Source organism: Blennius ocellaris, assembly GCF_963422515.1.
Source record: "Blennius ocellaris genome assembly, chromosome: 20".
In the NCBI taxonomy this organism is placed as follows: domain Eukaryota; kingdom Metazoa; phylum Chordata; class Actinopteri; order Blenniiformes; family Blenniidae; genus Blennius; species Blennius ocellaris.
The window spans coordinates 21623231-21767409 of record NC_137669.1 but is presented as its reverse complement, the minus strand read 5'-3'; the positions used below and the strand labels follow the sequence as shown (position 1 = coordinate 21767409).

General features: G+C 43.3%; 6 protein-coding genes across 6 annotated transcripts; all 6 read left to right on the top strand.

Annotated features, from left to right (window-relative positions):
- The first annotated feature begins 29562 nt into the window (after positions 1 to 29562).
- Positions 29563 to 91180, top strand: angpt1 (angiopoietin 1). Its single transcript, XM_080515524.1, has 9 exons — positions 29563 to 30129; positions 55620 to 55775; positions 56351 to 56472; positions 57788 to 58020; positions 65589 to 65716; positions 67519 to 67620; positions 71535 to 71701; positions 83145 to 83275; positions 88903 to 91180. Exons 1-9 carry the CDS (start codon positions 29704 to 29706, stop codon positions 89064 to 89066), a joined length of 1629 nt encoding a protein of 542 aa, XP_080371650.1. The 5' UTR covers positions 29563 to 29703; the 3' UTR covers positions 89067 to 91180.
- A 15667-nt stretch (positions 91181 to 106847) lies between these two features.
- Positions 106848 to 109647, top strand: abrab (actin binding Rho activating protein b). The gene is made up of 2 exons (XM_080515608.1): positions 106848 to 107579; positions 108052 to 109647. Exons 1-2 carry the CDS (start codon positions 106921 to 106923, stop codon positions 108533 to 108535), a joined length of 1143 nt encoding a protein of 380 aa, XP_080371734.1. The 5' UTR covers positions 106848 to 106920; the 3' UTR covers positions 108536 to 109647.
- Positions 109648 to 110754: 1107 nt separating this feature from the next.
- LOC308144696 (zymogen granule membrane protein 16-like) lies at positions 110755 to 112268 on the top strand (the record flags this gene model as incomplete). The annotated part of the gene is made up of 4 exons (XM_080515876.1): positions 110755 to 110759; positions 110984 to 111039; positions 111128 to 111257; positions 111935 to 112268. The coding sequence occupies 4 exons, from the start codon at positions 110755 to 110757 to the stop codon at positions 112266 to 112268; spliced, it is 525 nt and encodes a 174-aa protein (XP_080372002.1).
- Positions 112269 to 113581: 1313 nt separating this feature from the next.
- On the top strand, positions 113582 to 118345 carry LOC308144695 (zymogen granule membrane protein 16-like; the record flags this gene model as incomplete). The annotated part of the gene is made up of 4 exons (XM_080515875.1): positions 113582 to 113607; positions 115554 to 115615; positions 115711 to 115840; positions 118012 to 118345. 4 exons carry the CDS (start codon positions 113582 to 113584, stop codon positions 118343 to 118345), a joined length of 552 nt encoding a protein of 183 aa, XP_080372001.1.
- Positions 118346 to 121640: 3295 nt separating this feature from the next.
- Positions 121641 to 124524, top strand: LOC308144694 (zymogen granule membrane protein 16-like; the record flags this gene model as incomplete). The annotated part of the gene is made up of 3 exons (XM_080515874.1): positions 121641 to 121701; positions 121797 to 121926; positions 124101 to 124524. The coding sequence occupies 3 exons, from the start codon at positions 121641 to 121643 to the stop codon at positions 124432 to 124434; spliced, it is 525 nt and encodes a 174-aa protein (XP_080372000.1). The 3' UTR covers positions 124435 to 124524.
- A 3646-nt stretch (positions 124525 to 128170) lies between these two features.
- Positions 128171 to 130375, top strand: LOC308144693 (zymogen granule membrane protein 16-like; the record flags this gene model as incomplete). The annotated part of the gene is made up of 3 exons (XM_080515873.1): positions 128171 to 128222; positions 128329 to 128458; positions 129980 to 130375. 3 exons carry the CDS (start codon positions 128171 to 128173, stop codon positions 130290 to 130292), a joined length of 495 nt encoding a protein of 164 aa, XP_080371999.1. The 3' UTR covers positions 130293 to 130375.
- Positions 130376 to 144179: the final 13804 nt, after the last annotated feature.

The window sequence follows — 144179 nt, the reverse complement described above, 5'->3', positions numbered from 1 at the left end:
ACTATCTGGACAATTAAGGCCCAATAAATACTTTCCGAAGCCGTCTCTCTTGTCCCGCCGTCCCGCCTGGCGGCTATCTGAGGCCCTCACGACCCATCAGCCCCCGGGGGTCCGTCAGACCGCTGGGCTCTTTGATGTCTGCCACTCAGACGCCGCTAACTTCAGATTAGATTCCACCATTTGCATAATGCCTCCTTTAGAAGAGGCCGTGACTCGAGGGGAGAGTCGGAATCGGCCCGATCGGAGACTGCGCCGTCTCCTGAAAAGCTCATTCAGGCGACCGCAGCCCAAAATGGCCGGCGGCTTGTTCGTATTTTTTAAATACTTGTAACTTTGAGTGACGCTCATTTCCCTCCCTAGAGACCTTCAGTGCAACAAACAGGCCTAAAGGGAGGCAACATGAAATTTGCTCGACAGATCAGATTGACTCAGTCGGTTCAGAGCTTCATAATCTGCCTTCGTGGATTTTCACAGCAGTTTTCCACATCGTGAGACACGTTTACATGCTTTCTTTACAGATCTCTGGCTCGAGCGTATCAGCTGCCGTGTTACAGCTCGGCGTGGCCGGGATTAACAAAACAAACCGGGGAGAAAGAAGAATAATAGAACCTCAGATTGTCGGGAACAGGACCGACTTCGGATTTCTCCATTTATGTTCAGCTTCGTGAGCAGATTGTGGAAACGCGACGTGCTTCGAGTTGTAAATCTGAATTTTTCTTTCTTTCTGTGACAATAGTTCACAATTCTGTCTGCGGATTAGCACAGTTGTATTTTTTTTTATTACACGTTTTTCGTGGTCACATATACATACAAAAAACACAACAAAGGACAATAGAGTTGTTGGTATTTTCTATCATTGAACAAGTCAATCGTCCTGATGTTGCTCGTCCCCCCCCCCCCCGAGAATGTTAAATAAAATATTATTGTATTTTTCCATCAGTTCTAACTTGAAGTTTTTGTCTTTTGCAGACATTTAGCCAGTCTTCCTCAGAGATGGTGGTTTTAGCTTCTTTCTCGCATTTAGATTTTTATGTAAAGTGTTGAGATGTTAGACGATTGTAAGCTTGAGGAGATTCTGACAATTTTCTGTTTAGACTGGATATATGTCATAATATTCCTTATATTGTATGTTTTTGTTGAGGTATCTAAAGAAGTCTTGTCTTTTCTAAATAATTTCCGATAAAATCACACTGGATTTGTTCGAAATATATTAAAGACGGATATTGGACAATACGTTATGCCTTTAAAAGAGCCAATGTTTATGGCTTCCTCAGAAATTAAAGTGACAGTGACACAATTCTGACAATTTGTTTAATGTTGAACTCCCATCCAGCCTCTGTGGTGCAGCTTTCCAAGACCCCAATGCTCAAAAATCACGTCTCTGCCGAACTTGGCGGATTTCTTTTCTCCTGAAATATGATCCGCTTGCTTCAGTCCAGGTTGGCGTGGACACGATTGTCTTACATAAGTGAGATTTAAAGAAGCGTCTGTTCCTCTGGTTCCTTAACCGTCACATCTGACGCTCAACGACACTTCTGGGACTCTTGTATCGCGTTTCCTTACAGGACGACCGTTCACAGCCAAGTTCCTAACCTCGACTTTAACCTGATCGTAAAAAACTCAACCCGAAACTCAAAATTATGTAAAGTTATGCATGTTGCTGGGCCCAAAAATGATGGTTCCCACAAGGTAGGTCAGGTGGGTCAGGTCTTGGGTTTTATGCCTTCCAGGGACTTTGCACTGATATGTGACTGCATCCGGCAGCTCCTTGGCTGACCTCCACCTCCACCTCCACCTCCACCCCGACCCGGACCTCAGGTTCACCATAAAACATGTATGCACAGTCAGACGTGGCGGGAATTCCACATCGAAACATAAAACACATACAATGATCATGTAGGAGCGACCCGTTAAAATAATAAAAGAAAACAGAAATACACAAAAATCAATTTAAAATCTTCCACACGAGGCAAATTGCTGGGAGGAGTTTAGGCTAATGGAAGTTTTAAACGTGAGGATCCACACCTCGCTCCTGCTCCCTCACTGACGCTCCTGCAGGTAATTTACTAATTGATTGCTCCACCTCTTAAGCCCTGCAGTGAGGCGGATCTGGTGCCAGAAGACTGTGCCTCTGTTCCGAGTCACCTGCTTTCCTAAATGCTCTCCACGACTCCCTGCCTCGAGCGTCTTCGGCCAACCTCCTCTCTTCTGCTCTCCACGCAGTGCTCTCCCCTGCTGCAGGACTTCACGGCTCCTCACTGCACCTCCTCCCGGTGCAGCGCTCCTCTCACCTGTGCACTCTGCCCCCCGGAGCCTCCATTCCTCTTCTCCCAGGCCTTGCAAATATCAATAAACCATTGCTAATTGCACCTGCTCTGCTTCGGGGTTTCAGAACTCCACAACATCAAACTTATTACATGAAGTGGTGGACTTGCACTCAAGGAAACCCAGACTTATGATGTATATATAGAGAGAGAGACTGTAATATAACTAATTTAACCGTAATATAGGTCAGTGTTTTTCAACCTTTTTGAGTCAAGACACACTTTTTTCTTTGGAAAAATCTGGAGTCACACCACCACCCGAAAATGTTAAAATGTTAAACTCTGTAGCCTCTATTAACAATATTAAGTCATTCTCATCAAAGTTTTATCAACAGGAATCAAATAAATCCAGAAACCAAGTCCTTTTTTTAATAGTGACTCCGTCAGTGTGAAACCTGGACCTGATGGATGAAGAGCTGAGATCCTGGTTCACATTCTTCCTTTTCAAAAACTTCTCCCTCACTGTCACTGACACAGTACTTTGATACAAGATGGCAGCAGGAGGTGGAGATGAACCACACTGACGTCTGCCACTTTACATTTCACCGGCAAAGTTCTGTGCTGCCCTCTAGTGGTGAAGAGTATTTATACATGATTACTCTCAAACACACTGCTCTCACAGCTGACAGCGGCTGTGAGAGCAAATGATTTTTAGAAAAAAATGTGAAATTGGACAATTTCCCACGGCACACCTGACTAGATCTCGCGGAAACACCAGTGTGCCGTGGCACCGTGGTTGAAAAACACTGAAATAGGGGATTGTAGGTCCACAGTAGGCTGATGATGGTGAACGAAGTACGGAAGCTTCAAAATAGAGTAATAACAAAAACAGAAATACACACAAATGACAATAAAAGGCTGTTAGTCTGTGTACGAACACGACACTCGGTTGTGACGTTTGGATCGGAGCAACTGAAGAAGGTGTGACGGTAAAACCGTCTCATTTACTGAAGTGGGTCATCTTCCAATTAGAAGGGTGGCGATACGATCCCCCATCTTGCGCCGTCCATATATCAAAGTGACCTTGGATAAGATACCGAACACCCAATGTATGTTGGTGTGCGAGAGTCCAGCCACCAGCCTGAACCGCTCTGGGAGCCCCGATGAGGTGGAAATGTGTGTTGACAAGTCAAGTTAATTCACCGTTTACTCGCTAAAACGGATCGAATTTACATTTTGTCTCAGGAAAACGGGTGTGAAAGCACTTAGCCGGACACCACAGCTATTTTGGAAGCGCTTCCCGGGGCTTGAATTCAATCCTTGGTCAGCGCTAGCGGCCCAGAGTTGTTGTAACCTCTACTGGGAAGCCTCGAGTGAAGACGGATGGACCGTCTTCCAAAGTACACACCAGCCGCTCGCTAATCCACCGGACTTCTGAGAGCACGGAGACTTACGGTCATACTCGCAAAGAGTAACGCATCTGGTCTCATGGAAAAGCCATCAGCGGAGCGGTGAAAGAAGAAGCACACCTCGATATTACTCCTAATCAACATGTTGACTTAAATCGTCTTTCCCCCCCCCATCGGACACATCCAGGCGGTTTGGAAACGCTGACTTCCTGTTTGGAGGTGATGCAGTGTTATATTTAGTACACGGGGAAGTGAGGGAATCGGTTAGCGTAAAAGCAGCTTTCACCCCTTGAGAAGACTAAAAATGTGGGTTTTCCATTCCCGCGTAATGGATTTATCAGCTCTGCAGATCTAACGTGAACACGAGATCTCCAGAGTTGGGGGTCGGAGGGGTTCGGCGGGGTTTTATAGCCGCTGCGTTTCCATCAGCGATGACAGATATGGAGTCGGTGATTGAATGAGCATGAAGTCCCGTGGCTCGCCTCGCTCCATCCCGAACACACACACACACAACTGAATCGTCGATGCTTATTTGAGGCGAGCGTTAAAAACGTGCGGCGTGCCAGTGTTTGTTAGTTCCACACTCCGCAGAGTTGATTTTAATGAGGCTGCTCGATTTTGAAAAGCCGACTCGAGCCCGTCGGCGGCTTTTTCCAGCGCGCAAACACTTGAAATAAGCGTCATTGGGGGAGAAAAAAACCCCAAAATCGGCACTTTGTTATCGCAGTGAGACTCGTGAACACAAGCCAACAGACTCACACGTACTCAGACTGCACATCGCAAATCATCACCGGCTCGTTACCGGACCTACTTCCAATATTCTCCATTATTTTTGTGCCCCCCCATGGTGCCTCTGGTTAACCCTTCATGGTGCAATCGACTGTAGTTTAGAATTGCTTTGTATGCGCTGAGATACTGATGAGAATATCCACTGAAACTCCAACTAATGCTTTCAAGTTAAAATGCAAAATTACATTTTGAGGTTTCGTTTAGACAACTACCGTACTCTTAGTCAATGTAGTATTTAATAATAATAATAATGCATTGGTTTTATATAGTGCTTTTCTAGGCACTCAAAGATGCTTTACATTGAATTGCATTATTCATTGAATTAGTCGTACACAATACATTAATTCTAATGTATTGAACCCGCTACTGAAATAAATCCGACATAAATATATGTATAAACACTGGATTGTTTATATGTATTTTAACTCTGAGGACAGTTACAGCAATGACAATATATATGATGTCTGCAGTACTTTTTTGAGAGCATTGAGAAAAAAATGGAATCAAAACTCCAATTTATTTATTTTTTAAATCATAGATTTAAAAAATGTTAAGGCCAAATCGCCCAGCTCTACCTGTACATGTCTACACAGGTGTAAAGTTCCTAAGTGTTTCTCAGTGGAGACAAATTCAAAATACCCGGAGGTGCACGCACAAGGAGAACATGGAGCTCCTGAATCGCACCAGATACTTTTTTTTTTGTTCGCGACGGGATCAGAAAGAGGTGAAATCTGTCGTTTCAACTCCGCTGCCAGAAAGTGGGATTATACGTTTAGACTCTTGAGTGCAGCAGGCGTGTAAAAAGTAAAAATAGGAAAAGTGAGGTATAGGGTTTACTCCGGAGGCCCTCGGTATGACCTCCACCGACAGAAAGCATTAACCACGACCTGCGCTGGCGGACTCTCGCCCGGCTGATAACGTACCTTAAAAAGCGACGAGTGTGAGTCACGGTGACAATATTTTTCAAACAGCCTTACAAAGTGGATGACAAATCACCTCGGAGATCTGAGATAGCACATTTTTTTTCCCCCCCTTCGTCTCCGTTTGAAGCGTCCGCCGCAGGTCTGGAACTCGTTTCTGTCCCGATAAGGACGGGGGGGGGGTCACGGTATTCCTCGCCGCGCACAATGGAGCCCATTGAGGCGGCGCGGCGCGAGCGACCTTTCAGCGCAGAGGCCGTCGCCTCGGACACCGACCAGAGCGTGGAAACTCAGGTAACGCGTGGTCGACGAGCCGAGGGAATAAAAAATCAACATCGAGACCGAAAACCAAGCAGGTCTGTGGCCCTAAAACCGCTAAACTGAGATCAGATTTATTAAAGGGGGGGGGGGGAGGGGGGACGCTCGGGGGGAGCGTGTCGGTTTTGCGGATTAATCACATTTGCTCACGGTTACATGCGCAGACACACACGCAGTTAAAGGGAGGGGCGTCCGGCAATCAGAGCGAAAAAGTGCCGCTGACCCTCTGTCCGTGGGCCGGGCGGACGGCGGAGTCGTGTCACATTAGGGACGTCAAGCAGACAGCTGCGCGCATCCCCATGCCAAATCAAATATATGGTGGCGGAGGCGGAGCGGCGGCGGCGGCGGCACGAGGCGGCGCGCCGCTATCGGGGCGCGTCGCGGCAAATTGAGCATAATGCCAAGCAGCTGTGAAAGTGATGGTATAATTACGTCCAAACAGAGACGACTCACATTTCGGGGGGATCTCCCCGCCGAGCGGCCGGCGACCACGACGTGACTTTCCTCCGCCAATTAGGGCGAGTTGTCCTCCGAAGTGTCTCATTAGCTCAGGAATAAAAGCCAAGCCTTTCTAATGAAACATGACGGCTGGCAGTTTGTCTTCTATTTACTTTTATTGTAAGTAATGACCCTGTGGTGCGATTCAAACTGATGACGACGGGAAGTATCTGCATATTTTTATAATTGGGCTTTAGGAATTTTTTTTTTTTTTTACTTTTTAAGGTTTCCTCCCTCTATATAAAAACAAATCTATATATTGTTTTTGCGCGTTTATTTTGGAAAATAAAGTCGTTTTTCCATGTTGGGCCACTGGTGGGTGCTGTTGGTTGTTTATGCATTGAAACTGCACACACACAACAGGAGAACGGAGACATTCTGTTGGACAGACGACCAAGTTGGATTGTTAGTCCATTGATTGTCAACTATAAAACTATCAAGTCAATAACAAGAGTTTTTTTATGGCCCCAAAGCAGAAATCAGAGTTGTCCTGCTGGAAGGACTGTGGAACGGCTCCTGTGGACTAGTTTCATGTATTTTGGTTGCATGATGTATAATGTTCAGAAAAAACAAAACAAAAATAAAAACCTACCAAGTCTGTGCTCTGCTGTGCTGAATCTCGATTTGCAGCTGATTTTATTCTGCACTGTTTACTTTAGTTCAGGTTTTTGCACGCTTTCCATTTTGTTTACATTTCCTGCACTTTGTTTACTTCCAGATCTCGGCTTCTTTACCTTGTGTTTATATGTTGACACTGTTTACTTCTTTTTTTACACCGTTAATCTAACGTTTACTTTCTGTTTATGTTTTTGAAATTGTTTTACTTGGCACACTCTTTACTTTTCATGTCTGAGCACACTGTTTACGTTTTGTTTACCGTTAAAAAAAATTGCATTACTTTTTTCTTCAGGTTTTAGTTGTAGCATCAGAGGCCTCGTTGAATTACATTCTTGAGTGCAAGCGCCAACGTACAAATATTCAGATTATTGTAATAAGTTCAAACTTTTAGGTTTAGTTTTTTTTGTCTTACTTAAGAAACTTGTATATTTGTATTTCAACTTCGCTCCCTTTGAAATCAAGACTCACCAATGAATATCTACGTTTGTGGTAGGCATATTTCTACTATTGTGTTGTTATGCTGTGTTGCTATAGCAAATTACTATAGCATGTTGCTATAGCAAATTACTATAGCATGTTGCTATGGTGTGTTATATCATCCACCCATGGTAGGTTGCTATGGCATGTTGCTATGATGTGTTGTTTTCTCATGTTATGGTGTGTTGCTATGTCATGTTGCTGTGACATGTTGACATGATGTGTTGCTATGTCATGTTGCTATATGTTTCTATGATGTGTTGCTATGGTGTGTTGTTATGGTGTGTTGCTATGGTGTGTTGCTATGGTGTGTTGCTATGGCGTGTTTCTATGATGTGTTGCTATGGTGTGTTGTTATGGTGTGTTGCTATGGTGTGTAGTTATATGTTGCTATGATTTGTTGCTATGGTGTGTTGCTATGATGTGTTGTTATCTCATGTTATGGTGTGTTGCTATGTCATGTTGCTGTGACATGTTGACATGATGTGTTGCTATGGCGTGTTGCTATTATGTGTTGCTATGTCATGTTGCTATATGTTTCTATGATGTGTTGTTATGGTGTGTTGCTATGGTGTGTTGCTATGGTGTGTTGCTATGGTGTGTTGCTATGGCGTGTTTCTATGATGTGTTGCTATGGTGTGTTGTTATGGTGTGTTGCTATGGTGTGTAGTTATATGTTGCTATGATTTGTTGCTATGGTGTGTTGCTATGATGTGTTGTTATCTCATGTTATGGTGTGTTGCTATGTCATGTTGCTGTGACATGTTGACATGATGTGTTGCTATGGCGTGTTGCTATTATGTGTTGCTATGTCATGTTGCTATATGTTTCTATGATGTGTTGTTATGGTGTGTTGCTATGGTGTGTTGCTATGGCGTGTTGCTATGATGTGTTGCTATGGCGTGTTGCTATGATGTGTTGCTATGGTGTGTTGCTATGGTGTGTAGCTATGACATGTTGCTATGATTTGTTGCTATGGTGTGTTGTTATGGTGTGTTGCTATGGTGTGTAGTTATATGTTGCTATGATGTGTTGCTATGGTGTGTTGCTATGATGTGTTATGTTCCTCAGTCATTTTCCCGTGATGAAGAGAGGTAGTCTTGATGTTTGGTGACAAAACAACAGTAGAGACTTTTAATGTTATTTTCTACAGGAAAATGAATTTAGCCTGCATTTAAAAATAAATTAAATCTGAACTGAGCAACATTTAGTAGCTGGTATTCTCAGTCGATTTCATCGGTAACACTGAGAAGCCATCACACAATATGTTTTTTTTCCAAAATAAAACTGTCTCTCTGGACATGCGGTATTAGAAATGACAGAAAATGAGAAATCCAGCATAAATGTTCCTTATCTGAGTGCTTTATTATTCTTTGGAGTTACAGCGCGTTCCTGTTCTAATCACAGTTTGCTGTCGGTGTCGCCGCGGCTGCTCAGGATCACGGCGGCGCAGAGCAAACAGGAGGCCGGGCCAGATCTGGATCGCAGCTCAAAGCTTTCCAGGCAGAAGCTGGACGGCGTCGGGTTATTTGTCCAGCTCCGAGGTGACGGAGAGGCTGCTGCCATATCACAAGAGGGTGCTAGTCACCACACGCCAAATTAGGGCAACGCGTCTTGGTGTTCCAAGAAATAAACCAAAAAAAAAAAAAAATGACTGTAATTTGAACTTTTGGAATTTAACTCAATCTTCTCCTTGTTTTGTTTTTGATTTTGCTGGACTCCTTCAGGCCTTCACGAACAATAAAATGCTGGCAAAGCCAGAATACATTAGAATAGATGGTCGTGACCTGCGAGTGAATGAAAGGTAAACCTTGATTACAGTTACTAGTTGAATCATAGTGGACTTTATTATGAAACATATTGTTTGGGGTGGGGGGGGGGGGGGGTTTACTGGTCGGGGTCTGGGAGGCTCTGGTCTTGGGTCAAGTGGTGTTCACGATAACACCAGTGGTGTTAGTTGATGGTTTCATCACAGCAAACTGGTCCCAACCATAGATATAAACACAATAGATGCCGACGTGCCTACAGCGCCACCATCTTGGGGAGGTCACCCGCTCGTGGAAGACTTTCCCCCCCCCTCCCAATAATTTTTCCATGAGATAGATTTTTTCCTCAGCTTTAAAATGAGGTATTTTTTGTGTCGCTACGCGGACTAGCAAGCGAGCTACGAATGTTTTTGTGGATTTTCTAGCCTGGGGTCTAAATGTTTAGCACAAGCAGGTGACCTGCCCAAGATGGCGGCGCTGTAGGCACATCACAGGCAGCAACATGAGGCATCTAGTGATATATATCTATGGTCCCAACAATAAAATTAGCATTTAGCTTCATGGCTTTACTTCCTGTTTTCACTGTCAAGTTTCTACATCTAATATTTTCTGCCGGTTTCAACGATTTCTTGGATATATAATAGGATTTGTGTAACGCTGGCGACCAGATATACTATTGCACATGCTGGAGCCTATTTATTGATTTTAACATTTTGACTGTGAACAGAACTGTATTCCGCCATTCGGCGTTGACCTGGAGTCAAACTGCGCGGCACATGATGAATTACTCTACTGTTGCTTTTAATAATCGCTGCTTCTTTGAATTATTTTTCCGATGAAACCCGAGCCATTCAGTGAGATAAAAAATCATGCGCGGCCCGTGATAAAAATCTGCTGCTGCTTTATAATGAGCCTACATTAGCTGACATTAGTCTTTGAACCTTTGCAGGAAACGTGCCAGCTGAACATCTGGAAGCAGCTCCGTGCCAGCTTCTTCTGAATTCACTTGTTTTTTTTCCTACCTGAGTTCGTCTTTTATATGTATGGTTTAGATTTGAATAATCATACGTGGCCATTATCTCATGGACGGCTCAGCCACTGTGACTATCGTCTGTAAATCTTTGTTTTTCGCGGCGCTCCGCAGAGCCGCTCACCTCCTCGTAATCATGGAGGTTGCAGAGAACCGAGAGTTGGTGGAAAGCCTGTGTTTGCGTGGGCGACTGTAAGTGGAAGTGAGTCCTTACGAGTGCCTTTTGTTTGCTTTTTCAGGCTGAGGCTTGCCAGCCGTGGTGGTTTGTGGGGTTGTTGGGAGTCATTAGGAGGTGGACTTCAGGCGACCCTCGTCAGAGACGACAAAACACGCTGAGGTAATGTGGGACGGCGGCGTCGCTTCAGCCGAGGGGCGGACGCTTGTTTACTGTTAACAGGCCTCAGATATACTTTCGAAAATAATACCTTTTATAGTCACAGATTCTTTCCACACACTGTAAGACAATTGCAGGTTGTCCACATATCAACATGTTTAATTCAGAAAAACAAGCCATATTATACCTTTTTATTCATTTTTTACTATTATTTGGTATTAAGTTTCAGACATGTCAAATAATATATAAAAAGAACACTTTTTTCCTTGTTTTATGTAACATCATTATATATTTTTTCTTGTTTTCCTCAATAAAAGTTTTTTTTATTGTTCCAAGTAATAAATTTGATCTGTGTTCATAATATTGAGACAAATAAAACAATATGCGTACCCCTACGTATTAATTTAATATCTTTTATTATGTCTTTTTTTTATGATTGTCATGGTGCATGTTCTGTTTCTTGTGTTACTTTTCGATCCTGACTCTGGTTTCAGGCTCCTTGACTTCCCCTGATGTGTTTCACCTGCTCCTGACGGTGTGATTGTCTGCACCTGGTGGCGGCGGTGTGCGATTGGGCGTCTTGTGTGTTTTCTGGTTGATTAGAAACACACTGATTTCAGCTGAGATAACAGCTTCCCCACATGGCAAATCTTTTCCCTGTCCACACGTCTATTTCAATTACACTTCCATAGTAACAAAAGTACACAACAAAACCGCGGGGCGAGTTGTGGCATGGAGGGATGGATTGCAAAACATTTTTTACAGCACTGCTATATTTGCAGGGGCACCCGTTAGGTCCTCGTGTACATTTTGTCTCCAGTCGTGGAAAACCTTTTTAAAAACTGAAGTCATTTTCTATCGTAATGAGTCGAATTGTGTTAGAAACCCAACACGGAACACAGAAATATGATTTACTGTCTAACACATGACATCATTCAACCAGCGTAAAGCATGTCAGTGTGATCAAACAGGGTTGGCAAACCGAGACGTCATAGGAAAAGGTGGGCATCCGTTGTCGGTTGTGGTTACGATCGCAAAATATAACAACCTCGGCATGAATCGTTAAAAAAAAATCAAAATAAATAGTGTCTACGCAGACTTTCCATGGCACACGCTGGATCACGGTTTTTACACAATGTCCTCAGCGCTTCACCTCGTCCTGCGAAGCTGAATGTTTAGTCTTTAGTAATCGTAGATGTTTCTGCAGCTTGCACAATACCGAGCAACGCCAGCCAATTTCCCACAAATTGACTTAGATTTTTTTGACTGAAAAGCTGCATTCTGAGCTCGATGGAAGCCAAAACGGAGAGAGAGAGCGAAGGATTTGTCGGCGTTCGTCCTCTCGGCTTCCCGCTAGTTTAGGGTTTTGCGCTTGTTAAATCGCAGCGATGACCGCATAATTCTTCGAAGGTCGGCGGCTCTCGTCTTTTTCTCTCCGGACTGTTTGAGTGGAAAGTCGAATCACTCAATCAATATTGGAAACTGTTGATAGATCCCTTTGGAGTTGAGTTCACGTTTGTTCCACCTTAAGATTTATTCCGCATTTCAAAGATCAAAAGTATTGATTCATGAGTGTTTCCTACGCCAAACCGCCGGGACGCCGTCGTCTCACGCAGGTCAGTCTTTCTGAAGGACTTGTGGAAAGCTGCCGCCGTCACTCCGGGTCAAAGAAACACGCCGATCCTCAGACACGAGCGTTTATATTGAACCTGAGGAGTGACGCTGACGGCTGAAAGTCCGGGCCGATCCGACACTCAGACCACGGGAATTTCAGAATCTGGCTTCATTAAGACGACGTATGACTGATGTTGTACGGTCAAATAATGTCATCAAGCATTGGTGCGGAAACGTGAAACAGGTGCATTGATATGAGGTTTGAACAGAACTCAAGGTTTTTTTTGGCCGAGGTCAGTCCAGCTCACACAGACACAGCAGATTCGGAATGTAGCTCCTGGGATCGAAGATTGAAACGGAGGGAAAATCGAGGAGGAGCTGGAAACCTTGAAAACAAGGTTCCTGAACCAACGAGACCACGTGAAGTCTTGAAAAGCTGAATAATACGACCGGTTTAAGTTAAAGTTACCGTCCCTGATAAGACTAGTTTAAGATACGCAGCAACTTTTCAAGTGAAAACGAGTCGTTTTCCTGTATTTATTTCAGAAAAGCTTCACGTTTCTGATCTCCAATAACACCAAAATGACAGAAATACTGAAAATGATGTCGTATGCATGCCAGGCCAGGAGTTGGCCCTTGTTGTTTGTTTTGTAGTGATGATTTACATAATTTATCCCAATAAACGTTTGGAATTCCTAAACATTGAATCAGCTAACGTGTCACTGAAATGCAAAAAGACGCGGGGTGTCTCTCCGAGAGTTTGGCTCATTAGTTATTGCTGCACCCAGTAAGACGACACCACTTCTTTAGCAAGACGTACTTCTGACTGTAATCGGTGGCTCATTTTCATTCAGTTGCACAACAATGGTGGTTTGAGGAGGATTTCCCTGTGGAGCGGCAAACTCCAGCCGCAGATTCATCACCAAGTTACAAAAACTTTAGAAGTGATTTTTTTTTTCCCCCCACTGGATCCCGGCGGTTTGGGGTCTGTCAGCTGACTTTACAGCTTGCCTTTTTGGACGTCGTTGGACATCGTGGGCACGGCGTCGGATCGCAGATGTGAAAAGTGGGGAAACGCCGTTTCGCCGCCAACCCCCTCCTCCCCCCCCCCGCCGCCCACTTCTGTCATCTGTGGAAACACTAGGAGCAACAAACAGACCGGCGACTTGGTCAAACCCGGTGTCACGGGGGGTCAGGCACCATGTGGCGGTGCTTTCCCTCCCCACTCGCCAAATTAGTCTCCATTTATTTGCACTGGGTAATAGTGGCTTTAGTGCATGACAAGTTCATAGACAAATACTCAAATAAGCCCTAAGTACCCCCGGTGGTGTGTCCTGGAGGGGGGGGGGGGGCAGACATTGATTGTGTTTAGTGTTGGCCCTGTGACCCGTACAACAACGTGACGTGATGTAAACCATGGCCGCGCTCCCGGCTTTATCTGATGTGACAGATTAACGGTAAACACACCTCTCTCTCTGCTTCGCCCGATTTTTTATTTAAATTTTTTGTTTTTTACCACCACTTCTTCTCCGTCTCCCGGCCGGGACCTCGACACCAAATTATCGCCTGCACGCATCAAAAAACAAAATCACTTTGCTTCAAGGAGAAAACTCTTAAAGGGGAATCAATCCATCAACCCCGACAGCTTAATGAGACGTTTGTTTCTGATCAGCGGCCGAGGAATTCGCCGCCGAGAAGCATCAGGCGAGCGTCTGGTTTGTAGCACGGCCGGCGCCCCTGACAGATTGGGGTGAAACACGCCCGCCCGCATCACCAGGTGAACGACTGTCCGTCCGCCGCAAGACGTGTCCGACACGCTCTTTCTGCAGTTTTCAGCATTAATGCGGCGGCTGCCTGGGAGGTATTCCAGGTCTGCGTTAACGGTGTCACTCCCTCCCCCCGACCTCACCGAGGGAAAGCTTCGCCAGAATCCTACGCATTATTGCTGCACAGGCTGTGGGGAGGTAGAGATTCTCCGTTTACTCATTTGGCCCACACATACATGAGCCATTACATTAGGACCACCTGATAGACGTCTAACGTGCTCTTGTCTAAAGACTATTTCATACAGTCTCCGACATCAATATCAGAAAAGTACTACTAATTGTCAAAGTTAAGTCAAAGTCAAAGTCGGCTTTATTGTCAAGTGTGCTAATATGCATGACACACAGCACAGATGGAATTTCAGTCGTCTCGGACCCACAGTGCAAAAAGGCATGGAACAATAATATTAAAAATGACCATTTAAAAATATATACAACATATAATCATATGGACAGCAAAGTGACAAAGTATGGGTATAAAATACAAGAAGAAGAAGAATGAACTTTATTTATATAGCACCTTTCACAGATAAAATCATAAGGTGCTTCACAGAGGCATAAAAATAATAAAATAGTACGGACGGAATAAAGATAAAACCAATCACAGCCATGTCAACTAAAAGCTTGTCTGAACAGCTGTGTTTTCAGCTGCTTCTTAAAAGAATCCACAGATTCGGCGACACGCGGCAACAAAGGAAGGTCGTTCCACAATCTAGGAGCAGCAGCTTCAAAGGACAAGTCTCCTCTGGCTTTGAAGTGGGTCCGTGGAACAGTGAAATAGAATAAATAGACAGCAACAGTGAATGGTTGAATTGTAATGTCCATTTGGTGAGTGAGGTAGAGTGAGGTAGAGTGAGGCAGAGTGAGGTAGAGCGGTAATGTTCATTTTAAGGCGAGGTAGTTAACGAAACACTTGAAAGTAAAGTTACATTTTGGCCCATTTTATTAACGTCTGAACCAAGCAAACGTTCAGTAAACATTCAGTAAACTACGTGCAACGCGGCTCTTGTCCTTTCAGCGCTCAGGTCGAACTCATCTGGTTTGTGTCTGAGCGTCGTTTACCCGTGAACCTGGTGTCCTTCACCAACGTGTGGATATGTGTCGTAAGGAAGTCGTGCAAAGCGGGGAGAGCAACGTCGGGCGACTCGGGAAGCTGTGGCGGAGTTAAATGAGCACCGTCAACTATAAAACATCCACTTTCTGCGATGAGACGAGTGACTTTAAGGACTCTTAAGCGTCTACTTTCATACTTTGCATTGCTTTTCTTTAGACAGTTTCTTTTGTTTCTTTCTATGACTTGACCCAAAACAACTACTTTACAATTACCGCGGTTTTTCGACTAAACCAGACACTAATGTGAGAACTGACATTTCCTTTAAATGGTTGAAATAGACATGGAAAAACTCAATCGAAAATGTGAGTGACAGTGTTTTTAAATATGAAAGAAAAGCGTGATTACTCCGTAAAGAGAGCGCAGACCGGGCACATCTGGTGTGAATCACCAGTAAATACGTCCTCCCCCGCTAACAGGCCCCCGCGATAAAGAGATAATCAGCGTTGTTCACCTCACCGGCCGGTGGTCATAATGTAATGGCTGACGGGCCGTGTGACCCGAATCACCGGGTTCGACAAACGCCTCCTTAAAATCGGCGGGTCACGTCAGGCGAAGCGGCGGCGCTGTCGACGGCGATGATGATGATGTTGTTCCTCCCCTCCTGCCATCACGACTCCATCCCACGTTGTTTGAAAACACGGAGAAGAAGCGCGTCGAGGACTTAATGGCTCGCCTCGCCTTGCGAGTGCACGCGGGGATGCGGTCATGTCTTTCGGGCTGCTGCTTTCCCATATGGTTGTCATAAAAAAAAAATGTGATGTTATGAGGTTAAAAATGCATCCTCTCGGAGTGTTATAAATCAAATCTTGGCACAGTAGCAGGCTTGGCGGCGACCAGCAGGGAAATCACCGCCGCGTTATCGCGGCTCCGATGTGTGGTCATCCAGCGATATCCAGACAACGGGAAGACAGCCGCCTCCCCGACGAGGGGAAAGCAATATCTCGGGCTTCGTGTTTTGAAGAGCGAGTAAATGTGCTTTTTAATCAGTTTGGGGAGATCTCCATGTGGTCTCCGCTTCTCAAACTGCAGTGGCTTTGACACCAGACACAATAACAATGGGAGTTTTAGAATATAATGACGACCCAGGTTGAGATACGACGTGCCAGAAGTTGTGAATCATTTTTTTTTTTTTGTGCTCAGATATGTGTTGTCATTGTCACAGTACTTCGTCTTGTTGAGGGGTAATCCATGTGATGAAAAGCAATAAAAGAAACACAAGATAATTCCTTTAATTCCAGCAGGAGTCTGTGGCTCGATGTGAAAATGAGGAAAAAGGTCAGAACAGCTTGATTTTTCAACCCGGTTCAATTTGTCTTTCCTTAACGGTGGTGACACATGTTCATTACGTGAACCAACACAAACGCAGAAACATGGAAAAATATTTTCGTAAAGCGTCGCATTCGTCAAACGCACGGAAACCCGAGACGCAATATTGAACATTGAGACGGTGACAGCACAGTCTGCAGCGCTCACCTGGTCGAGCGAGTGATGATTTTCCCGAAAATTCATATTCAAGCTATATTTCATTGGGAGTTGGTTTTATTTATGCAAAGTGATTTATGAAACAAGGTGGTCGTTTGAAACCCAAAGAAATACAAAGGAAAACCTGGGTGTGGGTGGCAGTGGAATGAATAAACTTTGAGCAGTGAGAATACAGGAAACAAGAGGTTTTTATACAAATTCATGTTTGGAGAGAAAGAAAACATGGAAAATTGTTATGGCGGAAAAAAAAGCAATGGCGGACCGTGCATTTCCAACCCTCAATAACTTTTCATGGCTCCAAAAACCATGTTACTGTACAGAAATTAGTTTATACAACTAAAAACGCTGAAATTTATAGACTTAGTGGAGTATAACCTTCTAAAAACCATGTTTAAAGCTCATCGGGAAATGTTACCGAACAAATTGCAAAACAGATTGGCCAAGAGAGAAAAAGTAGATATGAACTGAAAGGAACTGAGGTTTTTTACAAAACCCAGGTTTCAATCGGCCGTAAAGGAAAAATGCATCTTAATGGAAGGAGTCGGTCTTGATTGTATAATTAAAACTTCTAAATCCATTGATGTGTTTAAGAAACTTGTTAAATGATCAATGTTACAGAAATACGACACTGCGGAGGAGCAGATCAACCTTATTGATGTATTTTGTGTTTGATGTTTTGGAAAAAGATGCTGCATGTGACACTCAAATGAACTGAACTGGAACTGTAAATGATTTAGTGTTGATAAGAGGCAGAACATTCTAAGTTTTACTCCTTTCTGTTCCTTTTCATTCATATGAAATGCTGCTGTTGCATCGTTTTAAATGAATGAAATAAATAATCAAATGAAAAATGAAAAAATGAAATGAGAAATGGCCTATAAAATGTCTTTGCATCACAGATAGATTCTCGTGTAGCCAGAATAAATACCTTTACAAATGAAAACAACCCAAGTTCTCGTCTCTTCCCCTCCTGCGTAATGAACTTCTGGAGATCTGCGAATTTCTCTTGGAGATCATTAAAGTATTTATCTATCTATCTATCTATCTAGATCGTTGAGGGAGACAAACGTCAGCTTTTCATGGTATTTCAAATAATATAACGACAAATAATAGAATCCTGAATCCTGCCATGGAGGATCCATGAATCCCGCCACATTTATTATAGCTACCTACAAATGTATTTTGTAATTTTAAAGATATATATATATAAATTTGATCCTACAGTCTGTAAGAAAACGTTCCAAAAAATCAAATGTGCCCGAAAGGAGTCAGCATTAATAAACGCAAAGCTTCACATTTGTTGGACGCGCCGGCCACGTTGCCTCTGAGGGTCGATGATTTTTGGGGAAACGTAATTGATTAATCAGACGGCGAACTAGACGGGGAACCGAACACCGGGCGGTATCGTTACACACGCCGTCAACAAGTGACAGGCGGTAAGCGTCTGATTAACGTCAACGCTTGCGGAGACGGAAACCACGACGACCGCAACGCCGTTGTCATCAGGTGATTCAAACGTACCGGTTATAATCAAACACAGAACATTTTCTGGGCGTCTGGTGGGATTTTTTTTTTTTGTTGTTGTTTTCTTTTGAAGCCACCGAGGAGCTACTGACTGAGTCCGACACAAACAAGCCCTTATTTTTGTCCATCTTTCAAAACCGCCATTAAAAAGTGCTTCGGATAAAAAAGAAAATCTGAGAAAAGTCATCAAACGGACGGAGAAATGTATAACCGTTGACTTCCAGCACTGTTTGACAATGTCCAGGGATTCAGCTTTTGCCTCCTCTAATCTTATTTCCCTGCTTTTACTGCCAGTTGTCCGTCAGAGAACAATAAGTTTCGGTTTACGTGTTTGGAAAAAAATGCAGTTTTTGTACTCGGGCTACATGAGAACAAATTGATGTGCGTTCAGGAGCCGGCGGGGAAACAACCCAGGGTGCAGACAAGCGTTCAAAAACCTTTAACGAAGTTCCAAACAAACAAAAAAAATCATATTCCAGGACACTTGATTGAGAAAAGGGAAAAGTTGCAGAAACGAATTGGGAAGCAGATCAAAAAACTAAGTATAATAAATAGACAAACTGACGAGGACACACATGCAGAAAGAGGAAAAATGATAATGGTATAAACTTAAAAAATAAAAACATACTTGCACATAGTATTAAAGACAATCTTTCTCTTAACTTATAGCAGCTTACCTCGAAAATGGTCCTGCTGCTTTTGATAAACTTCTTTACAGACGACATTTCACTCACGTCTTTAAAATACAAAATATAGAATACGTACAAAACCTAAAATGTTTAATAACTTCATGTATTTTCTGTAGGTTGAATATCATGAAGCATTTCTCCTGCTGATTTGGATTTATTTAGATCCATCCTGAAATGAGTGGAGCAACAAGTTTCAGACTACGTATAAAGACCCACCAGGTTTTGCAGGAGGCGATATGTTATATGTTGTAATGTGGAAAAACTTCACGGAACTTGGTGTTCGACCATAAATCACCTGCTGTTGTGAGAGGTGGGCTTTAGGGGCTTTTCCTCCCGCACTTTAAGTATCCTCCATTAAACAAATCTGACTTTCACTCAGTAAATTCAATTAAATTCAATAAATCACATTAAGTTAGTTTTTTTTTCATCACTTCATCTTTTGCAGATAACTTGTTTTTTAAACTTTTTCTGCTTCACGAGCAGATCAATCTTCTCTGAAGAGTTGAAACTTCACGCAAGCTCTCGTCTGACCTCCGGTCCATTAAAAGATTACGGCTGTGACGGGACGGACAAAAACCTGCAGCCGTCATGGCAGGACGGTCGTAAGCGATGATGCTAACACAGAGAGCGGCGAGTGTGCGGAGGTGTGGCGAAACAGACAAATCATCCCTCGTCCTCCAGTCTCGTTATCGGATTCCTCCGCCGTCATCCGTCATGCAAAAAGTGTTTGGGTTCAGCTCAGGCAGTGTTTCCAACGCTTTCCTCCCCCCGTGATTACCCCAGTTCACCCCGAAAATGTTTTTAAAAAATTAAAAAGAAAAACGAATAAGGATATAAAACGCAACTCTTGACACTGTTTTGCTGTGTGAGAGGCAACATACAAGTGAATAGACCAAAGGAGTAGATTAAGATTGATGTATTTATTGCTCTCACATGTATGACCTCATACAACACACACACACACACACACACACACACACACACACACACACACACACACACACACACACACCTACACGCTGATTCAATATGTGTTGTTGATTCCACCGGCAGGTTAAGTCAAGAAAATAGCCGTGCGCTGAGGTCATGCTTTCTTCTTCTCATGTCAGGAGGACCGACTGGCCCCATTACCGCCCGGGAAAAAATACCACAAGACAAATGGCAGCAAACTTGGCCGCGCATTACGACGGCGAGATTGACTAGCGCCGGCCTGCCTGCCAGCGGGGGAAATTAGCGAAAGGCAAGTAAGAAGATACACGTGTTACTTACCGTGTTGTCTCGTCTGATGTACGACGCTGGACGACGCGACCCGATTCCCCCGTCGGCGTCGCGCTAGCGGTGGTCCGAGTCGCCAATTTGGATTAGTTATTTGGCTAATTAAATCAGCGTTTCCGCCTCAGGGTCGGATTATTTGAGCGCCGACAAACACCGAAAGTCGCTTCGGTCGGTTTCGGTTTTGCTGCGTTCGACCGACGGGGGGGAGGCATGTTTTTTATTTACGGTTGCGCAATCCTACACATGCTGATATCGGTAGTCATCGGCTTGTATCGGGTGTCCTCCGCGCTTAATTCTTCTTTATCTGATGTGGCAGAAGAGGATGGGAAACGTACGTTAAAGAATATTAGCTAAAGGCTGAGGAATGCGAAAGGATCGGGCGTCCAAGAGTTATACCGAATTCATCTGGGAGCGCTTTTTTTTTTTTTTTAAACATGAACTTTGAAAGAAAGTCGCGCAACAGGGATGGATTTTTAACACTTTGATCAAAAGTTTCTGTCAGGGGGGGGGGGTTCAGCTATGGAATGTTCTGGATGAAGCTTTAAAATGTTCCAGTTCTATTCACACATTTGAAAAATCCTTTAAAACAAATGTCCTAGAAAAATATATTGCTCTAGAATGAACATAAGGAGTTTTAATAATATGACCAATTATAGTAATAATTACAAAAACTAAATAATAATAGTAGTATATAAATACTATTGGGATATAAGTGTAATTGTTGGTGCTTCATAAACTGTATATATACTGGTACAGCTGTAATATAAGATGTGTATTTATAATATATTGTGTATACTTGTATAAATGAAATTTAATATTTATGAAGCTGAGTTCAGAGTCTGATGTCTTGTTCATCTTTGAAAGAAAATTTGATTGTGCTTATTTTATTTTGTTGAACATTGACCAAAGGGGGAAAAAAACAACAACAGCTGAGCAAATAAAGAGCATTTTTGCTGCAGGAGACAAGAATTCTTCATCTGTTCTCCGAATATTATCAGAATTCTAACTGAACTGGCAACCCTTTCCAAGAAAATTGAAAAGAAAAAAATGTGAATATTGATGCCTCAGCATCAGCACCGGGGTTGCCAGATCTGATTTCCTGTTTCCAGCCCAAACAATGTAAAATCTCTCATATTAAAACCATGAAATGATTTAACATCTAATGAGGAACATCAACACACAACTGAACTAAATGATAATTAAAAAGGTTCCCACCCAATCTGGCAACACTGGTCAGCGTCAGTCGATCCATGTTGGAGCCAACGCAATAATTTATTCATATTTGCGGCTGGATTGTTCCGACTGAGGTAAAAACTTCAGATAAATACCTGAATTCATATTACTTATGATGGAGGCCTGGGTTTGGTGTGTAAAAAATAAAAAAATATGGGTCAGCGTGAGCAGAAAATCAGAATGGGGCCACTTTGGCCTGCAGTGTGAACGAACCCGGTGGTTTTCTATGGTGAACTGCATGATGGGACTTGTGTGTCTCTGACAGATTAGAGAGGCTCTGATTGCAGAGTCAGGTTGTATGAAGCACCACCTTCCCGCTGCTTATATGTTTAACAGACCTGCTCCAGCGTTGCTCGGTTCTCCACGGTCGCACAGCAGACCCTCGCCAAGAAACCCCCCCCCCCCCCCCCCCTTTCCACCCCCCCGAAACCTGCACTGCAAGAAATGTCATATTTCGTACGCGCGGTTGTTTTCACGTGGGATTGCTCGACCTTGTGATTGCGAATCCAAACGCGCGGTGACATCATGTTCGCCTGATTGGGACAAATTCGATCTTGGTGATTTGTAGACAATTGTATCATACACAACGGAGACACACTGAAGTAAAACATGTAATTAAGCGTGTGGGACAGGGATGAGGGTGGTGGTGGTGGGGGGGGGTCGGGGTTCGGGACAGGACGTCACAAGAGACCCCCGGTGCAATAAGACGCAAAAACATTTTGAGCAACGTACACATAGCGGCTTGAATTTCGCCTCGGTTTGGACGGCGGGCCGATGAAGCACAGAGGCAAAACAAAGGCAAAACCACAAAGGTTTCGCAAAACGTCTCAAAGCACCGATCAATCTGACTCATTCATGTCTTTTTTTGTGCATTTTTCCATTGTCCGCTGATGTATAGATATTTGTTTTATAGCGCTGCTGCGCGGCCGCCTTGAATTCTACCGTTAGCTTCAGTTTCTGCCGAAAAGGCCCAGATGGGTTTGAAGGGAAAAAAAGCAACTTTCCTCCAGGAATTGAAACAGAAGATTTAACGTCGTACTGACAGACAAGAACCTTCTAGCTTTTCCTCTCACCGCGGCCTGAACCCCCCCCCCCCCCCCGCGCCGGGGACGGGGGACGGGGAGGGCTTGACGTGGGATTGGGCATGGCTGCTCTGACAGGCAGACGGAGGCCATGCTCGCGGCGAGCGCCGACGCCGGGGCCCGCCGGTGGGGGGGGGGGGGGCGGCCGAGTGACAGCCACCTTGTGCTAATGGCCCCGCCGTGTCACCCCGATGACATCACCGGCCCGATGTCAAAACTGGCCGCGTGGACGATCCATCAAATCGGATTTTCGTGACCGCGGACGGATGTCGTACTGGAAGTTCAAAATGTCAAAAAGTACAGGCCCAAGTAAATATATAGATAAACACTGACCTTTAATATGCATCTTTATTGTTTGGTGTAATGTCGCTCGTGGGTCTTTTAGCCGTGATTAATGCCGGAAAATCAGTTTTTCTTTCCACAGTGGTAAATAAACCTGCTGCTCAATGTGGATCCGTTGGGTTTTTCTCGTTTCTCTGTTAAAAGCACCTGGAGATGACTGTGTTGTATTTGCTGCTCTATAAATAAAGTTGAATTGAATTGAATTGCATAGAGCAAATGACACAGCTGCTCCTCAACGTGGGAAAAACTCAAATCAAACTTCCTGTTGTCGGATTAATCTGTAAGGAAACAAGAAACTACACTTTATTTCTATTCTCCAGAGGGAATCTGCAGATATAGATGAGGTTTTTTTTTTTTTTTTAGTTAATCCTGTTTTCTGGGCAGAGAAAAACCGTTGGAGTTTAAGTTTCAGTGTTATTTTCCCAGGGGATTTCTGCACTCTGGAGCGTATTACCCTGTAGGCTTACTTGCAGAGTGGCTGAAGTGGCTTCGGAGAGTAAAGTCATCAGAGTAGCTCTCAGCTCCCGACACGCTCACTTCAGCCCTCCCATTCAGACCACGAGCCCCCCCCCCCCCCCCCCCCCCCCCGCCCCCTCGCACAAAGTCCCGATTCTTTAACTCTCACCTCTCAAACCGCGAGCGTTGAAAAGTGAAGTCATCGCTCGGCGAATTGCTAACGAGGCTATTGTGCGTGGGATTAGCCGAGATGTGGATCTCTCAGAATACGACACGTCCGGCCGGAGCTCAAAACAGGAGGACAATGTCGCACAATGACCCGCATTAGCACTCGCAAATAGGGGTTGTTTTTTTTTTCTCTCTCTCTCTCCCCCTTCTGATGAGTCAATAAGTGCGTCTGCTGGCGGCCGCTCGGCATCGCCATGACGTCGTGTTTGAGCGCCTGAACCCCGGCGACCGTCGCCATGACAAACGCCGGCGTCGGTGCCAATCCATCACACGGGCCCCGAGGGGAGGGACGGCAAACAGCGGGCGAGCCCGAAGCCATTCAGGCGCGTCTGAATGAGTTGCTGAGGTTTGTTCGCCGGAGTCGAGCGGAACGCTCCTCGCCGTTTACCTTCCGACTCCCGTCCGTCATTTCTGCTCTCCGATAAAGGATCAAACGGCCGAATGGCTTCATCGTCAACACGGATTCAAACATGTTAGGTTTTGGGGGGGTCCCCCCCCCCCCCCCCTGGCGTTTTCCAGGACTTTTGATTTCCTGGCAAAAACCGATAATGTGATTGAGAATTTTCGCCAAGCGATTTCTATCCCCGGAGCCCAAGGCTGCTCCGTTTGGCCCGGCGGACCCGCAGCTGTTCCCGACTTGGGAGTTTGGGTTCATCTTACTGGAAAAACAACATCCAATCGCACTTTTCCAACACATTAGATAATATATAACTTTATTATGGGCCACATGGCGTTGCACTGGTTAACGCTCTTGCCTCACAGTTAGATTTCTCACTGATCGGGTCAACCAGACATGCTTTTATCGCCCAAGTCCAGTTTACGTCATTTAATTTGACTTTGGGGAGCCCCGTAGCTGGAGAAAATATAATTATGCAAATTTATGTGCAGAATTTGCATGTTCTCCCTGTGTGTCCATGGGTTTCATCCAAAGTCCCAAAACGCCAGATTCTGCATGGATCTGCTGAGAATAAAATCTGGAAACTGTTCAGCCTGCAAAGATTGATTTCTGCTTGTCCTCCATAAAGAAGTGATCAATTCAAGCAAATAAATGGCGCTTTTATTTTGAATGCATATGTGAGGAATGACACCATGAGTGTTATAATGTAATTAAAGGCCTTGCATGCTTCAGAACCTGTTCACATGATAAGGGTCTGCTGGAACCGGTTTCACATCAGTGTTTATTGGAGATTGAATGTTGACTTGTTATTATTGAGGGAAAAATGTTTACATTCATTAAAGCTATTAGCTACAGCTCCGTTTTATAACAGATAAATCAGAATTTAGCAAAAAACATTTAAGAAATTCAGTTATACTTTCTTTCAAAATCTAATTTTTATATACTATATACTATATATTTTTAAATCAAAACTGAAAACTCACTTTTTTAAGTTGGCTTTTAACTCTGTCTAGGGCAGTGTATTTTATTCTGCATGCTCTGGTTTTATGAATTTCTGGATGGCTTCACCAACCTGCAGCACCGCCGCACCTCCACCAGTCAGCACCTGTGTTTTATTTTTTTTTGGTTTTTATGTATTTATTCTCGTATTTATTTCTTAATGTATTGTTTTAGCTTTGTTGTGAAGCACGTTGGATGTCACCGGGTGATTGCAAAGGGCTATAGAAATAAAGTTTAAATTGAATTGAATTTCAAAATCAAATATCAACACATTGTGTTGTTTTAAAGCTCATTGTCGGAAACGCAAAGCGTCTCACGCCGTCGCATTAGCTGAGAGCTTCCGTCTGAGCAGTGAACAGATCAAAGCGACGAGCTTTGATCGGGTCACGAGGAGAGAGAGAACCCAAAGCTCTGAGAAAGCGTCTGATCTCACGTTCCCTCCTCATATATTCACTTCTACATCGGTTTGCGGAAGGCGGTGTCACTCAGATTGATGTCCGCTTATACAAAACGTCCTCCCGAACCTTCCGCGAGCGAAACTCAGGCCAGATTCCCATGAGCCACTCTGCTCCTGACTGTCACCCGCCCATTATTGCATTTTGCTATAAGCAGCTGTGCGTTGCAGAGACTGCGTGGGGACACGCAGGGCCTCGGGTGGGTGGGTGGGTTGGGGGGGGCCGGGGTCGGGATGAGGGGGGGGGATTTTTTGTTGTTGCAAGCAAAAATCCGGTTTGTTTTCTCGACGAGTTTACATTCCAGTCAGAATTCTGATCTGCGATTACAACACTCGGTCACAAACTCATGAATATAAACAGCTTTTTTTTTTTTTTTGCGGCTCACCGAGTTCAAGAGGAGCCGGTGTGGACGAAGTGCAGGAGAGACGCCGGCGGGGGGGATGATGCTACAGATTTTTAAACGTTGCCTCTCCGGGTGGTACGGTGTGTCAGTGGTTAGCACTGTCGCCTCACGGAGGAGGTTGATTCCGGGCCAGGACTTTGTAAAGTTCTTTATCTCTCAGATTTCGCACATAATCCTAAAAGAAATACTTATATTTTTTATGAATGTGGGTCTATTTCTAAACAGCTGGAATAGGATCCAGATCAGGCATGTCAAGCACAAAATACATAATGAAAGTTTTAGAGCAAAAACAGTCTGAATCCACCATAGAAATGATAATATTTCTTCAAAACCCGTTGTGAACAACCTAAACGTGCAATCGCTCATCTCTTTCACTATATTCTTGCCGTTTTTTGGCAGCGCAATGATTTGTTGACGTCACGACATGGATCATGAAGCCAGAAAGTCAACAGAGTGACTGGATCGTACTTTTATCACCCTAACTTCGAATAACAACAGAAATCTCTCAAGTTAGCAATAATAAAATACTACAAATATGCAACGTTACATGTTTTGGGGTTTTTTTTTAGCGGGCAGTTGCGTCACGTCTGGAGGACAAGAAGAGAAAACTTTTCCGAAATGAAACGCACAATCGTTTTGTTGCCTAAACGGGGATAATTACGAGTAGATTTCGAGAAATGGAGGACATTGGAAGCTTTTTAACCAAAGTGTACTTTAGAGCTGGAAAAGCAAAGCAGAGTTTACGATTTCATTCACACCCTCAACATCAAATATTCTGTGTATCGAACAATTTCATTTGTTGATTAACTTAAATCTTGACGGCTAAAGAACGCTGCCAAACACATATATTAGAAGCAAAATCTCATGCGTCATGATTTCATATAGGAATTTTGAACACGAGGAACAGCACTCTAACAGCGTAGCTCTATGTTCCTAGTTTTTAAAATCTGTTTTGATTTTCTTCTACCCAATACAGGCTATTTAAAAAATGCCTTCATATTCAACGCTAGATGCCAACCGTGTCTTGTTATGGGCACTCTGGTCTTTTCGTGTGTGTGGATGTGGGGTTTTTGTTGTTGTTGTTTCTTTTCATGCTAGAAATGATGTGTAGTTTAATTTTGCACGCTCAAGGTTGCCCAGTATTGGTCGATTATCTCCCACTTAGTTTCCCTTGGACACGGCAACCGGCGCCTCACTTTTAGGACACCGGCAGCAAAGTACGTCAGCCCAAGACAAGCATTCCAAGAGCAAACATGCTTTGTGTCTTGGCCAGTCTGGGTTATTCAGAGGGTTTGTTATCTCGGGTCTCCTTCGTACATTCGCTCACACCGCCTCTCGGCTCCCACACCCGGGGGTCCTACTTTTTGTAGCCCCCCCCCCCCATATCACTGGATACACACTGGACAGGCCCGAAACGATTAAAGCGCACATCTATAACGTGCACCGTGAGTAGAAACTCTGAAAGTTTGTTGATTTGCAGCCAGTAACCAGACAAACAATTGAGAGGATTTAACAGACCGGCCACAACAAGGACCTGACCTCTGACCCCGGGCCTTTCAGCGCTGCGTTTCCTCACGCTGCTCCATCTTTCTGGCAACACGATAAAGAGACATTCCTTCTTCGCCGGCTCACTCTTGGAGTTCATTCTTGTTTTCTTGAAAACATGCGAGCGGAGGGTCATGCGTTTTGACGGACTGTACGTTAAATGCGATCGGAAAGGGGAACGCTGAGTAATGGACGTGCAGCGTATGGATTAAAGATGGAAAATCTCACACTTAAATCAAAATGTGTCTATTTCTGGTCCACGCGGATGGAAAATTGTTTTTGATGACACTCAGTTAAAACTGTGGCGTTCAGGCTTCCCTTTTCTCTCAAGTCTTTGGCATCCATGAGTCATGGGATGTTGGTTGTACTTCATGGGATCACTTGTTGACAAGAAGAGTGGCCTTTAAAAAAAAAAAATGCCCTGACTCAGTCATCTAATTGAATCTCTCTTCTTTTCTCCAATAAATGTATCTTTAAAACCAACGAGAAGCCATTTACAAAATGGCAGTACAGCAAATTAAATCACAGAATGGTGATTTTCTTGAGACAATTGTCCATTGAAAAGGTCTTCAACAAGAGAAGACTGGACTGTATCTGCAATCTCCATCGACCTTCATACCAATACGTCTTTTTTTCTGTGAATCCTTCGACACCAATGACTTCATTTCTGGTTTCCTTCAATTACTCCCTGATTGCACCGGTGGCGTTTAAAGATGACGTAGAGAATGACGTTGTTTAGCGTTGTAGTACCTCAGAGCACTCTGTCGCAAGAACACATTTTAAAGGTGTCGTTGTGATTTGGGTTCTCAGTGCGTGTTTACATCACTTTGAAATGTTTAGGCCTCTCTTCAGTTGCAAACGATCTTTCTATAGCGGGCGGGGTGAGAGGATGTGGCGTAGTGTGCTATGCATTCTGGGCCGCAAAGGAACAGCGCTAAATGCGCGAATCAGACGCAGAAAAAAAAAGCTGGAAAATATCTGGCGGGCAGACGGGGAGTAGAGAGGAAGAAGAAGTAGGGGGGGGGGGGGGGAAACCCTCATTGATATCTGGTCTGAAGACGATATATTGCGGTTTCTACCCATTAGCCACGAGACAACTAGCCTAGCCACCACGGGCTAAAGCGGCGGGACCTCCGGACCAATAAGCTGTGTTTCTTCTGTACATCCTCTCTGGTCAGCCCCCAAACAGTTTTCCAGACGGTTTGGTCTGGACCAAACCCCCCCCCCCCCCCCCCCCCCCCCCCGAGTCCTGGACTATCCAAATGTGAAAGGCCCCTTTGATGTTCTGGTCTTTGTGTTGAAGCCAAGACGACGGAACTCAAGACCAAATCAAGACCAACCTTATATACTTGAAGTCCAACAGTCAAACCAAAGTTCATGAAATCTGCACCGTCACACAGTCTGTTGCAACTTTCTGTCGGTTCATGTCAATGCAGTTTCCCCACCTTCGAACAAATCAACTTTAAACGCTGGCAAACACACCCCACCTGCTGCCAGACGACATTGTAACGAGACAATCAGTGGTGTTCGCTTCACCCTTCAGCTCACGCCAGGGCTGGTCGGTGCAGCAGGACACATCTCAGGCATGCAGGATTTTAAAAGCTCCACTTGATACGGGGGGGGGGGGGGGGGGGGGGGGGGCTTGGGACGAGTCGGCCCCTGTTGTCAGGAGAGAGAGAGTGAAGCAGGTGACGGGTGGACGACAGGAACACTTTGAACTGCGCCGGGCCTCCCTGTAACGTAGCACCTGCTGCCGCGCGGCGCGCTCCGGAGGAGGGGAAGCGCTTCAGGAGCGCATCAATTAAACGCACGTCGTTCGAACGAGTGTTTTTTTTTGCGTCGGCGGGCGGGCGGGCGAGACGGCGGGTCAGCCGCATGAGCCTGTAAACCGATCCTCGTAGTGCAGGCACATCGTCTGTGCAGCGCTCTCCCTCTGCCAGGATCACACACACACACACACACACACACACACACACACACACACACACACACACACACACACACACATTCACGCACACACACGTCCATGCACACAGTCACATTCCTCTGCAGGCTCTGCAAGGGGCCGGCGCAGAGTGTGCGCTGGAAGCTTGGAGCTGCTCTTCAGAGTGAGCGCCTCTCTCACTCCGGCCGGTCGCTAAGTGAGAGAACAAGAGGAGGACGGGGAGGCAGAGAGAGAGAGAGAGAGAGAGACCAGGGGAGGTCTGACGACACCCGCCACCCACTTCAAATGCACGGGCTGATAAATGCAGGCACGGAGCTCGCGCCTGGCTTTTGATTTACCGGAGGAGCGCCGGCGACCTATTAACCGAAAGCTGTCACTCCTGCTCTCGTTAACTTTTCTCCTGCCGGGACGGCAGAAGTTGAAGCGAGGGAAGGGGTGGGGGGGGTGGGGGTGGGTGGGTGGGGGGGGGATGGGAGACGTTGTCCATGGCAAGAGCGTGCAGCAGCTTCCAGTGCTGGAGGTCCAACTGAAGGATGGACGACACGTGTCTCAGACTGACTGCGCTCGCCGCCCGGTGCTGATCCAGCTGCAGAGGGGAGCGTCCAGTCGAACTTAAACACACAGCTAAAGATAGAAGACCCGAGTTCACCTGCAGCCCGCTTCCCCCGGCTAATATGATGCTGTGGTTCCACATTGGTCGTCAACTGCTCTCGCTGGCGGCACTTTTGGCGATCGTGAGCTGTGGAGGAGGGGAGCAGTGGAGAGGGACGGAAGGCAGCAGCAGCGCAGGTGGCAGCAGCAGCAGCAGCAGCAGCAGCGGAGGAAGCAGTAGCAGCAGCAGCAGCAGTAGTAGTAGTAGTAGTAGTAATTACAGCAACAGGCGCTTTCATAAAGTGCAGCATGGCCAGTGCACCTACACGTTCATCCTGCCGGAGGGAGACGGCGCCGGCGGCTCCTGCAAGGACTCGAAGGCCAGTAGCTCGCAGTACAACGCCAACTCGCTCCAGAGGGACGCGCCTCCACCTGAGCCGGAGTTTCCCAGCCAGAAGATCCAGCAGCTCGAGCACATTATGGAGAATTACACCCAGTGGCTGCAGAAGGTAAAAAGCGGGTCATGTGGCGGGACTCTTATCAGAATCATCCAAAAATGTTCTCCGCCGCCGATGTTTGTCCCCCCCCGTAACGAAGTGGAATTTTTTCCCCCTTTGTATAATTGGACCCACGTTTTGAGGGCTTTCTGAGACGGAGATGGTCCGTTTGAAGTGGTCACGCTCCACGTATGTATTTGTTGAGATGTTTGTGTTTCCGCGGGTGTGTGTGGTCTCCGCAGAGCGTCTGTTTGTGGCTTCACTGGATAACTTGTTTGGCTTTCCGGACGAGTCTCTCAGGCCGGCAAAGCCGGGGGACTGTTCACATTCTTGACACGCTGTTTGTCAAAGTGTTTGTCAGTAGGACGGTTTGTATGTTTGTTGTTGTTTTGGGTTTTTTTTTTTTTTTTTTCAGTGTGTGGCCCATTTTGTGGATAAACCATCGGCTCTGGCGCAGAAACACGCCGGCTTGAAGATTTCCGCCTTTGATGTTCCAAGCGCGACTTGTATCACTTGGTTCCCGATACGAACGGAGGGTTTGGAGAAACATTGAATAAAACCTCGACGGAACATGAAAGTTAGATCTGTCATTATGTAACCGCGTTCTTTTGAGCTGAACTTTTTGTTCTGGATGTCGCACAGCTGCTTGATTCTCCGCTGACATGCTGCACTGCTTCGCCTCTCACCCACCAGGCTTATCTCTCCCTCTCTCTCTCTCTCCCTCTCTCTCTCTCTCTCTCTCTGTCTTACTTTTTTCGACATGTTTATTTTTCCCAGACAAAACTACAAAAAATTCCACACATGTCCAGTTGAGTTGCACACGTCGTCGGTCACAGAGCAGAGGTAGTTACATGTCAGTCACCCCCCTGTTCTCCGGCGGGGCCTGTCTCTTTAATGGCAGGAAGTCAGAGAGAGTCCCGGGAGACCGAAAGGAAAAGACAGAGGAGGAGAGGAGAGAGGGGCTTCTCTTATTTATTTAACTGGAAGACGTGTGAGTTTCACTCGAGAAGCACGGAAAATAACAGGAGCAGAGAAGCATTCTGCTTTTCTCGGCGAGGATTTTCTCGAACGGTGTTTTGAGAAGATGCTGATCGCAAACAGTATTTTATTTAATAATTCATAGATTGATTAGATTTTGAAAAAAAAAAAAAAACCTGGAACGTGACGTGACCAGTAAAGGGTTAACGCGTCTGCTTGGTTTAAATATGAATTTCCGCCCACTCATCCATAAGTCAATGACATTTCTTTAGTGGGAAACAACAGTAAGTCACGACCGAGTGAATTCCCTTTGTGCCTTTTATCTGATTTCCCTTTCGTTTGCTATCTCCTCCCCATCACCTCCACTTCTTTCATCACGCTGGCGGTGGAGTCGCACCGTGAGGCTGCAGCCGATGCGCCTTGGCAGCCGCTCTGCTGTTTCAGGCTTTGAGACTTTGTGTCTCGAAAGAAAGCGAGACTATCTCTGTGAAATGAAATCAAGCAAACAAAATGCTTGAAAATTGGCCCTCCCCCCCCCCCCCCCCCCCCTGCTCCTCCACAATATTGTCCTTCTCAAACAAGATCAGCAGCTCCGGTCCTGTGATTAACTGGGAAAAGCTCCCGGTTTATTTTCGTCTGCAAAACATCCAAGCGTGACGCACAAATAACAACTAATAGATTTGATGGATTGCAGTGACAGATGGGAACTAATGAAGCCGAACTTCATCAATACCCTGAAGTCTATTTATTAGCACCCCCCCCCAAAAAAAAAATCATCTGAGCAACACTGCAGCGTGTCTGCTTTTCATTTTGCTCTCAGAAAGTAAACTTTTCACTCCTCGCATCGGAGGAAAAAGTCATTTTTCATCAATTAGGCCGCACGGCGTTGTGGCGAGATGTTGATTGAGTTTGCAATTAGAGGGGGGGCGGCGTGGGAGTCGACTCCGCCCTCCAGCAAGTCTCAGAACGCCTCGGCGGAACCTGCAGGGCTCGCCGGTCGGACTGAGCAATCGTACGACAGGGATTCTGAGATTACAGAGACGGTTCTGTGCAAAACTCAAAACTGGGACGTCCTTTTCCCCGACTGTGCGTTAATGGAGCGTTTCGTCCACTGAGGAACTCACCGCCGCACGGCACAAATCAAAACATTTTAACAGCAGAAAAAAAAAAAAACAACTAGGGCCGCGGCGTTAATCCCTGACAAGTTGACTCTGGGTCCACAAAACCTGCACGTGTTTCACCCGCGCCTCCTAAAAAAAGAGATTTATGCGTCCAGAACGAGCGGCGGTGGAAGAATACCGGCTTTATCTCTGCTCAGTGGACCTCGTCCGTCCGCGATAGTACCAGTGATAAAGTGAAAACACCGCAGCAGCAGCGCTGGTCGGCTGAAGCTTTGACTAATGAGACCTCGGAAATAACTTTCTGGTCCGGAGAAAGAATGGGAGCATGTGAAAATGTCAACCGATGCCACCAAATGTACTTTTTGAGAGAATAAGCAACACAAGAGAAGGAACGGTTAAACACACAGTGGTAATTCAGAATAATTATACTGCATGGGGGGTGTAGGGGGGGGGGGGACACATCAGGATGCAGTTAACATTTTTCATTGGACAAAAGATTAAGTGTCCCGGCCAGTCTATCTATCTTAATCACAGCGGACTTCTTGCTGCTTGTGGAGAAGAAAGTTTGCCCTGATGTCGCTCCAGCCGGCTCTGATGAAAGACGGCTGAAGATAGCGGCGGGTCCGGCGTGGGGGGTACGGGCCGGCAGCGGACCACGCAGCAAACAGCTGTTAAGGGAAGCACTTTAAGTCTGAGATCCCCCCCCCACCCCCCTTTTGTCAGCCCAGGTTGGAGGATTTGGAGCCTGATAACATTCCTGCCCAGTCAAAGGTGGCCCGTGTGTTTGTCCAGGGATTAGTCCTCCAGCCGCGTTCCGCCGCTTTCCTCACATACGCTGCGCAAAATTGAGGGTGAAATGAAAAAAAACCCGCAAAAAAACCCAAAACAACTCACAGAAAACATAATAAACCGTGTAAACTTGAGCAATAAATCATGCAGAGTTTTTCATTTTGCTCTGACGGAGGGAGAGCTTCAGTAACTAAAAACAGGCAGTGGGAGACTTTAAGGACATGATATATATGTATATAGAATATAATCGACGTTACACCGGTGCAATCTGTTTTACATCGTAATATAACACCATGACAACATTTTTCAATCTACTTTTACAATATCAGCTTCAAAGCGAAAATGAGCTTGTCGTGTTTTAGGATTTTTCACATAATATTCCTTTTTTCTCTTCAATGTATTGTTTTATTATAATACATTAAAAACACCCTGTTTATGAACAAAGTTCCAGGGGAAACTCATCGTTCCAGAAAAGTTACCCATCCACATTGAAACGTTTTGAAAACGATGTGCATTTACACGGAAACAACACAAAACATGCAGGATGAACTATTGCGTTTTTCCCCGTTTACATGAGGAAGGAATCAGAAAAGTCGCATTATCAGTGACTCTGACGGCTGTTGTCACGTAAACAAACGCCCGAAACGCAACGAAAGCATTACGTCTTTGTGCAAACAAAGCCCGAGTGCCTTGAAACTTACATTTATCTGCCTACGAATGAATAATAACCCCTTTTAAATCGATGAATGTTGAAGAGGCCAAAAAGCTAATGCTATTAAACACGATTTAGATAAAATCAAGTTTGCAGAAAAGTGAAAATATCATGTGTGTCCGTGTTTTCATTGGCTGACAGGAGGCGATAAGTGATTGTTTGTGACAGTCTCACATGGTTTGAGTCCAAAACTCCACAATGGAGTGTAAATAACACCACCTCTGAAAGTGAACATGAGTTGCCAAGTTTGAGAAAACTTCCTCAATGTGTTCTGGAGGCTTTGACTTCATGAGAATTTGTGAGGTCAAAGCAACCTTAACCTTTGACCTCTGGCTCTCCTACTCTAATCAGTTCACTTTCCACTGACAGAAAATTGGGTTTAAGGAAATTCCTGCAAAGGGATTTTTACTTTTTTTTTTTTTTTACCGGAGCCTGAATAGGATGGATGGAGGAACAACCAGCTAAAAATACATGAAATGAAGTGCAACTCAAAGCACCTGCTTAGTTTTTCATGTAATGTGTTTTCCAACCAAAACATCAGTCCGGGGTCTTTATCAGCTGTTGCCAAGTCACACAACAAAACTCTAAATGCGTGTCAAGCACACGTCTGACAGACGCCATCAATAATCGTTAAGCATCCTTAAGCGTGCACTAACAGGGTTTTACCTAAAAACAGATGCTTGTTCTTGTAGCTGCCGGGCGAAGACGTCCATTAAAGAAACGACTTCACTGAAGCCACAAGCAAATTTTGTACGCTGAATCAAAACAGCATCAGGGTTGCCAAATCTGACTCAGTTTCCAGCCCAAACACAAGGTAAAACCCGCCCACCTTAATAAAAAACCAGCACCTGTAGAAGTCAGGTTAAAACCACGAAACTATCATATATGTGTAATAAAGAACACGTCATAAACACACACTAAATAAACAAAGTTAAAAAGGCGGGCAGATTTGCGGGATGTCAGCCAAATCTGATGATCGGCACGTGTAGATTCTTCCTGCAAAGAACTCCACTTTGATGCTTATTGCTTTGATGTGGGTCGGAGGCGGAGTTTCGTCCTCCATGCTGGTTTGTTTTGGTCACTCAACGTGCGTGCGGCGAGTGGGCGTGGCAATGCGTCGACTTCCTTATTTGACATCGCCGATTTAAAAAAAAAAAAAAATTTTTAGAACCACCTTTCTGCCTCTTTACGGACGTGGCGGCGCTGCACAAACACTGGCTCTAAAGGGATCCGTTGACATGTTTCCCTTCCATATTGGGGGTTGGAACGACAACGGGTGGATGTGTTTCTCTTCTCGATGCTGTCGGGAGGCCACACAGCGTGCCCGGGGGATCCCCCCGCACAAACCTATCTATTCTAGCGGAGCGTTTGTTTTCACCCATTAGCGTGGGCCAAAGCAAGCAAGCGGACGATACATAAAGGCTAAGAAATGCCCCCGAGGAATGAAAAAAAAAAAAAACTGCTCTTCCTTTCTGACCCCAGAACTTGTAAAAAGGAAACTAGAAATTGCAGAAGGACACTAGAATAACAGCTTCCAGAGGAGTTTCATCTTTATTGTATGTGAATTGAGTGAATGGGAGGGAAAAAAAGAAAAAAAGCAGCTTCGCGGGGATGAGGAACAACACTTTGATAATGTCTTTGATCTTTATAAAGACGGTACTCAGTAGCTTTGGCTGTCCACATGAGTTCCATACGTTCTGCACACCTCAGTCACGCGGTACATTTTTGTGAGTTTTGTTTATTCTTTTCATCATCTATTTCCGTGAATCGTTCTCCGGTGGGTACTTTCTTCGGGATTTATTTTGTTTTAATTATCGGAGAAGGATTTATGACGTTCCTTCCGAGAACATTGTTGCTGGCCGGTAGTTTGGCTCCCGCTGATGCGGTGAGGCAATGAAATGAGAATTTTCTTATGATATTATTGCGTTTCCAGCCGGAGTGTTTTCACTCGGCTTGTTTAAAGCAGCGCAGGTGACTTCAGGTAACTTTTAGGAGGAAGGAGAATTGTTTTTTTTCTTCTTCTTCCATTTCCATAGAGATGGTATCAGAACCTTTTCTGCCAAAGTAAAAGTTTTCTGTTTTTACTGGAAAATATTGTCGCATAAACTGGGGCCTCGCTGTGAAAACCGGATTAACCAGTTTCCCCTCACATATCTGTATTTGGACTATTAAAGAAACCCAACATCCTTTTGTTCCCTCTACTTTTATTTCCTCAACTATACGACGTGAAATCCAAACCCACTTCCTTTTTGGCTGACATTTATAAAAAAAAAAAAAAAAACTCCACCTGCATCTTATCATTAACTAAAATTGGAGTAGAAATATTCCCCTGACATATTCTAACACAATAACAAAGAGACGATTTTGAGAGTTTTACATGCGGCAAGACCTGCTCCAGATTTACTGGACATTTTCACGAGCCACTTATGTTCCCCGCCAGCTAAAGTCAGCAGGAGTTAGGATTCCTGTGCGTGCAGACGAGAGTGAAGGTATTTGCAGTCGTACAGCAGCATTCAGACCAAAAAGCTACTCACAGATCTATAAACAATATAACGTTAATAATAAATAAAGTGATTAAAATATAAGAAATGCGTTCAAGTAAAGTGAGATAGCAGGTGGAATGAAGAACAACCACTTGAAAATGGATCGACACGCTGAGACGTGTTGCCAGATATGACAGGTATCCCCCAATTGGGGAGCCACGCTATCCTACCTTTGAACTTTTTTTGTGTTATTTTGTGCATTTGAGTGTTTATGGCGTTTTCTTTATCATGCATATAATAGTTAAATGTTTTTTTTTGTTGCGGCGTGTGGGTTTTACCTTGTTTGCGCTGAAAACAGTGAGTCACACCTGGCAACCGGCGTGGCGTCCATGTTTTCTTCTGTCAACAGCGTCTTCTGCTTCTTCTGAATCGGCCATATTGTTTCCCCACCACCTGATCACAATCTATATTTAGTAGTTTTACGTATTGTATGAAGTCTAAATAAGATCACAATGTTATTTTTCAATATAAAATATTCTATATTTGGTTCACTTTAAATTAGTTCAATAATCTTGGAGGACGACGACAATATGAGACATTAGATATTGTTTGGAATTACGAGAAAATATAGACGTTTTATAAAACTCATGACTTGGTTTTCCTGTAATTCTGAGACATTGTTTTTTGTTTTTCTGTGCATTAAAGTTATGTTGAAAAGAGTCCAAACACACAAGGTTCAGCTCTGAATCATCACAAGCTAAATGTGAGCTAATAAAGGCTCATATGGAGATAAACTTTAGTCATCACACTCCGTTTGAGGAAACTTCCCTTCGTTATCTTCGTCGTATTTTGGTTTTTATAATGACCGCTGATAAACAGAGCGGATGATAATATTACTCACCCGTATCTGCCGCTATTTATTTTCCCCGCAGTCGGTTTCGGGCCCTGCGCTGTAAATCAAGGCTGGACGGAGGTCAAGGGAACTGAGACGGCGTTGCTGTGTTTGGAAACCCGAGCCGCTTGCAGGGGATGGCGCGGGACGTCTTAACACAGTGTGAACTTACAAAAACGTTTCAGTCGCTCTCTCCTTTTGCCGCCGCCTCGCTTCCAGGAAAAAGATAACTTCTTGAGAAAACAGGCGCGTCTCGCGTTGTTGCTGACTCTGGCTCGGAGCGCCGGGATGAGGAACGGGCGAAACGCCGCGGGCCGAGCTGTTTGATCCGTACGCTAATTATCGATATGGAGGTTAATTCTGTGAACGTGGGGAGAAACATTCCTGAATCCCCCCCCCCCCTTCCTCCCCTCCCTCCCCGGGGTCAAGCGCTCGCCGACAGATGTTGCGCTCTGAGTGGACGTCTTTGTCCGGAGACCCCGGAGCTCGGAACCCTTTCACCCTGTTCCCACTTCAGACTCGCAGATTCAGTGTTGCTGCGATTTCCTTCTTTTAAAAAAAAAAATTGTTTTCAGTTTTGTCACGATCACGTGTTAAATTATTTCTATTCATTTTTATTTGCACGTGAGGGTTTAATATTCAGTTTAACAAAGTTGCCTAGTCTGCACGCAGTTCCTGTCGTCACCATTGAAGGGTGGGGGGGCGCTAGACTTAAACGTCACTTTAAATCAAACAGCCGCTCAATTTCAAACAGGGAAACGTCGTGAATTTCAGACTTCTTTAGAAAAATAGCAATTGTTTTTTTTTTGTTTTTGCTATGTAAGTATATAAGTTCGACATATTTGTAATTATTATTATTAATCGCTTGATATTATCTGGAATTGTTTATATATCCATGCAATATTTGTGTCTCACATAAACTTTAAGAAAATTAGGTGATAAAAAAAAATGCGTGGGACTCTGAGGAGCAGCGACAGGAGCTGATCCAGGTCTGTGGTGCTTCTGTCTGAAGGTAACGTCGATAAACTGCATTATTAATATTCTGCACGGTGTTCTATATGATGGTATAAGTCGAAAAAAGCATGTCAATGTGTCTTTGAACATCTGATTGAGAATCTTTGGTTTAGTCTCGCGAACCATGAATCATCCCAAATTGATTGACATTTCACACATTGTGCTAAATTCTTATTATTCTTCGTTCGGTGGATAAACCGAACGATTGGCGCCGTTGTCTTTGTGGCCGTCTGACATCAACCACTTGTTAGCGACGCCCTCGTCCACCATCCCGCGCTGTACTGTACCGACGCTGTAGCACAGACAGTTTGTAGCCCGTCTCTGTTTTCCTTGTGTGGTTTGGACTCTCCTGTGGCTTTCGGTTTATCGACTTAACTGTTGTGATTTAGTGTGACACCTCCTTCGGCTCGCCACATACACACACACACACACAGAATCGCGGCCACAAATCTGCATACATATATATATTTTGAAAACGCACTCGTAACCCTGCTCTGACATGTGTTTGCGTTTCCTGGGACCAAAGCCAGACTTCTCACATTCCATATAATACCAGGGGCCTGGAGCTGGCGTGCTCGCCGTACACGTATAGGGGAGATACAGTAAAGTGGTTTACCGCCCACCGCCAAAGGCTTCTGATCGCCGCTGCTGTTCGAGAAAGGAAAACACCGGTTGCACGTTCCTCGTGGAATTCATTCGCGGCGACGGCTTTTCTACACCCTTCTCGTTCAGCCGCTTCTGCATTTTTTTTTTTTATACGAGAACGTTTTAAGGGAAAATGCAGTTTTTGTATTGTTATTTCAGAAAAGTTTTTGTGTTTATGCAAGTTTGGAATGCTTGAAAATGATGTAGTTTTAATGTCTGGCCACTAGTGGGTGCTGTGGGTTTTCAAAAAGTTTTCAGTGGCTCGGGGCACTTCCATCTTGTAAAAAAGACGCCCTAAAAGCTATGAAAGTTTCGCGTTTCCACAATTAAACCTTTCGTTCAGAGCCGAGGATCCGACCGAAAACGCCTCCTGACCTACTTTAGTATCGTGAACTTAAATCTTCTCTCACCCTGAATCATCTCTGGTATCAAACAATATCAGACACTGTTATTTTTCAACCTAAAATTAGTGCGAACGTTTTAATAAAGTTTGGTAACACGAGGCGGTAACACGGATAAACAAAGCCGACTGGAAAAAAAGAAAAACTGTGACGCTGCAAAAAGAAAATTTACACCGAGGTCTGGAAAAAGTTTGGAAATTGAATCTCCTTTAATTGTTTGGACGGCGTTTAGGCCAAAAACAATGAGGACATGGGGAACGACGCAAAACTGTGAAGCTGCGAAAGCAACAACAATGAGGTAGAAGAGACACAAAACAAGTTTTGCTCACACTGTTCAGCTCGGCGTGTCGTTATTGATGGTTTGATCACAGCTTTATTTATACAGGCGGTAATAGTCTCTTCAACACAAACACAATAAACTTGTTTGTGCGGCACTTTTTCATTCGATGTAATGTCGTTAAATGTGCCAAACAAAGGAATCCAGCAAGTGAGGAGAATAATACTCGCGCAGAAATGTTTAAAAAGAGTTCAATTAAAAAGAGAACAGTTATTGAAAGAAGTGACAAACATGATAAAAAAAAAACAATGCGTGAGAACTCAATATTATTTGAAATACTAAAAGCACATATAAAAAATAATAGGAATTGATTAAAATGGCGCCATATACCGGCGTTATCTCGTCGGGTGGTGGAGGGTTTCAAAAAGCTACGACGTGAGATTATTTTCTATCACAGATCTCATTTTAAATTGATTTCACTGAGATAGTGCATTACAATATTAATCGCTTCCACACATTCATTCACACGCCGATGGAGTCTAAGATGTTCAGTCCATCTATTGGGTTCAATGTCCTGCTCAAGGACACTTTGACAGAGGGGAGATTTAACCTGCAATTGCTCTACCAACCAAGCCACAGCGCCCTGCGGGACGCCTAATTTCATTAAATGATCATTTAAAATTGCTGCTGACTAGTATCCTCTCTATTTCGTGATTTTTTTTGCAATCTTTTGGATTTTTTTCACGGTTTTGCTGACTCAGCACCAAAAGTCATAAAGCACCATGTCCATCCAGGGTACGAGACCCCGATGTTGTGGGACGAGCAGCAGGAGTTGGTGCATTTGATCTCCAGCTTGTCACAGAGAAAAGAATATTTAAAAAATCATGTATTTCCCTGCAGCCGGTCCTTCCCAGCAGCCACAGGGTATCGTGGTCGCGGCCAGACTTTCTCTGTACGTTGACCTAAAAGGAAAACCGGCGTATAAATCTGTCACTGACCGTTGGGGGGGGTGGCGGGGGGGGGGGGAGCGGGGGGGAGATGGATGCACTTGTTGGTCGGAGTTTACAGCAAAAATAGGGACGGTTACAAATGACTCCTGATGTTTATTTAAACTGACGTGTTTTCCGTCGTTATGAGATGGAGAGGATAATCCTCCGGGGGCCTGGGTGTGTGTGTGTGTGTGTGTCCGTGTGTGTGTGTGTGTGTGTGTGTCCGTGTGTGTCACACTCGCGTCCACATCTGCGTGCGTTTGAGCGTGACATTGTTTGATCTGCGCATGAGTCTGTGTTTGGACGAGTTGACCCTCAGCTTAACCGGTGGCCTGTTGGAAATCAGACGACGTGTTGCTTCCTCGGCTTCGTTCAGTCACCAGGAGGTGGAAGAAGAAAAAAAAGGAAAAATAAAAAGGAGGCCGTGACATTTTTTTTTTCCAGCGACTGTCAAACAGCACTCCCATTATGCACTTACATGTATACATCTTGGCCTCTGATGTCTCCTCTCCGAAACGGATGAGAGCGGCACTGTATGATGAACGACCGTCATCCTCTAACAGCTGTTGGGTTTGGTTTTTTTTTAATCTGGATGCCAATTTAACTTGTCTTTCAGCAGGAATCGTGAATATTTAGGAATCCGTCGTATCATTCCTGTATTATTAACTGTCTTCACATGACCTTTACCTGGAGTTGGACTTTAAAACTGGATGAATTATTTGCGAAAAACACGTCGTTGGCAAAGAAAAAACCTTCAGTTCCACTGCGCCGGTTTTCATTAGATCCTACCTTGGCTTCAGACGATTGTCGACATGTTGAACGTAGATCTTCCCTGAACGCGAAGCCAAAGATTATACGTGTCCTCGGACTCTCAAATCCTCCTCTTTTGTCTTGTTCGGCGTCTTTTCCCGACGGACACTGAAACGCAATTCATCACGAAAAGAGAGGTTGAACAAATCCTACCAGGTAATTTTAGAAGTGAGACTCATGAATACATCAGAGCTGCGGTTTTTTTTTCCAGTAAAAGAAATATTGTGCAACAGTCAATAGACACACAAAGTTGAACACACTCTGCATTTTTTTTTTTTTTTTTTTAATCCATCATTTTCTGACAGTAGCAAATGATTCAGAGGTTGTACCATGATGCAACAGTCAGTATGGACGAGCCGTACATTGCTACTCATCATGCTGGTGTCTATTGATTCTAGTTCTATTTCTTGATCTATTGGCCAGCTGTAAAGGACTGGAGGTTCGACTGGGGCCACATACATGCACACAAACACAGTATATTGACCCAACGGGGGGGGGGGGGGGGGGGGGGGGGGAATAGGGTCACTAGGGGCTCAGGTCATTGCAGTGGGGGCTGTCACTGCAGATTAGACTCCCCACATCTTTTTGACCTCGCGTCACAAAGACCGAATCCGAGATCAACGAGCGACGTGTAGTTATTTGCCGGCTTCTTGATCTCCCACCTGACACGATCACTTCAAGGAGAATCCGCAATGAAGTCATCAACTATTCATATTCACTTCCAATCAATTTGGGGTTTTATTTCTTGTTGTGCCAAAGACAAGTCGGTCATCTCGAGGCACTTTTTCACTGAGAAAATCTCCAATTCCACTCGAGCACGACGCAAGAAAACTCCCGTTCGGTAGGAGGAAAGCTGCAGAACCAGATGTGGAGATTTGCTGCTGTTCTGGTTTGGAGACGGAAGGAGAGAGAAGGAGAAGACAGACTATGGGGAGGGAAGACAGACTATGGGGAGGGAGTCAGACCCAGGTCCAGGTAGGGGATCGGGACTGGTGTAATCCACTGTGATTTCAATAAAACCACTGTGCCTTATGGTTCCTTGACTTTACCAGCTGCTGAGTATTTGGTTTTAAATGTGTAGCCGTCGCCTTGCACAAGTACCTTCTTCGTTTTCAAAGTTACATTTCAACACGCAAACGACCAAAGAATCTCCAAATGCATTATTGGCACAAAAAAAAGTCTTCCCCTCGTTCAGGCGGTGCAGCCAGTGGTATGATATACAGCTCGGGGTATGTTTGTCTCTCGTGAAAGCAACAGTGGAAGAGTACAAAATGACTCATAAGTAACGCGATATGCGGCTGATGCGATAGCAAAGAAAGCAGAGAAAAGAGGGTGTGAGAGCAAACAGATGAAGGGAGACAGGAAGACGGGGAGGCAGTGAGAGAAAGTGAGAGAAAGTGAGAGAAAGCTCTAAAGCTGCCCTGGACAACTGCAGGGACGGTTTATAAACACTGGAATCCTCACTCAGTGGGATGTTGGGCTGGAAGATAAACACAAACGTGACATTGAATTAAACTACCCTTGTCATTAAATGGCCATTTCGTTGGGATTAAAAGAGACACTCGCCGTGAGAGATGCTGCTTCTAAGCACGCAAAACTGGAAACACATGAAACATGTCTTCTCGCGAAATTTCGCCCGACTCGGAAGTTTGACATTCGCCCCCGTGTGCATCGTGACGACTGCGTCGCGGCGGGGTTCAAAACAAAAACGTGTCCTTTCGCATCCAATTCTACAACGATCTTTGGCTGAGGCGACACCCTGCTGTGACGTTTAGAGGGTACTCTGGAACTCTGGCTCAAATATTTGCCCACATGGAAAGAACCTATATGAGGATATATGCACATATATGAAACCTATATGCAGCATATATGCACATATATGACAATATATGCAGCATATATGCACATATATGCTGCATATATGCACATATATGACAATATATATGCTACATATATGCACATATATGACAATATGTATGCTGCATATATGCACATAAATGCTGCATATATGCACATATATGACAATATATATGCTGCATATATGCACATATATGACAATATATATGCTACATATATGCACATATATGGCAATATGTATGCTGCATATATGCACATAAATGCTGCATATATGCACATATATGACAATATATATGCTACATGTATGCACATATATGACAATATGTATGCTGCATATATACACATAAATGCTGCATATATGCACATATATGACAATATATATGCTGCATATATGCACATATATGACAATATATATGCTGCAAATATGCACATATATGACAATATATATGCTACATGTATGCACATATATGGCAATATGTATGCTGCATATATGCACATAAATGCTGCATATATGCACATATATGACAATATATATGCTGCATATATGCACATATATGCTGCATATATGCTGCATATATATTGCCATATATATGCACATGTATTGTATGTGCATTTATGCACATATATGTACACATATGCACATATATGTACACATATGCATGCATATGCACATATATGTACACATATGCATGCATATGCACATATATGTACATAAAATATAGGAAAACGGCCAATTTTATATATGTCACACATATTCAAAACCTATATCAAAACCTATATCAAAACATATATGTTTATAAAGGTTCTTTCCATGTGGGTGGATGCAAAGTCTGTGGTATCCCCGTCGGTTTCTAAGAAAAGCCATCGTCTGGCACATTCCCATCCAGATGTGTCCTGGAGGAAAGAATCTCGTACCGGACCAGGGAGTCACAATGCGTTCCGCCTGGCCCTCTGACTGCGTTCGACCTCTGGATGAATGAGCAGGTCCGGGTTTGTTTGGTTGTTTGGGTTCTGTTATGCATTCCCATGTCTTGGGTGAATGCGAGCACTTCCTCTCCCATACGGCCAGATAAGCCTAATTAATTGAGTAATTTCTGGACCCGTTTTGACCCCGGTTGTAAGTGGAGGATTTGAGAAAATATACATCCATTTGTAGGCCATACTTCACTGTATTTGTTTTCTTTTCTCATTGGGGGGGGAAAACCTTGTGAAACTGCTCTGATAGGGAACACAACTGCTTGTACTTGAGCGATGAGTCAAAGCAATACATGGGTAAAAGGGCTCATTAGTATAGAAATGGTCACATGGGATGAAAGAGTAAAAGTTACAAAAGAGGGAAAAAGCGTTAATATTCTATCAGAGTGAGATGGAGACAGAATGAGGCTTTTATTTTTGAACAGTTTAACCCATTGGAAAATCATGTTGAGATAGAACCTTTCACTGGCAGGATGCCAAATAATCAATCAATAAACCAGTTTGTCAGTCTGTCAACCAATCCATCTATGCCTCACCATTTTTATTCTTTATAAAGTCAGTCCATCAATATGTCTACCAACCAAATAACCAACCGGCCAGTATTTAATTCTCATTGACAGACTAAGAAATAAGCGAGGATGTGAAACACACAGAGCCAGAGGGAGAAAAAGCACAGAAAATATCAACCGTTGCTTTGCTTACTGTTGTACTGAATTACAAGCACTGTTCAGAAAAATATTGAATTAACGTTAAAGTAATCTACTCAAAAGAGTTACTTATAAACTGCATTTACATTGTCAGTTGCGGGCCTTTGGGTTGATGCATCTGTGTAAAATATCTACATTTAAAACATGAATGTGTATAAAAAGTACACAATGGTAAACAACTGTGGATATAAATCAGGAATTCTATCGGTTAAAAGAATTAAGTTATTGGCTCCAAACGTGCAGGTCAAATCACATTTCAATCCCACAATTTAAAAGAAAATGAATGTTGCTAATAGAATTGAACAGTTTCCACTCAATCGTATTATAAAAGGAAAAAAAGAAAAAACGCATATCTTTTGCATGTTCTCACACACGTCTCAAAGCGACACAGGCCTCAAGTTTGAGGCAAAACATTTAGTCCATCTTCTTCGTTTAATGTCAAGTGAAAGTCCAGGCTTTTCATAACACAACGTCACGAATGTAATTTGTACCTCATTGGGCCGCGGAGATGAATTGGCTTTTATCTCCGGGTACACAGACCGACATGAAAAGAAGGGCTTTGATTCATGGTGCTCTGGGGCGCACTAAATCATGGAAGGTATGTTTCGTAGACACAACACTGTCGCTGTTTTTGATTTAGAAAGTCCGTTCGAGCGCGGCCATTTCTGCAACACTTTCTGCCAGCGATGGTGAGTCTCTGTGTGAAAGGAAGTCAGACGTGCATCATGGGAAATCAACATCAGAGGAACCGAGTGGCATTGATGACCGGCAAGGAAGACGTTCTTTTTTAGCAATTTTAATATTATTCTTGCAAGTTTGACATCATGAAAACACAGCCCACATGGAAAGAACCTATATGAGGATATATGCACATATATGTGCACATAAATGCTGCATATATGTGCGTATATGCACATAAATGCTGCATATATGTGCGTATATGCACATAAATGCTGCATATATGCACATAAATGCTGCATATATGCACATATATGGCAATATATATATGCTGCATGTATGCACATAGATACTGCATATATGCACATATATGCGCATAAATGCTGCATATATGCACATATATGACACTATATATGCTGCATATATGCACATAAATACTGCATATATGCTGCACATATATGATGCATATATGCACATATATGATGCATATATGCACATACATGCTGCATATACGCACATATATGTACATATATGTGCGTATATGCACATAAATGCTGCATATATGCACATATATGGCAATATATATATGCTGCATGTATGCACATAGATACTGCATATATGCACATATATGCACATAAATGCTGCATATATGCACATATATGACACTATATATGCTGCATATATGCACATAAATACTGCATATATGCTGCACATATATGATGCATATATGCACATACATGCTGCATATACGCACATATATGTACATATATGTACATATATGTGCGTATATGTGCATATATGTACATAAATATAGGAAAACGGACAATTTATATATGTCACATATATTCAAAACCTATATCAAAACCTATATTAAAACCTATATGTTTATATAGGTTCTTTCCATGTGGGAGTTTTTGCCATTAGCCTTTGGTTTTGTTAAGTTGCGAGTCGATGCAAACAACACGAAGCTCAAATTAGCGGCGCAAAATGTTCCACACGTCAAAATCCCATTATCACACTTTGTCTCCATTTTCATGTCGTGTTATTTATTTTAGAATGCGAAAAAGATGAAAATGAATTTGGCCCGAACGGGTCGCCCGCAGAGTTCTCATTTGTTTTCTCTGAGAACCCCCCCCCCCCCCCCCCCCCTCCCCAAAACAAATCACCTAACTTTGAAGACTTGACCAGCAGAATGTTCTCACTTTCTTTTATTGTGTGCCCTGTTGACAAAACATCTTGACAGAAAAAGTCCTTTGAAGGGTGACAAATAGTGTGTCGCCAACCTGCCAAACAGTTCTGGGCACCTCAGACCGTGCACCACGATTTACCTAACGGTTTCTCCACACCAACGGCTTGGTTGTTTTTTTGTTTTTTTTTGTTTTTGTGTACACAAGCTAGTATTGTGTCTATGGGCATGCAGAACCAAAGCCGGGTGACATCAACACAAAGGGATCTGGACAAAGTGGGGAGATGAAAGACCGACGTTAAAGGAAAAGGAGAGAGGCATCTTGGAAAAAGTGGCGTTGGCGGCGGCTGGGTTGTTTTGCAGATGGCAGTCGGTGTTTGCCGGGGGAGGGAGGGGGGGGGAGGGGGGAGGTTAGTGGCACCAAAAGCATAATTTCAGACAGAATCGTGAAGCAGGACGGACCACCCACCTCGCTGAGGTTTCTCCTCTCTTCAGACTTTGCACTTGCTGTTGCGACATCGTTCAGTGTTCGCGTGCCACGAGGACGATATTCCGCCTCCCAACCGTCCCTGCAGAGACGTTACGGTTTAATTTCATTAAAAAAATTAAAGACATGTATAGTTACAAAGAGCACGTGACCTTGAAACCCAACTTGTTCGTCTTTATCAAGATTCAGCTGAAGACACAAGAATGTGATCGACTTGTAGGATTTATAATATCACTTCAGTGCCGTTTGACATTGACAGGCTTTAATCTACTTTCTTTTAAACTAATTTTTGCTGCAAGTATCACATTGGATAACATTGTTTTGGGTGGGATTCGAGGTAATCGACACTTAAGATCCTGGTTTGGTTACTGCAGCCTTGATGTGATTCCATTATTTCAGTTGTGTTGAGTTTAGTGTGAAAACCTTGATCCAGGTGCTTTCAATTAATCAAATTAGCTGCACAAACTATTTAGTCAAAACATGTTAATCACGTTCTTTCTAATTTTGTTGGTTGCTTTATAGAATAAATCGATTGGCAAGGCATTCTAATAATCAACCTTCCAGGTGAATTCATTAAAATTACACTTGAATGCTGAAAAACTAAGTCAAAAGGGCAAAACTCGCCTGTGATGCTCGCTTGTAATGTCAGTTTAAGACAGTTACTGTGGTCAGCCGTTCTTTGTTGGATTTTAAAACAATCTAGTTAGCAGGGAATTTAACTTAATGCATGTAAATTACACATCTGAGAGCCTTTCAGTTGTACGGTTACATTTGGAAAAGCAAAGACAAAGCCGGTGTGTGGTGACTCTGGAAAGGTTGCAGGTTGAAGTTCATTCTCAATTATTCTAATTGTGCTACTTAATGAATTTGGAAAAGTTCAACTGTATCCTCATTCTCCAAATCAGTTTAATTGTATTTCTAATGGACGGACAGTTTCACGTCTTTTGTAAGAGGAAAGAAACGGTGGCAGCGGCGGCGGGTCAGACGAGGTTCCGCCGCGAGTTCACGCCGAGTCGTTCCTCAGATAATCTCGACAGACTCTTGAGGCCGAGAGCTCAGGGACAGTTTCACGGTGGATTTAAAAAAAAAAAACAAAACAACGTGGTGACTGAGGAAGACAGCTTCCAAAAGATACGCGTCCGAGTTCCCCTCCACTATCTCAGCTACCGGGCTGGAAAGTGGCGGCGCGGTACGTCTCAGGGTAACACCTCCTAAAGCCCCACTAGAGTGAATTATGAAGCCGGCTTTCGGAAAGGGGGTGTCAAATTCACCTTTCACTGTCGGTGGGCGATAAAGAAGGCACGCAAGTATTTGCTGGCATGGTTCCCAGCGCGGCTTGTGATCAGGACATGCTGATTTGGACTGCTAACCCCCCCCCATCCCCCCCTTTCCTCCTCTTCCTCGATGGTCTTGTTCACAAAAGTGTTCTGCAATGGATCCAGAGGGATGGACGGCGAACACCATCACCATCACCTCCCCGCTCTCTCACGCAAGGAGTCGGAGATAAGAAGAGACGTGACAGAGCTCTCAGTGTTTCAAACTGTCCAGACCTCCACGGCGTCTCTCTGCGCTGCCGCCACCGCCGCCGTTTAGGAAACGATCCAAAACCCTTTTTCCTGGAGTGGAAGTTCGTCTAAATGGGAAATGTCAGAGAAGTAGTAAACATCTGCAGCCATCTGTAACAGCGGAGTGTCGTCGGTGGTAGAAGCAGAGGGGGTCAAATGTCAAATTTGACAGGAGAACCTCCATTACGAGAATTAATATACCTTAAGTCCAAGACCAACCCGCATGAAGACACTTTAAATAACCAGAATATTTTGATCTTACCTTGTTTTGTTTTTTTGGATTTAAAAAAAGTTGATTTTTCTGCTAAATCCCATCAGATTGTCTTGCAGGTAAGACCTCCCACATGGAAAGAACCTATATAAACATGTATGTTTTAATATAGGTTTTGATATAGATTTTTAATATATGTGACATATATGCACTTATATGTTCTTCTTGCATAATTGCTTTTAGTTAGTTGTTAGTTATTGCCTTGATAATGTATGACAGTTGCCAAAGTGAGATATATAGGCTATATATATATATATATATGTGTGGAAATAAAGAAGCAGTACTGGAGACCTATATGGCCTGTATATTTACATATATGCACCTAAATTTTGCCTATATGTGGCATATAAACTGCTTATATGTTCCATATATGAGCATATATCCTCATATAGGTTCTTTCCATGTGGGCTTAGAGATGCACGTAGCCACCGTTCCTATTGTACGTTTCCCATAAGCCTATTTACACACTTGTAGCCTCATTTGAACCTTATTTCAACCATAAACACTCCATCTTTACGGGATTAAATTGAATTTATGGTCACGAGGATGGCGTTTTCAACATTTTCAAGTGAAAACGGAGAACTTTGGTAGCATTTTGGGGGCACGTTTACGGAACCAGTGACCACACAACTTTTCGAAAATGGAACAAACCGAAACTTTTCTGAAACGCTGCTACTGGTCATGCACAACATGGCTGTAGTAAAAAGATCTTCTGCTCAGTAGTTGGGAAATAAGATGGGGTTGTGGGGGCAGCTGGACGTCGGCTGGTCCACCTTGTGTCGAAAAGCTGCTCACTTCTAGATCACGTTGTCATTTTTTCCATTAAAAAAAACACAGAATGAAGTGATTCGATTGACGTGTGGGTTTACGTCCACAACAAATGTCCTCAGAGTCGCTCAGTCATCCGTCCCATGATGCTTTGCAGTGTAATGTCAGCCATTTGGGTTAAAAAGTGTATTGATTTTTTTTTTTTTTTTTTTTGCAAGGAGACTAATTCGATTTGTTGTGTTTCTTCAGAAGTGGAAACCACAAAGGAAAATGTGATGGCGCTCTCTCTGAGCTCACACGGACTCTGCTCGCAACACAAACATGGTTGTTTAAGCCGATCACGTCAATCAGAGTCACTCTCGTCCAATATGACGGTTTTTCAATCGGATCTTTTAATCTGGTTATTTCGGGTCCATGTAAGCGCCGCCAGCGATCGCTGAGGGGATTATCCAGAGTTTTGGTTGTTTACCTTCAGGCGATTCCGCAGCTTTACCACTAGAACACATTGAAGGCCGGTCCTCCACTCGCTGTGGCGTTTTTAGAGCCTGAAAACTGTTTGGTTTTTTTTCAGTTTTTTTTAAATTGTCACTAAAAGTTCCTCCACCAGAATCCGCAAGGGAGGAATGAAATATTTAGGATGCAGTTTTCTTTTCTCTAAATACTTTGTCAATACCTTTCTGAAGTACATTTGTCATCACACTAAGACAAACATGTATTTTCAGCATTTATTGACATTTAAGATCCCGTTGTACACTCCATCGATTTCACGACAATTCAGACGATTCTCTACTTGAATCCAATTCAACTTTATTTATACATTAGCAAATATAACAGTCATTTCTCGGTGCTTTTAACGGAGAGAAACCCAACGAATCCTCTTTTTTTGAGAGAATTTGTCTCTTTTTTTCTGTCTGAATCGTTAAAATGTTGATATTTTTGCTTGAGCTGCCGTGACGCCATCTTTGATTTCCCAGAAACCTTTGCGACAGGCTCGTGAAGTTAGCGAAATACAGTTTCATGGCTACAAATTCCAGTTTGTTTGTAAAAATAGTGACTTTTGTTTGATCGATTTGAACAATTGTATACAAATGGGTGTTTATGGTCTTGTGTTGGTTTATTCTCTATGCAGACCTCGTACATTTTATGGGATTATTTTAAAGATTAACTTTAACAGCTACGATGGCGGATTACATGCTCCAGCTCCAGCTGCTGAAGCGACTGATGCGTTTTGCTTTAATAAGGCCAGATGTTGGTTTTGTCAATTTCTCAGTTTCTTTCAGCAGCTCATTCAGTAACTCCAACCTCTTGCTCTAAAGTCTCCATCCTCCTACATTCATGCTCTGGACAGAACAATGTCTCGATGATTAGCATACAACAGTGCCTCATAAACCGTCTAAACGGGCCGGTCTCGACACGCCGAACGCTCCATTGTGCCAAACACAGCATCTTTAAACCTTCCCTGTGTAAAGTGGCAGTTAGAGGAACATAAACTTGTGTTTATGTGACTCCCACTTAGCAAACAGAGCTCTTTGTGAAACCAGAGGGGGGATTTAACGGTCTCCAAAATAGAAAGCGAGCGCTATTACGCCTTCTGGAGTGAAAACACACACACACACACACACACAACAAACTGCATGTATTATTTAAATCAAAGTGGAGTCAGTTCCTGTCCGTTTGTGCGATTCTGTGAAAGCAGAATCTTGAAAATGTGAACTATGCGAGCTGAAATGAAGGACAGTAAAACACAAGCCTGCTTACTTAAATACACTCAGGGGTTTTGCAGCCTTCCCCTTATTTGGTCTGGTATGATGGGAAGCTTATAGTGGCTTAATGCGTGTGGATAATCCTGGATAAACACTGTATAACAAGTCATCACCGAGTCAGGTGAGTCTTCACTGTCTTCGCAGCAAACAAATCTCCACAACCTTTGAATTTATACAATGCAGTCGTACTTATTTCACCATCTAAAGACTTGCATTTCAGTTCTGCCCCGAGAGCCAACAATAGTTTCTGTCGGTCGCCAATGACTGGAAAGCAAAGCACTTAGCCGGAGTCAAGGTTAGAAAGCATTTAAATAACCCAACACCCACGTAGGCCTTTTTTTTTTTTTTTTTTACTACTTCCCAAGTGGTGATATTACATGATAGGGCATGTTTGTGTAATCTTGCTTCTCCTTGGTACTTTCCTTTTTTTACGACCCCCTCCAGACGTCGGCCACATTCCCAATGAGATGGACCATGAAGTGATTGCAGGGCTTAAGTTTCTGTTGCCCATCTGTCCCTTTTCCTGTGCCGTCCCCTCTCAAGGTGACCCCGGCTGTAACTCTCCCTCCAACAGTGGATCTTCTCCTCTGCAGCTTTTACAAAGGGGGTAAAAAAAAAAAAAAAAACCTCCGCCTTCCGCCGAGTCGAGACGTATCGCACTCCTGAACGGGATTTCCACACGCAGCCATGAGCTACGGCTCATTATCAGACGGAGTGATCCATCATTACTCGATCTGTGTGAATTCCAGACTCCTTGTTTTCTTTCCAATTCCTCAGGCTAGACCGTTGGAGGCTACATGGAAAGTGACACTTATATCAGCCTCGCGTATTATGTCTGAAATCCGTCCCGAAAAAAAGACGTTGTATTTCACTTTAATATTGCAGCCAAGAGAGGATATTACATTGAAAGGCTAATTGGACTTGGCAGACATGTGCGGCGGCCGTTTTTCACTGATGAGCGAAGGGATCCACCGCCGCGCCGCTTATTAGCGTCGCATGTGAGTCTCGGATTGATTGAAATCTCGATTGGATTGTTTGCAATTCATTTGTTCTTGGTGAAAGCTGGGAATACGGTTGAAGTGCAAACCTCAAGGTAAACATTATCAGGACACGACGGTGCCAACACACACATATAGACTGACGTTTCTGTGTTTCTTCTCACAAGCCCCCCCCCCCCGAAGCCCGCCGGCCAAAACACACCCCGAAAACCCACACGGCATTTGAACAGTAATTTTAGCCGTCTTTGAACTGTGTTATATAGCCATTTACTTTTACGGCGATTAGTTGAAATGTCTCCAATGTGCAGCTGTCAACGCGGGGCTGAAAGGGAAAACGAAAATAATGGTCCTATTGGATCCGTTTGAACTCGTGTAAATTCATTTGAAATGAAGGTAATCATCTAAGGTTAACAAGTACTAAGTGCTTTCTTCACATTTGTTCTGCCAATATATATATATATATATATATAACTATGATGTCTCATTTATTCAGACTTAAATCCTCGCATCCACCAAACAAGAGTCGTCAGCATAGAAAAGCTGTTTATCTTCTTTGTTTTTTTCAGCTTTGCTTCTACTTCACAGGGGGTCTGCAACCTGCAGCTCCGGAGCAACATGTGGCTCTGTAGCTCCGCTGTAGTGGCTCCATGAAACTTTCACTAAATTATATGTAAATAGACATTTAGCTTGTTTGTTTTTTTGTTTTTTAATCATGTTTACACACCAGTCATTTTCAAAAGGACTCTGGAATCTGGTCTAAAAAGAGATTTAATAACAAAAGGTACAGTGGAAAATGTCTAAAACATCTCAAATCACAAGAAATTGTGGGGGGAAATTATTCAACATTAAAAGAAAATCCCTGTAATGATGCTGCTTAAAGAGGTGCTAAAATGGTTAAAACAGCTAAAATGTCAAATTTGTCTCCAAACAATTGCTGAAAAAGAAGGAAACTGCTAAAATGATGTACATAAATGAGTCTAATGTAATCTTTATTATACTAAATGGTGTTTGAAGCAGTTTCTGTATGCGTATAGAAACTATTTGTGAAACTATCGAAACTGTGTTCGCCTCATTTTAAAAGTTAAACTTATTTTGCAGCTCCAGGAAAATGTGATTTTAGTAGAAAGTCACAAATATGGATCTTTTGCTCACAAAGGTTGCAGACGTCTGATTCAAACTAAATAGTCAGGACTTTTTAAAGGCAAGATACTTATCAGCGAAAATCAAAGAAACAATCAGAGCTGCTCTTAAAGGATAATCTATAGTCCGTTGGAAGAAAGAATTGAAAACACTGATCCATCACATCTAATCCCGACGTTGAAAGCTTGACCTTCCTCTGTGAGGGAGCCTGAATGGATGTTTTTACATCACATGATGGGACGCTGCACTCCAGTCTCGGGACAGGAGACATCTGTCCACGCAGCTCTGGGAATAGGAGAGACGATAAATCGTGAATGAGACCCACACGGAGATCCTCGGAAAGATGAAGCGTGGGTATTATGTTGAGGCTTGTTGCATGTGCAGGTTATTATATCCATCTCCATCTTGTTTTTTTTTTTTTTTTTTTTTTTTAATAATTCCATGAGGGAATCTGGAGAAGATCCAAGCTGTCATTGTGAAAAAGACAGGTTACACCCTGAACAGGTCTCCAGTGTGTCCCGGGGCGACGGACAATAAGTTAAGACTGACCAGTTACACAATGTCTTTGGACTGCGGGAGGAAACCTGGAGTTCATATCCACAGAGGACCGAATAACTCTTATTCTAATGTTGTAGAATTACATTAATTAAAAATGTAGAGCGGTTCTGCCGTTGCAGTAAGAAGTAGATTTGGTCTCCCGTCAGTGATGAACGGCGTCGTACTGCGAGAGAATAAGCAGGTATTACTCCTTATTGCTCTTCGTAATGAGGGGAAAAGTCAGCGACTGGGCGCAGTGGAGCTTAGACGTGAAAGCCCCACGGCGACGATGACAAAACTCCTGCTAATGACACATGTGACACTGATTTGTTTTGGCCGGCGTGTTCCTTAGAAGACGGCTGTTCCAGCCCGTCGGTAAGCCGAGGAAGTGCTCAGGACTCTTCCTGGTGATTGAGTGACACTGGAACGTGTCAGCAACCATACCAGCCCGGTACTACGTCTCCATAAACACCATACCCAGAACATGAAGTACTTATACACACTGTTTACTGTCACTCAGTGTTGAGGAGTGATAATGTCCAACTAACTGCACCTCTCTGACTAATTAGCTCTCTAATTAGGATGGTTGTTTCGTATCGTCTAACTCCCAGTGTTATCTGAACTATCAGCTCTTCTTGTTATTTGATTTTTTTTTTCTTTAGTTAGTTGGTTGGTTGGTTGGTTGGCTGGTTGGTTGGTTGGTTGGTTGGTTGGTTGGTTGGTTGGTTGGTTGGTTGGTTGGCTGGTTGGTTGGCTGGTTGGTTGGTTGGTTGGTTGGTTGGTTGGCTGGTTGGTTGGTTGGTTGGTTGGCTGGTTGGTTGGCTGGTTGGCTGGTTGGTTGGTTGGTTGGTTGGCTGGTTGGTTGGTTGGTTGGCTGGTTGGCTGGTTGGTTGGCTGGTTGGTTGGTTGGTTGGTTGGTTGGTTGGTTGGTTGGTCGGCCGGTGGGTTGGCTGGTTGGTTGGTTGGCTTGTTGGTTGGTCAGTTGGTTGGCTTGTTGGTTGGTCAGTTGGTTGGCTTGTTGGTTGGTCAGTTGGTTGGCTGGTTGGTTGGCTGGTTGGCTTGTTGGTCGGTCAGTTGGTTGGTTGGTTGGCTCGTTGGTTGGTTGGTTGGTCGGTTGGTTGGTTGGTTGGTTGGTTGGTTGGTTGGTTGGTTGGTCGGTCAGTGGGCTGGTTGGTTGGCTCGTTGGTTGGTTGGTTGGTCGGTTGGTCGGTTGGTTGGTTGGTAGGTTGGTTGGTTGGTTGGTTGGTCGGTCAGTGGGCTGGTTGGTTGCCCAGCCAACCAACTGACTGCAAATAGAAGTGACCAAAAAAAAGAATAGCGGACAAAGAGATGTGCCAGCATTTGTTCTCTTCTGTCCCCATATACATTTATCTTTCATTTTAAATACAAACGTCAGCCATCTCTCTTGTGCCCTGATGTGTTATTTTCATCCCCCCCCCCCCCCCCGTTTTGTATACAGATCGAGAACTACATCAAGGAGAGCATGAAGGCGGAGATGGCTCAGCTGCAACAGAGCGCCGTTCACAACCACACGGCCGCCATGTTGGAAATGGGAACAAACCTCCTCTCCCAAACGGCTGAGCAAACACGGAAACTGACGGACGTTGAGACGCAGGTAAGAGCTCGGGAACCCGCTCAGGAACCCGCTCAGGAACCCGCTCATGCTCGTTCTGTTGAATCTCCTGCAAGTGACTCGGGCCTGTTTTCCATTAAGCGCACTACAACAACGTACAGCTTCATGAAAACACTCACAGAGACGTGGCCAAAGACAATAGCGATGCCGTACGAAGGCCATTGATTTGTTTGGCTCCGGGGTGATGTGGAGAAGGTTGAGTAGGCGCTGATGGAAATTTGTTAAGTTACTGGTGGGTAATTTTTGCGAAAGCACTAAAGATGTTAACTGTTTTGCAAAGAAAGAAATCATACCAGAGATGACTATCTCCCTAAGTCTTTCCATGTGTTGGGTGAGCACTTGTCAAATGAAAACAAAGCGGAAGGTTTCTCTGTGGTTCTAATGTGATTTTTATTTTTTTTCTCCTGCTGTGTCTAAAAACTCAAATAAAACATTTTTGGTGCAAAAAAAACAAAAAACTGGAAGTACAGCCAAGAGAAAGAACATGGATGAAGCGGAATGATTTTTTAAAAATGATCGGTGTTGTTGTAGTTTCTGACTGTTTGTTATCGCGACAGGTACTGAACCAAACATCCCGACTGGAGATCCAGCTGCTCGAAAACTCGCTCTCCACCAACAAGCTGGAGAAACAGTTGCTGGTACAAACCAACGAGATCAGCAAGCTGCACGACAAAAACAGGTACCGAAGAGATGTACTCGAGTACATTTACTCTTCCCCAATCGCAGGCGAGACACAGTGAAAGAGCTAGCGGCTCGGTCCTGCCGCCTCGTAGTTTTATCCATTTTTCCATACGATAGGAAGCTTTAATTCTCCGGTAATTCCCTCGCAGACTCTTCTCTTCTCTTCTTCGCTTGCAAAATTAGCTTTTTAAGACCTCGGATCCATTTCCACGTCCCAGAATCTTCCAGTGATTAAGTCCGGTGGGATCGTCCGAGACGATGCGGCGTTTCAGAAAAAAAAGGGTTTGGTCCACGTCCCTCATGGCGGCTCCCAAATAGGGGAATACCGTTTAAATGTTTAAAAAAAATCCCTGACGGCTTTATTCTTTGGTAAAGATTTCTGAGGGCCGAATTTCCGAGGCTTGGGCAATTATGATATTATTCCGTCCCGTATGTGTCGTCTTGTCTGTTTCCGTCACCGAGCAGAGAGAAGAAACACATGGTGAGTAAACGAGCAGGCGATCGGCTTAGATCATCTCTCAGGTATTAAGACTGTATAATGGGCTGATTCATCCACCTCACTGGTCTGCAAAGTGTATGATGAAATGTGTGTTTGTACTTTGTAAGAAATGCATGGCAACTAAATCTATACACATGATTTTTTTTTCATACATATGGAAAGTTCCAGAGTTTTGTCTCATGAAAGCACAACCCCCCCCCCATTTAAACTATAAGTATTCAGGGTGTCGGTCACAAAAAGCAGCTTGTAAGGAAATTAAGGAAGTTTTCTTATTTGTAAGGACAAAAATAAAAGAAAACAAGATAGATAGGGAGATAGATAGTTGATTTCAGTTGCATTTGTACAAAGCAGCAAACAAGAACATCATTCAACTGTCCAGCAACTGAAAAAGGAATCGGTTGAAGACTGTGGCTTATTTTGCCAATCCTGGACCAGCAAAGGATTTCAAAGTAAAATAATCAACTAATCAAATAATCAAATAATCAAATGCAAAGGTTTTCAAGTAATAAGTAAATATCAAATTGAAATAACCTTGAATTATTTTACATCTTAAACTCTTAAACAGAGAACCACATCTTTCCAGTTCATCATCAAGTCCATAACCTCACTGCAAGAATTACATAACGAATAAATCACTGCTAATATACTGACAAAAAAAAAATCCCGAAACAATACATTTAAGTCCCGGGAAAAACAAGAGCCATTCCAGAGGATTAGCCCTGAAGGAGAAGAACAATTATCATGTTCTGCTTCTTTCGTAACAAACTTCCCTCGACCCCCCCCCCCCTCCATCACCCCCCCCCTCTGGCCTCAGCCTTCTGGAGCAGAAGATGCTGGACATGGAGCTGCGGCACCGCGAGGAGCTGGAGAGCCTGAAGCAGGAGAAGGGGAGCCTGCAGACGCTGGTGGGGCGGCAGAGCGGCGTCATCCGGGAGCTGGAGGCTCAGCTGAGCCGGGCCACGGGGAACAGCACCGCCCTGCAGCGGCAGCAGCAGGAGATGATGGACACCGTCCACAACCTGCTCAACCTCTGCTCCAAGGACGGGGGTGAGTCCGAATCTGAACGCCGCCGCCGCGCGGGGGAGGCGAGGGGAGGCCAGGCGGGATTAGAAACACGCCGTACCCCTCCGGCTATCCAGCGCTCACGCTGCGCGTCTCGCGGTCGAACGCCAGGTTCCTTAATGTTCCTCACTTTATAAAATATAATTGTCAACAGGCGTTTGGATTTATAGGCGGTAAAATGCACGACTTTGTTCAAGCTCGTGTTTGAGGCCTTTTCCGTTACACCTTGTTCTCACAGCTTTTGCTTTACATTCCAATTCCGTGCATAAAATTTCGACTTGTTTCTTTCTGATCTTATCGAAATCCAAAAGAAAAACTTGGTAGAGTGGTCGTCTCTCAATGGGATGGGTTGCAGGTTCGATTCCCCGTCTCTTCGTCCTTTGCATACGACACGGTATGGTGAGGCAAGGCAAAGTGCACCGAGACTTTGGTTAAAATCTTTATACAGCAGATCAACTATTCAAATACTACGGGCTTGTCGAGAGTCTTGACCAATCATTTCCTCACAGCTCCTCCATATGGAACCCAGAACAGATGTGCTCCAGAGGTTTCAACTTGATATAGAGACTGAAGAGACGAGATATATATATATTGCTCAATGGTGTTGGAGACGTTGCCGGGCAGAATAGGAAGAGGAAGACGTCGGGGACGGATCAGGGATTCAGTGAAGGAAGACGTGGAGATGGTTGGTGTGTCCACAGGACTGGAGTTGGGTGATTTACCGTGGAGATCCCCGAAGGGAGCAGCCAAAGGACGAAGACAAATCTCCTTCTAAATTGCCAAAACTTGACAACGAAGCCAAAAAAACCCACAACAAATCAGATTCTCACTGATCTCCCTCACAATGGGAACCATCGCTTTCGATGACGACTTCATTCCAAAACGTCTGTGCTTTGAACTCAGACAGACGGAGGACATGAAGAATAACTTCCCAAATACGAGGCCTTTTTTTCTCGCCTCGTTTCAGTTTCTGGTTCCACTGGATGAGTTGGCTGCAATGCGATGTTACAGAAATAGCATTTGGAAGGTTGAGTCTGTGTACAGTTGGCTGCTCTGTCAAGTGTCGGATACATGGAGAAGTGATGAGCTCTATCCCAGCGTTACCTTTGTTTTGATAAAACAGGTTGCTTTTTTATACGTTCTTGCAGATTTATGGCTCTCGGCTGTTGAATCACAGTGATATTCTACGATTTTTTTTTCTATTTACTTCATATAAAATATCCCAGCTGGCAACAGGGCCAGCGGACTTTAGATATGTGATTTAAGTGTTTTCATTTAAATGTGACGCCTGCAGCAAAGACAAATAAATGTCAAAACACACAAGTAAGTGATTAATATGGAAGGACTATCTCAAGGTTTCCATTCGTGCAAAAAGAAGTCGTTAAATGTTTTGTTGAAGACATTAACAGACAAAAATGTTTTAAAAACGACGTCCATTCACTTGGCAATGCCAGAAACGCCATAAACAACGTCGTTTCCACGTTGGGCCTCCAGTGGGTGCTATTGTTTGTTTTTGTCGTCAAATGTCACGTTTACATGGAGACGGAGCATTTTTGGAAAACCTTTTCCACAAAGAAGAGCAAGAACATTGGCGATTTCATGCCCTGCCTTTTCTCCGTACTTTCACTTCTTTCCTCAGTCCAAAAAAAACGGAGGTTAACATGTGACTGCAGCGTGAGATTGCCTCAGTTGTTCTATCCTGGACGACTGAGCTGATTTCAGCCACGGCGCGCTGGGACTGGCTCCATCCGGCTGCTGCCTTGAATCGACTCAAGCTCCAAAGAATCAGTGGCTCGACGGTTAATTACTGCACTTTAGAGGCGAAGGTTTCGTGGCCCGAGTTGAGAGTCCAGTGTTCCAAACTGGCCGCATTCGAGCTGGAAGGCCCTGCTGATGCTGACAGGAATCTTGTGCAAGGATCGCATTGCTTCCCTCTCCCTTTCACAACATCTGTCCTCCAGTTACACGTCCTGCGAGAAAAAAAAACCAGCCGGTTAGCATTTTTGTGTGTCCGCTAGCATGTTAGCACGCAAACTCTGGAGTCTGGCTCGGTGCGCCGCCATGTTACCGAACTCCTGCGGCGTTTTTAACTTAACTTAACCACCAAAACACAAATCGCCGCCATCCAAGGAGCAGCGGGTCATCTCAAGGGGGGGGGGGCTTATGTTTACGCCTCCATGGAAAAATACTTGTCAATCACCTGTTGGCCGGTCTCACCGACATGCGCCCCTCCACGCGCGATGACGCTAACTCAAGAAGATCCACGTCCACTTTTGCCAGACCGCAAGATGGAAAAGCAAAAGTGTGTGGGTTTGAAGCGGGGGAGGGGGGGGGACGGCGAGTTGTTTTGGATTGCTTCCTTCCTCCGGTCAGATGTTACAGCTACAACAGCTCACGTGGAAAGCGCTCATCCTGCCCCGTACGGCGAGACGCAGGGATGCGCCGGCTCATAAACCCCCGCACCGCTGAGAGCAGCGTGGATAAAGCAACACGCTTCTTATTGTAACCCGATGTGCTCCCGTTTAACCCGCCCGTAAAGCAGCGTGGCGCACTTTGCGTTTTGCAACAAATCGCGTTTCACACTTTGATTTTCATAAAAGTCTCCGCACGCCGCCGGACACGACGCTGCTGATGAAGTAAAATAAGGCTTATTTCACCCCCTCCGGGCGCCTCCACGAGGGATTTCCTCTTTGGCCCCCGACGTTTGACCCTCCTCGTCCGGTCAAACGCAGTGAACTCGTTCAACCCTATTTATCGGACGTTTAAACACAACCCCCCCTACCTCACCCCGCTTGATCCTCACGTTTGACTCCAAATCCCATTGGTCACAGGAGATTTGACGTGAACTTGCGTCGTGGGGGGGAGAGGGGGAGGGGGGGGGTGGGGATCCGTTGCAGCCTGGATTTCCTGCAGAGACGCCTGGAGGCCCCCGCAGCGCTCCTGGAGGTTTTCCCATCAGACAGGAAACATCGGGGGCATGAAAGGATGCCGGGAGTCATGAGAGGATAGCCGCCGCGCACGATTAGCACACGCTCCGTATTCCATCAGCCCTTTTTTGTGATTTTAATGTAGCGTGCGACGAAGGTCGGCCTCGTTTCGCGCGTCTGTTTACTTTTGATTTGCGCGATTGGCCAGACGTCCTCCGAGAACGTCTTTGCCTCGAATTAGTTGCGCCTTTTTCGATTTCGACGATTTATCTCCGAGGAAATTGTACTTTTGGTGTCAGTAAGGTGGAGTCGTACCCGGCTTCCCCCCCCCCGCCGCCCATCCCCCGGCTGCTTCTAAGCAGGAACGTGGCCGTCGCCGCTCTGTGGTTGGTCCTTCCCTCCTCCACGGTGCCGTTGAAGGTTGAGGCGGGCGTGCGGGTCAAAGGTCAACCCCCTTTCCTCACCCCAGACCGAATAAGTCAAACTGTTATAGCTCCTGGGGGAGGCCCTGTCCCGGGGAGGTGAAGGAGTAGGCAGCTCCCGCTCCTGTTTTTATTTACAGCGAGGAAGCCGAGGAACTCTTTTTTTTTTTTTTTTTGCAACGAGTGTTCAGGGGAGGGATTTCGTTTGTTTGAATAACGGATTAGCGATTTCTTTTTTGTTTAGTTTTTTCGCTTCTCGTGCCATCAAGTGGCGTCCGCTTCTCCTTCAGCTCTGTTTTGAAAGCTGAGCCTGAGCATTTCCTCTGACTGAAACCGTCTCTGACTTTGCTTTGGGGAAGGCGACGGATATTTATGAAGATGGGAGTTTTCAAACTCCATAAATGTATTTCTTCTCCCCTTTTTTTTTTTTTTTTTAACTCAAATTTGTGAATCCAGTGTGCCTTTTGGTTGTTTATCTCTTGTTTAGCTTGCGGCTATTAAACAAAGCTCATCGGTGTGCAATGAGCCACACACACACACACACACACACACACACACACACGCTCTTACGAACAGCAATTGACCTCGGCTTCGGAGCACCTTGTAAAGAATTCTTGCTGCCAGCGATGATTTGGTTTTACACTGGTTCTATTATCCGACTAAATGAAAGATATTCATCATTTTTACTGCGGCTCATTCAGAGTCTAAAGGACTGTAATTACTTTAAGGGCCCATGCAAAACCTTAAAAAAATGGTGTTTTCTGTCGGCACTGCCTCGACATGACGTTACGTTAAACGACTCCATTAGACGATCCAAGCCGTCTTTTTCAAAGTGATTATTTCTTTGCTTCAGTGGCTTTAAAAATGAGTGTGACACTTTGGTGCAAAAACACCTTAATGCCCGCATAGATAATAGTTACCACCTGACTTTGTCCAAAACTAACATTTGAATATATTGCAAAGGTAAATATGGGCTGTCAGCGTAAAGATTGAGTCATGACACTCCGGAGGAAAACATTGTTCTTATTGTTCATCTACTGAGCGTGTGCAGAACAACTCGTTCTTATGTGGTGGTGCAGAAAATGCACTAAATAAATCCATTTATAATTACTGTAACACATGAATAGTGGATATGAATTTATCTGTGTATTATGCAGACTATTTATTTTTACTTAAACAAATACCAATGGTAGATTTTCTTTTTTTTTTTAACACGTTCCAAGCAAAACTCCCAACATCAACCACATTAATTACCAAACAACCAGCCCACTCGTCACGTTTTGCACCCTCTGCCACAAACATGAACAATAAAAACACCCATAAACGATAAACTGTGCGACTGTGAGGACAGAAGCTTTTAAAGCGTCCTCAGAGCGTGAAAGGGTTAAACACTCAGAATGAGCACGTCAGTCTCCGTTTGAGGATGAAACGGTCCCACGTCTTACTGTTGTTCCACATTAAATCTCGTCGGCGATCACTTTAACTGTCAGCGGCGCTCAGCGGACTGATTGTGGTCGCCCGGGAGCGGCGATGTCCGTGGAAGTCCATTTGTCCGCTCTTGCTCGGTTCTCGTCTTTGGGCTTCGTTTGGCAAGACTTCTGATTTATGCAAACACCCGGGGCCCTGCCGGTCTTTTCACATGAACCCCCCGCTGAATACAAGTCCCCGATGAACCACTAAATACTTTTCTGTAAATAAATATTGGGACATAAATAATATTTGTAGAACTGGGCAGCGGGCGGTTCAAGGGAGCCGGGGAAGAGAGAGAGAGAGAGAGAGAGAAGAAAAAAAAAAGAAGAAGAAGCCCTCCGCCTACCGAGGGAGCCCTCAAAGGCAATTGTGGAATAATTATCCACTCTGTTAAAGATTGAATAGCAGACAGTTCCCCTCTGACAGCGATCTTCCCTCTCCTGTGAAGTGCCCCTGCTGGCTGCCAGCTTGGGGTAAATTACCGTCTGACGGGGGGGCGGGGGGGAGGGGGGGCGGGGGGGGCAGCCCTTTGTTGCATTAAAGTCCGGACAGCCAAGGTCGGGCCGGCCAACCCGGCACAGCAGGAGATTCTTGTCACTGACACTCAATACTTTGTCAAAATGCCCGGGGGTGGAGGGGAGTGGGGGTGTGGAGGGGGAGTGGGGGGGGTGGAGGGGGGCGGTGGGGGTGGAGGGGGAGTGGGGGGGGTGGAGGGGGGCGGTGGGGGGGCACTTCACTTCTCTGGACATCTTCTTCGACTCAACAATCCCAACAATAAAAACAACGGCGTGAAAACTGAGAGGAGAAAGGGTGGGAGAGACGAGCAGGGAGGGGAGGAGGAGGAGGAGGAGGAGGAGGAGGAGGAGGAGGAGGAGGAAGGGGGGGGGGGGTAAAAAAAAAAAGAAATCGGAAGGAATTTCCATCAGTATAACAAGGGCTCGGAAGGTAAATACAAACCACTTGTTATAACAGGAACTTGAAATTTATAGCTTGTAGTATTTTGTCCTTAGCCCCTTGCTTGGTTTCAAAATAGCGCCGCCATAATTATGTGCAGATGGAAATGGACGCAGCTGCTCCGTCGGAGTCGGAGGCCTCCCTTCAGAGTGTGAAATCCCCGAGTCAACAAGCCACTTTGCAGAATGAGTTAGTGGCGCTCTTCTTCTTCTTCCTTTTATTTTTGTAAGAGAGACACGGCCAATCTTCTATCCTCTGCTGCTGCTGCATGTCTTTGAATCTGCCGCCTTTTTGTGACTTACTTCTATATTTCACTGCTCGAATGTCCTTGAATGAAGCACTGGACGTTATATTGCTCCCAGTAGAGGCTGCAGGAACCTGTCTGGTTCGGTTTTATCCTCCTGTTTTCACCGTCTCCTCTGCTCCGGTGGGAGCAAACTGTTGGCTTTTCCTCCGTCCAAGTGCCTCAAGATGACCGTGTTTTTATTTGCCTCCAATCAAAACAAAACTGATTTTTTGTCCCGGACTGAATCTGGGAGTTGAACTGAATTTAAAGCAGGGACAAGAACGAGCTTCGGTGAAAGACGGTGCCGGCGGCCGTGAAGAAGGTGGTCGGTCTCTCCGAAGGACGAGGTTTCTTTTTTCTTCTCCACCTGAGTTTGGACGTCCTGTCAGGAAGAATCCCGACTTCTTCTGGCTCGTGTTTTGACAGTCTGTCGTCTGTCATGACGAAGTGTTCTGTAGACCGGTGGAAATAATAAATCCTCCATCGCAAACCTCTGGGTTGACCTCTGACCGCGACGTGAGCTGAGCAGTTTAGATAGAATGTTGTGTGGTTCTAGAGAAAGTCAGCTTCAGTGTTTAACCGGCGCTTAAACTCAGAAATGAAAAAGCTATGATGTTGATCGATGCGTATTGAACAGACTGTCCATTTTGGGATTGATTCAGGCCAGAGGCTTGATACGTGTGAGTCATAATAGAATCAGTGGAGGCAGAATAAGTGTTTTTTGGGGGGTTTTTTGAACCAAAGTTGGAACACAAAGAAAAGTTTCTTTTTCCGCTCATATTGATTTACTTTTTTTTTTTTTATTAAAAAAAAAGAAAGACATTTTTAAATACATTACAGTCATTCCAATTTGCTTTTATAGAGAAACTAGAAAAGCCCAACACATCCACATGAGCAAGCAGGTGTGTTTGCGACTGTGGAAAGTAAAAACTCCCCCCAACAGGGAGAAACTTTGTAGAAACCAGAGTCAGAGGCTCATATAGATTTACTATTTGATGCATAAGACGGCACAGACGTGGATGAAGAGAGGCAGTTTATGAGCTGTGAGCTCCCTTTAATGATGGACGGATTTATTATTTACATGTGTTTTGATTGGTTTGCCTGTGACGTGACGGCGCTTTTAACACTTTTAACACTTTACTGTCCTCCCTGTGGGATTCTAATCTGGCAGAAGGAGAGAATACAAAAAAAGTGACACTGAATAAAGTTACAACCTTCACGTCGAGAAATCCAAAGAACTCATTTCACAATTAGTTCCACTTTGGATTTAGTCCTCCTCTTGTGATAATCTAATCCAACTGTGTCCAAACGTCACGCTGAAACACGGCGGTGCGTCTCCTTATCGACGGAGGTGTGAGCAACACTGTTTCCCGGGGAGAGGGAGCCGGGGAGATAAAAAAGGTTTCAGTGTCGCGTTTTTTTTTTTGTGTGTTTTTTTTTTTTATTTGTCGTTTGTAATACAGTAACCGCCTCCGCCTCTTCGTGTGTCCGCAGTTGTTCCGAACAGCACGAAGGTCGCGGAGGGCGAGGCCAAGTTCCGGGACTGTGCCGACCTGTTCCAGGCCGGCTTCCACAAGAACGGCGTCTACACCATCCAGATCGGCCCGCAGGAGACCAGGAAGGTGGGCAAGGTCAAATATTAAAGTAAAATCTAATCCCGTATAGATTGATCAGATTGCATTTAATCTGGTGTGGCGGTTGCTAGGATCCAGGCCTCTCACCCAGAGAACTATGGGTAAAGGGGCGGGCTTTTGTGGGCTGTTCCCGACGTGATTCCTCGCAGTCGGAAGAGCGCCTTGACGTGCACAAACCGCGAAGCCGGAAGTCGGGAAGCCTCAGAGCCGCGGCGAAAACCGCCGTCCGGCGCGGCTCTGAGGAGACGAGGACGAATCAACGTCACAGTCTTCTGCTTCCTCGAACATGTCCATAACGGGGTCACCAATGTGGCAGGATGAAGGACGAGGCAGAGCTGAATCTTGGAACACGTTTTTATTTAGTAACTCACTGAACTCGACTGGGACAGCCCACAAAAGCCCCATAGTCCTCTGGGTGAGAGGCCTGGATCCTAGCAACCGCTACACCGGCAACATTCTCGTATTTCCGTTTCAGAAAAGCTTCACATTTACACGGCAACTTTTTTGGAAAAACCTTTGCGTCGAGATTAACAGAGAAGCTGAAGACGGTGTAGTGAGAGAGCAGGACCACTAGTCGGCGCTGTTGCTTGTTTTTGTGGCGAAACCACAGCCGCATGCAGACGAGAACAATCGGCTGTAAACGTTAACACCGGGAGAACACGGCAGTCGTGGGGAAAGAGTTGGATTGTTTCCCCCGTTTCCATGGAGACGGAGTCAGAGAGCTTATAACCTCCAGCGGTATTCAGGCAGATGTGTTGAGGAGAAGTTTTTCTAATTCGATCAGACCGAGTGCACGTTCACAAACATTTACGTGTGGATATGCACAGTTATATCGTGTGCATCAATAACAACAGCAAGTTAGTACACATTGTCTGGACTTCACAAAAGGAGATTTCTTTTTTTTTTTTTTTTTTTTTTTACACGTTTTCCAGCAGCATTAAAGCTTCTGTGCAGCCGTCCTCTCACTGACATGGGAGAGCGGTTCCTGCATGATTTCCACTTAAAAAGCCTCTTTATGCTTGGCTGAGGCTGAAAGTGTGGTGTCAAGGTTGGCGGTGTTTATGTGTGTGTGTGTGTGTGTGTGTGTGTGTGTGTGTGTGTGTGTGTGTGTGTGTGTGTGTGTGTGTGTGTGTGTATGCAGGCCTTCCCTGTGCATTATGGTATGAGTGATGAGGCGGTCCCGGGGATGAGGGTCCTGTCAGGGCTGCGTCTTTAATCACACCCAGACCGTGGTCATGTGTGTTCAGCTGCGTGGGCCCGGCCCGAGGTGAGAGACCCCCCCCCCCCCCCCCCCCTCCCCCCAACCCACCCCACCTCAAAAACAATGCTGCAGATAGAGCGCCACGGCTGCATTATCAGCTTACACGCCGTGAGGTCCAAGGTTAAGGGCCACATTACACCCAGGTGTCGGCTGGTATGCGTCCGGGGCCGCACCGCGCGCTTTGATTCCAGCGACGTCTCCGGAGGGTCGCCGAGGGAACGAGGAGCCGCTGATTAAAGCCGGAGGAGAGCCGCCCGATGCAGCCGCATTCCCAGAGATGATTCATTTTGTGAAAGCCGGGAAAAGGAGTGTCCGAAAGCAAAACGATGAGCCTCCATTGTTCGCCGATGCCGCTGAGACTCACGTTCAATGTTGAATTCATTAGCCCGCTGGTTGAATCGCATTCCTCCGAATACGTGGAAAGACCTTCGGGTGCGATCGGGGGCCTCGACACCTTCGGACATGTGTCTCTTTTCCCACGCTTCCCCCGTTTCCATGTTTTTTATTTATTTTTTGCTCTGATGCGTAGGTGTACTGCAACATGGAGACGGCCGGGGGAGGATGGACCTTCATCCAGCGCAGGGAAGACGGCAGCGTGGACTTCCAGAGGACGTGGAAGGAGTACAAGATGGTGAGACACTGTTTGCATTTCACGGAATCTGTCGGAGTTTGTAAGACGGACCCATGTTTTACGAGAAAACGGTTTGAATTGAAGGACGTCAAACATAAAGTCTGCGTGTCCAAAACCGGCCTGCGACAGGCTGCGATCCGGCCAAACCAAGCACATTGTGGACATTTTTCTATTTAATCACATTTCTGAAGAGTCAGGGTGGATTTGTAGAAACACCCATAATGCAACAGCGATAGCAGAAGCACATTTCACTGTGTTTTGCATGAGAAGGTTTCTTTAAAATTGATGATTTGTTGAGATTGCAGTCATTATTGGTTTGTTTTTTTATGAAAGTAAAGTCATTTTCATCATGTATTCTCTGCATCACATCAGAAAAAACCCATTAAACCTTAAATTTAAAGGTTATTTTATCAGTTCAGGACATGAAACAGTTGACGTTTGTGGCCCCATTAATGTTAAATTCTCACTGGATGTCTTCAAAAAGCTCTGACCTCCTGATCTGGACAAGAACAAAATGTGTTTAGTAGTTGGTTTTGGAGAAACAATAAAAAGCAGGGAGTTGTCCCGTAAAGACACCCCGGCCCGCCCACCAGGTCACAGAACAACACGGGGCTCAGGTCATTTTCAAACTTATTTCAGATCACATGCATTTAAATTTTCCATCAGTCTTTAGGATATATTCCTTTTAAAAAAAAAAAAAGAAAAAAAAAAAGAGTCATTTACGCCCAAAAAATCACTGACAGAGTTGGGATTTGCTCCCATGACTTCAATAAGTATAAAAAGTTAAATTATCAGGTTCCCACGCTCCACACTCACTGTGAACTGTGACCAAAAGCCCTGCTGAAAAGCTGCTCTTCCAGCATTTTGCATCTGTTTCTTTAAAGAATAAATTATGTTTCTTCAGACCAAGCAGGAGTCATCAGCATAGAAAAGTTCATTTTTTTTGGACGACATTAACACCGTGGCTGTTGACGAGGGAACGAAAACAGGCAGATTTATTCCCATCAAGCGAAATATCCTACAAAATCCTGTTTTCTTTTTTTTTATTGTTTTTTTTTTTTTATATAAGTTTGTGCAGAGTTTATATCCATTGAGGAAAAAAGACGAGGATTCGAGCTCTTCAGAGTGACATTGAGTGAAAACACACACACAGAAACAGAAAGCGACCACTCATCCGTATCCATTAAGCATCAATTACGAAACTCTGCGATGAACAAAACATCCTGTTGCAAAAAAAAAAAAAAAAAAAATTCTTCCACAGTGGGATTATGACAAATCCTGAGTACATTCTGGCTTCAGTGTAACACGTTGAAAACAAAAGGGGAAAGTATTTGGAGCACCAGATGTCATCCCTCCTCGTATTGTTTCTCCTGGGGGGGGGGGGGGGGGAGGAGGAGGAGGGGGGGGCCAGACTCTCGGTGTTATTCTTGCTCTTCCCCGACAGGAAACGACTACCTAAACCCAAAAGCGAACGCGGCTGTTTGGCCTCGGCCGCCTCGTCGCCAGGTGCTTCGTGTTTCTGTCGTCGAGGAGAAATCGAGGCCGTGTTTACGTTGCTAAATTGGATTTATTATCGCTGCGGCCGTGAAAGTCGACTGCCGCTAGCAGCCCGTTCAACGCGATCCCTTCAAAACACGCCGTCGTCTCTTTAACTCCACATCCAAGTCAATGGGGAAAGGAATTCGACGACGTCACAAACTCCCACGGTGCCGTTTGGCTCCGACTCCAAAATAAAAATTTGTTACGCGTATGTGTTAATGAGAAAGCGTGAAATCAGATTTTACACATTTGAACAGATACTTTGGAGAAAATTCAATGTAAAGTTGGAAATCCGCGTTTGGGAGACGTTAAAACACACACACACACACACACACACACACACACACACACACACACACACACACACACACACACACACACACACACACACACACACACACACACACACACTGCTAAACAAACAGCTCAGCATTATTGATAGTCTCCTTGAAAAGCCAGGGATGATTGATAGAGTTTTTATTGTGTTATTAAATTTCTCCTTCTCGCTCCTCGGGGACTTGTAGTCACTTTTTTTTTTTTTTTTTTTTTCAAACGCACTTTAGGGAAAATGTAAATCTTTCAGATGACGCTGTGGCTCGGTTTCTTAGTGGCGCCTTGGGCGACAGAGTCCTGAAAGCGCACATATTAAACCGTGTTCCCAAAACCTTTTTTTTGGGGGGGAAATTAATTTTTGCAAAAAAATTTTTTTAAATCACTCAGCGGGTTCATATCATGTTATTGTCACTTTAAATAAATAAACACTTTGTGAAATAGTTTAAAGTAATGCGTATTTTCTTTCTTTTTTTTTTTTTTTTAAAGAAATGAGTCATAACAGCTGCTTGTAATGAAAAATGTGGCAATCGTTAACTAAATGTAATAAACATTTCCAGTGGTTAGTTTACGGTAAATTGTGAAACATTCTATGAAAATAATCAAGAATAATCAGAAGAAATGGTATTAAAATGAAATCCTGGCTCAATTAACAAAAAACGTACAATAACAACTGGTTATCACAAATTATTGAACACTAATGTGACTTAAATGTTGTTTTATCAAAGACCTTTAATCAGTTGATTAAAAATGTTTATTTTAAATATTTAAAATAATAAAATGAAAAACGGGCAAAAATCAGAAACACGAATGTGTTGCAATAGTTTGACAGCAAATGAGGTGAAGTTAACAAACTAAAACTGCACTAATTGTAAAAAGAACATTGAAAAAATGTTTAGCTGTTCGTAAAGATAGCCAAGACACAGACTAACACCAAACTAAATAAAAGAAGAATGTAAATAATAAATCAATAGACGATTCAGCCCTCGTTTAAACGACGTTTTAAAGTGAAAAATCGGTTTTTGGGTGTCTGTTTCCACGACAACGATGCTCGTTGTCACTGGAGGCGGATGGGCAATAGGGTTGAAGCGCGATAACCGGCGGCTCCAGCAGGGCGGCGACGTTCCTGCGATGGAACATCAGCAGAACACGAACTACGAAGGACCTGAGCTCCTTCCTCTTCCACCCACTCAGCAGGACGTGGCTCAAGCCCAAAGAATGCCCCATATTTACCCCCCCTCTCCTCTCTCTCCCTCCCCCCCCCTCTCTCTCTCCCTCCCTCCCTCCCTCCCTCCCTCTCTCTCTATAGTCCGCTGTCAGAAGCAGTTTTCCTTCCCTGATCAAATACAAACTCCTCAAGTTGTTTAAAGGAGCGTCTGAACGCTCGCCGGACACAAACCTTTCAGGAATAACGACTTAGAACATGCGTGACTTTCAGTGTAAGAGCGTTGGCCGCAGCTGGTAGCGATTTACTTCCATCGATAGGCGAGTTTATTCACCAGGAGAATGAAGCTTAAAAAACCTGCAGGAACATATGCATGAACTATATATATGCAAAAACTCTACAGACGCAAAAATCCAAACCCTGCATCTGGTTTATAACGTGTTGCTCTCAAGTGGTCCAACATGAAAACTACGTCGTTTTCAGTACTTTACTGAAAACGACTTACGTTTTAACTTCATACCTTCTCCAAACGACTAAACATTCAGTGATTTTCAGGATATTAATGCTTTAAATACCTTTTTCTTTCAGGATCAAAGAAGACAAAGGGTTTCATTTAAATGACAAAAGTTAAAAGCGACAGATGTTTTTGTGTTCATAAGAATTCCTGCATAATTTGAGACCTTGGAGCTCATAAAACCAAATTTCACTTAATGTAATTCGTGTAATTGTAAGAAAATTGTATTTTAACTTGCCATTGGACCAAACTGTTCTGACGAGCGAAACAAAGAGAACATGTTCCGGTTCTCCGGTCGTCGGGTTCGATGGGGGGGGGGTGACAGCTTGAGATCTTCAGAGTTTCTGAGGTATTTCTCTGCTCCAGGGCTTCGGGAGTGTTTCGGCCGAACACTGGCTGGGGAACGAGCACGTCTACCAGCTGACCAGCCAGCGGCAGTACGCCCTCCGGGTGGAGCTGACCGACTGGGACGGACACCAGGCCTTCTCGCTCTACGACCGCTTCCAGATCGGCAGCGAGAAGCAGAACTACAGGTACGTGTTCGGCTCCGCTCCCGCTGATTGCAGCTGACAAACCCAGGAATTGTGTTTTGTATGGAGCTCTTCATACTGACACTGCCTATTCAACTTTAGAGGAGATATAAAACACAAAGACTATAACGTCATCTGGGAAAGTGTCTGTAATTGACGCAATATTATCGCTGTTCTCCATCATAATAACATCTTGCAGGTTCGGCCATGAAGGTCCAATCAGATTCATTCAGTCGGAGTGGAAAATCAACTGGATGTACTAAACTGGGACATTTTAAGATAATCTTTCAAGCTTTAACACAAAGTTAAATTACGATCTCTATTATCCAGAATACAAAAAAAAAAAATACTTCAACTGCAAAGCTTCTCGGTCTGAATATAAAAAAGTCTGGAAAAGTGGGATCATCTTATATTCAGAGTTTAATATTCAGCTCTTTCTTTTGGAACGATCGGACATTTCATGACTGGAACACGCTGTTCGGTCATCAATATGCACGGAGTCCACAATTCGTTCAGTAGATTGATTTGTTGATATGATACCCCCCCCCCCCCCCCCCCCCCTTGATAATTGGATTTTTGGAAACTGGACGAAGAAGACGGACGGTCGTCGTGCAGATTAGAATCTGTGGTCTGGTGTCAGAAATTCCAGGATGGCAATTCTGTTTGTCGAGTTTAGCCGGTTTTCTCAGCCTGTGTGGTTTGAACACAGATTCGTATCTGTTCTGTTAGATAGCCGTGAAATGAGGGACTGGGAAATGTGGTTAAAATGTCTCTCGTGGAGACAAACGTGTGGTCGACTTTCAGGCTTTATTTTAGAAACGGTTAAGAAATACATGTATTTAAGCCGCGACAGCACTTCAATGGAAAGACGAAATGTCTGTCAGTGATTGTAGGAACCTTTCCAGACACTTCTGTCACGTCTGTTATGTAAGTGTGTGGTGAAGTTTGTCTCGCAGCAAATTCCTTCCCGAAAGCCAACGTGTTGCGATCCTCCGTCTCCCTCGCTTTTGATTGATGCTCGGTCCTGGTGTGCGTCGTGGGGCAAAGGTTCCTGTTTTCTTTAGGGGGGGGGGGTTAATGATAACGGGCTTGGGACTTTGTCAAGACGCTCGGCCCCCTCAAGATGTGGAAACTACTGCGGAATTCCTCGGACTTCCAAGCAGTCGCTGGCTTCAGAGGCGTGGAAGGGTCTGACATGTCCGCCCGATCAGAGGTCCCCCCCCCCCACCCCCGGTTGCGAAACGTCTCGACTTCAAGAGTGACGAAATGCGCAGCGAGGAATCTGTGGCCTGAAAGCCTTTGCCTCGGTTCTTCCCCCAGAAACGAAGGTCTCATGTGTTTCTCCACCGCAGGCCTTTTGCCACATCTAATTTTCCTCTGGTTGATGACAGGAGTTTCACTTTACGAGGTTCCCGTCTCGGGAAGAGCTCGTACCTGGAGAGCGTTCTCCGAGGGCCTGGAGAAACGCTTTCAGTAATCCGGAAGAGACGGCGTCGTCTCTTTTTGTTTTGAATTGAACGCCGAGTCGGGGTTTAGTGTGACCACGGTGCGAGAGCTCGTCTTACCTTTGTTCTTTTAAGCGCTGACACATGGCGAAGAGGAAGGTTTTGGCGAAACGTCTCGATGATGTTCACAACTTCTCAAACTCTTTTTCCCCCTTTCACATTTTAGTTCTAATGCCGTGAACTCGATCCCATCCTGGAATATCATATGACTTTACATTCTGCTTCTCATTTGTTTCGTATCTTTTGGGACGATACCCGGAGTTGCAGAATGCTGACAGCCGGAGTCGGCTCTGAAAATGACTTTGCATTGAGATTTGAAATGGATCCTCTTGTTTATTGTATTTATCCTATGGAAATTCATTTGTGTCACATCAGCTTGTTCCTACACGGTTGCATCATTTTAATTCGCTATATAATTGACCTCAGTGTCTTGAAAGGGTAAAAACTCAGGACTCTCGGCGTTCCGTCTCGTACTGATTGGTGTTCCCGAAGAGCCAGGATGGGATACCGAGCTCTAAAAATAGATTTTGTTCGAAAAATTGCTGTGGTTTGCTCCTCTTGAGATATTGGCCAAAACAACCCAGACATGCAGACCCTCAAAGCAACCGGAGTGCTGTGGTCGTCTCTGCTTTGGCAGCGTACTCGTTTTTAAAATGTCAAACTGATCGTGACAAATCGTCCGTGTCGCATTCACGGTTTTGAAGAGATAGCAGGGGGGGGTGGCGGTTCTGTAGGATCTGCGTCACCGCGAGCCAAAACATTTGTACCTCACACTCTCTTAGAAAACATACACACGGGATAAAAAGCGAACGCAGACACCAAACAGACATCCACCGCTTGGAAAAAAATACCCATGTAAGCCCCATTTTTCATAAACAATAAGCGAGCGTCACCCGCCAGGAAATGTTTGTCTCGCTGCCAACCTCTTGGTTTCTTCTGCAGCGAAACGGAAATAACTCAACACACCGAGAGGGAGGGAGGTGTGCAATTATCCCTCGGTGAAATATGGACTCCTAATCCTTCGGAGATGAAATCTTGTACACAAACTCCCATTTATTACCGGCAACTCTTAACAACGCTGGGGCTGATGTTATCCTTCACTCACTCATGTAATGCTTGTTGGCTTTGCCCGTCACAATAAAACTCTCAAAGCAGTCCATTAACAGCCATCAGATGATATCAATATTATGAATTACAAGGCTGCGATTCACTGACCGTCCAAGTTCCATTTGGCTGCTCAGTAAAAAAAAGTGTAAGAGGCTTTGCAGCTGCCAAGGAGGAGAACGGGTGGACACGCCTCGAAAATATTTACTACTTCTCAGCGGTTTTAAAACCTGCGGTTGAAGGTGAAAGTGTGTATTTGTACTGGTATGTGTGATAGAATCTATGGCGCCATTTACAAAACATTTTCAAATGAAAAAGCAAGTGTTTATTCACGGTGAAATTGCGAATGTCCGTGTTCTCCCATCGTTGAGGTTTATATCAAAATGTTCATTGCCTGCATGTGTGTGTGGTTTCATTCCCAAAAAAACGACCAACAGCACCCACTAGTGGCCCTACGTGAAAACTCAATAATTTTCAGTGTTTTTGTTGTGAAACGCAAAACTTTGGTTAAATAAAAACACAAAAACGATGATTCTGAACTTGAAACCTTGCTAAAGACAAGCAGAAGCACCCACTAGTGGCCCAACGTGGTCACTGCATTGTTTTTAGGACAATACCATGCAAACGGGATTCTATTTGCCTGAATTGAAAATGGAATAACAATACGTCTTCACTTGTGATGTAAACAAGGCCTATGTTGTGAGTAAAGCTCTTTTGTGGTTGTTTTCTTGTCTGTGCTAAAGTTCATATTGCAAATTACTGTATTCTCCAGACTATAAGTCATATTTTTTTAACTGTTTTATGGCCATGCTACTTGTAATAAAAAGCTAATTGTATATCAAAATGTAGATATACATTAGATGTACATATAGTCAGTAGATGTACATATAAAAATATATAAACAATAAAAATGTCGCCCAAAGATTAGCTACACCGCAGAATTTAAACAATTTTTTTTTAAAGCTTATACATCAAAAGACACAGAAGCAGAAAAGGCTCAGAACGAGTTAGAAACTTGTCAAGGAGAAAGCAAAGCTTTTACCGTGGTGAAGAAATCTAAAAACCGTTTTACTCTCCATGACAGATTTTCAACAGGTGAGGGGTTCTATTCAAGGAAATACGGGAATATACTTTTAGTAAAATTCATCCTTTATAGCTTTTCAAAAAATCTGTAGAAATAAATGGAAGGAATTTGGTATATTTATGATGTATATCAAACATCGAGGGCTGCACAGCTGTGTAGTGGTTAGCATTCTTTAATCTTGTAAAAACAAACACTTAAAGAGTTTCTAAAGATAACTACATTTTTGCAGTTTGCTTCATCTGCAGAGTTCAAGTAATCTGAACTGACCAAACCTCTGGAGCTCTCTCTGAACCTCAAGCTCATGATGTTGAGAAACAGGCTGCTTTTGTTTTGTTTTTTCTGTCATTGTTACTGCAGAGACCAAAATTGTCGAGGTTACAGCCTTTATAAACAGCTGGAGAAGAAAAAAAAAACTGCTATCATTATACCTAATGTGGCTGCACAAGTTGCAGAAGAGAAAATGATATAATAAAACATGATTTTATGACCCGCGAATAGTTTTCCAACGAACGCTTCTTTGATATGGCCTTGTGAAATTTGTCGGTCGCAGCGGAAGAGAAATAAACGACAACAACACTCAAAGGACAATCACAGAAAACACATCTGGAGTGAACAAATGTAAATAAAAGTCAGGAAAAGATGAAAATGCTTCATTTGGACAGTTATGTAACAAGAGACGTTGTTGAATTTCTTAGGGTCTTTTTGAGAGAAATGGAAAGTTGGCTTTACTCACTGCAGGGAAGGCGACTGAGCCTCTATTGAATGATTTAAGAAATAAGAGATGATACAGTGAAATCGAATCTCAGCAGCGGGGACTGAAGGAATAATGAGCTCGAAGGTCAGGATTTCTCTTTGGGCAGAAGCAGCAGGTATAACACAGTGTCGTCTGCATACCAGTGCATCTGGCAGTCATGCAGGAGAGAATCACAATAACCCGCTACACATTATTAGGAATCCAATGCTTTGTTTACCATAACCAAGCTGTCGTACAATATGAATTAAATCGTCAAGAACTAATCTCTGTGGTCATGTTGTAATGTCAAAAATCTCACTGCACTCTTAAAATTGTCCAAGAGACATTCAGGATCTATTAAGTGTTTGATTTATTTCTCTGCAGACTTGGTGGAATTTTATGGGGTGGAAATGTCCCACTTTCCTATCAGTGTGTGTGTGTGTGTGTGTGTGTGTGTGTGTGTGTGTGTGTGTGTGTGTGTGTGTGTGTGTGTGTGTGTGTGTGTGTGTGTGTGTGTGTGTGTGTGTGTGTGTGTGTGTGTGTGTGTGTGTGTGTGTGTGTGTGTGTGTGTGTGTGTGTGTACACCACCGGCTCCATCGCAATACATCCTTATGGACTTTTGGCACAAACCAGAAACTTTCCCAAAAGTCACCTATGACACAAACTTTCACAGTAGTTGCGTCGTATATATATGCGTTGACACAAGTTGAGGTTTACGAGGAAAAAAAAAAAATGTTTAGTATGCACGTTCAAAGCCTCCCAAATGGAAGAAAAGAGTTATATGTTTATCTTGTAACGGGCCATTACATCTTTATTCAATATCTTTCCTCGTGTGGACGGCCAAGATTTTAGATCCAGTCGTTTCTCCATATGGTAATGGCCTGAGGCCCCCTCAGGAATAAGATAGATCTCATTTAGATGTTTTCCTTGTGAGGATTTATAAAAGAAATTGGCAGGATTCGGGTTTCAAAACACGGTGACCTCTCTGCTTTCCAAGACTCACACTGAGATAATCTCAGATACGTCAAGTCGTGTCGACTTGAACCTCGTCCTCGTGAGCTCCGGGTTCGTCGGTCTCCATTTCTGCGGTCAAACACACAACCCAAGCTAATTGGATGGCTGTGTATCGCCACAGTTATCAGAGGTGGGTGGAATTCTCACAGTACTCATAATAACAACGGTCGCGTTCACGGAGGCTGAGCCGCCGTCGCCGCCAGCTGCTGATCAGGTCGTGCAATATCGTGGAAAAAAAGAAGTTAGCAAGTTGGTTCAACCACAATCTTGAGTATTCACTTGGAGAGGTTTGTGGGAAATGGGCACCAAGAAATCCTGACCATGGACCTTTAACAATCATTTCACAAGTCGGTGTGGGAGGAAGCTGAAGCCTGTCTCGGCTGACGATGAGCAAAACAGCGTTTCAAGGGAATCCTACCAGGGCGGCTCTGACTCACCTGGTCATCAGCCGGTCCCACGTAGAGGCGGATGGATCCTCACCTTCCTTATCAAAGTGCAAGACTCTTAAACCCAAGATACTTCCAATTATATACGAGTAATTCATTGTGTGTTGGAAGGTATGGATGGAACTAATCATTTAAAGTGCATTAAGACTGCAGAGGTGGGGTTTTTTTTATGTTTCTTTAAAAAACATGAAAAACGATCTTTTAACTCCCCAGTCTTCTCCAAAAAACCTCCGTCCACTCGTCACTGTGAACTGGGCTCAACACGTGAACTCGGCTTCAGGGCGTGTAGTACACATGGAGGTAGACTGAGGTCTCCTTTAAGAGTGGGCGGGCCACAGGGCTGGGCTGTCCAGCACCACACCTGTGGCCACTTTCTGCAATCACCATGCCCTATATATGTCCTGTCTGTGTTTGTTCATTGTTGGTTTGCTAGTCATCTGTGTCTCGTCCGTCCTGTCCAGCGAGTCAAGTCTGCTGCGCTCCTCCGGTGGAGGAGCAACCTGCTATTCATCGGTCTGTGCTGTCATTATGAATGAAAGACTTGATTGAACTCAGCCTGACTCCAGAGTCCTGCACTTGGGTCTTGTCTGCAATCCGTGACAGGCAGGCCTTTAGGGGCACTGTGACTTACAAACACACCGTAAACGCAGAAGAAGACAGAACACATAGAACTTTAGAAGTAGATTCCTGCTCATAAACCTCTAATATAATTCTAGTTCTATGTCTATGGCCCTGCTCCTCCTGCTGCTAGCATCAGTAGCTTCTGCAGCTCAACCGGAGCTAATAGTCCTTGATTGCTGTGGTTATTTGATGACATCACGGACCCCGGTGGGGGTAGGGGGGGGTATTACATCAACTTATTTCCACAGATGATCATCTTTGACAATACGAGCCGGGGTTTTAGAATTTCTCCACTCTGGAACCCGTGTTCAAACAAACCTGTTTTCACGCTTCTAAAACTGCCTCACGTGGACGACAGGACAAAAACAGCTGGTTTAGGTGAACCGGTTTCCTGGTTTACTGACAGGAAGTAACATAGACTCCATTTACATGACCTTTAAAATAAAAACGCACCCTTTTTGTGTTGTAGTTTGTGAAAGGTTTTGCGTTTTTATGGCAACTTTGTGTACGAAATGGCTCAAACACTGAAAACCAATGTAATTTTCCTGCTGGGCCACTAGGGGGTGCTGTTTGTTTTTTGGAATGAAACCGCACACACATGCAGCAGAGAACAAGACGCTGTCAACATTAACAATGGGAGTGCACGGACGTTCTCGTAGACCGACAACCAGGTCGGATTGTTGTTACGGTGACTGTCAAAATAAAAGCACCAAGTCCCAGGAGAATATGGAGGAAACCTTGTTCTGATTGTCTCTACTGAGCATGTGCAGAACAAATGGTTATGATGGCTGCGGTGCGCATGTGACGTCGCAGTGCTCCCGCCGTCGACACGTCCAATTGCTTCCAGTTGCATTTTATTTATTTATTTAAGCATTTTAATCCCCGTAAAAAAAATTTAAAATACAGTGGGGAAATGGACGTTGTGATAGAATAAATACAGTTTTGATCCCAAATTAGTCAGGTTTTTTGTGACCTGACACATTTCACCTTTCAGATCCACAACTTGGAAACAAGAACGAGCTTCTGAGCTCATTTTATCCAAATCAAGCCAATAATATTGACACTGTATCAAGTTTTCTGTGGGGTTCTTTTGTAATGTGGGCGAGCTGATCCTCTTTCAGTGACATGCACCGTCGCTCCTTTGACTTTGTAAATAAGTCAGAAGATCAGAAACAGCCCTCGGTGTCCGGTGGGTACCAGAGACCCCCCCACCCTCCCCCTCCCTCCCCCGAGACCTCACCAAGTACAACCCAGGAATTCCCCGCGTGGCTCAGTATTTTGGTTGCTAACGATCCCTGACCAGCTGCATGACTAAGTTTCTTTACCAGGAACAGCCAGATTAGTATTCTCCTTCACGTCTTCGTCCAGCTGGCCAGAGATCCGTCGCCCGATTCCTTTCTCTTAACGGGAGTCGCAAGATGTCATCCCTCCTTTCTAAACGGGCCTCTCGTCCTCCTGAGCTCATTGCTTGGCCCATCCTTTGATTACCTCACTTATCTTCTGAGTGCATAATGGACCCTGACAGTGGGGGGGGGGGGGGGGGGGAACTGCAGATGCCAGTTGGGGTCGGGGATTGTTGGTCTGGTAAATACGCCGGTAAACACAGCCGCAGACTATTTAAGGCCGCCTGTCAAAGTGTCAGGCTGGAGAGAATCCCCTCTCCGTGACGGGCCTTGGCGTTGCGAGAGCTTCGGAGCTCAATGTTCGGCGAAGCCTGGTCTTCATCAGAGCGGTAGCGCAGACCTCGTCCCCGACACGGCACCTTCTCTTCCTCGCAATCGGGGGGGATTAGCTGATGGACGTGGTGTTGCTCGTAAGTGAGGCAGCGCTTTTTTTTCTCGGATGCGAGCTGGAAAATATCTCCTCGGGACATCTGCTAGCCTCTAAAAGATAATACTTTCAAGCGAAGTCGCAGGCCCTTATCCAAACGCTCCACGTCCACCGCTGCTTCGGTGCCACTGATTAGACTCATGACTCACTCTTAAACTGTCAGATTAGTCGAATTCCCCACTGCGACACTTTGTACTCTGCTTTACAAATCAGCCCTTTGCACAGCTGTCCAAATACAGAAGTCCGTCACGCCGAATGACTTTCTTTTTCCCGTCGATCTCTGAGACGTTCAACCTGAGTCCTTACGGCCACACGCGCAATACCTTGCCCCGACACCCTGCGGTAAATAACAAAGACCTCATTGGTTCGGTGCTGTTCTCTGGATGGGAGAGAAGAACTGAAAAAGTGTAAAGTTTAAAAAAAATAGTGTTTACGCGACAACGGTGCTCGCAGCCACTGAAAACGCAACTTTTTTGGAAAACGGTGGAACTGTTCGGGAAAATCTACACTGTGTGTATATCAATTTCTGTCAATTTACTCTATTTTTAGAGGATTTCTTTTCTTACTGGATTGTTTTATTTTTAAAATTTTTACTTTTTTGGTGCTTTTTTTTGCTCTTGTTTAGATATTCACATATGTTTACATATTTTAATTCTTTAATTTGATCATTTCTGAACCTTTTTACCTTGAGCTGTTGTCAGTTTGTTTCCCCCTGGGGAGGAATAAAGCTCTATTCTATTCTATTCTATTCTAAAAAAAAAAAAATGCATCCACACGGGAAACACACTACTCAAAACGATGTAGTACATATGCCAGGCCTATAGGTGGCACTGTAATGCCGCCACAGAAATACGACCAAAATGGAGAATCTCACCAAATCTAACATCTGACCTTATTAAAGCAAATCGCCTCGGTGGCCTCAGCAGCGCCACCTAGAGGAGGTAGACCGCCATTGTTGTAAATGCAAAACGTTTTGGAAAAGAAAATGTAAAAACAAATACAATTTTTTAAGCATCCGAGAGAGCGTGAGAGAAGCAAATAAGTAAAGTAAATGTGCAGTACAGCCGGGGGGGTCGGGGGGGGGGACTGCAGATCTTCTTCTGGAGGAGTCTTTCTCCTCCATCGTGTTTTCATTTTCCGTCGAGTTCTGTGCTTCCACATGTGAAGCAGCTCAGATCGGAGGCGACGCCGTGATTTCAGGGGTTAGACGTTCGCTCTCCGGACCAGAAATGGTGACTCCTGGTCTGGGGGGGGTTGGGGGGGGGGGGGGTCCCCGTCGTGGCTTCAAACGGCCTGATTGTAAGGAAGGACTTGCTATCAGGAGTTCTGGAGAGCTTCACCCGGAGACGGCACCTCTCCTGAGGAAGACATTAAAGACACGCAGGAATGTGACTCTCCAGAAACGGATACTGACGTCAAAGAGAATTTAGCGAAACATACTTTCATGGTGTATTGTGCTTTTTTTCTTTCTTTGTTTTTATTTGCCATCCTGGACGTTGCCATCCTTCTGTGCATAGTTTCCTTTATTATCTTTATCAAGTCAAATTTACTGGTATCAGGTTGGATTTTCCTAAAACTGGTTTTAAAAACCTATTTTTCATGGATTGTATTTGTATCACACATTCTGCTGCATCAGCAGAACCATGTGGTTCAATATGACATTTTATTTTTATTTATAATTTTATAATTCTATTTATTTATTTCATTATTTAGCTTATTTGTTTATTTATTTATTATATATGGTTCATTTATTATTTCATTTATTTATTTGGATTTTCTACATGTGCATACACATATATATTAATCATTTTTGATGACATGTATAAAAGAATACCCGAAGACGACACACAAAAAAGTCATACATAATTTATTTCTGCAGTGGTCCTCTAAGTAAAACCATAAAAAATATGAAATAGTGACATTATAGTGAACAATTAAAAACACATAATTGTCTGAAAATATAAATGATAGATTAAATACAAGTTCTTCCTAAACAAATCTATTGCACAAAAGTATTTATATATACATATACATAAGTTATCAGAGACCAATTAATCATAAAAACGAATAGAACAAAATGAAAATGAAAGCAGTTTTTATGTTCCTGGTTGAAGTTTTGTGACGTACTGGTCCAACGTGAGGCCAACTTCGACCCCAATGCTTCTGTAACTCTGCAAAAAAAAAAAGACTGGACCAAAAATGAAAAAAAAAACAAACAAACTGATATTTGCTTTATTTTAAATCCCATTTTATTTTATTTTTTTTATTTTTGTTTGACACATCTGGTTTAAAGCTGTTATTTCTCTATTATATTATCCACATTTTCTGTCTCTCCATCATCCCTCCGCCCACTCAACTGACGGTTTGCAGGCTTCATCGACATTTCCCAGAACGGTGAAACTCTTTCGGACACTTTAAGTTTACATTAGCCTGAACATGATTCAAGGCGAGTCATGGTATTTCCACAGCGTGCGCTCACCAGATATTGTTGAGTTCTTCACTTGTAATATTCTCCAGACTGGGCCTGCTGCGATATATTTCTGGACTGTTTTTTTTTTTTTTTAACTGTATTTGGTTTCATGACAGAAAGCAAATAGAAGATCGTGGAGGGAGTGGGAGCAGTAGGAGCCTGTGCAGTTAAATCCAATAAGCCAAGACAAGAAGATATATTGCCTTCTTGGAAAACAAAGACCCACAGAGACTTTGCCACATCTGTCCAGCTGTGGATGGATGATGGGTTAAACAGGTTGCTTATTGGACTTGCGTCGCTGCCGCGGGTCTGTATTTCAGGATTTAGTCTGTTGTTGCGCTGTAAATTCACGCCCTGCCCAGACATTCCTCCCGTCTGCGATTCCTCCATGCAGCCATTGTGCCACCCTCGTTGGTTCCCGCTGGCTCTCCCGTGTTGTTGATGCACTTCCAGGACGTGTAGTCAATCACAACAAGACCCCCAATGTCTCCCCGGAGACGTCTGTCGGCGGCGTGTTGTGTCTTCTCTTTATTGCCTCCACTACTCAACGCCGGCGCTGGCAGCCTGCCTCCTCCCCTCCCCCCGTCTGCCTTTTCGTGACCCGACTCCCTCGTCTCCCCCCCCCCCGGTGTCTTTCAGGCTGTTCCTGAAGAGCCACAGCGGGACGGCGGGCCGGCAGAGCAGCCTGGTGATCCACGGAGCAGACTTCAGCACCAAGGACACGGACAACGACAACTGCATGTGCAAGTGCGCCCTCATGCTCACGGGCGGTGAGTGCTGCGGAGATTCGTGTGTTCGTGGTCAAAACAGAGGCAGGCGTTCACAGTTCGTTCAGTCATTCTAGTCAGAGTCGGTGAATTTTGGCCATAAACCAAAAAAGTTTCCCATCGGCACAACAAACAAGCAACGCCATGAAGACTTTTCAAACTGTAGTACGTATGCCGGTCCTATAGGGGGTGCTGTAGCACTGCCACGCCAAACATTGAGAAATCTAGCATCTGACATTATTCAAGCTAATGTTGTACTCCACTGTTGTTGTTGTTGCTGTTAAGTGGCGTTGAGAGGCGGGTCGATGACATCATCGTTTTCAGCGTCTTGTCCATCAAACATCAAATCTGTGTTTTCAAATTTCTCCATTAAAATATACGTTTTTTTTTTTATTTTTAATCGCTGTGGCACAGAGTGGGTATTATGAAAATATCTATTTTCTCCAAAAAATAATTAAAACAAACAGATTGGATCTTGTTTATACTGCTGAAAATGTTGTTTTATGCACATATGTGGAGTTGGAGGTGGAGGCTGGTATCAGAGTCTCTATTATGATGTCTGACAATAAAGTCCTTAATCAGACGTCTTGGCGATTCAGCTGAGGAATCGACACTCGGCTTGCCGGTAAAGGCAGCACCTCTACTGAAGTTCTTTGCAAAAACAACAGAACATTTTCAGACGTAGTAAATAACAGTCCACGTTAAGCAATAATCAGATAGTGTGAAAGTCCTCCGTTGTTTAGCCGTAACAATTAGGTCAACGTTTCATTAAAAAGCTCTGAGTCGCTCCATCCTGTCGGGGTGCTGGACGACGTCCTGGATAATCTGGGCGAAGACGACCGGCTGTAACATTCAGCGATAATTTACCGTGATTCATTCTTTAAAATGCCATTTAAGAGGACGTGCTGGGAAACACCAGTCTGCTTCTCCAATCACTCTCCTCTCTCCCGACGCGGGTTGTAGTGAATGTTCCTTCATCTGGTTTGAAGTATTTCCTCCACGATAGAGTCGTTAACTGAACCGGGAGTAATCCCGACACTATTAGATAAAACATTCTCCGGCTACTTGGAAATGAATCTGAACCCTGTCTCCGCTATCGGTGAGCTCCAAAAACCAAAACAGCAGATTTCACTGATTTAATTAGGGGGGGGGGGGGGGTTAGATTGGGTTACTTCTGTTGCTCCCTGAGGTAAAGTTGGATTTCAGTGAGTCACACAACAATCAGACACCATCAAACCGGAGTAAACGACGACGCTGGAGGCCGAGTGTTAAAAGCTCCACGGCTCTACACATCAGCCCGACAGCTGGACCCCCCCCCCCCCCCCCGGGTCTCGGTCCGGCCGACTGACCGCCTCCGATTCCAAAAAGCTCAGTTGCGTCGTCGGAGACTTCGCCTGAGCGAATGTGGTCGTCTGTCTGCACCTCTGAGGCGACGTTCTGCCGCTTGGAAACGTCATAAATAGAAAATAAATGTAAAAATCCCCGGGCGCAGCACCAAGTGTCAGAGAGATTTAGAAGGACTCTGCGTTCTCCTGCTGTGTGGGCGGAGCCTGGCCCTCGCCGCCGCCGCCGCCTCGTCCCGACCTGCTGCCAATCAGGCATCTTTAAATCCGCATTTCCCACATGGAAAGAACCTATATAAACATATATGTTTCAATATAGGTTTTTAATATATGTGACATATATAAAATTGGCCGTTTTCTTATATTATATGTACATAAATGCACATATATGCACACATATACGTGCATACAGGTACCTATATAGGTACATATATGCACGTATATATGTGTGCATATATGCACCTATATGTTCTTCTTGCATAATTGTTTTTTAGTTAGTTGTTAGTTATTGCCTTGATAATGTATGACAGTTGCCAAAGTGAGATATGGGCTATATATACATATATATGTGGAAATAAAGGACTACAGGAGACCTATATGGCCTGTATATTCACATATATGCACCTCAATTTTGCCTATATGTGGCATATATACGTATATATGTGCATATAAACTGCTTATAGGTTTCACATATGCGCATATATCCTCGTATAGGTTCTTTCCATGTGGGTTCAGATCAGCTTTACCCACTGAGGTCACTGCCAACGGAGCTGGTTAAGGCGAAGCTGGCATCTATGGCGGCTGATCAACACCCGGATTCAGCCTGATTGATGGCCCGCTGACCCGGCGCTCTACCGTGTAGCGTCTGATTTATTCCCCCCCCCCTCCCTGTTTTCTAAAAGCAGGGCCTACGTGGAATTATGTCAGAGTCTGGAATACACAAGGGGAAAGTACCGCCCGTGCTACTCTCACAAGGTTAACCTCGGCGTGGAGGAACACGAGCTCCGGACGAAAAGACGGCAGGAGGTCCGATTTTAATGGCAGCAACAAGTTTTAAAGTCCATGGCCTCAACTGGGAGTCAAATATGGGTTCATGAGATCCGTAAATCTTCGCATTGTTGTGTTACTGACACTGAAAACAGTGTCCGAACGTTCGGGAGGATTTGGACTGTAATTGTACTTCGAGTAAGAAATCACTACCCTCAAAATAAGCACGCTTCCCAATCGCTCTTGTTGTGATTGTGCCTTAACCTTGTTCCATTTTCACTTTAAATATGAACGTTACACATTAAGCATAAACATATGATCATGTTTTAGTAATATTAAAGGTTAAAAGTGTACATATAAAGGGACATTTCCTTTATCAGTGTAGATTGAGGCGGTTTGGGTCTGTCTTTAGCTTTTAAGCTGCTAAATGCTAAATTGCGCTAACATGCTACATGCAGTGGTAGTTTGGCAGGAAATGAGCAGTTGTTTTAAAGATCTTGCTGGAAACTCCCTCCTGTGGTGAGACTGAATCAGAAAGGGAAAGTTGACCCATAACTTCACCGTGAGCCCCCTCATAGAGTTACAGAAACACACTTTTCATAACTTGAGCAATTTAAGCTAAAACCTCACTTTGCATTAGATTCTTGAGGCCAACAGCGACTGACTAAGCGCACACAGTGTGTACGTGGTTGATCCGTGGCCGGCTGCTCCGCTTTGCCGCCGGTCAAATGTCTTCCTGTGAACCGTCGAGGTATTCAGGTCTGTCCGATCAGTGTGTGACTGACGCATGCCATGCCTAGCATAGCGTCCACGTCTGACCGCGGAGCGATGGACGCGCAGGAATGGCCACTGGGAATAAGCAGGACTGTCCACGTATGTGTTGGGGTTAAACTTCTACTTTATTGTGAAAAATCTCAGGAAGGGCTCCACGAAAAACTGCAGAAACACTGAAAACAATGTTGTTGGTGTTTGGTTGTTTATTTATTCATTTGGGTTTTTATTTATTGTTGTATTTATTTATTTGTGATTTTTTTTATTTTTCAGGGACCATCCACAAAAACATTCATCTAAAAAAAAAAAGATGCTTCTTGCTAGTTTTTGGTCATAGCTAGCTATTAGCAGGCACACAATATAATAATACCTATTGACAAATAAAACATGCCATAAAACTTTAGAACAATTAAACTGTAACACCTACTTTCATTAAAAAAAAAAAATCCTACAGATATTTACCTTATGGAAAACATTATACAGAAACTATATGTAGGAACACACAATAATACACATTATAAATATAACTTACAGTAAAATCAGTGACATTATTATCAACATCAACAACAACCATTAAAACTCAACTCGTAAAATTTCGAGTATATTGTTTTTAAATGAAGCCACATACATGCGCATAGACAACAACACACTATAAACATTAACAATAAGAGAACGCCGATGTTCTATTGGACAGACGAGTTGCATTGTTATTACAGCGACTGCCAAAATAAAAGCGCCAAGTCCCAGGAGAATCTGGACTCTGGAGGAAAACGTTCACTGCTTTAATCAGCATTCAAAGATGTTTGTAGCTAATAAAGTTTATTTGAAGTTCCTGGTCACTATTAGCAGAGCCGTTGAGGGCGAACGTGCAGTTTGTCACGCCGCGGGGGGAATAAAAGCGCCATGTGCCGTTTCTCCTCGCTGCACTCTGAGCTTTAAATAGAAAGGTTTGGCGACAGGTAGCGGCTCGCTGGAAGGGGGCGGAGCCTGAGGGAGTCTCAGCCCGTCGAAAGGACAGGAGTCACGGTGAAGGTGACTTTAACATGGCAAACGGGGAGAAAAAGGGACTTTTTCTGTTCCAAACATGTCGGATAAAACGTTTTGTTAAAAGCTCATTTTAATTTTCTGTAGAGAAAACAGAAAATTTGCGAATTTGAGGTCTGTTTACACGACGACGGCGCCCGGAGCCACCGAAAACACTCCGGAGGGGGAGTTTTTCGAAGAAAAAACTCAAAAAAACACTCTGACTCCATCTCCGTGGAAACAGGGGGGGAAAACATTTCTCAAGCAGCTCACGGCCTGGCAGGCGGCGTCACCACATCATTTTCAGGGTTTCTGTATTTTTAAGTGAAATTTTTTTCAAAACTGCCATTAAAATCTACTGAAATGTAAAAAAAAAAAAAAAAATGCTGAAATGATGCGTTTCCACTCGTTAAAGTGTCTCATAAGCATGAGAGGGGCTTATTTTTTTTTTTTTTTTCTATGTGGATTCAAACTATTAAATGATCTAATGATGAGGAAAGTAAAGAAGTATTCTACTCTACTGTAATATCTACAGTATATTTTGGACAATAGGGTCGATTATATTATTGTCGATCGGTGTTTTTCAACCACTGTGCCGCGGCACACTGGTGTTCCGCGAGATATAGTCAGGTCTGCCTTGGGAAATTATCCAATTACAATCATGTAATCATGCTCTGAGTCAAGTCTTTTCTTCCAGCTGATCACCAGAGGCTTTTATTTTGGCAATTAACACACGCAACCGGAACTTCATAACAGGATGAGACTCCACACAACACATTTCTCAGTCATGGTCGCTCACCAACATCCAACAAACCAAACTAGACAAAGTAATTAACTATCTGAACCGAGGAACAAAAACACAACACAAGCACAAATCAACACACACAACAACCCCGACAATAACCCTCCATAACCTCCGGCAACACATAACCTGAACTCCCATCATGCCCTGCAGCGACCAACTCCCTGATCGCTACAATACTCTTCACCACTAGAGGGCAGCACAGAACTTTGCCGGTGAAATGTAAAGTGACAGACGTCAGTGTGGTTCATCTCCACCTCCTGCTACCATCTTGTATCAAAGTACTGTGTCAGTGACAGTGATGGAGAAGTTTTTGAAAAGGAAGAATGTGAACCAGGATCTCAGCTCTTCATCCATCAGGTCCAGGTTTCACACTGACGGAGTCACTATTAAAAAAAGGACTTTTTTTTCTGGATTTATTTGATTCCTGTTGATAAAACTTTGATGAGAATGACTTTGATGTCTTTGATGACAATGACTTTGATGTCTTTGATGAGAAAGACTTTATATTGTTAATAGAGGCTACAGAGTTTCACATTTTAACATTTCCGGGTGGTGGTGGTGGTGTGCCTCCAGATTTTTCCAAAGAAAAAAGTGTTCCTTGGCTCAAAAAAGGTTGAAAAACACTGTTTTAGCTAACACTGATCCTGATTCTCCCTGAAGACAACTTCATGAACATTTCATGATCTCGGCTCTCCTTCCAGGTTGGTGGTTCGACGCCTGTGGCCCGTCCAACCTCAACGGCATGTACTTCACGCACGGCCAGCACATCGGGAAGCTGAACGGCATCAAGTGGCACTACTTCAAGGGCCCCAGCTACTCCCTGCGAGCCACCGCCATGATGATCCGGCCCCTGGACTTCTCCTAGTCGCCGCCACGCCACGCATCGGGGGGGGACGCTTCTTTTCCTCATCCTCTCGTCTCGTCTCGTCTCGTCTTCCACCGGGGGTCACTAGGGGGGCGAGCAGCGAATCGACGGACGCCACTCGACGTAGATTCACAAGCCCGACCCTTTTTTTTCCTTCCCCACGGCCGCGGACACGCCGGAGCACAATCCGAGGGCGCCTTGTTTGAGTCCTTTGCCCCTTGTTGGAGAAATTAAAGGAAGATTTGAACTTGGTTTTTAATGGAAAGCAGCTTTGACTGAAACTCACCAGACAGGAGGACAAATCTGAGACATGGCTTCTTTTTTTTTTTTATTTCTTTAATTAACAAGAACACATAAACATTGTGATTGTGTTATATATTGTGTTTTAGTATATTTTTGTTTGCGTTATCCTACATGTACACAATAGCCAAAGTGAGAATGAAATGTCTTTTGTACTATAAACCGTGGACTGAACTTCTGCCTGGATTATACACTTATACACGGGGTGGGATTTATTTTGTAGTTTGACGCTTCCGACCAACTCCCCCCCCCCAAAAAAAAACACTCCATGATGGCGGCACTTGAGTCAAATAAAATTTTAAAGGCATTTAGTAAAACGCCCCACTGGAAGATTTTGCTCGTCGTCACAGAAATTAATCAAATTCTCATGCGGGGGCTGAATTTACACAACGCTTCCAGTCGAAATGCATCGTTTTCCCATCGTTTCAGGAAAGTTTCACATTTAGGCAAAAGTGGTTAAAAAAAATTTTTTTTAAATATAATTCTCATGTTGGCCACTAGTGGGCGCTGTCGTTTGTTTTCAATAACGAAACGACACGAAGGTGCAGCAGAAAACAACACGCTATAAACAATTGTTATTATGGTGACTGTCAAAATAAAAGTCCCAGGAGAATAAGGACCGGTCGTGTCTACTGAGCATGTGCAGAACGACTATTCACTATGGCCGTGGTGCGCAGTGGCACTTTTTTTTTTAGTTTTTTGTTGAAAAGTTGCATTTCCCTAACCCCGTAACGTTTCTTAACGCCGTTACACTTGTTTTTGCTAATCGATTTTCTGGCTATACAGCGTGAGGCGTTTCACAGAAATGAACAGTTCTTCCTCTTTTTTATCGTATTTCCCACCCCGATCATGAGTCCGTTTGGAAACGCGCCGCGCCGGGCGACAGTTTTACGAAGGTCACCGGCAGCGATTTGGCTGGCACCCTCCGTCACACTCGCCCTTTTGACACGCCGAATTATTTTTAGACTTCATCATGGGAGGTTATTACTGGATTAGATGCTGGAGAGCGTTTTGCCTTCGAGAGCTGGCCGAGGAACAAGCGGAGGCTGCCAGCACACACACACACACACACACACACACACACACACACACGCACACACACGGTGAGCAGTGTATACCATCATGTAAATGCTTATATTAAGCTTTTGTCTCGCCTTCAGTTTCACCCCATCCGAACTTTCTTTCTTTCTTTCCTTTCCTTTCCTTCTTCCTCCTGATCATTCGGGAAACTTTTTTTTTTTTTTTTTTTCTCTCGGCGTTCTCTTCACACACACATCAGTGTGACAGTGGCGGAGCTCAGCCCAGTTTCTGTTTCTCATCAATGCAGCTGCACGGCGGGGGAGAAGAAAGGAGCCTGGATGGGCCGCGAAGCGTGAAATGAACGATTCCTCAAGTGAAGACGCATTTCATAACTCACAACACTGTGCAGCTTCTTTTTTTTTCTTTCTTTTTCCTAAAAGGTACAACTTGGGAGAAGACGGCGAGTATCTGGAACGTGTAAAACGACAGCTGACATGTTTATTAGCACGCTTTCGTTGTATAATTGAATGTGTATGAGGAAAACCGTCCTTTTTTTTTTTCTTTTTGTTTGTTTTTGGGGTTTTTTTTCCCTCCGCCACGTTTAGAAGTCGAGCACGAAACCTAGAAGTTGAAATAATTAACCCTGGAAAAAATGTGCCTTTGATAACTCTCTGCTTTTTACCTCATCCATTTGTAGATTTGCAGATTTATTTAAACCTCTTTTTGTAAAACATGTGGTAAATGTGGTGTCGCCAGATTGAATAAAGACGCATGTGATGCACTAATGTTTTCAATCCGAGTTCAATCTGGAGTTTCTTTTCCAAGCCGACGGGAAACATAAGGGTCACGGGACAAATCCGGCCCGCGGGACGAAAAGTTTTTGGTTTTTTTAACTAATTTCGGAGAAATCGGTGAAACTGGCCTCAAAGCCACGATGTCAGGTTGCAGAAACACCCAGGATTCAACAGCTGGAGGAGAATTTTAGACGTTTCACTGTGTTTTCCAGCAGAAAGTTTCATTAAAATGGGTTTTAGGTTGAGATTACGGTTGATTTTGCTTGGATTTGTGAGAATATAAACACTGTCGTCATGTATAATCTGCACCACAACAAAGAAAAACTTTAACATTTAACAGTTATGATCCCGTTTAAACCCAATCATTAAACTCATTTAGTCCTCACCTAGTTGGTTAATCATATTCTTTACTGTAAGCGACCTGTTTTTTTTAATTTTTGTTTATTTTTTAAATAGTTCCAACCAGTCTGTTCCAGAAGCTACCACAGTGTGGCAGTAGTGAGCCGCCGTTGCTATTTTGTTGTTTTTCTTTTTCTTCATGAAAATATGTTCTTAATAACCTACTGGGTGAAGAAAAGTTAAATAAAAAATGTTTGTTGTTTTTTATTAATTTATCAATTTCTGAACTTAAATGGAACAACAGGAATAACAAATAAAAAAAATTTTAAAAACATATTGATCGAATAATAGTAAAAAATAATCGACAGATTAATCACTTAGCAGATTAATCCTTAGTTTCAGCCCCGGGTGATTTTATTCTGTAGATGAAAGTCAAACTCTGGCCTTTGTTCACGTCTCAAACAGCTGATAGCATCTCCAGGAATGAAACGGCGTGACGCGCGTCACGCGAAGTAAAAACTCCCCGGGATGAACAGACGCGCTTGTGTTTGAGCCCGGATGGTGCCGCGAAGTTCTCCTCGCCTGGCGGCCATGACAGATCGCCCGCCGTGCGAGGAGGCGCCGCCGTCAGGACCCGCGGCGTCGCCTCCTTGTTGACATTCCCGCGGCGAAACCGGAGGTTGAAACAAAAGCGAGCGGCCGGCGGGCGTCCTTCAGCGCCCGCACCGACCCCGACGCCCCCGACCGGAATGTGTCGGGGCGAGCTGGCAAGCTGTGAAGTGGATGGAGGAACACACACACACACACACACACACACACACACACACACACACACACGTCCTCACATCCACGGCCAGGTCGCTCGGCCTGAACCGGATCACTTCCTGTCCGCCGAGGGAGACGGACGCTTCTGGAACTGAACCAGATCAGATAGGACAGAACACAGAACCTCAGAACCCCCCCATCACCCCCCCCCCCCCCCCCCCCCCCCCCCCCCCTCTACAGACCACCTGCTGACACGGACAGGAACAAAATGGCTCAAAGACACAGGAAATAAATACGAGGGGGAAAAAAACCGCACAACATCGGCCTTTGTTAGACCGTTTTTCAGATTAAATGATAAAGAATGTTTTGGAATTCTACTTATTCTTTTAAATTGTTTTATTCTTATTTGTAGTTTTTTAATGTGTTTGTAGTTTTTAGTCTGTTTCTATTTTTATTTTATGGTTTTATACTTATTTAGTGTTGGACTGTTTAGTTTTGTTTTTATGTGCAGCACTTTGGAAACGCTTTGTTGTTAAAATGTGCGATACAAATAAAGTGGATTGGATTGGAATTGGTCAGAAGAAAGTGGTTATGAAACCGTCGCGGTCTGTTTTCGATTAAGAAAAGTTTCACGTCTAATTGGGCAAAGTTTGGAAAAACGGTTCCCCGTTTCCATGGAAACAGCAGAAAATGAAGTAGTTTTCATGTCAGGCCACTAGGGGGCAGTGACGGGTTTTTTTTTTTTATTAAACAATGCGAGCTGTGAACAACACGCTAAAAAAACCATCAACGATTATCTTGAGGCTCCAATCCGGCCAAACTACCGAGCAAATCGTAAACGTAGATTTGATTTTTCGTTTTTTTTTTAATATCCGAGCTGTGATATCAGTGAAACGCGAGCGACGTCGTTACTATCAAACTATCTGACGTCAGGGAGAGTTTATAAAATCACCCATAATACAAGGTTTTTTCACTGTATTTCACCAAAAGGTTTACTTTAAATTGACTTTATGTTGAGATCGTAGTTATTTTTTGCAGTGATTGTTTGGCTTCCTGCAAAATCATAAACATTTTCACCCGATATAGTCGATAGACACTTTAAGGTTTAAATTTAAAGGTTATTATGGCAATATTTGACAATAAGTCTGCATATTGTCCTTGAAGTGACGCATGTTTGAAGTTAAAGCAGGAAGTAGGTAAATGTTCATATTATTTACATTAGCATTGATTAACAAATAGAGGAAATACGTTAAAATGGGGGGGGGGGAAGATCTTAAGACGTTAACTTTGGCTGACGATTGTTTAATGAATGAAGACCCACACGTCCGTCTCCTTCGTCCCCCAGTGACGCTTCCGGAAGCTTCTGCGTCGTTTTGGCCGTTTCCACTGCTAACGGGTAAAAAAAAAACAAAAAAAAGTTCCTCTTTGAACTTTCAGCTCAAAACTATCAGGAGGTGTAATATTCTGCATGTTTGACCTCGGCGTGACTCGGCTCCGCTGGAGGAGTGTTTTCTCTCCGTCTCGTCGGAAATAAATCATCTTCTTATTTGGAAATGACTGAATTCTGACCCGTCTTCCACTAAATCCCCCCTCTTTGGAGAAATAAGAAATCAATCAGGGACAAATGATCCTGTCCATTTTAGGAATAACTCGAGAGCCGGCTTTGAAATAAAGGCGGGTTGTTAACGTCCTGGCTTCCACTCGCTCCGTCCAAACATTCTTCTCGAGGTCACCGACTCACAAAAAGCCGAACAACGTCTGGTCTGAGTGCGATTTCTCATTTATTAAGTGTGCCTGCCTCTGTATTAAATACAACTTTTCAGGGTCTGAACACTAAGTGTATAGGATTCTATTGTAACCGCCCAGAAGAAATAGAAAAAGATGGATTTTTTTTTTTAACATACTGGAAAAGTTATCAAACTTCTGGCACACGCGTGAGACCAGGTGTAAAAAATGAGAAAAATGAAAATCAAGCTTCGAAATCGGAAGACGCACAAAAGTCTCACGTGTACCGGAAGTCGACTATTTTGAAAAATATGGAGGATTTTGGTCCGAATATCCTCATTTTTCTCAAGTAAACTCATCCTGGGGGGTTAAATTCCAAATTACCTCAGTTGAATGTAGCTCGTTGATAGAAAAGGGATTGGTGGGCAAATTTTTTAAATCGTCCACAAATTGACATTTTACCGTAAAACAGGAAGTGCAGTGTAAATGGCCCGGACAAGCGCCACTCATAACTTTATTCATGATTGATTATTCGGACCGATTCAACACTGGCTTGCAACTTTAATTATTAAAAAAAATGTATTCCACCAGATTTGGGGGATTTTTAACAGAAATATCTCCAATTTGCAGAATAACTGAGTTTATTCCAAGCTGAATTTATCACATGCATGCATTTTTATTGGAAATGATGAAGACTTCTGTTCAATTTGCTTTTGGAATTTGCTCTAAACGATTGCACTTGACGTGTTCAGCTGCAGCTTGGCCCTCCCCCCAAAAAATCAGCGATGTAAATTTCGCCGCCCTCGCCGTCATGGGAAGACGCCGTCCTAAATGGAGTTCGCAGCAGGTTTGGAGTGAATTTAATGTCCGACCTTGAACGTGTTTAACGACCCACACCGACTTCTGAAGGCATCATGAGCTGAGAAACGTGTTAAAACCAGCGGCGTGGAAACGATTTGGCCGCTCCGCTCGCCCCCGCGCTCATTTCAAGCAAATATTCCACCTAAATGAGACGATATTAAATGTATTTTGGACACTTTCTCGTCTGCAGCAGGTTATCTGATCCCTCCTTTCTCAACGTGAACATTTGAAGTCAGCGTGACTTTTGCTGGCTCGTTGCGCTCATCAAATTAACACACACACACACACACACACACACATACAAAAGATTATTTTACCAGCAATTATGAAGCGCTCTGGCTCGCAACGGCGCTGCTTTTGAGTGGAAACTCCTGCGCTTTAGGCAAACAAACGGAGCTGGATGTTTGGAGGTCGACACTCCCTGAGAAAGAGTCTGATGTGATTGATGGTCTGCGAGAGCGAGGCCGACAGGAAGTGTACACTCCGGGCGTGAAGCGAAATAGAGCCGCAGAGAAGCAACCATTCACACCCGTAACAATAGATCCATCACTCCAAATGTCATTTTGGACATTTTGGACTCTTTTGGTGCAAAATTTTTACATGAAAATATTGATTTTTTTTTTTTTAAATGATATTACAACATGTTCATATTTTTGCAGTTCCTTTGTGGGTTAACTTCCACTAAACAGCATTTTAACCCTTTAAATGTGAGTTTGATGATGTGATGCTGAAATTCTGTTGTGTTTTTAACACAAACGGTAAATAATGTCTTTTTTGTGATTCAAAAAAACGATGGTTATTTCTCATTATGCAGATGATGCAGTTTAATCTTTGAGCTGAATGAAAGGAGCAAAGCGTAAATAATGTCTAAATTCATTTAGTCTACTTTTTTTTTAAAGTTTTGGAACAGATCCTTTTGAAAATAATAATAATAATAACAACAACAATGATAAGAGTAAGAATATTATAAGAATATATTATTTAAATGTCATCAAATTATCACTGCATGTCTGATAAAAAGCTTTCACATTTTAATCTTCCCATTACTTGGTAAGCGTGGACTGGAAATAAAATGTAGATTTTCATAAATTTTGTACTTGCCATTCAGGCCACGTTTACACAAATCTGGGTTTTTAAAAAAACGGACATTTCCCCCTTTTTTTTTAAATGACAAGAATTAGTTATGACTCTCGTGAAAGTTGCTTTAATTTTACTGGCATACAATCAATTATATGTTTGTTTTGTTTTTTTAAATAGTCATTTGTAATATTGTTCTTTAAGCTGCTTCATGTTTTTCAGATAAATACATTGATGAGTTGCACTAACTGGTGAAAGCAAAGAGGGAAAACACTGTGAGAAGTTATTTAATTCTAATATTCATCACAACAATAGTAACTCAAATAATTAGACCAATAAATTGTGAAGTCACACACTGTAAACTGAGTAAAGGAATCTTATTTTTGAGACTTTTTGGCTTCGATAACTTCGATGTGTTGCGTAAAACGGTGTAAAAGAGCTATTTTTTGAGTGAATGTGTGCGCTGACACAAGTAATGAAGTGTGAGAGCGGACCGGCGCTGTCCGCCAACAGAAACATGCTTTTATGAGACGCTCTGCTAACGAGAGCATTCACAACACCGACGGGCCATATGTTTGAATAACACTGAAATATTCACAGGAACTTTGAAAATCTCCTCTAATCTGTGGTTTTAAAACCACGGCATGAACGGAAAGTCGAAATCTTTGCACATAAACATAATATCTGGCTTGTTTGCACATCATAATTAGAAAAATAAAAAAATGTCTCTTAAGCTACATTAACAAACATGAGCGGTGATTTTTAAGATGAGGAGCTTTCCAACTGAAGATCTTTCATAAAACACATTATTTACGCCCACGTGAACTGGCTTTTCAGCAGTATTAGCGCTGTAAACATTAACAATGGGAATACGCGGACGTTCACAAAAAATGACCCAACAGCACGCCCTGGTGGCCCAACATGAAAACTGCATCGTTTTCAAAATGAGACGTTTCTGAAGGGAAACCACGAAAAACTCTTTTCACTCCAGTTTGACTCCTGGTGTCGCTCAAAGTTTTACACTGCGGCCCGAATTTGACCTACTTTTTTACGACAGTACTTTTAGACACAACCCTGAAAATTGTGATTTATGGAAATTAAATCTTTATACTCTACAACTTTATTCACCATCGTCTCTTAGCGGTTACTTACAAGCTCCGAAATAGGATGTTTCTCTTAATATATTCAATAATCGCCTGCTTCAACTCACTCACCTTCATTTTATTAATAATAATAATAATAATAATAATGCACTTTATTTGTATTGCACTTTACATTTGTAAGTGCTTAACGCAACACTATACATAAAACACTTCAAAAATCAATAAGACATGTGAAATAAGAACGTTTTTTTTTTTGTTGTTTATTTAATCTGAAGACTTTCAGGTCACATCACAGCAGCTCTTCATGTTTTTTAAAAGCCATTAGCGCTTATCAGTGACACGCCGGAGCTCATCTGTAACGTTGAGCAGCGCCATTTAACCCCGCCGACTGTAAACACTCACCGAAAAGCTCCTGTTTTATCACAACTCCTCCGTCCGGGAACGCTGCCACATAAATCTACAGCGGAGACCTTTGACCCCCCCCCCCCACCACCACCACCACCACCTCCCCCTAGTGGCCAGACATGAAAGCTACACCCTTTTGGGTTATTGATTCACGTGGTTAGAGGACAGAACAAACACTTGTTGATTGTAGTCAGAGAAAACACAACGGAATAAGTGTTTTAAACGTTAATATCGATGTTGATTGTGAATAATTTGATAGTATTTGTAAATAAAGATAGATGACGACGACGCATTAAATTACCTACCAAAGGCACGAAGAACCATCAGCCATAAATGTGGTTCAGGAGATCTTCTTTATACTGAATACTCTGAGTTTCTCCGGTACTTCTTTTGAAAGTTCCTTCAAGCAGGATTTGTGTAATTTGGTTTGCTGTGGTTAAAAAAAACAACAACAAAAAATTTAACTTTACCGTGTGATGAAGTTTTTTCCTCATTTATCTCAGTTTTAATCAAATTAAAGACTCAAAACATTTTGGGGTGTTTTGGTTCCTTCGCTATCTCCTTCACTTTTGTTGTTTGACTCCTGGATCGCGACGCGTCAGTGTCTTTTTATTCCTCGCTTATTTTCATTACCCATAACAAGACGTGCCACTGGTGACTGGTGACAGAAGCGTCCTGCTGCTTGGTTCCGTTGCTCTGCTCAGTTTTTAACTCAAGCAATTTTGTATTTTTGTATTTTTATTTGCAAAAAAAATTTGGTGTTAAATGTGCACTGATCAAAAAATTTAAACATTTAAAAATTCCCACAAACTGGTGTCTGCTGTCGTCCTGTAAACGATACGTTTCGGGTAAAGAAGGCAGATCTTTGTCTAAAGCAGGTTTCTCTGCACACGAGCCGATATGGAGAGCGCAGGCTGTGGTTCAGCTCGTATTTTATTCCGAATTGGAGCAAGTGTTGCTTTGAATGTGCGGAAAACTGGCGTTTCTGAGTGTCTGAGTCCACGCAGTGGAGAATCCGACCTGTTGTTTTTAAAAGCACGGCTGTCTGAGGGGTCGAACTTTGTTAAATTACGACCTTCAGACTTGTTCCTTGTTCGCAGGATTCCTCCCGATTCTAAAACTCTTGCATGGCTTGACCTCTACGGTTACTTTCTTGATATCATTTGCAGATTGGTGAACCTACGTCCACCTCTACGCCTGAAGGACTGTTCATTCCTCTCTTAAATGTTCTCGGCCTGCTGCTTCAGCCCTTCACCGAGTTAAAACGTGTCTCTTTTAACATCTGCAATACCTGCTTTTAATTTACATTTACCATCGTTTTGAGGTTACTCGAATATCAGAATATGGAGGTGATCATGCTGTTTGGGTCAATAGAAAATCTTTTTTTCAGTTGTTAAAGGGTTTTTGGGGCTTTATCTGGAGTGAGAAACAAAGATTTCAGTCTGTCAACAATGAAATCACGGTGACCTCTAGTGGCCAACACTTCGCCTCACATGGGAAATATCACATCATTTTGAGTTTGAGAGGATTCTTGGAGGATTCTGTCCAGTTTCTGTCTTATAAAGGAATCTGGTGGCTCAACAGCCTCCTGGATATTGTTATAATATTGTCCTGCTGAAACGAAGCGCTCTATCCCTCATAAAGACTGGATGAGATGGTTGATTGGATGATTGAAGTAGAAAAACCAACTCCACTGTTTGTTTTTTTATGATCTGGAAATACTTTTTTTTATTATTTAAAATTTTTTACAATGGGATTATGGGATTTTTAATGGCATTGAACAAGGTGTCTTAACTGTTTGGAAGACTCTGCGTCATTGTCATTGAAGGAAATACCCGCAGCTTGAATATGACAGATTGTTAGGTGAGGTTTGGTTTTTGTTTTATTGTAGATATCTAGTCTTCCACAAAAATTCACATTTTAGATTGTGAAATTGTTGAATGTGCAAGAATTTGAAGCGGTTAGTACTTTTTTTTAATTTTAATTTTATTTTTTCCCTCACAAGCATCAAGCACTTTTGCAAATGCATTTTAATTTTCAAGTTTGAGATTTCAGAAATATATTTTGGACAAGATTTGTTTGCGTACTGGGTTTTACTTTTTTTTCTCCCCCTGTTCCCTGTGGCCCTCGTACATTATATAATGTTGTTGAACATGACCAACTGCAGCAACCCCACATCACAGCACTGTCCTCACCGGCTTGTAGAATTGGCACTAGGCATGACGGGGCATCACATCATCTTCTGCTCGTCTCCCCCTGTACGCTCTGTCCTCCCCATGAAGTCTGTCTTGGCAGATGTCCCCATGTTGTTTTTTGTCTTTTTCACCTGGCTGTCTGCTACTCAAGGTCTTCTAGTCCCCGGGTCCCGTCCCGGTTCCTAGAAGTCCCCCCGGGTCCCGTCCCGGTTCCAAGAGGCCCCCCCAGAGATTCTTCTAGTCCCCGGGTCCCGTCCCGGTTCCTAGAAGTCCCCCCGGGTCCCGTCCCGGTTCCAAGAGGCCCCCCCAGAGATTCCCCCGGGTCCCGTCCCGGTTCCAAGAGGCCCCCCAGAGATTCCGCCCGGGTCCCGTCCCGGTTCCAAGAGGCCCCCCAGAGATTCCCCCCGGGTCCCATCCCGGTTCCAAGAGGGCCCACCAGAGATTCCCCCCGGGTCCCGTCCCGGTTCCAAGAGGGCCCACCAGAGATTCCCCCGGGTCCCGTCCCGGTTCCAAGAGGGCCCCCCAGAGATTCCCCCGGGTCCCGTCCCGGTTCCAAGAGGCCCCCCAGAGATTCCCCCCGGGTCCCGTCCCGGTTCCAAGAGGCCCCCCAGAGATTCCCCCGGGTCCCGTCCCGGTTCCAAGAGGCCCCCCCAGAGATTCCCCCGGGTCCCGTCCCGGTTCCAAGAAGTTCCCCCAGAGATTCCCCCGGGTCCCGTCCCGGTTCCAAGAGGGCCCCCCAGAGATTCCCCCGGGTCCCGTCCCGGTTCCAAGAGGGCCCCCCAGAGATTCACCCGGGTCCCGTCCCGGTTCCAAGAGGGCCCCCCACAGATTTCACCCGGGTCCCGTCCCGGTTCCAAGAGGGCCCCCCAGAGATTTCCCCCGGGTCCCGTCCCGGTTCCAAGAGGGCCCCCCAGAGATTTCCCCCGGGTCCCATCCCGGTTCCAAGAGGGCCCCCCAGAGATTCCCCCGGGTCCCGTCCCGGTTCCAAGAGGCCCCCCAGAGATTCCCCCGGGTCCCGTCCCGGTTCCAAGAGGCCCCCCAGAGATTCCCCCGGGTCCCGTCCCGGTTCCAAGAGGCCCCCCAGAGATTCCCCCGGGTCCCGTCCCGGTTCCAAGAGGCCCCCCCAGAGATTCCCCCGGGTCCCGTCCCGGTTCCAAGAGGCCCCCCAGAGATTCCCCGGGTCCCGTCCCGGTTCCAAGAAGCCCCCGAGAGTTCCCCGGGGTCCCGTCTCCGTTCCAGCTCCCCTTTCCCTCCCTGCACAATAAAACTTTGACGTTTGCAAACAATTCTCTGCTTTGAGGTCTGCTTCTGGGTTCTAGCTCCACGCACCGGCCCCCAGCCGTGACACAGTCACCCTGATGTTGGAGTCTCTCTCGGTTGCTTCACACTCTGTGTGCGCCAGCGCACGCTGAAGGTCCTGGTTCGATGAAGCCAACAGAACCACATCATCTGCATAAAGCAGAGACGAGATCCTGTGGTCCCTAAACCGGACCCCCTCCAGTCCCCGGCTGTGCCTAGATATTCTGTCCATGTAAGTAATGAACAGAACCAGTGACAAAGAACAGCCCTGCCGGAGGCCAACGTGCACTGGGAACAGGTCCGACTTACCGCCATCAATGCGAACCAAACTCCTGCTCCAGGTGTACAGGGACCAGACGGCCCTTAACAAAGGGCCCCAGACTCCATTCTCCCGGAGCACTCCCCCACCCCCAGGATCTGGACCCTGCAGGACAAGGGCCCTCCAGGACTGGGTTTGGACACACCTGGACTACTCACACCTGAAAAGGGTCTCCTGGTGACTCTTCACTTCGCTGAAAAGAACGGCACAATGTAGTCGATAACAGACGCTTTTTTGGCAACCAAATGAAAAAGGACACCTTCTGCACCGCCACACTTTTTGCAGAGCACCTGCAATATCAGAAAAAATATATATAGAATTAGATTTTGTACAGATTATATACAGTGGCCGGCTTGCTGCCAGTAACATAGTATGTAGTCTGAGTAGTTGCTGCGGAGGTCATTAAGGCAGTACTAGTACATTTAAAAGAACAGGTATATTAAATCAGCAAATTAAGTCTGTGAAGAATGTGCAGAGTGGCAGCATTGCACATTGTAAAAGTAAAGGAAAGCATCTAAGAAAAAATATACTCGAAGACATTGTGATATTGAACATGACAATAATGAACAAAATGTGCATACCTTGAAGATGTCCTTGTCAAGTGTCTTCCACACTTTGGGCTTGACATTGGAACCTGCATTGTCATCCTTTGCCAACACATTTTGCAAAACCCACTCTGTCACTTCGTCCTGTAATATGTGACCCTCACGGAAATTTGCTTTCTTGAAGGTCATTGACACCAATTGCTGAACTGTGAGGAAGACCTGACTTTTGGCTCGACAGTCATTTGTTTCTGCTTTCTGATCAACCACAGCAGGTCCTTGTTCAGGTGCCAGAGTTGACGGAGTGTCTTTTAGAGCCAGGATGATTGTGTTGAAGTGGCTGCTGGAATGCATATAAAACCACCACCTCAACAAACCGATAACGCTCATCAATTTAGCCTCGACTTCAGGATCCGGAGAAGGTTTGGCTTTGTGAGCTGCTTTCTTCTTGGAGGCCCGTTGGAAGGTGTCCCTCTCTCCCACGCCGCTAAACAGATTCCGCAGTTGCACAACAAACGGCAAAGTTTTGCCTGTGCACTGATCTCTCAGTTTGTTGTACTCACTACTGCCTGTTGCTCCCTCTGGAATGTCTGAAATTGATTCAATGATCTCCATCTCTGTCTGACTGATCTTGTGGACTTTGGATGGCTTTGAATGCTTGAGTTGAGCCACAGCCCGAATCAAGGTGACTTTTACAAAGTTCTTTGCAAAGAAAGCCTTCATCTTCTCCGTAGCGACATTCAGGCGCTTCTTTTGGAGCTCTGGGCGGTTCTTTAAACTCCCAGCTTCCTTCAGCTCCTGGACCATTTCATCCGCCACTTTTTCAGTCTCTGCAACAAGGTTGCCTTCCAAGCGCTCATACTCGGTTTTTGTCATTTCATTTGCCAAAGGCCGAGCAAGCTGCAAAACAGCATCTTTCAGAACTTGATGCAAATGTTCATCTGGCACACTGATCACATCATTATCAAGTTGTGTCTGATGAGTTGTGGATTGTGGCTGTGGGGGATCCATAGGCTTAGGTGGAACTGTGGATTTTGACCCCTTCTTTGCTTTGATTTTCTTCAGAGGCTTTTTGATCATTTCTGAGAAATGACCGATCATCCGATTCAGTCTCTTTGGTGGGGTAACCCGCACACTATCTGCATGATCATTAGTGGCAGTAATGTCAGAGTGGACACTTTCTATGACCTCTTGCGAGATTAAAGTTATCAGCGTCTCCGAGTCGATGCTAGGAGTGGACTCCTTGACATCCACCACCTCAACAAAAGTCTGGGGAACCGCTTGTCTCACAACTGAGACTATATCACTCTCCTCAATATGTCCCTCCCTCAAAAGAGCCACAATTGTATTGGAATATTTGGCGATTAGGTCGAGCAAGACCTCTGCCAGCAAGTTCACTGTCCTGGAATCTAGGTGGCCTTCCTTCAGCTGTGTCCATTGGTCGGCGTCAATCTGATCAAAAAAAGCTGCGACTACTGGACGCCCAACAGAAACTATCTCTTCTGCTGTAAGTTTTCTCATGGTGAAAGTTGATTTGTAATGACCGATAAAACAATCAATGACTTGGAACGTGTTTCTCTGAATTAGCCAAATAAATGATCAGCACAACTATCTAGTAGCTTCTGTAGATCAGAGCAGTGACACCATAGTGAACATGAAAGCTCTGGATCCTTTCAAGTGGTTTTGTTTGTGGTGATGTCCACATTGTGGAAAAGATCAAAGTGGTGCATCTTTCGAAATGGTTTGACTGACATCAAAGCTTCTGAAAATGACTCTCAAAAGAACTGTTGCCTAGCAACTGTTGCCAGGCAGAATCCCAGGAGCTCAAAATACATAATAAAACAAAACAACAAGAGTAATGAAATTTGCCTGTTTCTCTACTAAGATTGTGTTGAAATGTTGTGGTTTCTGATCATTTCTGTGAAACACATAGTCACCATTCAAACACCATCATCTTATCACTCTGCTTCACCTCTTATCTGTCTACTTCCAACTTCCATCTGCAGAACCTCTCACCTCAAAGCTATTCTCTATGCGTGATGGCAAGATACACCCTGGAAAGGCTTGCCAGTCCATCACAGGGCAAATGGGAATCACAGGTTTTCAGACCATAGGTTGAAGCTGTTGCACCTGGTGAAAACCAAGAACTGTGCATGTACTTGAACCTGTTTCTTTTTATAGTGCCCACCACTGCTTCACAGTGCGACAACAATGACAAACAACGCAAATAAAGTGAAATAGAACTATCCACACCACTTCCCGAACTGGTTGCAGAACCATTGGCAAACCATGACATTTGCATCCATTTGAAAGCTTCTTGTACCAGTTTGCTGATGATTTCTGCCTTTTGATTTTGGAGAAATGAAGGGAGATTCGAGATGTTGCAGGGTGTCAGGCAGATGTTTTATAGGCCAAATATAATTGCTTCTGTTCTATCTGAGTTAAGAAGCGGACAATTACAGCTCATCCAGGCTTTGTGTTTAAGACAAGCTTCTAGTTAAACAGGTTGATCACTGACATCTGGTTTTATAGATAAATAGATTGATGCATCATTTGCATTGCAATTGAAGTTATTGGAGACCTACAGTGGATGCTCTTTGTGACTGTGGGATGAAACCAGAGCACTCAGACACATTTTCTCCCATCTGATTTTACCATCTTTTAGGAAATAACCAATCATTTTGAGTTCGAGAGGACTATTTGAGGATTCTGTCCAGTTTCTGTCTTGTAAAGGAATCTAGTGGTTCAACAGCCTCCTGGATATTGTTTTAATATTGTCTTGCTGAAACGAAGCACTCTATCCCTCATAAAGACTGGATGAGAATGTGGGTTTGTCTGGTTGAATGGATGATTGAAGTAGAAAAACCAACTCCACTGTTTTTTTTTTTAGGATCTGGAAATACTTTTTTTTTTTTTTAATGGGATTTTTAATCAGCATTTAACAAAGTGTCTTAACATTTGGAAGACTCTGTATCAATGTCACTGAAGGAAATACCCACAGCTTGAATATGACAGATTATTAGGTGAGGTTTGGTTTTTGGTTTTTTTAGATATCCAATCCTGCTCGAAATTCATATTTTAGATTGTGAAATTGTTGAATGTGCAGAATTTGAAGCGGTCAGTGGAGTTAAAAAAAAAAAAAAAAAAGTGGTGTATTTGTCAGTCTGCTCAGGATTTTCTCACAATGGGAGTTTTGTGACTGTAAGTGGTGACGGAAGGAAACTGATGCATGTCTTCATTCCAGTGGCTCTTCTGCAGCTTTGATAACATCTTCAGGGATGTACCGTTTTGTCCCGATGAGGACTGGGGTTCTCCCCCCACAGTGTGGTGAGCGCGTTTGGCCTGGTGGGGGCGCTGCAGCCTTCCAGAGATATTTTCAGAAGACATGCGTGTGTGTGTGTGTGTGTGTGTGTGTGTGTGTGTGTGTGCCAGGATCTATTTTTAAACAAACTCCCCTCTACAGACTCATGAAAAATACACAGTCACATCATAAAACACGTCTCCTGTTGGTACAGTTTTGCACACATGAAGTCCGGAGCTCATGTCGGGCTGCTCGTGTCGGGCTGCTCCTCCGAGCGACGTCTTGAGGCCGCCCGCCGTGCAAGACTTAAACCAGCTCATGTGTAAGCAGGGCAGCCTGACTCTCAGCAGGTATCACGTTCTCTCTGTTCACCGGTTCGATCAGGTGTCTCTCCTGTTTATTCGAGTGCGTCTGTGAATCTGCCAGTGGCGGACCGTCGGGGCCTTCAAGGCTTCTCTGCAGGCCGAAGAAAAATATCTGAATCACAGACTGATGTTGATTATATTTCGTCCATGAATACTCATTAGATAATTCCAAATGGTCTGTCCGCTTCATCGCATCGCTTCTGGTCAGAGAGTTCAACTCTCTAGCGCTAGCTGGCTGCATCTGTCGCGAGCTGCGTGAACAAAAATAAAGTTGTGTTTATTCGATGCCGGTTTTGTCAACCTAAGATCACTAAAGGAGAAGATAAAGACATTTGGTTATAGATTTCTTTTCCAAACATTTTTCAAGAGGGACTTTTCAAAGAGGTCATTGAACACACCACAGCACTCTGAGCTCAGGTCTGGTGCAATTTATTATTACTCACTACAAACTCCATGGCAGGATTCAGGATTATATTTTTTGCCATTATATTATTTTCAAGACCGCGAAACGCTGACGTTTGTCTCCCTCATCGACCCCCAGAAGTTTTGTAAAATTTTCAGTGTTTCATTCTGTTGCTCATGCCACAAATGTGTTTGATGAAAGTGGCCTTATCTAAAACGGGGGTGTCATACACACATACAGACCAATTAAAAATAGCCCCATAATTACCTTTAAATATAAACTGTTTGTTGTTGTGCAGAGCATTCATGATGAAACTGTCTTCATTTTCACAAAACCAAACAATTGCAACTGAAAATTTCAACAGCGCTTCGTTTTCGTGTAAACAAATTCAAATGAACTTTTGTCACAGGAGGTTTTAAAACAACAGCAAGACACCATAACAAAATCATCTTAGCTATTTCAGAGCTAAGATGATTTTGTTACACTCCTGTCGCTCAGAAACAGGTTTCACAACACCGATTAATTTTAGACCTAATTATCTTGTGTGTGATCAAACCTCATTATTTAGTTTTATTGTTCGAACATATAATTTGAATCAAGCATGCTGTGGTTTATTCGTTTGTATTATGAGTCACAGTTGTTAAAGCCTTTGAACACCTCCACAAATATCAGCAGTGGCAGCAATAAGCAGTGATTCTGTCGTCTGCCGGCGTAAAGTAGCAGCTGTAACTGTGCTATAAACTAATGAAGGCTTGACTGTGCAGCTCCTGGTCTGTTGCCCTGCTCACCTCCAGTTACAGGCTCTGCGATCTGTGATGAAATACGAGTGCGACGGGGTGACCCGTGTCAGGGAAAGACGATCAGGCCTGTAGCCCGGGATGACTCGCATACTTTCCACCGTCATGTTGGTGTTTGATCTCCTCGTTTCATAGCCGGGGCTCGGGGGGGGGGGGGGGAGGGGAAGCAGACGGAGGGCAACGGTGCAGAAAAACAAGTGAGATTGAAGCGAATCTGACAGCGGGTTGTGAGAGAGAGATCACCATGACGGACGAGCGGAGTGCACAACGGAAACCGTCCGCCAACAAGAACATCAAGAAGCTGCGCACCATCAGCAGGGTGTGCAGCCTGACGAGCAGCTGGCAGCAGTGGGCGAGCGACAACGAGAAGAAGCTGGCCAGTGAACCCACCGGGTGGTGTCCAGCTTCCCTCGGGGGACAAGAGGAAGAAGCAGCGAGAGCCTGGGTCCCTAAAAAGCTCCCAAAGACGTCACAGGTCAAAGGTCCCGCCGAGCCGCGGGAGTCCTCCTGCATCAAGACCGTCCAGGTGGTGAAGACGGTGACGAGCAGCGCTCAGGAGAGAGGGGCCGGCGTCGGGCTTCTCACGGAGAAGATCCAGAGGGAGTCGGTTCCGGCAGGAGACGAGGTGGACAAGCTCCTGCGGAAGAGGAGTTCGCCCACGCGGCGCAGGAAATGTTCCAACGTGGTGTCGTCTCTGACGAAAAGCTGGAAGCAGGTGGAGGACGAGCATGTGAACAGTGGCGGAGATGGAGGTGGAGGAAACTGTGTCCAGGCCGATGAAGACGAGGAGAGCCTGGATGGGAAGGACAGACCAACACAGAGCTTCACCAAAGAAACCGATCAAAGCCAATGTGAAGAGGAGTCTGAGGCGGCGGTGGGGATGAAAAGGCCTCCGGCTCCAGTGTGAGTATCGAGACAGCGTCTCAAAAAATTTTACTAAAAGCAACTCACAAGTTCTTAAAAATAACAGATGATTTTTAATTAGGACACATTTTCCCGGTTACCAGTGTTAGAACACAAAATAAAGGCTTTCAAGGCTCGGGCAGGAAGCCAGGGCATCAGAAGCTTTTGGCCCCGGGTGATTTGCTCCAGCAAGTGTTGCATCTGTTTTGCAACACACCCAAGCAAATGTGGATGTGAGAAGCCTTGTTTTTGTTTAATGTTAAGGCAAGGGATGTCAAACATAAACCAAGGAGAGCCAAGAGGTTCTTGTCAGGCCAAACCAGCAAGCAAATCGTAAACATTTCAAAGAAATCATGGTTTTGTTTAACAGATTTCATGAGCATAGGATATTGATGACGCTGCCGGAAAAGCTAGCTACCTCACTGCAAGTTTTTGTTTTTGTTTCCTCTCTATAATCTGACATCCCTTTCAGGTACAAAAAGGGAGCCGAAGAGGCCCATAAGATCAAAGCTCTCTCCAAGAAGTACAGCGCCGTGGGAAACCTAAAGAGCCGCTGGCAGGACTGGGCCTCGGAGCACACGGTGAACCAGAGACTGAACCCCTTCAGCGAGTACTTTGACTACGACTACTCCATGTCCCTGCGCCTGCAGAAGGGTCAGGACGGGTACGGACGCCCCAAAGAGGGCACCAAGACGGCGGAGAGGGCGAAGCGCGCCGAGCAGCACATCCACCGCGAGATCGACGACATGTGCTACGTGATCAGAACGATGGGCGACCGGGACCCCGACGGGAGGACCAGGGTCTCGTTCGGACAGCTGTTCGACCGATACGTCCGGATCTCCGACAAGGTGGTGGGGATTCTGATGAGGGCCAGGAAACACGGAAAGGTAGCGTTCGAAGGGGAGATGCTGTGGCAAGGCCAGGATGACGCAGTGATCATTACCCTCCTGGTGTAGAGCCAAGAACTCGGGAGCCGGCGAAACCATCGGGCAGGGTGGAGAGGAAGATTGAGAGCAGTTTGACTGTTCGGAGGACGCATCAAAGGGATTTGAGACGAATGACAGAACTCGATGGATGACTCATTTGGATTATAAGAAGAATGTTTTGACTGGTATTTCGGCATTTTAAGACTCTTCCAGTCAGTCTCGCGGATGTTTGGGTCGTGTTTGTCACGCACGCTGTTTCGACAGTGAACTGTGAAGGTTGACGCTCACAGAGGGAAATAAAAGTCAAAAGCTTTCTGCTGTCTTGAGTCTCCGCTCAGAGTGGCTTCCACCGGTGTCTTTTTCACACTTTCTTTATGGCTTATGTTAATCAGACACTTAAATGCGTTAATGTCCCACATAACCAGCAGCTTTGCAGTATACCGGAGCACGGCGATCCGAGCAGGGATTGGATTTCACAGCCTGAATACTCTCTGCTCAGCATTCATTACTGAGCACGAGGCACAGTGGAAAGGAACAGAGCCGACCACAGCACTTTCAGATACCAAAGCCTCGTAGACTGGGCCTGATTGGGATTCATTAAAAAAGATGACCATCGGGTGCAAAGTTAAAACTTTCCTGTGAGTGGACTGTTGCGGCATTGTTGGGGAATGGTATAGCGGGGGGGGGGGGGGGGGGACCCTAAACCAGGTGAAGGGGTTCAAGGACCTTAGGGTTCAGCAAGTCAAACATCTGCTGACCGGTCAGTTTAGATTCCCACCTGAAGAGATTGGAAAAGGTCGATGATTCACTGACTCCTAGAGATTGTGAGCATCCATTTGAAGCATGCGGATGTTATGGTTGACAGGAGGAACTGGGACGAGGCCGGACTGTTGGACCTCTTGGCTGGTCTGTCAGCGGCTTTCAAGGTCTTTTTAGAGATGTAATTAGAAAATGGGCTCCATTGGCCCTTAGTTTTCAATCTCAAATCTGTGTTTGAGCAGTTTTTTGTGTTCCTGTGTGTCTTCGTTGTCCATACTGCGATGGTCTACATCACATGTTGACGTGTAAAAACACAAACGATGACTTGATGAAACGCCTTTGATTTCTATTCTTCAATATCACATATGTGAATAAAAGGTTGAAACTAATTCTAGCGAGTCGTCACTCTGATCATTTCCTTTCTATTTGTGACTAAATTGAAATAACTTCAAATGATCACACTCGTATTAAAGACGAAACAGCTAATGATTCATGAGAGAATTGATTTTTTTAAATTTACTTTTTATATTCTTCCATTGTCTTCTGAATGCCACAACACGTGATGAATAACCAAATAAACCTGTTGCTCACCGTGTTTCTTTTCTGTGTACACAATGCTCAATGAAAACCTCAGCGTGGCATTTCTGGCTGTCACGGTTGGTTAAAGTTGTTTTAAGGAATTCCTCGCCGAAGAAGTCATTCCTCAGATATTAATGCGCGAGAGACGGTAAACAAAGTGCCTTGCGATTCCCGGCAGAGGCGTCCTTGCCTGCTTTATCTCAATTCATAGATAAATGCAGGGATATCTCACTTCCTACAAGGCTGCAGTATTTTCTGAAACTGGATTATTATTAAGTATTTTCTTCTTGTTTGGGAAAAGAGCTTCTTATTTTTAAAGTGCATCTGTGATGCGTTGGCTCGCGAAAGAGGCCTGGGTTTGAATCCCAGTTTCAAGGGATTCTATGTATAAAACCAACCAAGTTCACAAGAAGTCATTGAAGAGAAAGTAGAATAAATCATGAGTGTTTCCTTACCTGGATTTGAGCAATGAAACAAATTCTGGATTAATTCGGTACACTTTGGAAGCCTAAGTCAGGGGAAAGCAACTTTTTGAAAGTGAGAGGTTATAGAATAGAATCAAATAGAATATTACTTAAATTCTGAAGATCAAACATGTTTAACACAGAGTTTTCACAATAATTCACATTCACTTAGCGTTTTGCTGCACAAGTCTGGGTTTATCTATTTATTTGTATCAAATATAAGGCCAATTGAACAAATACACCTCAGATATTTGATTTCAATAAATAAAAGGAACATTATGTACAAGTCGTCCGGTATTCTTCAATAGAGATGTGAAGAACAGCACGCTCCCTGTCTGGGTTGGGCTTTTTTTCGGTTGTTGTTTTTTCACTCTTACGCCTCCAGATATTTCTGGTAAACCCCAAAACGATGCCAGGAGATCTTAAGTCAACGATAGATTCTTGACGATGAGGTGACAAGAAAAAAACAAACCGCTGTGTGGTCCGTTCTAAGAAGTACAACCCACAACAGAGACACGCTTATAACTGACACCAAGCGAGCAAAAAAGCTGAACGTTGTCAATTCTCATGGTTTCACGTGGACCGGACAGTCGTACATGTGAGAACCGATCGGTAATTTTATACACGTTTGAGGGGAAAACGCCTAGAAACTTTCCTCTCGTCTCTCTTTTCACAGGATGATCCTCGTCGCCGTCGTCGCTCTTCTTGCAGCCGCTGCAGCTGCTGATTATCGTAAGTGTGGACGAGTTCTCATCAGTCGACTTTTTCCATTTCGTGCACTGACTGACCGGAGGCTGATGTTCTTGCATGTTTCCTCCAGCTGTGCAGGACCAGTTCTACTCCTTCAGGCCGCCGCTGGGGTCGGGCAGCGGCAGCCGCTACAGCATCACCGGGGAAGGAAGGATCACCGCTATCAGGGTCTGGGAGAGATACTCCAGCTACATCTCAGGGTGAATACAACCTTAGTATCGTCTGCTTTCTTGGCTTTTTGGGGGGGCGGAAATGTCACCAAATATGTCACAGAAGAAACATACTTATTTATAACCACATAATGAACCAGTATAAAGATGTATATAACATAATTAAAAAATAATAATAATTATTATTATTATTATTATTATTATTACATCTCAGGGTGAATACAACTTTAATATCGCCTGGTTTCATATAGTTTATCTGATGAAAATGCATAGATGAGTCATTTTTTTTCAATGATCAATGATATATAATATAAAATAGTCATCATGATGATGGATTGATATTTTTCAAGATATAACAAAAAAATTATAACCACATAATGAACCAGTATAAAGATGTATATCACATAATTAAAAATAATAATAAAAATAATAATAATAATAATAATAATATTAGTAATAATTGTTTATTTATGTATTACAATTTTCTTGGTGGTTTGGTAAAAAGAAAGAATCTGTTGTTTTTTTTTATATAGAATTCCCTTGATGGTTTAGTATTGGTGACTCTTGCAGGCCACGATTTTGTACTTTGCACTTTTTTGATTGTTTAATTGCAAAATGTTTTTACAAATAAAATATATTATTATTATTATTATTGATGATAATAAGTATTATTTGTTTTTTTGTTAATTTAAATTCTCGTTCGTCAGCATCCAGCTCCGCTACGGCTCCGTCTGGTCTGAAATGGCCGGCGCGCAGTACGGCACTCCCCTGGAGATGGCGCTGTTTGATGGCGAGGCCATCGTGCAGGTGTCGGGGAAGTACGCCCACTACGTGCAGTCGCTGGTGTTCACCACCAGCATGGGCCGCTCCTTTATGGCGGGTCAGCCTGTGGGTCACTCCTTCAACATGTATCCAGAAAACAATTCGGCTGAGCTTCGCTTCCTCAGCGGCAGCTATCACGGAGCCCTCACCTCCATCGGGACGCACTGGGCCGTGACTCCCGGCGGCACCGTGACTCCCAGCGGCGCCTCGCAGCACTGAAGCTGCTCCCAGTGTAACCAGAAATACGTGGGATGATGAGAAACGTACTATTTCATACTATTCTGTTAAATCTCTTGCTTCTGCCGGTGGGTTATTGCTGTGATGTCATGACGGTGGAAGTGGATTAAAAATCTGTTTGACTCTGTTCTGTAATCTCCAAAAATCAAAGATGAATCAAAATGAAATGAAATAAATCAAAGTTTTCAAGCCAAAGTTTCTTGATTGGTTGTTTTTTGTGTTTCGGTGGAATTTTTGGTCCCGTCTCCATGTAAATAAAACACTGCAGCTATTTAGGCTAGGGGGCGTCACCGTTTGGCTATCCATGATGATTCATGATTAACAAAGATAGTTATTAATTATGTTATTGGAATTTTAACCAGCTCCGTATCACATACCTCGGGAGCACCACCCATTTAACAGGAAATGATAGTATATAAATATACTAAACAATTAATTCGGAATTGTAATTAATAGTTCAATTAATTACAATTGGGAATGGAATGGAAATGGATTAAAATCTGTTTGACTCTGTTGTGGAGTCTCCAAAAATCAAAGATGAATCAAAATTGAAAGAAATAAATCAAAGTTTTGAAACCAACGTGTCTTGATTTGTTCCGTTTTAAATGACAGAAACACTGCAGCTGCGCTCGCCTGTGGTGAATAGTTCTGCACATGCTCAGTAGGCGCACAATGAGAACAATATTTCCTCCGTCGTGTCACGACTCCCAGTCCTTATTCTCCTGGAACTTGGTACTTTTATTTTGACAGTCGCCGTAATATAACAAAAAACAACCAACAGCACCCACTAGTGGCCCAACATGAAAACTCCTGTAATAAATTGTCTTTTTCTGTTATGATGCCAAGTTCTTGTCAAAACTTAAAACCACTTCCTGCTTGACTGTGAAAGAGCCTCAGTGTGACGTCACTTTTGCATATTTTTTTTGTGTTTCCTGTCAGGAACAGAGAAGGAATTTTGCTGAATTTTACTGATGATTTTACTGATTACCGTTTACTATCACATGCATGTTTTCCGAATGTTGGAGGAAACCAGGGAACCCAGACGGTTACAATTACCAGAATTAACAGTAAAGCTTGAGGAATTTTGGCGTTCTCGACACAGAAGAGGCCGACATTTCATTCACCTTTGTGCTCATTAATTAAACAGCAAGTATGATTCCAAACATTATATTTATTTACACTGAAAACAAATAAAACAGATTCTAACCTACGGTATATACAGCTTGGTGTGTGTGTGTGAGACGTGTGATGGAACTACAAAACAAGATGGCGGATCACAATAAACTCCATTCACAATGGCGGTGGACCAGCGAGCAGGAAAGTGTGTCCAGCATCAGAACTAATGCATCACTAAATGGATTTTTATGTACTTTCTATTTTCTTCCATGGTCTTTTGAAAGTTCCAACACTTGGTGAAAAACTCAATAAACCTGTTCATCATGGTGTTTCCCCTCCCCCCCCCCCCTGTTCACACAATGTTTGATTAAATCCTCAGCGTGTCATTTCTGACTGTCACAGCTGGTTAAAGTTGTTTTAAGGAATTCCTCGCCAAACAACTCGTCTCCAGGAAGTCCGTCCACAGAAAATACTGGGTGAGCGACGGTGAATAAGGTTGAGATTCCCGGCAGGGCTGTGATGCTCTTTATTTCACTTCAGAGATTAAAGCAGGCACGTCTTAATTCCTACAAGCTCTAAATGTTTTCTCAAACATGTTTATTTAAAGTCTTTTCTTACGTTCAGGAATTAAGCTTGTTATTTTTAAAAGGACATTTCTGTCATGGGTTTGGTACTGACCTACAGTGTGGAGGACTTTGGTTTGAATCCCAGTCGGAAAGGATTCGTACGGTGGCCTGGGAGTAAAGAAAATACTATAAACTTCCAAAAAACATTACTAAATTTCAAACAAAACAACACTACAAATGGGAGAAAACATTATAAAATAGAGAAAACAATACCAAATTTAAAACAAAATAACACTACAAATGGGAGAAAACATCATAAAATAGAGAAAATACAAAATAAAATTTTAAAAACCACTACTAAATATAAACTCATTTGGATGATGTTTGTTTCTCTTGTTTGTTTTTTCAATTTTTTTGTTTATTTTTAGAAATTAAAAAATTTAATTAAAAAAATAGATAAAACACTGCTGAAAAAAAACAAAAAAACAACTATCAAATAAAAAAAAAACACTTCCAAATATATAGTCATTTGAAAGAGTGTCACTTTTTGTTTCATGGAATTTGTTTATTTTGTTTATTTTTTGTTCAAGTTCAGAAATAATAAAAAAAAAACAATAGAGAAAACACTACCAAATTAAAAAATATATATATATCAAATTAAAAAAAACACTGCTAAATAGAGAAAACACTGCCAAATTTTTAAAAAAGAAGTTGTTTAATAGTGGGTTTTTTTTTAAATATAATTGGTAGTGTTTTCTTAAGGTTGTAGTATTTTGCGCTTCCAGGCCACCGTAGGATTCTTTGCATAAAACCGAGAACTTTGACAAAGACTTACTGAAGAGAGAGTAAAATAAATCACAAACGTTTCCTGGAGCTGAGCGATGAAACAAACACTCGCTTTATTCGGTACACAAGTTTTACGCAGGTGGAAGCAGAAGTGTTGACAATGAGAGGTGCTTGAGCTGGACTTTCAAATCACTGAATAGAACAATAGAGGGAAACAATAGAATAGAATAGAATACGAGGTGGGTTCTGAAATGAAACGAAAGCAAAGATCAAGCATTAAAACTGAGTTTTCTGTATTTTTAGTTTTCCGCTTGTCACTGTTCAGATCTGGGGAATGTATATTAGCATTTTCATCACTTGTAATATTTCAACTTAAAGGTCCTCATGGCTTTATTTCGCCGGTCCGGCCCGCTCCAGGTGAAATTGTGCCTCTTTCTTTGTTTCCACTGATTCCGCCCATCATGACGCACGTAGAGGAAGAACATGCAATCTCAACACAAAGCAACAAATGGATAAAAATATGAAAAACAACCTACTTCCGGCCTTGGGGTTTTTTTTCTTTCCGTGTGTGTGCGTGTGTTTTCACTCTTCCGCCACTTCGCTTAAGGAATTGATAGATTCCAGATAAGGTCTGGTTTTAAAGTACCACCTACAAAAGAGACACGCTTATAACAAACACCAAGTGAGAACAACTCTTCGATCCTCTATGCAGACCGGACACGAAGGAACAGATCCTGCTTCATGATACACGTTTGAGGGGAAAACGTCTAGAAACCGTCATGTTTCTGTCTTTTCACAGGATGATCCTCGTCGCCGCCGTCGCTCTTCTTGCAGCCGCCGCCGCCGCCGCCGCTGATTATCGTAAGTGTGGACGAGTTTTTATCAGTCGACTGTCGACTTTTTCCATTTCGTGCACTGACTGACCGGAGGCTGATGTTCTTGCATGTTTCCTCCAGCTGTGCAGGACCAGTTCTACTCCTTCAGGCCGCCGCTGGGGTCGGGCAGCGGCAGCAGCTACAGCATCACCGGGGAAGGAAGGATCACCGCTATCAGGGTCTGGGAGAGATACTCCAACTACATCTCAGGGTGAATAGAATCTTAGCATCGTCTGCTTTCTTGGCTTTTTTTGGGGGGGCGGAAATGTAGAAGAAACATACTTATTTATAACCACATAACTGAACCAGTAAAGAGATGTATATGACATAATAAAACATTTTTTAAATAATAATAATTATTATTATTATTGTTATCATTATTATTACATCTCAGGGTAAATAGAACTTTAATATCGTCTGCTTTCTTGTTTATTGGGGGGCGGAAATGTCTGTGACACCAAATATGTCACAGAAGAAACATACTTATTTAAAACCACATAATGAACCAGAAAAAAGATGTATATAACATAATTTAAAAAAAATGTAGTGAATAATAATAATAATGATAATAATGATAATTATTATTATTATTATTATCATTATGATTATTATATCTCAGGGTAAATAGAACTTTAGTATCGTCTGCTTTCTTGTTTTTTGGGGGGCGGAAATGTCTGTGACACCAAATATGTCACATAAAAAAACAGACTTATTTATAACCACATAACTGAACCATTATAAAGATGTATATAACATAATTAAAAAAATAAAATAATAATAATAATTATTATTATTATTACATCTCAGAGTGAATAGAACTTTAATATCGTCTGGTTTCATATAGTTTATCTGATGAAAATGCATAGATAAGTCACTTTTTTTTCAATGATCAATGATATATAATATAAAATAGTAATCATGATGATGGATTGATATTTTTCAAGATATAACAAAAAATACTAATACATTCACAATAAGTGCAGATATTTATTTTCACTATGTACATTTTCACAAGAGTCAAATTTAAATGACAGCAGTTTACACCAGGAAGGGTTATGATTACTGTTTAGTTTTCTGGAAAAATAGACATTGTCATCACATATACCCTTAAAAGTAAAAAATATACACATTTTAAATTTTAAAAGTTATTGTGGCACTATTTTACCATTCCAGCCCCACTTGGAGTTAGCAGACATGCTATTCAAATAGTTGATTATTATTATTATTTATTTTTGCTTTTTTTTTTTTTACAATGTCTTGGTGGTTTGGTTAAAACAGAATTAGTGTAATGTTAGCAATATGCACTAATTAGCATATGTGTTTGTGTCACCCTTTTCAATTGAGTAGTCAGAAATCAATCTAAATCTTGGATTTTTATTTAAACAAATATGAACGTATGAAAAAGAAACAAGAACACGAACAAGCAATAATATATATTCATCCGATTGGATTATTTGTGGTGATTCAAATGACAGTTCAATTGTCAAGGTTCAAATCCTCCAATTCAGTATTTTGTGGTATCAAGCTTGACCCAAAACAAAATAAAAAATAAAAAAAGGGAGAAAAAGAAGAAAGTAGCAACTAAAATGACCTGAGATCTCAGAAAAATAACGAAAAAAATCAGGAATTGTACATGCTAACAACTTAGCTTCGCACGTGCGCGCACGCTTCCCACCGAGCTAAATGCTAACAACTGTAGCAACTCAGATTTAACACATTTTTCCAACAAAAATCATATCCCGACTGGTTTTATAACTGAAATCACCTTTCACACGGTACAAAAATTCACCAGGATATTCTTCATAAACTCTCATAAACTACATACACCTCGAGACGGGACTATGCTGGGGTGTAGAGGGGAAAAAAATAAAGAAACTCGAAAGCACGTGCATACGGTGCATTCAGGTACCTGGGAATTTCCAGTGTCACCAAAAAAAGTAACGTATGAGAAAAATAAAACAATCTAAATAATAAAACTGTACCACTGGCGGTGAAAAAACCCTGGGTTACATGTTCATTAGCATACACGCTAACATTAGCACTAATTAATGTGCTAATTAACATACATGCTGGCGTTAGCAGATGTGCTATTATCGGCCGGATATTATTATTATTATTATTATTATTATTGTTATTAATACTAATGATAATGATAAACTATTTCTAAAATGATTTGTTGCTTTTTTTTCCCTTTTTTTCCTTTTTTTTTTACAATTTTCTTTGTGGTTTGGTTAAAAAATATATATAATAATTTGTTGTTATTTATAGAGTGTCTTGGTAGTTTGGTATCGGCTGGTTTGGTGTCCAGGCCTCATGTTTGACACCCCTGTTCTAAGCACTTGTCTTTTTTTTTTTTTTTTAAATCTTCTTCTCGTTCGTCAGCATCCAGCTCCGCTACGGCTCCGTCTGGTCTGAAATGGCCGGCGCGCAGTACGGCACTCCCCTGGAGATGGCGCTGTTTGACGGCGAGGCCATCGTGCAGGTGTCGGGGAAGTACGCCCACTACGTGCAGTCGCTGGTGTTCACCACCAGCATGGGCCGCTCCTTTATGGCGGGTCAGCCTGTGGGTCACTCCTTCAACATGTATCCAGAAAACAATTCGGCTGAGCTTCGCTTCCTCAGCGGCAGCTATCACGGAGCCCTCACCTCCATCGGGACGCACTGGGCCGTGACTCCCGGCGGCAACGTGACTCCCAGCGGCGCCTCGCAGCACTGAAGCTGCTCCCAGTGTAACCAGAAATACGTGGGATGATGAGAAACGTACTATTTCATACTATTCTGTTAAATCTCTTGCTTCTGCCTGTGGGTTATTGCTGTGATGTCATGACGGTGGAAGTGGATTAAAAATCTGTTTGACTCTGTTCTGTAATCTCCAAAAATCAAAGATGAATCAAAATGAAATGAAATAAATCAAAGTTTTCAAGCCAAAGTTTCTTGATTGGTTGTTTTTGTGTTTTGGTGGAATATTTGGTCCCGTCTCCATGTAAATAAAACACTGCAGCTATTTAGGCTAGGGAGCGTCACCGTTTGGCTATCGAGGATGATTCATAATTAACAAAGATAGTTATTAATTATGTTATTGGAATTTTAACCTGCTCTGTATCACAAATCTCAGGAGCACCACCCATTTAACAGGAAATGATAGTATATAAATATACTAAACAATTAATTCGGAATTGTAATTAATAGTTAAATTAATTACAATTGGGAATGGAATGGAAATGGATTAAAATCTGTTTGACTCTGTTGTGGAGTCTCCAAAAATCAAAGATGAATCAAAATTGAAAGAAATAAATCAAAGTTTTGAAACCAACGTGTCTTGATTGGTTCCGTTATAAATGACAGAAACACTGCAGCTGCGCTCGCCTGTGGTGAATAGTTCTGCACATGCTCAGTAGGCGCACAATGAGAACAATATTTCCTCCGTCGTGTCACGACTCCCAGTCCTTATTCTCCTGGAACTTGGTACTTTTATTTTGACAGTCGCCGTAATAACAAAAAACAACCAACAGCACCCACTAGTGGCCCAACATGAAAACTCCTGTAATAAATTGTCTTTTTCTGTTATGATGCCAAGTTCTTGTCAAAACTTAAAACCACTTCCTGCTTGACTGTGAAAGAGCCTCAGTGTGACGTCACTTTTGCATATTTTTTTTGTGTTTCCTGTCAGGAACAGAGAAGGAATTTTGCTGAACTTTACTGATGATTTTACTGATTACCGTTTACTATCACATCCGAATGTAGGAGGAAACCAGGGAACCCAGACGGTTACAATTACCAGAATTAACAGTAAAGCTTGAGGAATTTTGGAGTTCTCGACACAGAAGAGGCCAACATTTCATTCACCTTTGTGCTCATGAATTAAACAGCAAGTATGATTCCAAACATTATATTTATTTACACTGAAAACAAATAAAACAGATTCTAACCTACGGTATATACAGCTTGGTGTGTGTGTGTGAGACGTGTGATGGAACTACAAAACAAGATGGCGGATCACAATAAACTCCATTCACAATGGCGGTGGACCAGAGAGCAGGAAAGTGTTTCCAGCATCAGAACTAATGCATCACTAAATGGATTTTTATGTACTTTCTATTTTCTTCCATGGTCTTTTGAAAGTTCCAACACTTGGTGAAAAACTCAATAAACCTGTTCATCATGGTGTTTCCCCTCCCTCCCCCCCCCCCCCCCCTGTTCACACAATGTTTGATTAAATCCTCAGCATGTCATTTCTGACTGTCACAGCTGGTTAAAGTTGTTTAAAGGAATTCCTCGCCAAACAACTCGTCTCCAGGAAGTCCGTCCACAGAAAATACTGGGTGAGCGACGGTGAATAAGGTTGAGATTCCCGGCAGGGCTGTGATGCTCTTTATTTCACTTCAGAGATTAAAGCAGGCACGTCTTAATTCCTACAAGCTCTAAATGTTTTCTCAAACATGTTTATCAAAAGTCTTTTCTTACGTTCAGGAATTAAGCTTGTTATTTTTAAAAGGACATTTCTGTCATGGGTTTGGTACTGACCTACAGTGTGGAGGACTTTGGTTTGAATCCCAGTCGGAAAGGATTCGTACGGTGGTCTGGGAGTAAAGAAAATACTATAAACTTCCAAAAAACATTACTAAATTTCAAACAAAACAACACTACAAATGGGAGAAAACATAAGATAGAGAAAACAATACCAAATTTAAAACAAAATAACAGTACAAATGAGAGAAACATCATAAAATAGAGAAAACAATACCAAATTAAAAAATAAAACTACTAAATAGGAACTCATATGGATGATGTTTGTTTCTCTTGTTTGTTTTTTCAATTTTTTTGTTTATTTTTAGAAATTAAAAAATTTAATTAAAAAAATAGATAAAACACTGCTGAAAAAAAACAAAAAACAAACATCAAATTAAAAAAAACACTTCCAAATATATAGTCATTTGAAAGAGTGTCACTTTTTGTTTCATGGAATTTGTTTGTTTTGTTTATTTTTTGTTCAAGTTCAGAAATAATAAAAAAAAAAAACAATAGAGAAAACACTACCAAATTAAAAAAAAAATATATATATATATATATATATATCAAATTCAAAAAAACACTGCTAAATAGAGAAAACACTGCCAAATTTTTAAAAAAAGAAGTTGTTTACTAGTGGTTTTTTTTTTAATATAATTGGTAGTGTTTTCTTAAGGTTGTAGTATTTTGCACTTCCAGGCCACCGTAGGATTCTTTGCATAAAACCGAGAACTTTGACAAAGACTTACTGAAGAGAAAGTAAAATAAATCACAAACGTTTCCTGGAGCTGAGCGATGAAACAAACGCTCGCTTTATTCGGCACACAAGTTTTACGCAGGTGGAAGCAGAAGTGTTGACAATGAGAGGTGCTTGAGCTGGACTTTCAAATCACTGAATAGAACAATAGAGGGAAACAATAGAATAGAATAGAATACGAGGTGGGTTCTGAAATGACACGAAAGCAAAGATCAAGCATTAAAACTGAGTTTTCTGGTTTTTTTTAGTTTTCCGCTTGTCACTGTTCAGATCTGGGGAATGTATATTAGCATTTTCATCACTTGTAATATTTCAACTTAAAGGTCCTCATGGCTTTATTTCGCCGGTCCGGCCCGCTCCAGGTGAAATTGTGCCTCTTTCTTTGTTTCCACTGATTCCGCCCATCATGACGCACGTAGAGGAAGAACATGCAATCTCAACACAAAGCAACAAATGGATAAAAATATGAAAAACAACCTACTTCCGGCCTTGGGTTTTTTTTTCTTTCCGTGTGTGTGCGTGTGTTTTCACTCTTCCGCCACTTCGCTTAAGGAATTGATAGATTCCAGATAAGGTCTGGTTTTAAAGTACCACCTACAAAAGAGACACGCTTATAACAAACACCAAGTGAGAACAACTCTTCGATCCTCTATGCAGACCGGACACGAAGGAACAGATCCTGCTTCATGATACACGTTTGAGGGGAAAACGTCTAGAAACCGTCATGTTTCTGTCTTTTCACAGGATGATCCTCGTCGCCGCCGTCGCTCTTCTTGCAGCCGCCGCCGCCGCCGCCGCTGATTATCGTAAGTGTGGACGAGTTCTTATCAGTCGACTGTCGACTTTTTCCATTTCGTGCACTGACTGACCGGAGGCTGATGTTCTTGCATGTTTCCTCCAGCTGTGCAGGACCAGTTCTACTCCTTCAGGCCGCCGCTGGGGTCGGGCAGCGGCAGCAGCTACAGCATCACCGGGGAAGGAAGGATCACCGCTATCAGGGTCTGGGAGAGATACTCCAGCTACATCTCAGGGTGAATAGAATCTTAGCATCGTCTGCTTTCTTGGCTTTTTTTGGGGGGGCGGAAATGTAGAAGAAACATACTTATTTATAACCACATAACTGAACCAGTAAAGAGATGTATATGACATAATAAAACATTTTTTAAATAATAATAATTATTATTATTATTGTTATCATTATTATTACATGTCAGGGTAAATAGAACTTTAATATCGTCTGCTTTCTTGTTTTTTGGGGGGCGGAAATGTCTGTGACACCAAATATGCCACAGAAGAAACAATTATTTAAAACCACATAATGAACCAGTATAAAGATGTATATAACATAATCTAAAAAAAAATATATATATAATAATAATAATGATAATAATAATAATTATTATTATTATTATTATCATTATGATTATTATATCTCAGGGTAAATAGAACTTTAGTATCGTCTGCTTTCTTGGTTTTTTTGGGGGGCGGAAATGTCTGTGACACCAAATATGTCACATAAAAAAACAGACTTATTTATAACCACATAACTGAACCATTATAAAGATGTATATAACATAATTAAAAAATAAAATTATTATTATTATTATTATTATTATTACATGTCCGAGTGAATGGAACTTTAATATCGTCTGGTTTCATATAGTTTATCTGATGAAAATGCATAGATAAGTCACTTTTTTTTCAATGATCAATGATTTATAATATAAAATAGTAATCATGATGATGGATTGATATTTTTCAAGATATAACAAAAAATACTAATACATTCACAATAAATGCAGATATTTATTTTCACTATGTACATTTTCACAAGAGTCAAATTTAAATGACAGCAGTTTACACCAGGAAGGGTTATGGTTACTGTTTAGTTTTCTGGAAAAATAGACATTGTCATCACATATACCCTTAAAAGTAAAAAATATATACATTTTAAATTTTAAAAGTTATTGTGGCACTATTTTACCATTCCAGCCCCACTTGGAGTTAGCAGATATGCTATTCAAATAGTTGATGATTATTATTATTTATTTTTGCTTTTTTTTTTTTTTACAATTTCTTGGTGGTTTGGTTAAAACAGAATTAGTGTAATGTTAGCAATATGCACTAATTAGCATATGTGTTTGTGTCACCCTTTTCAATTGAGTAGTCAGAAATCAATCTAAATCTTGAATTTTTATTTAAACAAATATGAACGTATGAAAAAGAAACAAGAACACGAACAAGCAATAATATATATTCATCCGATTGGATTATTTGTGGTGATTCAAATGACAGTTCAATTGTCAAGGTTCAAATCCTCCAATTCAGTATTTTGTGGTATCAAGCTTGACCCAAAACAAAATAAAAAATAAAAAAAGGGAGAAAAAGAAGAAAGTAGCAACTAAAATGATCTGAGATCTCAGAAAAATAACGAAAAAAATCAGGAATTGTACATGCTAACAACTTAGCTTCGCACGTGCGCGCACGCTTCCCACCGAGCTAAATGCTAACAACTGTAGCAACTCAGATTTAACACATTTTTCCAACAAAAATCATATCCCGACTGGTTTTATAACTTAAATCACCTTTCACACGGTACAAAAATTCACCAGGATATTCTTCATAAACTCTCATAAACTACATACACCTCGAGACGGGACTATGCTGCGGTGTAGAGGGGAAAAAAATAAAGAAACTCGAAAGCACGTGCATACGGTGCATTCAGGTACCTGGGAATTTCCATTGTCACCAAAAAAAGTAACGTACAAGAAAAATAAAACAATCTAAATAATAAAACTGTACCACTGGTGGTGAAAAAACCCTGGGTTACATGTTCATTAGCATACACGCTAACATTAGCACTAATTAATGTGCTAATTAACATACATGCTGGCGTTAGCAGATGTGCTATTATCGGCCGGATATTATTATTATTATTATTATTATTATTGTTATTAATACTAATGATAATGATAAAAAACTATTTCTAAAATGATTTGTTGCTTTTTTCCCCCTTTTTTTCCTTTTTTTTTTACAATTTTCTTTGTGGTTTGGTTAAAAAAAATATATAATAATTTGTTGTTATTTATAGAGTGTCTTGGTAGTTTGGTATCGGCTGGTTTGGTGTCCAGGCCTCATGTTTGACACCCCTGTTCTAAGCACTTGTCTTTTTTTTTTTTTTTTAAATCTTCTTCTCGTTCGTCAGCATCCAGCTCCGCTACGGCTCCGTCTGGTCTGAAATGGCCGGCGTGCAGTACGGCACTCCCCTGGAGATGGCGCTGTTTGATGGCGAGGCCATCGTGCAGGTGTCGGGGAAGTACGCCCACTACGTGCAGTCGCTGGTGTTCACCACCAGCATGGGCCGCTCCTTTATGGCGGGTCAGCCTGTGGGTCACTCCTTCAACATGTATCCAGAAAACAATTCGGCTGAGCTTCGCTTCCTCAGCGGCAGCTATCACGGAGCCCTCACCTCCATCGGGACGCACTGGGCCGTGACTCCCGGCGGCAACGTGACTCCCAGCGGCGCCTCGCAGCACTGAAGCTGCTCCCAGTGTAACCAGAAATACGTGGGATGATGAGAAACGTACTATTTCATATTATTCTGTTAAATCTCTTGCTTCTGCCGGTGGGTTATTGCTGTGATGTCATGACGGTGGAAGTGGATTAAAAATCTGTTTGACTCTGTTCTGTAATCTCCAAAAATCAAAGATGAATCAAAATGAAATGAAATAAATCAAAGTTTTCAAGCCAAAGTTTCTTGATTGGTTGTTTTTTGTGTTTTGGTGGAATTTTTGGTCCCGTCTCCATGTAAATAAAACACTGCAGCTATTTAGGCTAGGGGGCGTCGCCGTTTGGCTATCGAGGATGATTCATAATTAACAAAGATAGTTATTAATTATGTTATTGGAATTTTAACCTGCTCTGTATCACAAATCTCAGGAGCACCACCCATTTAACAGGAAATGATAGTATATAAATATACTAAACAATTAATTCGGAATTGTAATTAATAGTTAAATTAATTACAATTGGGAATGGAATGGAAATGGATTAAAATCTGTTTGACTCTGTTGTGGAGTCTCCAAAAATCAAAGATGAATCAAAATTGAAAGAAATAAATCAAAGTTTTGAAACCAACGTGTCTTGATTGGTTCCGTTTTAAATGACAGAAACACTGCAGCTGCGCTCGCCTGTGGTGAATAGTTCTGCACATGCTCAGTAGGCGCACAATGAGAACAATATTTCCTCCGTCGTGTCACGACTCCCAGTCCTTATTCTCCTGGAACTTGGTACTTTTATTTTGACAGTCGCCGTAATAACAAAAACAACCAACAGCACCCACTAGTGGCCCAACATGAAAACTCCTGTAATAAATTGTCTTTTTCTGTTATGATGCCAAGTTCTTGTCAAAACTTAAAACCACTTCCTGCTTGATTGTGAAAGAGCCTCAGTGTGACGTCACTCTTTCATTTTTTTTTTGTGTTTCCTGTCGGGAACAGAGAAGGAATTTTGCTGAATTTTACTGATGATTTTACTGATTACCGTTTACTATCACATCCGAATGTAGGAGGAAACCAGGGAACCCAGACGACAACTGAACAGTTGTATTCACAAGATTATCAAAAGTGGCGAGTTTCTCCGTGGAGAATTAAAAAGTTCAACACCTTGTGACCAAAACAATAAATGTTCATAACTCAGACTAAACTTCACGTGACGTTTCGTCTTGTCTCTCATGATCGACTTTCCTCAATATTTTAATGACAAATCAACAATTATGCAGGCAATTAGACTTAACAGACAGCTCGTCTCTTTCAACTGATTCTGGGTGTCTTAGATGTCCATCATTTGTCGACTAGTTCTGTCTGTTGGATAGACGTCCAGATAGGTTAAAACGTCTATTATCAACTAGTTCTGTCTGTCGGATAGACGTCAAGATTAGGTCCTGGTTAAAACATCTATTATCGACTAGTTCTGTCTGTCGGATAGACGTCCATATTGGTTACAACGTCTATTATTGACTAGTTCTGTCTGTTGGATAGACGTCCAGATAACGTCCTGGTTAAAACATCTATTATCGACTAGTTCTGTCTGTCGGATAGACGTCCATATTGGTTACAACGTCTATTATTGACTAGTTCTGTCTGTCGGATAGACGTCCAGATAGGTTGAAACATCCATTATCGACTAGTTCTGTCTGTCGGATAGACGTCCAGATAGGTTGAAACATCTATTATCGACTAGTTCTGTCTGTCGGATAGACGTCCAGATAGGTTGAAACATCTATTGTCGACTAGTTCTGTCTGTCGGATAGACGTCCAGATAGGTTGAAACATCTATTATCGACTAGTTCTGTCTGTCGGATAGACGTCCAGATAGGTTGAAACATCTATTATCGACTAGTTCTGTCTGTCGGATAGACGTCCAGATAGGTTGAAACATCTATTATCGACTAGTTCTGTCTGTCGGATAGACGTCCAGATAGGTTGAAACATCTATTATCGACTAGTTCTGTCTGTCGGATAGACGTCCAGATAGGTTGAAACATCTATTATCGACTAGTTCTGTCTGTCGGATAGACGTCCAGATAGGTTGAAACATCTATTATCGACTACTTCTGTCTGTCGGATAGACGTCCAGATAGGTTGAAACATCTATTATCGACTAGTTCTGTCTGTCGGATAGACGTCCAGATAGGTTAAAACATCTATTCTCGACTAGATCTGTCTGTCGGATAGACGTCCATATTGGTTACAACGTCTATTATCGACTAGTTCTGTCTGTCGTATAGACGTCCAGATAGGTTAAAACATCTATTTTCGACTAGTTCTGTCTGTCGGATAGACGTCCATATTGGTTACAACGTCTATTATCGACTAGTTCTGTCTGTCGGATAGACGTCCAGATAGGTTGAAACATCTATAATCGACTAGTTCTGTCTGTCGGATAGACGTCCAGATAGGTTGAAACATCTATTATCGACTAGTTCTGTCTGTCGGATAGACGTCCAGATAGGTTAAAACATCTATTCTCGACTAGATCTGTCTGTCGGATAGACGTCCATATTGGTTACAACGTCTATTATCGACTAGTTCTGTCTGTCGGATAGACGTCCAGATAGGTTGAAACATCTATAATCGACTAGTTCTGTCTGTCGGATAGACGTCCAGATAGGTTGAAACATCTATTATCGACTAGTTCTGTCTGTCGGATAGACGTCCAGATAGGTTAAAACATCTATTCTCGACTAGATCTGTCTGTCGGATAGACGTCCATATTGGTTACAACGTCTATTATCGACTAGTTCTGTCTGTCGTATAGACGTCCAGATAGGTTAAAACATCTATTTTCGACTAGTTCTGTCTGTCGGATAGACGTCCATATTGGTTACAACGTCTATTATCGACTAGTTCTGTCTGTCGGATAGACGTCCAGATAGGTTGAAACATCTATAATCGACTAGTTCTGTCTGTCGGATAGACGTCCAGATAGGTTACAACGTCTATTATCGACTAGTTCTGTCTGTCGGATAGACGTCCAGATTAGGTCCTGGACAGAAGGAAGAAGAAGAAAAAAAAAAAAAAAAGGTCAAATCAACACAACTAAAATATATCAAATCGTCCCGTTGCTGAAATCAGTTGCACAACATTGGCATTTACAGTTTTAGTCTGGGGTTGTTTTTTTTTTTTAATTCCTGCGTTTTATGACTAAGGAACTAACTAAATAAATAAATCAATGAATAAATAAATCAATGCGTCAGAAAGCAATAGCAGCTAATCCTCCTCTCGTTGTTTCAGTCCGGCTGAAGCATGCCGAGCATTCTCACAGTTCCATCCTTTCCTGGAGACGAAGGCCGCAACCAGTTTTAGGGGAAGTGGGTAGTAATTCGGTGCCAGAAGAGGTTGGGCCACTAAAGGGAGAGAAAAAGAAAGAAAAGATGTGTTATCAAGCAGGTGAGGGGGGGGGGGGGGGGGGAGTCTTTTTAAAGCGTGAACTTCAAGAGGCTCCTGCAGCAGAGCGACGGACGGAATCCAAGCAGCAGCTTCCTTGATTTGTAAGTGTTAATATCACCTCTTTGTTTGAAAACCTAAATTATTACATCATTATTCTCATTATATTCCACCTTTATTCTGCAGGTATCTTGTGAAAAAGAAATAAAAATAAAAACACTCAAGCAGGTGAGAATAAACTTATTTTATTCCACTTTTTTTTTTTTTTTTTTTTTTAAACCACAACATGTTTCATGCTGCTGATTTTTGACGTTTGATTTTTTGCAGAATGCGGCACTTTGCAGTCCTGGTTCTTCTGGCGGCCTCCGTCCTGGCCGACTGTGAGTGAGGCGGGAAACAACTTTCTAAAAAAAATTAAGAAATGCATGAATTCCTGTAGTAAAATATGATGTATTAAAGCGTGAATTTGATGCGTTTGTGACTCAGACGCGGACGAGGAGCGCTACTCCTTCAACCCCCCGGTGGGCTCCGGCAGCGGGACGTCCTACGTGGTGGAGGGCGACGGACCGGTCACAGCAGTGAGGGTGTGGGAGCGGTACAACAGCTACATCTACGGGTGAATGTTGACCCTCTTTTCTCGGTTCGTGTGTGAATGAATAAATGTGAAATTAATGAAGTGAGAGAAAGTTGAAAAACAGGTTCAATCTTGCCGTCGACTCACCAACTGCTGGAAAGAAGTATTTTAAATATGACAAACTGGTGACTAATAGTCAAATATTACAAAAGGATACAGAATAAAATGCGTTAAGACAGGATAGTCCCGTCCCAAAAATATTTTTTTCTTCAATTAAAATATTTTTTTCAGACGGGAATTCTTAATTTCTTTAATTTGAAAAAAAAAGGAAAAGTTTTTAAAGAGATTCTTTCAAATTAGTTTTTATTTCTATGTGACAATTCATTTCTTTTCATTTTTCAAAATAAAGTTCTTAGAAATCATTACATTTGACCTATTTTGTATTTATTTTCTCAATTAACTTTTTCAATTTCAAATTTTTTTTACATGACAATTTGTTTTTAGAATTTTTTTTTACTTTCTATTTTGAATTTTATGTGACATTTTTTCTTTTTTTTCCCTTTCAGCTACTTAATTTGTGAGAAAATAATAATAACCATGTGAAGAGCTGCAGAAAGTTTAAGAAGAAAGTTTGGATTTTGAGTTTAGAACAAAAAGTAAATAGTAACTCTTGCATTATGTAAATAGTACAAAGAAATTCTACTACTACTCCCCCTTCTTCTTCGAATTGAGTTAAATATTTAATATTTATTAGATTTTCTTTCACTGTGATTGATATGTACCTATCGAACACAAACATTTTTTTTTTTTGCAAAATTTGTCTTGTTGCGTACTTGTTAAAAAATAAAAAAAAACAGTTATATATTATTTATATTTTTTTCAATAAAAGCAACTATTATAATGCGGCATGTAGACCCAGAACTGACCACTAGGTGGCAGCAATGACACAAGCCAAGCTAGATTTTTTTTTTTGTATTGTTTTATGTGAGGATGTACCAGAAGCGTATAGCATTCACATGAAAAAATACAAATGAGTGTTTTTTGAATTAATGACATAATTATCTCAGAATTCTGAGATAAAATAAAGTATAAGAAAAAATTGTCTCTGTTTTTCTGAATTTATGAGAAACTGTTGAGCCAATTTCTTTGGTTTTAGAATTTATTTTATCTCACAATTCTGAGATAATTATGTTAATAATACAGAAAAACAGTCAATTTAATTTTTTTTCATGTGAATGCTATACGCTTCCATAGAGGGTGTGTTTGTGAAGAGCAACAAAAGAGATTAAAAAAAGAAAAAAGTATGTTGGAAATTAGAATTGCCAAGATTTCAGCAATATTTGACAATATTTGATCTGATTTGAGTCAGAAATACAAAATGTTTAACCTGGAAACTCAGGTTTTCTCTCAAACTACCGGGAAATATTTCCGTTTTTGCAAAATAAAAGCCAAATTAATACAAAAAATAAATAAAAAAACAAGCTGAAATGATCCGATAATTCTATTTCTGACGAAGCTTGGTTGAGTCTAGCAGAATTAACGCCCGGTCTCCTCGCCCTGCAGCCTCCAGCTGCGCTACGGCACCGTGTGGTCGCTCCCGGCCGGCATCCAGTCGGGCGTCGCCAAGGAGTTCGAGCTGTTCGAGGGCGAGGCCATCGTGCAGGTCTCCGGGAAGTACGCCCACTACGTCAACTCGCTGGTGTTCGTCACCAGCGCCGGCCGCTCCATGTGGGTGGGCCAGCCGTCGGGCGGCTCCTTCAACATGTACCCCGAGCACCAGGGCGCCGAGCTGGTCATCCTGAGCGGGCGCTACCACGGGGCGCTCACCTCCCTGGGGGCGCACTGGGCCCCCGTGCCTCGGCACGACGCCCACTAGACGTCGCCTGCGTCTTCCTCCCGGGCCGATGTCGCGAGACGAGCCCCGCGTTCTGTAATTTGCCGCCGCTACAAACGGTTTTAACCGCGGAAATTCAGGGTTGGTTTTTTTTGGTGGGTGGGGTTTTTTGAGTTGATGAAATTGTTGCTTCCTTCTCCAGATATGTATTCCTGATTGGTGAGAGTCTTCTGCTCCTGCTCCGATAAAATAAAAACATTGAACCGAAAACCAAGGTGCTTCTGGTCTTTTATTTTGAAGTGAAGTTATGGATTTGGTGGTGTGTGTGTGTGTGTGTGTTTATAAGGTTTTGGAAAAATGCTGCAACTTGGTCTCCATGGCAACAGGAAGAACACTGCCACTGCCACACGCGCCATAAATAGTTTTCCTGCACATGCTCAGTAGAGGCAATCAGAACACCGTTTTCCTCCGTGCTTTTATTTTGACAGTCACCGTAGCGACTATCCAACTTGGTGGTCTGTCCTGAAACGTTTAGAGCAGATTGTGTTCTGATGCGTGTGTCATTACAAAAACAATCAACAGCACCCTCTAGTGGCCACACAGGAGGACGACATCATTTTCAGTGTTTCTGTGTTTTTGAAATGCAAAACGTTTCTGAAAGGAACAACAAGATTTTAATTCAGTTGTAGTTTTTATTCGGTTACTCTAAAAAGATCCCAGTAAGTTTATTTCTTTATAATGTGTGTTTGACGCGACATCTTTTCTCTTCTCTGAATTATCATGGTTTTGTGATTTCACGACGTTTAATGACGAGATGTTGCTCATATGTGTTAATGTGACAGTGAGAATATGATCCTATAATTATCCCTTTAATTATCTTCCATTACAATAGGGAGCTGTCAGTCATACACCAGTTTACACAGAAACACATAATCCATCATCTTTATCGGTGTTTTGAAGATATTTAACAAAATAAATCACCTCCAATGACATATCAATAGGTCCTGCATCTCCATTAACTAATATCCACGACGAACGATTGTGTTTATGGTTCTAAATGTTTCAGGGAAGCTGATTTCAGTCTCATATTTTATTCAGATTGTGGAAAATCTGAATTTTTTGTGTTATTGTATTTTTCCATCTCTGCTCCAAAAAGAACCAGAACACACTTCCCTTTTCCACGTCGTCCTAAAACCACAAGGCATATTTCTGCTGAAGGGTTTTCAACATTCTCTAATTGTAGTTTCCCACTTTGGTTGATCGTTTGGTGGATCTTTTTTCTTTCCCTTGAGGGAAGTAAAGTGAAGGTTTACGCAACAAACAGAAACACACATTTCACTTCTTGTCGGCGGCTTTACTGGAAGGCATGTCGGCGAAACTCCTCAAACAGGCTGGGCAGAGCTGCGAACAAAAGAAAGCATTTCAACAACCACGCCTCTATGTGTGTGTGTGTGTGTGTGTGTGTGTGTGTGTGTGTGTGTGTGTGTGTGTGAGAGAGAGACAGGTTAGCATGCCAAGACGACAGGAAGACTTCCTCGTACATCATCCTTCCACCTTCTCTCGAAAAAACACACGTGGACAACCGCGGTGGAGTCGAGGTCAGAGCCTCAAATAAACCAGAGACGATCCACCGGTTCCCATTGAGCAAGCAACGTCCATCGACGTCCAGAACACGTCCGTCTTGTTGACAAATGACTCAAAAAATATAAAAGGATGGACATCAAACACACCTAGAATCAGTTAAAAGGTCACAAGCTGTCTGTTTAATCCAACTGCCTGTGTGATTATTGATTTGTCATTAAAAGAATGAGGAGAATAGATGATGACAGGTAATAGGAGACAGCATGTGAAGTTTAATGTCTGAGTCATGAACATTTATTGTTTTAGTCACAAGGTGTTGAACTTTTTTATTCTTCACGGAGAAACTCGCCACTTTGATAACCTTTTATCTTGTGAATATAACTATGTACATGAGTAAATGATTTATCAGCGCTGTCGGGTGTAATTGTCAGTTGTCTCATTGACAAACTCTTCCGCGCTCTCGCATTACAGAAGATCCTATTTGTGGAATTAACTTGCATGTGTTTCCTCAGGGTTCACTGATTTCCTCCCACGTTTGTGAAAAAGTATGTAATTGGTAATGCTAAAGTGACCTGTCCTTTTTTCTTTTGAAATGTATTTTTTATTGACGTCCAGAAAAGACATCCAGACAATGTCCAAGACAGAAAACTTTCTTCTGGATATCTTGACACGTCGTCTTTTAGACGTGTTTTAGACCAGCAGTCCCCAACATTCAATTGTTTGGCACAGAAAGAATACATAACTTAACATAATTCCCGTTTTATTTATTATCCGAGTCTGAATAATCTTTTATTTTGAAAAATGACCGAATTCCCCCCGTCACATCCGTCTATGACTCACGCTTGTGTCGGTCACGTGACGCGTTAGCGGCGATATTAAACCTCCAAGCTAGCAAAATGAGTTTAAAAAAAAAAAAGAAAAAACGGTCGTCTTTGTAAAGTTTCTTTGGGAAAAGAGGAAAAGATCGAGTGAGGAGAAAGAAGAACAACATAAAAGTAAGTAGAAAGACATACAAGTGCACAGTGGATTCACGTTTATGATAATATTTACAAAAATACCAGTTTTTGTGTTGGTCGTATCATTTTATTTTGTTGTCCGCCGCACCTTTAAGGCCTCCGTTTACTGTTAACTTTCACCATGACTGCTTTCTCAACATTTACTGCACCGTTTTAAATGTTTACATCCTCTTCTTCTCCACATTGTCTGGGTGTATCCTGCGACAGAACAACTCACAGCACCAACTAGTGGCCTGACACGCAAACTGCAGCTTCATGTTTGAACCGCTGCTGTCTGAACTTGAATGTTTTCTGAAAGGAAAAAAAAAGAAAGTCAAGGTCGTTTCCACTGATAAACGACAGTGTTTATCTGTGTTTATACTGGGAGAGTGTCCAGGATGCAAACGGATTATCAAATAATAAATATTTAGAAGGTTCAATCTGTGAGAGGAGAAATATTTATGACATAAACTAAAGCAAGAAAACGATTTCTCCTGCAGAATTATAAATGCACATGGTGATAATTTTCAAACTAAATCGTTTTTTTATTATTAATATATATTATTAAATACCAGGCATGTGACAGTGTTCATACACATAATCCATATATAAACCCGTATTAATATATTCATAACATAAATAAATTATTTGTATTTTGTAAAAATCATATTCCCACAAGATAGATAGTCTATATTTGAAAAGGGGTAATAATAACATGATAAATAATTAATCCATTAAACTTGTATCGTGCTTTTTGTGAACTTAAAGTCACGAAGTGAAACATATCTAATCCTACCCCAATATTCTCCTCAGATAATTATCTTCCTGTATTGGTAATGTGTTTTTATATATTAAAATGTGTACGGTAAGAATATCCTATAATATCAAAGGCTATATACTATACACACACACACACACACACACACACTCTATACATATATAAAGACACACGGATCCCTTCACATGTTCACACCCAAATAACCACATAAAAATGTACCAACATTCACCCGTGTGCTTTTTCTGTGTAAAACTGACACGCATCATCATCGTCATTCATCTCTGTACTTGTCAACAATGATCAGTATGAGTCTTTTTTTCTCTAATGCTCATGCTCCGACTGAAACATCTTGCATTACTCTGATTTGTTTTAATGCACTTTTTCCTCTGGGGTTCTCACACCCTTCGTCCAACACGTCCACCACGCGGTTTATTATTTGTGATTTACATGCAACAACAAAGAGCGCAATTACAGGTTTGACCTCCTTTTTCAACTGCTTTTATCTGCAGAACCGCTGATACATGCACAAATGCATGGATGCATGGATGCATGGGTTTTTTCTGGGCCGTCCGGTAAGTTGCATCAGACCGAAACATGCATTTGAAGTTGATATGTTGTGGCTTTCCCTCGCTGGGATCGCCTCCACGCAGTGGGGGGAGACGGACAAATGGATGAACGTTATATATTCAAAGTTTTTTAACGTGTATTTTAAGTAATAATAGATAGATAGATAGATAGATAGATAGATAGATAGATAGATAGATAGATAGATGACTTTATTAATCCCTGAAGGGAAATTGTTTTGTTGCAGCATTCTGGTTTATAAAATACAATGGAATAGAATATAAAAAGTAGGGAATAAAAATATACTAATATACAAATATAAAAATATCTGGAAATTAAATAGAAAAATTAAGTAAAAGCTTTATTGAGATTAAACCCTATCTATCTATCTATCTATCTATCTATCTATCTATCTATCTATCTATCTATCTATCTATCTATCTATCTATCTATCTATCTATCTATCTATCTATCTATCTATCTATCTATCTGCGCTTGCAGAGCAGAGCCGGACTCCACTTCCCAGCATGCTTTGCGGCCCCAGCAGCTGTGCGCTCCGGCTCGGCCGCAGCAAAGTGATGAGAAGACGCCAAACAAGGTGCGATGAGAGCGCGCTGACTTTAACGTTCCCTCCCGCCGCCTTCCTGTCTCCCTGCGATGCACGGATCCGCGGAGTGAAGCACGATGGCCGTGGAAGGTAAGACGCGTTTTATTTTATTTTATTTAAAAAAAGAAAAAGGGGGGGAAAAAAACAAACAACCGCGGGTGATAGTTGTTGTTGTTTGCGGAGCGGATCGCAGCCGGTTCGGGCTCCGCGGATCGCAGCCGCCGGGTCAAGTGTGACAGACGCCGAGTCTGCGTCAGGTACCGACGATCATTGCAACTGACGCGCTCTTCTTCTGCTCCGCCGCGCTGATCCGCGCCGTGAACCGTGGAGCCGAAACAACCCGCCGCCGCACGCGCAGCCTCGGTCGCTGCCGGTTAACAGGTCCGCTGCGGGCACTGCGTGTCCTCTGGAGGACACTGGAGCTGCTCTCTGTCTCCAGAGACGACGTTTATTTTCATTTATTTTTTTATTTTTTTTAATGCTCTGTGTTGTGATGCAATAGAGCGTGCGTGCGTCGCGCGCGCGCGCTCCGCTCCAAACCACAGCGGCTGTGATTGCGCGCGGCTGTCCGGGCAGCAGGTGGCCGCTGCTGTGGGCTGACATGTGCACCGGGGAAGTCTCCAGCCCCCTGCTGTGACCGCCGGTCAGGGTGTCGGCGATGCTCGGCCAGTCCCCTCACCTGGTCGGAGGCATCCTGTGGATCCAGAACCCCATGAGAGGTACGTGGGAGGAGGAGGAGGAGGAGGAGGAGGAGGAGGAGGAAGGCGCATCATGCACGCGTGCAAACATGCAGCAGAACCAGGAGCTTTCCACTGAAATTGGAGGGAATGGCAACGCTGGCGTTCCTCCTGAAAATCAGGTTGTTTATCTTCTGACGGCCCTCCGCGCTTCATTCACCCCACGTGCTGGGCAGCGCAGGTTTGATTCCCAGAGTTTCATTGTATTGGAGGCTGATTCGTATCTACAGATACCAATCAGCCTCTAATAATTAATTGAGAATTCAATATTCTTTCAATGTTGATCATAGCGAGCAAACTCAACGTTCCTGTCAATGTTCTGACATCAATGTTGATCTCACTCTTAAGCCTGACGAAATTACAAACGTTGATTCGATAACATTTTGCTATCTGGGTGTAGATCGTTTGAATGTCACGTTCCTGCAAAAGAAGAAATGAAATGTGGAGGAGGATCTTTGTTGTGATGGTTTTGTGCCGTCTGGACTGTTTGTTCAGTCGGATTCCGTCCCAGCGGCTCCCCGAGGCCCCGTTTACACGATGTTTCAAGTGAAAACGTGTCGTTTGTGACGTCTCTTTACATGAAAATGGCAGGAAACGCTGAAAATAATGTAGTTTTCCTGCAGGGCCACTATTGGTTGTTTTTGTCATGAAACCACACACGCAGGCAGCATATAATATAATGTAATAAAACCCCAAATGTAACAACTGGTTGATAATGTAACAAAAATGCTGAAATGTAATTTTCTATATTGTAATAAAACTCAAATGGCAACAACTGGTCAATAATGTAACAAGATCCTGAGCCCAAAAATCTTTAATATTACATTTTTGGAGCAGGCAAACATATTGTAATAATCTTATTACATTATAAAGTGAGTCCATGATTTCATGGACTGGACTTTATACGCATATCTTCACACAGTTTATTGTATTTACGTATGACTGCTGTTGCCTGAGTAATTTATAATGATCTGTTCTCTATATAATCTGGAACTAATTTATCCAGTCATGTGTTTAAAATAACGTAGCGTCATCAAACATATTGAGATCGCGTTGAAATTCTTGTTAAACCTTTTTTACATTATTGACAAGGTACATTTTGGGGTTTTATTCAATTGTTTTTTAATTACATTTCAGGCTGCATTGTGGACAAGTTCTTACATTTCGGCTTTTATCCCACTATATTTATTAAGTCGTCCTTGCACATCAGGCTCTAACGAGCGTTTTCCCCAAAATTGTGTTTTCAGAATTTCGTTTTTTTTTTTGTCCTGGTGTCGTGATCAGTAATGTGGCGCGGTGACGAAGACGTCGGTACTCTTCCCTCACGGCGAGAACTGTCCTCAGATTAAATCCACTCCCGATTGTCTCCTTCTGGACTTCACGATCTATGAGTACGTGGATTTCTGGCGGCCCGGGGTTCTGTGGTTCAGATCGGCGGCGGCGGCGGTCTTCTGGGGACGAGACGCAGAACGGCGGCTTTTCAAGTGACGGGATGCGACAGCTGATTGTTATTCTGCAGGGTCGCTCCTCGAATTTTCCGGCGAGACATTCTGCAGAAAGTATCTTGGGGAAGCATAATCTGACACTCTGTGTGACTTTCAGCCTCTGCTGATGGGGGGGTTGGAGGGGGGGGGGGGGGGGCTTTCATTTAGAGTTGAAAGGCTCCGACTGCTCTCCTTTTCCCTCCAATCATTCAAGTTAATCTAAATCATATGAAATGCTTTACTTTAAGGCTCCCTGGAAACTCGTGAAGCTACGCTGGAGTTTAATGACCCTCTCTATATCCTGCCCCCCCCCTTTTTTTTGGGGGGGGGGGGATGTTGTGAGATTAAGAAGGATGTCTGGCTGGAGTTTCGCCCGCCGCCGCTGCCGGTGCGAAGACGTCGCCGCCTGCTAGGAAATATGCCTCAGACCATCGTCTGTAACGCCGCCGACCTTCCGGAACGTTCTCCCGTGTAAAGTTTCAATCGCGCATCTCTGGAGAATCGTCCGTCGACGCCGTAGAAAGAAACTGAAGCTGCACACTTTGTTCTAGACCTGAATAGTTTATCCAGGTTTTTATCTTATTTATTCCTTCCTTTTTCTCGTCAGATTTCAAAAAGGACGAGCGCCCTTTCATCTTTCATCATGTAGTGACTTGAGAATCATATTCATGTTCGGGGGCGTCTCGCTTCAGCAGTGGATTCGCACTGAGAGGACCTTTAAAGTCCTAGTGAAATGAAGATTCGACTTCCAAAACACTCTGGCTGTCGCTTCTAGGGACATTTTTCATGCTGACTGGCTGAAGGGTAAAATGTTAAAACACGACAATCTGCGAGAAAATAGCCGATAAACGGCGCTATTTCCTCTGCTGGGCGGAGCTTCTGACAATAACAGAGTGACATCACGAGTTGTGCACACGCCCAAGTTGTGTTTACATTATGGAGGATCAGAGTTTTGACCACGAAGAGGCTGAATTGAACCAGATTTCATCATCATGGTCATTTCAAACCCAGTGATTGATGAAGAAGACACAGAAGGTGGTTCTGCCATCGGTGACCCCGTCTGGAACATGTTTGAGGAAGCAGAAGACGCTTCGTCCTCCATTCGTCCTCGTCTCCTCGCCTCAGCAGCCGCCACTTTTCACCTTTGAGGCTTTGAGGCTCCTGACTTTTGGCAGAACGACCGACTTCCTGGATCAAACACGTCCAAGAGCTTTTCTGACTGCGGAATCACCGAAGATGAGTCCAGGTATTACTTTATCGTCTACTAGCCGCCCGAGCTAGCGGCACGAGCTAACGGCTAGCTGCTCCCGCCGCCTGTGCTCCTTTTCTCCTCTCTCTGGTCTCTTCCAGGCTCAATCTTTCATCAAGGCTCATAAAACGCCGACTATAACTTCAAAACACTGTTAAAACTTGGATATTTAAGAGGAAAAAAGCCGATATAAACACGACAGATCGAGATCTGCACAACTCGTGACGTCACGCCCACGAAGAAGGATTCCCCCGACTTCCTCGGCTGGAGATTCAAAATTCAAATAACTTTGTTATGCGACAACAGTGGTGGGGCAGAGTCGGAGGAACCTTACAAGTAGTCGCCCAACTATCGTTTTTTGCAAAGTAGTGTTTTACATTTCACTGGGACTTTAAAGCGCAAAAGATGGCGCGAATGCTATTTTTGTCGTTGGTGCGTTGAGGGCCCGTCCACACCAGGAACCCGGTTTTGGTGTGTTTGCTGAGTCACAGCGCCCCGTAAAGGCCTGGCATGTGTACTACACGCCCTGAAGCCTCGTGTTGAGCCGAGTTCATAGTGACGTGTGGACGGAGGGTTTTCTTTGGGAGGGGAGTTGTTTTTTTTCTCGTGGTGTGGATGTACCCTAAAGCACAGAGTGTGAAATGCAACATCGGTGTAATTTGTGAGCGGAGCGCTTCACAGGACGGCTCGCTGCGCCCGGGCCGTGACTCACCGACTTAGTGCTGTCGAGAGGCGTGAATTATGAGTCGCGTCCCGACTCGCTGGAGCGCCGCTAACGGGTCACCGTCGGCTGGATTCAGGCTGGGAAAACTGAAAACGGGGAGGAAAGTCGCGCCCCGAAACACCCAAACAGACCTGGAAAGGACTTTTGTTAGAGTCAAGAAGACAGACACTCTTAAGGCCCCGTTTCAGGTGGAAAAACGCATCGTTTTTAACGTTTTCGTTTCAGAAAAGTTTCATGTTTCCACGGCAACGTCCTGAAAACCACGTAGATTTCATGTCGGGCCACCAGCGGTTGCCTATTGGTTGTTTTTCTAATGGAACCAAACGCACATACACCCAGAGAACAACGCAATTTAAACACACAAACAAAACAAGTTGGATTGTTATTACATTGACTGTCAAAATAAAAGTACCAGGTGAATATGGACCCGAGTCATGACATGACGGAGGAAACTTTGTTCTTCTTCTCCTCTACTGAGCATGTGCAGAAGAGCGATTTGCTCTTTTCATGCCCGGTAGCAGCATTTCCTCTTTTTCCATTGCGACGAGTGTCGTTTGTTCCCAACCTTAAAAAAAAATCCAGTTGAAATCAGAATAATGTAAAAAAAATAAATAAATAAAAGGAGGCGGTGATACATCCTGGTTTGAATATACAGACAAAATGAAAAACAATGTCTATGAAGTGAGAATATTTAGAGATCTATATTTCCCATAACAGGAGGACGATTCCCTCCAGCCTGTCGGAGAGTTTCTCTCCTCCGCCGCTACCAGAGTGTGTCCATCCCACTCCGTCCACGTCGACCTCCGTTCCTGATTGATCGTCGCCTCCAAATCACTCTCCATTAGCCGAAAGGTCCCGATTCCGTATTGAGACGGAATCTAATTAAAGCCCGTTTGTTTCCGTGAGAGAAATAACCTAAAAGGAGGCGGAGCGAAGCTCTGCAGAGTCACTGTTTTCTGTTCCACTGCTCCACCAACCTCTTCAGGCTGGGAAATGTGGGTCAGGGGTATTTAATGATTTATAACACATGAGAAGACAACAAAACGGAGAAACTGCGGCGTTGCCGGGCCCCCGATTTGAACCCGACTTCACTGAACTTTTAACAAATCGATGTGATTAAACAAAGCCCGACGCACGAGGCGCTTCTGAGTGAAGCTGCTGGACTGCGGAAGCTTCCATCAGCCTGCAAATGGCATCAAAGTGGATAATGGCTGCTTTTACTTCAAGCTGAGCAAAAATAATCTTTTTCAGAAGCATTTGAATGCTTCTTTTTTTCTTTCCCCCCCCGTCGATGAGCGACTCCCGGCTCGTTTCTTATAATAGTCTTACACAGAAGCAGAGAAGGAAATGTGCCGGCGCGCCGTGAGGGCTGTTGCGTAACGAGCGCGTCGGACGTGTCGTTTCCCCCTTCAGACAGATTTCCTTCCGCGTCGCTGAACGTACGTCGAGCGGCGATCGGACGTGCTTTCTGACACGCGTCCGGTTTCACAGATCGGCTCCTCGGCGCGTCGGGCTGCCGTCCCGATGACGTGGCTTCCATTCCGCCAGTTTCTTGATGTTCGGTCCACCTTCTCTGGGGTTAGTTTTCATTTTGGTCCACTAGTGGCCACTATTGTTTGTTTGTTCTAATGAATCCACACACGTTATTACGGTGACTGTCAAAATAAAGCTACCAAGTCCCAGGAGACTATAGGCCAGGGGTGGTGCTTCAATGCGTCGATGGCGATCTACCAGTCAATCACAAAGGTAGTAATAGTCGATCACATGACATTAGAAAAACAAATAGACACTGGTGTAATGAAACTAATTTACCTTTCCGAATTACGAGTACGATCGAACGCAGCATCAGATGACGGCTGAATTTTTCTGACCTTCAGGTCACCGCACACGCGCAAATGACGACGCTAAGTGTGGCGAAGCTAACAAGCTAGTCAGCGAGTTACTGCAAATTTGAAGCCCCCCAAAAATGAGTGGGGGGGGGCTGGACCAAGTGAGAAGACGAAAACGTGTCACTTTCACGAGGAATGGGAGGTGGACTTTTTTTTCACGATGTCATTTTCGAAGTGCGTTTGTCTCGTCTGCCAGTCGACCGTCGCAATACCAAAGATCAAAGTAACATCAAAGTAAACTCAGGTAATTACAAAGAATGTTCATAGTTAATTATGTCGTGTTGCACAATATTGGCTCATACGGTTCTGCAAGGTACATCATTATACATTGTACATATAAAAATCCTCAATATATTTGAAAATATATGTTTTGCATTTTTGTAGGGGGTAGATCACTTTGACTAGGTCGTTTTATAAGTAGCTCGCAGGCTGAAAAAGTGTGGCCACCCCTGCTATAGGCTGTTGGACATTGTTCTTATTATCTACTGAGCATGTGCAGAGGACTGTTTACGGCCGAGGTGCGTGTGCGCAGTTGCCATGGAGACAGTCGCAATGTTTTTTAATTTTTTTAACGGAAACGGAACTCATAAAAACGCAACAAATGTTTCGCGTTTTCACTTGTAAATGTTTTTGGAGCCTGAATCTAATGTGGTTTTCATCGAGCTTGTTAAAAACAAACAAAACAAGAACACAACCCAAGTTTTCAGTTCAGTGACTTTCGTCATGATTTAAATTGTTATGATTCCTGGATTTATTTGGACCAGTCGCTTCGTGGTTCGAATTATTGCTCCGGTTTCCATGTGAAAAATGAAATTTGTTGGCTATAGATCACAGATTTGTTTTCTAAATTATTGGGTGTATTTATGCGTTTGTAAGTTACATCGCCCCCTATAGGCCTGGCATATGTACTACATCGTTTTGAGTCTTTCGTGGGCAAAACATTAGACTCCAAAGTTGCTCCCGATGGAGGGGCGGTGTGAGTAACAGTGTCGAGAACTTATCGGTGGAAAAGCGCTAAATAAAGTTTAAAAAAAACATTTTCTTTGTTATTTTCTGTAAAGTTTCTTTTCCGTCTGGATCCACTCTCTGGGTTCACACTCCGTCTCGGGGCGTCTGATGAACTGCTGGAGCTTCAGCTTGACGCTTCTTGCCAAGTTTCATAAACTAGTTTTGTGTCGAAGGTGAAGGCGACGCAGACTCGCCTGTCTTAAAGACGTAAAATCAAAATCCGCTGTAAATCAGAGCGAAACAAATCCCAGAGACGACGACGTCGACGCTCCTCGCCGGATCCCTCCCGTAACTCAGAGTCGTTTCTTGGGTGGATTTCTCACTGCAGCTTTTCTAACCTTCTAAAAGGGTGAAACTCCACCCAGCAGTGGTGGAGCTTCCACGCCGCCCCTCGGCTTCTCCACCGAAGGCTGAACGTTAACGACCCCGGAGAGAAACAAAAACGCCGACGCGGAGCCTCCGGGCGGCCACGTGCAGAACCGTTCCCCCTCCGTTATCTCCACCCTGAACTCTGCTTCACCCCCGTCGCTTCGCCCCAGCGTCAAACACGATCGGCTTCAACTGCAACCAGGCGTGAATAGACGACGGCTGGGTGGACGGAGCGACGGGCAAGAGAGGGCGTGATGGCCGTGGAGCAGACTTGAGATCGGTTGAAGCACTGGGGGGGAAATGAGGCAACACAGGGATCAGGATCTGCACGTTGATTTTTCACCTGTCAGTCAGCAAAGAGGGCACAATTAGCGTAGGAACGCAACACGGGCAAGCTCTCGCTCCCTATTCAGAAGCTGACAAAATAAAAATCTCATTCGACAAACAATACATGAAGATTTCGAATAAAAATAGATATAAAAGTCAACTATAAATACGAAACGCAAGTACAAAAATTTAAGTAAACTGTGTCAAACAATAGAGTCGTCATACAAAGAAATGAAATTAAACAGATCAACGAAAGTGAATTGAATTTAGAACAGTACAGTCCTGCTTTTAAAGTGCTTAAAAATAAAACTGAACATAAGAACATTATAATACACCTGTCAGTCAGCAAAGAGGGCACAATTAGCGTCGTCACGCAACACAGGCAAGCTCTCGCTCCCAATTCAGAAGCTGATGGGTTCTCCAGACAAAATAAAAATCTCATTCGACAAACAATACATAAACATTTTGAATATATATATGCTAGAAATATGAAACGCAAGTACAAAAATGTAAGTAGTTTGTACTTTTTCTCCACAATAGAGTCGTCAAACAAAGAAATAAAATTAAACACAGATCAACGAAAGTGAGTTGAATTTAGAACAGTACAGTCCTGCTTTTAAAGTGCTTAAAAATAAAACATTGAACATTATAATACACCTGTCAGTCAGCAAAGAGGGCACCATTAGCATCGGCACAATTAGCGTCAGCACACAACAGGGCAAGCTCTTTTAGAAGCTGCTCGGTTCTCCAGACAAAATAAAAATCCCATTCGACAAACAATACATAAACATTTTGAATAAAAATAGATATAAAAGTCAACTATAAATGCGAAAAGCAAGTACAAAAATTTAAGTAAACCGTGTCAAACGAAATAGTTTGTACTTTTTCTCCACAATACAGTCGTCATACTAAGAAATACAATTGGCGTCGGCATGCAAGCTCTCTCTCCCTGCAGAAGATAATCTGGTCCTCATACACGTCACAAAACATGGCTGTTACCATTTGATGAGGTTTTTAAAAAATAATTTAGTGACTTTTTCATGAATTAATTGGAGATAAAGGAGAGAGAGGTTCAGCACATCTTACCAATTCAGGAGCTGCTCGGTTCTGCCGGACAAATGCAGCTTCAACAAATGTGCGCATCGCCAATTCATGTCCCCCCCACTACAACAGGTAACAGGAACTATTTAATTAACTTTATACACAAGCAATATTAACCAAAATACTACCGAGGCAGTCTGTTATTTTAATTCACAAGGCAGAAAATATTAATGTCATTTTGAGAACGTTCACAAATTTGAATAAAATAATATTTCAAAATAAAATATTTACTCAGAGCCCGAAAAGCGATGAGGAGTGGCGCCCGCCGACGACATAAATAGAAAAGAGAAGCGGCCGTGGGCACGAATGTGACCCGGCAGTCCTGTGAATATTCACAGACTTGTGGTTCCGCAGGGGGTTTGATGTAAACTGAAAACGTCACCCGCATGAGTGTCCAGGGAGGAAAACCGTGGGTCTCTTTACGATTCCATTGGCTCACGTCTCCGGCCTGAACCGGAGCCGACTCGCCTGGCATCGCCGTGACTCGTCAGCTCGGGAGGAAGAAATCCAAGAGAC

Bases quoted from the DNA above. Each gene is read 5' to 3' on its own strand.
- angpt1 (XM_080515524.1), top strand. From the start codon at position 29,704: ATGATGCTGTGGTTCCACATTGGTCGTCAACTGCTCTCGCTGGCGGCA. The intron at 67,621-71,534 runs GTGAGACACTGT...TCTCTGCTCCAG, and splicing joins CGTGGAAGGAGTACAAGATG to GGCTTCGGGAGTGTTTCGGC. The intron at 83,276-88,902 runs GTGAGTGCTGCG...CTCTCCTTCCAG, and splicing joins CGCCCTCATGCTCACGGGCG to GTTGGTGGTTCGACGCCTGT.
- abrab (XM_080515608.1), top strand. From the start codon at position 106,921: ATGACGGACGAGCGGAGTGCACAACGGAAACCGTCCGCCAACAAGAAC. The intron at 107,580-108,051 runs GTGAGTATCGAG...CATCCCTTTCAG, and splicing joins AAAAGGCCTCCGGCTCCAGT to GTACAAAAAGGGAGCCGAAG.